Source organism: Mangifera indica, chromosome 16 (assembly GCF_011075055.1).
Source record: "Mangifera indica cultivar Alphonso chromosome 16, CATAS_Mindica_2.1, whole genome shotgun sequence".
NCBI classification, from domain to species: domain Eukaryota; kingdom Viridiplantae; phylum Streptophyta; class Magnoliopsida; order Sapindales; family Anacardiaceae; genus Mangifera; species Mangifera indica.
The window spans coordinates 11,513,755-11,657,933 of record NC_058152.1 but is presented as its reverse complement, the minus strand read 5'-3'; the positions used below and the strand labels follow the sequence as shown (position 1 = coordinate 11,657,933).

Genomic DNA, 144,179 nt, shown 5'->3' with positions numbered 1-144,179 from the left:
GGTTTACCACTTTAGATGATTACATTTGAATGGAGGTATTAAAAACTCAAATAAAAAGAAAAAAAATCTCACATCTAATAGAATTAAATAAAATAAGTAATATATAAGTGTGTGAATTAAACATTAATATAAGTCAATTGATTTTGTATAATATAAGTTTCAATTAACACTTATATCCTAATATATTTCGGACAAAATCTAAAACAGATTCGATCTCTCACTTTAAGAAGCTCAATTCTTTATACAAAAGCATGAATTAAGGGTTGAAAAGACTACTAAAATGATAGTTGTGTTGTCGCTATGGATTTTCAAGGAGGTTCAATTAACATGGTTAGCCAGAAAGAACCGGCTTCCTCACAGCCACCAATTATGTATTCGACCAAAATCAGCAGTCTGTTCCATTTCCTCATTAAAGCCAATCCATTTATAATGGAAATATGCCCTCAGGAAATACATAGGCATTCTTGATCATCAAAACTCATCTCAATCTCATGGAGCCTCAATTCCTATGTCTTAAAGAAAAAGTTTATTTCCCAACCGTCTATTATTATTATTTTTTTTTGGTGAAAAAGCCTAGGAGAGAAATCATCAACTACCACAATTGCTACATGACAACCAAGGAGGTAAAACAAGGATTACTGCCCCAAACAAGCTTGAACCTCCGCCAAATCCACTGATGTGAACTGCTCTTCCACCATCAACGCTAAGAAGCATCAAGCTTGCCCAAATCCTCATGGGGACAAAACCGCAACATTTCTTTCTAAACTTTTGAAAAGGCAAAAATGCCCTCAAGCTAAACAACTTTTTTTTTTTGGGTAATTAGCTAAACAACATTTTCCTCTTAAAATTTTATTAAATAATTTTTTGTGTCCTAATTTATATTAATTTCAATTAAAACTAATAAAAATATAAATATAGGTGTTAATGACATATAATTATTTGTTCAGTACCAAACTATAATTTTTTAAATTTTAGAGAAAAATTTTCTATGATAGTTTTAAATTTAAAAAAAAATTTGGGGTATTTTTAAAATTTTCAAAATTTTAATATGCCCTCAATAGTTTAAAAATAACAACTACACCTCAAAGAACTAAACCGAATACAACAAATTAAATATTTAGATGTCATATTAGGACTTTAATATATTTTCTAAAAATATGAAGTGAATATGATGATTTTTTAAATAACATAGGTAAAATCTTCATTTACCCATAGTAAGTTTATAAAAATATATTTACACTCCTATAATACTTTTCACATTAAAATCCGAGAGAGTGTTTTTATTAACTTTAAAGATAAAATGACACGTAATTACACTCTTGTCATAATATTTGAATAAAATAACAAAAATATTTTTTTACTATTAACTTTTATAAATAGGTGAAAAATTGATTTTTTTTTCAAACTTAAATAGTGATAATGATAATTTCATCACATGGACATAGTCATGAAAAGGATTAAAAAAAGTTATTATACTCCATTCAAAATGTAAATTATTTATAAAAAAAATAAAAATTGGAGCCCATTGCCCGTCTTCCCACACACATTTCTGGGGTTTAAAGTCAAACTAAGGATATGTGTCCAATACAAAACAAAGAAATGAGAAAGTCATATTATTTAGAGTTCTTTTATAATTTTAGGCTTGCGGGCCATCTTCAATGCCTCTGGGGACATGATAAAAAAGAAAAAGACAAGCGCACTTCCTGGAAAAGATTTAAAAACAAAAAGATGAAAGTACAATAATTTTCGAATAGTGGCCCCTATCACAAGCGTGCCATTTGTAAGATGCTTGAGGATTGTGAATGGTGAATTAATGGAAGTTCTGAAACTTCATAGAATTTTCAGGGAACTTGCAATATTTGCTGGAAGTAAAATGATCAAAGGCTTGCAAATATACCAACTCGGTCTTATCAAACGCGGTTTTATACCAAGACAACCCTAAGCTTGTTGAGAAAAAAATAATTAAACTAATAAGACTAAAATTAAAATTTCTCATTCTTGATTAAACTATGTAATAACAAACAATTGATCAAAATATAATTCTATCATATCAAATAATCAAAAGTAAATATACTAGAAAAAAACACCGCAATTGAACGTAAAAACCTCTTTGATGTGAAAAGTAAAACTATGGAGTACTGCCCAAATAAACTAATCTACTATATTCAAAATAATAGTATACTATTTTTAGTTTATGAATGAGTACACAATTTTCTAAAGTAACAAAACAAAGTAATAACACAATAATAGAAAAATAATGAATATTACAACAAACTCGAAAATTTATATCTCATGTTACAGATATAAAAAACAAATCTCTACCATCCAAAATATAGAATTAGATGTGCCTAAAATAATACAAAACTTTGAGAGCAATCCAACGGTAGACAAAGAGAAAGAAACGTTTTTATAAGAGTCATCTAAACAAAACTACATAATACAACCAGTCACATTTGACATAGATAATTGCACAGAAAATGTGATCCTTACTGTTCAGAATGAAGAATGATGAGTCTTCTATTAGCAATCCAAAAATCTGAGCGATTCAACGGTGAAATTGAGATAAAACAAAAAATATTCCATGGATGCACACTAAAAAACCAAGATAACATTTTTCTCCTCTTCTCTCTCTCTCTCTCTCTTTGACTTTTGTGTGTTATTTATATATATATATATATATATATATATATATATATATATATATATATATATATATATATATATATATATGTTGACTCTTATTTGCTCTAATTTATGAATATAGTAGGTCAAACTTTTTTAATAAATAAATTTAGTTTTCTCCACATAGGAAGAGACTCAAAAACCCAACAATTCTCCCCCCTTCCTGACTGGGTGAAAGAAGACGTCAATCCGACGATCAAATGACAAGTCTCAAATTTTCTTCTTGGTAATGACTTTGTTAACATGTTGAAACCATTATTGTCAGCGTAAATCTTCTCAAGTTCAATCAACTTGTCATTAAAGACGCTACGTATCCAATAATACCTCATATCAATGTGTTTTAACCTCATATGAAAAGTTGAATTCTTACTAAGATGAATAGTGCTTTGATTGTCACAAAGCAACATATATCTTTTCTGCGTGAAACTAAGCTCTTGCAAGAATCTCCGCATCCATAACATTTTCTTGCATGTTGCAGTTATAACAATGAACTCTGACTTAGTAGTAGACAATACAACATATTTTGCAATCTGGATTGTTAACATTCTTCTCCACCTATGAAAGTAATCAAATAACTAGAATTAGACTTTCTAAAATCAATATCCCCTGTCAGATCTGAATTTGTATACCTAACAAGTATAGGCTTCTCACTCCTAAAGCAAAGCTTCAAATCATAAGTTCTTAAAAGATATCTCATTATCTACTTTATTGCTTTCCAATGTTCCTAACCAAGATTGGAGAAGAATCAACTAACTATACCAATAGCATGAGTTATATCTGGACATTGTATAATCAAACTACCAACCGATGAAGCATAAGAAACTTTATGCATATCTTCTTTTTCATTCTCTGTCGAGGGACTCTGATTACTGCTCAACTTGAAATGAGTAACAAAAGCAATGTTTATAGGCTTTTACTTGTCTATGTTAAACCTCTAAAGTATTTTCTCAATATAATTATCTTGTGATAGCCATAACTACTTGTTTTTTCTATCACAAATTATTTGTATGCTAAGAATGTGTTTTGTTGGCCCTAAGTCTTTCATGGCAAAGGACTCACTCAACTCATGCTTCAACCTATCAATACAAGAAACTCTATGACCAATAATTAGCATGCTATCAACATATAGCAACAGTGTGATAAAATTATTATTAGAGAACTTTTGCACAAAGACACAATAATCACAAGTAGTCTTCATACAAACTTGTTTCCCCATAACAAAATCAAACTTTTTGTATCATTGTCTCAACACCTATTTTAAGCCATACAAACTCTTTTTCAACTTGCAGACATAGTTCTTTTTTCTTGGTGCTTAAAAACCTTCAGGCTGTTCCATGTAAATTTCTTCTTCCAAATCGCCATAAAGAAAAATGGTCTTCACATTCATTTGCTCAATCTCCAAATCATGACTAAAATCTAAACTCAGAATAACTTTGATGGAAGACATTTTCACAAAAAGAGAAAAGATTTCCTCAAAATCAATCCCTTCTTCTGACTAAATCTTTGACAACCAATCTGGTTTTATATCGTGAAACTAAAGTATTGTATTTTGCTTCAACCTGTATACTTACCAGCTTTTCAAAGCTTTTTTGCCTTGAGGAAACTTTACTAACTCAAACATGTCATTGTCATATAGGGATTTCATTTCATCATTCAAGACATCAACCCAATATTGCTTTTGTTTACTCTTCATAGCCTCTTCATAACACTTTGGTTCTCTCATATCAATAAGAAGCATATACCCACCAAAAGAATATCTTGTAAATGACATCTTTGGTCTAATTGACCTTTGAAGTGAATTGGTTGGAGGAACTATAGATGCATATTGCAAATCAACAACATTACCTACAAGAGCATCCAAATCATCTATGTAAGTATCATTATGCGTATCATGCTCAATGTCATCATTAACCAAACTAGGCAAAGATGTTGAGGTAGTCAGATCCATATTAACCAGTTTGTTACTACTTTGAGGAACTATACTGTCTATCTTTTCAATGTCTTTGATAGTCTAATTCTCAACAAATATCACATATCTACTTCTAACAATTTTTTTATCAACTGGATCATATAGTTGGTACCCAAACTTATCTTGGCCATAACCAAGAAATATGCATTGACGAGTTTTGGCACCTAGCTTTGACCTTTCATCTTTTGGAACATGCACAAAAGCCTTACAACCCAAAATATGCAAATAGTCATAAGAAACATCCTTGTCAAGCCAAACTCTATCAAGGCATCACCTTTCAAAGAAATGGTAGGAAATAGATTTATCACATAGGCAACTGTATTCAAAACTCTATCCTAGAAAGACTTTGGTAACTTTGCCTTTGAAAGCAAACATCTGACCCTCTTCATTACTATTTTGTTCATCCTTTCTGCCATGTCATTCAACTGAGGAGTCATAAAAGGTGTTTGATGATGTCTGATACCTTGTGATCGACAATACTCATCAAATTAACCCTTATATTCACCACCATTATCAGACCGGATGCATTTCAGTTTCTTTTGTCATTTGCCTTTTTACTGATGATGGAAACTATTTGAATATATGAAGTACTTGGTTTTTTGTCTTGAAAGCATAAACCCATACGTTTCTTGAACAATCATCAATAAAGGTGACAAAATACAATACACCACCATATGACTTTTCCTTCAATGGACCATAAATATCTGAATGTACCAGCTCAAGAAAATCAGATTTCCTAAAAGGTGGATAACTTTTAAACGAGACCCTTTTTTTGTTTCTCAGCTAAACAATGTGCACACCTATCCAACCTTGGACATTTCACTCCAGGTAGTAGATTCTTCTTTGCCAAACAGTCAAACCTTTTTTCATTCATGTGACTAAGCCTCTGATGTCATAGTTTTGACAAATTTTCTTCTTCTATCACATTCATTATGCCTTTAGTAATAAAAGCTTGTATCAAGTATAAACTAGAAGATTTCTTACCTTGACCCATAACAAAAGAACTTTTGCTAAGCTTCCACTAACCCTCATTAAAGGTTTTACAATAACCCTCATCATCAAGCTTACCAATCAAAATCAAATTCACACGAATCTCAAGTACATGTCATACATCCTTAAATGTCAACCGTCTCCCAATACTAGTTTCCAAGCAAACATCTTATATACCAACAACATATGTTTGACCATCATTGTCCATCCTTAACATGACAAAGTCACCAAAAGTATAAGATGTGAAGAATTCTTTCTAGGATGTAACATGAAAAAAAACATTATTGTCTATTGCCCAAGTAATTTCTTAGGAAGCAGCATTAACCACATTCTCATCATAAACAATAATGAGATCATTAGACTCAATAGTAACAAAGTGGTTATTCTTCTTTGTTTTCTTCTTTTCTTGTCTATCATCACCTTTGTTGTCTTTATTCTCACTTCTTCACTTGTAGCAAAATTTCTTGATATGCCTTTTTTTACCATGATGATGACACTCAAGATTCTTGTATTTTGATCTTGACTTGTTTTGGCTTTGTCTCGAGAAGTCTAATCTTTTTGTTTGTTTTTCTCCTATTTTCAGAAATTAGGACATTTGATTTTGATGATGAACCTTGAGACTTTCTTCTCACCTCCTCATTTAAAATAGCACTCTTGACTAATTCCATGGAAAGAACTTTACTTGGAGCTAAATTGGTAAGTGAGACATGAAAAATTTTCCAACTATCAAGAAAAGTCGCATGTAGCCATAACCCAAGAACTTCATCATCAAATTTAATATTCATGCTAGATAACTAATCAATAATCCCTTGAAACTCATTCAAGTAATCCACCCTAGAGGTTCCTTCACTATATTTCAATTGCATCATCTTTTTAGGAAAAAAATAACTTGTTATTATCTGATTTTGAATCATACAATAATTCAAGTTTACTCCACAAAGAATGAGCAAGCATCTCATTGCAAATATGGTTGCAAACATTATCATCAACATATTGCCTAATGAAACTACACACTTGTTCATGCTCAAATGCCCACTTTAAATCACTCTTAGACTTAGGCATTTTAGAAGCAATACTAAGAGATGCAATATTTTGACAAACAAAAGATTTTCCATCTTATTCTTCCAAATATGATAATTGGTGTCATTTAAACAAATTATCTTGTTAAAGTTCAACTCCATCATTCAATCAAGTCAATCAATCGCAATAGAAACCAAATCTCTGATACCACTTTTTGGAAAAAAAACAATTAAACTAACAAGACTAAAATCAAAATCTCCCCTTCTTGATTGAACCATGTGGCATCAAACAATCAACCAAAATATAATTATATCACACCAAATAATCAAAAGAAAATATAATTTAAAAAAATCATAATTTAACGTGAAAACCTCTTTAATATGAAAAGTAAAGCCATGAGACCTTGCCCAAATAAACCAATCCACTATATCCAAAATAATAGTACACTATTTTCAGCTTACCATTGAGTACACAACTCTTCAAAACAACAAAACAAAGTAATAGCACAAGTGTAGAAAAATAATGAATATCACAACAAACTTGAAAGTTTATATCTCACGTTACTGACATCAAAAGCAAAATTTCCACTGTCCAAAATATAGCACCAAATGTGGCTAAAATAATATCAAAATTTGAAAGCAATCAAACAGTAAATGAAAGAGAAAGAGATGTTTTTCCAATAGCTATCTAAATAAAATTGCACAATACAACTAATCACATTCTAACAAAGAAAAACCAATCGTGTTCTACACCATTCAAAATGAAGACCAATGAGTTTTCTACTAATAGTCCAAAAATCAGAGCGATTTAATGGTAAAATTAAGGTAAAATGCAAAATTTCCATGAAGGTACACTCAAAAAACCAAGACAGTGTTTTTCTCCTCCTCTTTGTTTTTTTTTTTTTACTTTTATGTGTTATTTATATGAAACAATATTATACATACCCACTATTTGATACAAAAATACATATACATATGATGTGTCATCATGCAATTAGATGTTATTTTATTCTTAATTTAAAATTACTCAATCACTTGATGATATATATCATATATGTATATATTTATATATACAAAATAAGTATATATAATTTTATTATATTTATATATATATACACTAACTCATATTTGCCTTAATTTATTAATATAATGTGTCAGATTATTTCATTCAAATAAATTTGGGCTTTTTCATGTAAGAGGGGACTAGAAACCCAACAAAGCCAAGCTATAAAAAAAAGACAATGTTCAAGTTGGCCCTACAGAAAATGTGAAGTCGTACGATCATATATATATAAAAAAAAATTTCCAGAAAGTCGCAGTAACTGGCCTCATCTTCCTTCAGATCCTGCAGAAATTTCCAGACAGTGTTCAAGTTGGCCCTACAGAAAGTCGCAGTCATGAATAGTTCTACGTTTCTCAGATCCTGATGGTTGTTTATCCTGATCACCCTCCATATATTTTTGTCTTCTCTCTTGATAATTGAGGAGAGAGAACAAAGTAAAAATAGAGCAAGAACAAAGAGAGATTTATTTTGCTTTTTATAAGCATCTAAATGCTAATTAATTAATTTGCTTAATTTTTACTGCGTAACTTGTTAAAAGTCACCATGGAATACAAAGGAATCTTCATGGAAGTTTCATTTGCGTTCTGGTTGTATTTGTCTTCCATTGAAGAAAGATGAATCGACCTAGTGCTACTTTCTTTTTCTTTCTGAAAAGGAGAGCTTGTATGTCTAAGTTATTTTTAGATATATTAACGGCTTCACATTTTGTGAATGGGCCACCTTCAACTCTTACTTTTTTTCATGTTTACTTTAGAGATTGGTTCATATAGAATTTATATTTCTTTTTTCAAAATTAAGGAATAAAAAAATCCTATATTTGATTGAAATGAGTTGATATATATATTTCAAGCCAATACATATAGATATATAAAAAAATATAAAAAAATCAATTATTTACTAAATTTATTTGTCTGTGGTATAAGCAATATGGTACTATCTTTTATTCTATTAAACAAAACAATAAAACTATGTGTGCACATTTTTTATATACAATTTAAATATACAGATAATATGTTATTATTTGATTGAATGAATTTAAATTAAAGATAAAGTAACACATAATCTATATATGCAAAATGCGTACACATAACATTGCTACAAAAAATAAAAAACTTAATGGGTGGGATTTTGTCATTTTAGCAAACCTTGGGTGGGAATTTAGCTTTTTAAAAGTTTAAGGGAGAACATGTCATTTCAGAAAACCTTGGGTGCGCAGCATTCTTTCGGCCTTTAAATTTGAAGGAAATTTTTTCGAACGTAAACTTCATTATTCTAATAAAAAACAAAGAAATGAAACGTTCTCACCCAAGTCCTATGATTCAGAGTTTTTTATCATTTCAGGCTTGAAGGGCATCTTCAGGGGACACAATAAATAGAAAAAGGCAAAGCGCAACTTCCTGGAAAAGATAGAAAAAAGGATGAAAGTAGAAATAAAGTACAATAAATAGTTATCCAACGGTGGCCTTGATCACAAGCGTAAATTAATTGGAAGTTGTGACCTCACAGAATTTTCAAAGAACTTGCAATATATGCTGGGAGAAAAAAATGATCTAGAGCTTGCAAATATACCTGATGAAACTTCATTGAAGATTACATAGTATTGCATGGTGACGTTTAACGCGTTACGTAATCAAAGTAAGCAAAATAAATGCTTATAAAAGCGAACTAAATCTGTGTTTGTTCTTGCCTTGTTCTATTTTCTTCTTTTTAATCTTCTTAATTAGTCATCAAGAGAGAAGCCAAACAGACATGGAGAATGGTCATCATACACAATCATCAGGATCTGAAAAACATGAAACCATTCATGATTGTGCTCAGTCTGGGGATATAGAGGGGTTTCAGAAGCTAATTCAAGATGACCCATCTTTTCTCAACGCAAAAAATGCAATTGTAAGATTTATTTTTTAGTATTATTTTTTATTCATGTACACATGTCCACCTGAAATAATTAGATTTTGTCAATTGGTTTTTAAGAGGGTTTTTTCTACAAATTAGTAAAGAATAAGCTGACTATGCTTATCTTGCAATTATGAAATCATTTTGGTTTAAGCGCAGAAGTTGGAGACACCCCTTCATCTTTCTGCTAGTAAAAACAGGACAGAAATAGTGAATTTTCTGCTTGAATGGAAAGGAGATGATAAAGTTGAGTTGGAAGCAAAAAATATGGTATGTGCTCTTTATTAAGGGAAAAATATGACTGCTTAGTTACAAAAGGGAAAAAGTTCTGACACCTCTTGAGTTTTGCAGTATGGAGAAACTCCGTTGCACGTAGCGGCAGAGAACGGGTGTAATGAAGCTGCAAAATTACTTCTCGCTCATGGTGCTCCTGTTGAAGCAAAAACTAAGGTGCTTTTTATATAATTGTGTCTTATCTTCTCGTTCAGTAACACTTTTCCTGAAAAATGTGAAAGTAATATATTTTTTTTCTTCCTTTTTTCCGCATTTTTATATGCAGTATGGAGTGACACCATTAATGCTTTCTGTTTGTTACGCAATTCGAACTGAAGACTGCTCAATTGTCGAGACATTGCTCGAGAATAATGCTGATTGTGATGCTACAGATGATGTATATATTTTATACTGTGAAATAATAAATTTATTTCTTGCTAAATAGTAGTAATCTAAGCAACTTTGAATGCAGGAGGACATGACTCCTATAGATCATGTTTCAAAAATCAAAGAAAGTGGGAAGTTGCTTGATTTAATGCTCTCGCATCAAGTAAAACAACGAAACAAAAAGTTACTTGAAGCCTGCAAGAAGCAAAAAGAAAGGATGGATGCCCTCGAAAAAGAGCTATCAAATATTGTGGGTCTGGATGAACTCAAGACGCAGCTTCGGAAATGGGCAAAGGGCATTCTTTTGAATGAAAGGCGTAAGGCCATTGGACTGAAAATTGGTACTGCTGGAAGACTTCCTCACATGGCATTTCTAGGAAATCCTGGAACAGGTAAAATTGCCGTTCACTTTATCACTTAAAATTGCTGCTGGAATATTTTGTTCACCCAAATATCCCTTTTTCATATATGGATAGGTAAGACAATGGTGGCTCGAATCCTTGGAAGACTACTCCATAGTGTGGGAATTTTGCAAACTGACAAAGTAAAAGAAGTTCAACGGACAGATTTAGTTGGTGAATATATTGGTCACACTGGACCAAAGACTAGGGATAAAGTACACCACCTTGCTTTAAAAAAAGTGTATAATTTGATGGACTTGTATCCTCTCTTTACCATTTATGTATCAAAATGCATAACATAGTAGAAACATACATTAGATTATATGATTTATTTTAACAAAAAAATAGTAATAATTTGATGTACAGATCGAAGAAGCGGAGGGAGGTATACTTTTTGTGGATGAAGCATATCGACTAATACCGGAAGAGAGAAGTGGTCGTGACTTTGGGTTAGAAGCCTTAGAAGAAATCATGTCTTGTATGGACAGTGGAAAAGTGTTAGTCATATTTGCTGGCTATAATGAAGCAATGCAACGTGTAATATCTTCTAATGAAGGTTTCAGCAGAAGGGTTACGAACATTTTCAATTTTAAAGATCTGAGCTGTGAAGAATTGGCTAATGTTCTCCATATCAAGATGAAAAATCTGCCGAGGGATAGCTTGTTACATGGGTTTAAATTGCACTCTTCTTGTACTGTAGATGCCATTGCAGATTTAATAAAGAGAGCGACAATAAAAACGCAGCGTATGAAAATGAATGGAGGTTTAGTGGATATAATGTTAAATAATGCTAAGGGGAATCTGGATCTTAGGCTCAGTGATGATTGTTCAGATAGAGATGAACTGCTTACCATCACATTAGAGGATTTTGAAGCAGCAATGGAGTCTGTACCCGAATGTTTGGCATGAAACAATTTATTTTACAACAAAATTAATCATCTCTTTTAGCGTTTCAGTGTATTAATAAGGCTTCTGGCTTTGTGCCTGTGTAGATGTACCGGTGTTAATTAAGAGCTTTTAATTAGTATTTGCGATAACTATCAATCTCTTTCTTTGTCATTTCTATCTTTACTACTTTCTATTGTTCTTACTTTTGTCGTGCTAATTCGTACCATGTATTATCTCAAATGGAATAATTTCATGAATTCTACTGATAAATTCTAGTACCATGATGATTGTTTTACTACTTGACTGCAATAAAGAATTTAACTTTAACTTCCTATAAAGAAAATGAAAATGAATTATAGTGATTTGATTTGTAATTATTGTAAAGAATTTAACTAAAGAGATGGCGGAACAAGAACCCAAGTGTTGTTTCTCATAAGGGCATCATATTCCTCATTCATGACCTGATGCCAATATGGAAAAGACAAAGCTTGCTTAAAAGTGGTAGGCTCATGGAATGCAGGGTTAAGTGTTTTGACGGTAAGAGCCTAAGGAATTAGATGAGAAGAGGAACCCATGATCTCATTAATACTTTGAAACTTGGGCCTAAGAGGAGGTGTCTCAAATCGATCAGATATAGATGTGTCCAAAGAGGCAGGAGCAATTGAGGGTGAATTAAGAGGACCAGTAGTCTCAGAAACTTGTTGAGCGTTGTTTTCAGGTTGCATGGACTCAGATGGCACAAAAGACAGACGAAAGAGATGTGAGCCTACCATATTAGACATCTGAAGAAAGGTAAAGAGAACCGACAACGAGTGAAACCCTAAAGAAGACTCTATGGAGGGAGGATCAAACAACATAGCCAAGGAATACAGTCTCATAAAACAGCACATGATAGGAGATACAGAGATGACCAATAGGCACATGGAGACACTGATATCCATGATGTAAAGCATCATACCCCAAGAATAAGCAAAGAACAGATTGAGGAGCTTTTTTATGTGGAGCAGTCGAAGTGAGTAGGGGATAACAAGCACAACAAAAAGTCATAGTTCGATAAGCACTAACAAAGAACTTCAAAGGGACTTATATTCTTGAGCAGTGGTGTGGGCAACCTATTAATCAAAAACATAGCAGTAGAAAATGCCTTCACCAAAAAAACAGGGAGTTAGCTTGTATTAAGAGATAACGTCTTTTTTCCGCTATGTTACAATGTTCCTTTCAACAACACCATTTTGGGGAGGGGTGTAAGGACAAGATAGCTGATGTATAATAGCATGAGACTCAAGAAAAGAACAAAACAATGTATTATCAAATTTACAACCACCGTCAAAATGGATAATTTGAATAGAACAAGAAAAAAGGTTTTTTATCATAAACTTAAATTTAACAAACAGTAACATCAAACTTTTTAAATATGGGGTATAATCATGTATATCTACTAAAATTATCAACAGTAGGCAAATAATATCTAAAAGACGATAACGATAGAACAAGAGCAGGACCCCAAACATCAAGGTGAAAAAGCTTGAGAGGTCAACGAGTTGTGTAAGTTTGTTAAGTAAATCAAAGGGGATGTCTTTTACTAAAAGGACATACGAAACAAACAGAAAGAAGATTCGACAAATGATGATCTACACTAAACATAAAGGCAAGTACAGTTTATAGATGATGGATGACCAAAACAATGATGTTAAACATCAAATAAGACACAAACAGACGAATAAGATATAATGACTAGAGGAGTCAATTGATAGAGATCATTACTGCTGCAACCAAAGAGAAAAATTTGTCCTATCTATTTGTCCTTAATCACAAAACCAGATTAGTCAAGGAGACAAACAGAATTAATATCAAAAGTGAATTTATGAATGGGTAACAAATTTTTATGTAACGATGGCACACACAGCACATCAAATAAGATAAAGAGAATGAGTATATTTAGATAGACACACATACCTCTAATGTGAAATTAATAATGATGACCGTTCCTAACAATTAGAGAAGACATACCAATGTGAGGTTGAAAAGATGACAAGATGGAAGTATTAGGTGTCATGTGATGTATAACTCTAGAATCTAAAACCCAACTTGACTCGGATGGATCACATATGGACATAATGGCCAAAGAAGTGGTCATTAAATCTGTTATATAGGCAACATTTTCTTATTGTGGACAAACACGAGCAGAATGCCCTTGTTTATCACAAATCTAACAAGCACCTTGAGAAAGAACATTGATAGAAGTTAAGAGCATAAGAAGTTGATATGTGGGTTGTCAACAAAGAATAAATGGACCACCATTACCACAACACCCACTTTTTTTTTTACCACAAAAGTCACGCTTGTAAGAAGATTTGGATAAGCTTAAAGATTGTGGAAAGTATCGAGTAACAGGCATAACAATAACTAGAGTAGACATACCATAGTGTTTATTTTAAAGGTGTTCTTCATGGAGGAGAATATCATACAGTTCATCAAAGGTCATGGATGATCAAAAGTGTAGTGAAGTGATGAAAGATTGGTACTCTAGACCTAAGCCATCGACAACATACTTCATAAAATCAATGTTAAAAATAGAAAACTCAATTGTAGCAAGTGAGTGAAATATAGACTTGGCATCAATGAGATAATCAATCATAGTCTGATCAAAAGTTTTCTAGAGAGTGTGTAACTTGTCACAAATGGATCAAAGATGAATTCCAAAAATTGGATTCAAACGTCAATCAAGCAAAGACTAGGCTTCAACAACAATGACACAAGGTAGTAACAAAGACTGAACAATCGAAGGTAAGACCGTAGATTTAATCCAAGTCAAAATTAATTGATCAGCACATAACAAATGAGAGTGAGATGGATTAAGGGAACCATCAAGAAGAAAAGGTGGTGCATCATCGACAATAAAGTTCTATAGATCATGAATGGTAAGCACATCAATAAATTGGGACTTCCAAGTATGGTAAGTGTCGCGCACCATAAGAGATGAGAAATAATTACCAATGTTTATTATTATAGGCAGTGGGGGTAGCAAAGAAAATGAACCCAAAGTAAAAGAACTAGTTGCCATGGTAGAAATGTGTAATGGCCTCAATGAAGGAGTGACCACTATTAAAGAACTATAAGTGGTAGCCATTGGTAATAGAAATCCAGGAGGTGGACTACTAGAAGCTACCATCAAGGGAGAAGTAGTGAAATCTACCATGAAAGCACTAGGAAGTCGACCAGAGATCAAGCTTTACTAGCGAAGAAAGTGTAGCAGGAGAAGATGTTCAACCATGTGAAAAGGAGGGAAAAAACTCGATGCAACTAAGAGGGATGTTGGCATCAGCATTGGAGAGTTCAAACAAATGCTCAAGCTCAAAGAAAACAATGATTCTTGGGAAAGACAGAGAATCACAGCAGCAACACCGCGAAGGAAAATGGTGTTGCATTGAGGAGGCTATCGGGAAGGAAAAGCACCAATAAGGAAGAAATGATTAATGTCAGCTCAATCTTAGGCGTGAAAAGCTACCAAAGACAAAGGAGGAAGATTTTTGGATAGTGAGCTATACTCGGGAAAGGAGAAGAGAGAAGCAACAATGCTTCAAAGGTTGAGGGTGGTGACGTAAAGCTGAAAAATATTTGGGTGTTAACAAAAATTTGCCAAAGTAAAGAGAAAACCCTAAAAAAAGGGAGATTTGGTAGTTTTGCAAAACTAAAAAAAAATAGAGTTTCTTTTGGGAAAAGGGCAATTTTTAAAGTAAGACATACAAGAGGATGTTAGTCACTCTGATACCATATAAATGTTATGAAATTGGGTTATAAACTGAATACATATTATTGACAAAATATTGCAAAATTTATAATATTACAGAGTAATTTGGAAATGAAATCTAATCCTATGAAACAAAAAATAATATATATCAAATCAATATATTGTCAAATTAAAACCAGATCGAATCAAATCAATCAGAATTAGATCCAATTAGAATCTAACTGAATAGGAAAGTAAATATTATTTCACACAAAGTACCCATAGGATTCCATTACAAAACAATATGAATCAAAATTATCAAGAAGTCAATAAGTCAATCAGAATTAGATCCAATTAGAATTTAACTGAATAGGAAAGTAAATATTATTTCACACAAAGTACTTATAGGATTCCACTACAAAACCGTATGAATCAAAATTATCAAGAAATCAATAAGTCAATAAGCAATGTCATGCACATTTAGTTTTGAGTACATAATTAGGTACTTAGATTATGTATCATCATATAATTATATTTTATTTTATCCTTAATTTAAAATTGTCTAATATGATAAAACATTATCTAAGAACTTGATTGTTTACTTAAAACTACATATACATAGTTTTATTGTTACTCAATTATCAGATGTTTTAGTTTGGTCTTCTATATTTGTTTAATGTGGAAGCAAAATATTCATAATACTACATAAGTCATGTGCAAGAGCATTTTTTTCAACACAAATTATACAACGATATTTAGACAACCAGATTAAGATATATATTTTGGATAGTGAAATTTGATACTATTTTTATCATTTATTCATTTTAAAAAATAATAAAAAGGATATAATTTAAACCATTAAAATACTATAATTTAAGGGCATAAAATTTGTATCACAGCTATGCTTTAGTTTGAAAATATAAAACTTTCTTGCGTCAAAGATAGTTATAGAGTATATAGGTAATATCGCTTTATAATTATTTAATTGAATGATTTTAAATTGAAAATAAAATAAATATTTAAATCATTTTATTGCGTGAGAGTCACTAAGAAGACTGTATTATAAACAATTAAAAACAAGACTTGAGGAGGTCACTATTGTTTTAGCTCCTGCTGCGGAATTTCTTGGTCATGAATATTAATGAAAGAAGGTAATACGATCACACCAAATGTGAACAGATTATTAATTGCTTGTTGGGATGCGATTATAACAAGTCTGGTCAAAAAAGAAAAAGGCAAGACATCTTATGGGAAAAGAGATAAAGTTGATGAAGTGCTTAGAGATTGATGCAAAGGCTCAATTATATGTGAACGCGACTGTCTTATCCGTGGAAGTTAATGGCATTTTAATTTGTCTTCTTCCACTATTGCTCGATAATAGTATCACTGTTTTCTTAGTTTCAGAGAAGGATCACAATTTTACTAGCCAACTTTATGAACCCTTGTTGCAGGAAATTGACTGAGACTTTCATTAATGAGAAAAAACTTATTAGAAGTGATCACATTTCTCCATCTCTTTTGATGCATTCCAGCCGATTGCTCTAAATTTGAAAATAAAAGATTTTATGCAAGAAATTTGACTAAAATATATTTTTATAGATTAAAAAAAATTACCATAAGGATCGAGGCAATGTAGAAGGGTATGTTTGGAATTTCACAAAAAAGGTTAAATCTTCTTGAACAGACTAGGGGAGGTCACTGTTATAATTTGAAAACTTTTGCTTGTGAGGGGAGGGTAGATTATTTTATCATTATTTATTATATACCTCAAAATTGGTTGTTACATATGTGAACTCTCATAATCTCATTTAGGAATTTCTTGTGTGTAAATTAATGAATCTGAGTAATGCAATCACACCAAATATGAATGGCTCATCAGTTGCTTATTTGTAAGACTGGATTCTATCCAGATCGAGTCTAAACAAGGTCAAATTTAAAATCAAATTAGTTCCAAAAGAGTCAGTTTCAAATCAAGGAGATAAGATTCGAACTCAATTTGAGAAACAATTTAACTTTATATTTTATTTGAATTAGCTCTTACTCGAATGTTCAAATTAATTCAAGCTCAAATCCTTCAATCCAAACTTGAATTCAAGCTCCTATAACTCAAATTGTATTAAAGAATTAAGGAAATTGGCGAGGCATCTTCTTCCGTAAAGAAGATAAAGTTAAAATGCTGAGAATCTGATTCAGAAGATTCATCCTAATCTACAAGATATTATTCTTTTTTCACTGTATGTGCCATTCATTCATTCATTGGCATTTTCTTAATTCTGGGCAGGGCAGGCACACGCATCGATCTTACAAGAAAACAGATGAAAACGATAAAGAAAAAGGCAATGCATCTTCTGAGAAAAAAACAAGACTGAAAGTAGACATAAAGCGGGGTTAACGCCACTTGACCGTTTGAAAATTTTAATACTCCAAACCAGTAGCCCCGACCAACTTCTGAAAGTAGGAATAAATTTAAAGCAAGATTTATGGCTATTTTAGAAGTTGGTGGAGGCTAATTAGTTGTGAATCTTTTGGGGATGTAAGTGATAGTTATCCTATAAAGCATAACGATTGTCAATTGCGCCGAAAGAGAGAACAAAAAGTGAAAGCAGTAAAATTTTTCTAAGTAATTTTATTATTTTATGTTATCGTGTAATCAAGAAACATTTAATGAAAAATGAAAAAGCAAAGTGTTATTAAGGAAAAATAAACTTCAATTTGAGCATGGAAAAGCTAACAGCCTAATGGATGCCACACTTGTTCCCCCATGATAAAAGAAAATTTTTCAAGTTCTTAAATATCTTTGCATTTTTAAAGGGAATTCCAAGATTGATTAATTTTCTACTACATTAATCCAAAAATCCACCACTTTTTTCAAAATTTCATTATAGGAATCAACACTCAAAAAGCGATACAAATTATAAGGATAGCAACCAGATACATGTCAAACTAGAATATAGATAGAAGTTGCTTCACTCAAAAACAACTAGAGTAACACCACTTAACTATTGAATTATTCAATATCTGTGACATTATCTTCATATCCCATTTCGTGTGTAGGAAAATTAATCATTTGATAATAAATTGGGATCATATCACCAATATAATTTCCTTGTTTTTTGTATAATAATATTAAAAATAAATCTCTAGAATCATGTTTACAGTAGGATTTCCACTTAGCAAAGCCTGACCATCTAACCACAAAACCGCAAAGAGACTAGCCTGGCAACTTAACATGAAGTTAAATGGAAGTTGTATTCTTACACTTTATATCCATCCATATTCCATAGAATTATTCAATATTAAAATAACAAAATTATGACAAAATAAATTTTCAAAGAATGAGCACAGTCATGAATGGCACTGCTTTTCTCAGATCCTGATGGTTGTTTATCCTAGTGGATCCATATATATTTGTCTTCTCTCTTGATAATTGAGGAGACAGAACAACATAAAATAAAAGAAATAAAGAGAGATTTAATTTGCTTTTTATAAGCATCAGAATGCTATTTGTTTTGCCCAATTTTTACTGCATAACATGTTAAACGTCACCATGGAATATAAAGGAATCTTCAAGGAAGTTTCATTAGCTTTCAGGTTGTGTTTGTGTTCCATTGAAGAAAGATGAATCGACCTAATGCTACTTTCTTTTTCTTTCTGAAAATTACGGAGCACTTGTATGTCTAAGTTCTTTTCATATATATAATAACGGCTTCACATTCTTGAACCATTTTGCTTAGGACAAAAGACTTATTCCCACCCAAGGTTTAGTCCATTAACAAAGTTCAGTTTTGAGTACCTAATTAGGGACTTAAATATTATATCATCATATAATTATATTTTATTTTATTCTTAATTTAAAATTATCTGACAAGATGACACATTATCTAAGAATCTGACTTTTTACTTAAAACTAGATATACATAGTTTTATTGTTGATTATCATATATTTTAGTTCGGTCTTCTATATTTGTTTAACATGGGAGCAAAATATTTATAATACTACATAGGTCATATGCAAGAGCTTTTTTTTTTTCAAAACACAAATTATACAATGATATTTAGACTACTGGATTAAGATATATATTTTGGATAGTGAAATTTGATACTATTTTTATCATTTATTCATTTTAAAAAATAATAAAAATGATATAATTTAAACCGTTAAAATACCGTAATTTAAGGGCTTAAAATTTGTATCACAACTATGCTTTCGTTTAAAAATGTAAAACTTTCTTGTATCAAAGACAGTTATAGAGTAAATAGGTAACATTCCACAGCATGAGAAAATAAATAATTAAATCATTCCACTGCATGAGAGTCACGAAGAAGACTATATAATAAACAATTAAATGTTTCTTGAACAAGTCTCGTGGAGGTCACTATTGTTGTAACTCCTGCTGTGGAATTTCTTGGTCATGACTATTAATGAATGAAGGCAACACGATCACACCAAATGTGAACGGATTATTAATTGCTTGTTGGGATGCGATTATAATAAGTCTGGTCAAAAAAGAAAAACGTAAGGCATCTTATGGAAAAAGAGATAAAGTTAATGAAATGCTTAGAGATTGATGCAAAGGCTCAATTATATGTGGAAGTGACTGTCTTATCCGTGGAAGTTAATGGCATTTTAATTTGTCTTCTTCCACTATTGCTCGATAATAGTATCATTTTTTTCTTAGTTTCAGAGAAGGATCACAATTTTACTAGCCATCTTTATGAACCCTTGTTGCAGAAAATTGACTGAGACTTTCATTAATGAGAAAAAAAATTATTAGAAGCGATCATATTTCTCCATCTCTTTTGATGCATTCCAGCCCATTGTTCTATATTAGAAAATAAAAGATTTTATGCAAGAAATTTGACTAAAATATATTTTTATAGATAAAAAAAACTGCCATAAGGATCAAGGCAATGTAGAAGGGTATGTTTGGAATTTCACAAAAATGGTTAAATCTTCTTGAACAGACTCGGGGAGGTCACTGTTATAATTTGAAAACTTTTGCTTGTAAGGGGAGGGTCGCCACTTGCTCGGTCGCTGCCGGTTGCCGATTTCGTAAGATTTCAGGAATAATGCACCAGGTTGGGAGACGCTGGAGTGGAGCTGGTGAATGGAAACTGGAAGGGAAGGCTGATTTGACATTGTTTGGAGAAGTGGAATTTAAATTGAAAAAAATTATACCTTTTCAGATATTAATTAAAATGATTAAAAATATATAAAAAAACGTTTCGATTAAATATTAAGTCAACATTCGAGGCATTTATATTTATAAGTAAAATATATATGATTTATTCATTTTACTTTTCTATTCAAAATCTAATAAAACTAAAATATTTCCCTTTCTAAGCAACTATTTAGTCTCATAGTCAGAATGCATAATAAAGTAACGACAATTCCATTTCTTGCATTTTGAACATCGACAAACACAATAGCACTTGACAATATCGTCCGAGGTAAGTTTGATTTTTTACCTCGGTTTAGGGTTTCGATTTTAGTGTTGCATTGGTTTGGGGTTTGTAGGCTGTAATGATTTATTTTGCAAATAGTTGTATGTATATTTTGGGTGGATTTTTTATTGTGTTGTTGTTAACGGAGAAGAAAGTCGGATTCTAGCTGCACTCACACTAGTATTTGCACTGTTCACAAAATAGTTTTTTTTTTTCGTTTAGATGGATTGACATTACAAATGTTTGTTTTTTCAGGAAATTCCAATTAATTATCAACTTGAGGAAAGGCAGTATAATGATTCTCATAGTTTTATGGCTACTTTAAAAGTTCAAAGTTATGTAAAAATGTTCAAGTATATAAAGACTAATCTTAATCTTCATTAGAAAGAAATATTCAGAGAAAACTATTTTGGAAAATTTTCGGATCTTGAAATTCATAAACATAAATCGACTTTGATGCATTGTATACTCTTTCGACAAGTTAATAAGAGAATATTGGGAGAGGTATTTTGGTTTAAAGTGAATGAGATGGGCTATAGATTTGGCCTTGTTGAGTTTGTTATAATAATGGGGTTGAAATTTAGTAAATACATAGATATGAGTGATTATATTATGATGGGAGAAGCATAGTTGAGAGAAAGGTACCTTTCAAGCACCAAACATGTGTCGTACGGTGATCTGTGCAAAGCTTTTAAAAAGAACGCGTTGAGAAAAAATGACGAAGATACGGTAAAAAAAGATGCCCTATATTTGCTCCATTATAGACTAATGAGATCAAATAATAAGAAAGTCATGTCGGTGGGAAGAGCACCGATAAGGAAAAATTTTAATTTTTATGTGTTGCATTGAGGACGTTGTCGAGAAGGAAGAGCACCAATAAGGAAGAAATGATCGACGTTAGCTCAGTCTCAAGCATGAAAAGCAATCAGAGACAAAGGAGGAAGATTTTCAAATGGTGAACTATACTCAGGAGAAGAGAAGAGAGAGAAGCAGCAATGTTCCAAAGGTTAGGGGTGGCGAGAGAGGCTAAAAAAAATGTAAGGGTTAACAAAATTTTGCCAAAGCAAAGAGAATAGGGGGGATTTGGTGGTTTTGCAAAACTAAAAAAAAATTCCGATTTCTTTTGGAAAAGGGAAAATTTTAAAGTTAAAAGTACAAGAGGATATTAGTCGCTCTGATATTATGTAAAAGTTGAGAAATTGGGTTATAAATTGAATAACTATTATTGATAAAATATTATAAAATTTATAATATTACAGAGTAATCTAGAAGGGAAGTTTAATCTTATGAAACAAGAAAAATAATATCCAATTAAAATAAAATAAAATCAAATAAATTAAAATTAGATCTAATCAAAATCTAACCGAATAGGAAAGTAAATATTATTTCTCACAAAGTACTCAAACGATTCCACTACAAAACAATATGAATCAAAATTATCAAGAAGTCAATAATTCAATGAGCAATATCATGTGTATTTAGTTTTAAGTACCTAATTAAGTACTTAAATAATGTATCATCATATAATTAAGTTTTATTTTATTTTTAATTTAAAATTATCTAATAACATAATGACAAATTATCTAAAAACCTGACTAGGTACTTAAAACAAGATATACATACTTTTATTATTACTCAATTATTAGATGTCTTAGTTTGGTCTTCTATATTTGCTTAACATGGGAGAAAAATATTTATAATACTACGCAGATCATGTGCAAGAGCATTTTTTTTAAACACAAATTATACAATGATATTTAGACTACTGGATTAAGATATATATTTTGGATAGTGAAATTTGATACTATTGTTATCATTTATTCATTTTAAAAATTAATTAAAATTATATAATTTAAAGGCTTAAAATTTGTATCACAGCTATGCTTTAGTTTGAAAATGTATAAATAGGTAAAATAACTGTATCATCATTTAATTGAGTGATTTTAAATTAAAGATAAAATAAATAATTAAATTATTTGATTGCATGAGAGTCACGAAGAAGACTATATTATAAACAATTTTAAACAATCAAAAGTTTCTTGAGCAAGACTTGAGGAGGTCACTATTGTTTTAACTCCTGCTGTGGAATTTCTTGGTCATGAATATTAATGAATGAAGGCAACACGATCACACCAAATGTGAACGGATTATTAATTGCTTGTTGGGATGCGATTATAAAAAGTCTGGTCAAAAAAGAAAAAGGAAGGCATCTTATGGGAAAAGAGATAAAGTTGATGAAATGCTTAGAGATTGATGCAAAGGCTCAATTATATGTGGAAGTGACTGTCTTATCCGTGGAAGTTGATGGCATTTTAATTTGTCCTCTTCCACCATTGCTCGACAATGGTATCATTGTTTTCTTAGTTTCAGAGAAGGATCACAATTTTACTGGCCATCTTTATGAACCCTTGTTGCAGAAAATTGACTGAGACTTTCATTAATGAGAAAAAAACTTATTAGAAGCGATCATATTTCTCCATCTCTTTTGATGCATTCCAGCCCATTGTTCTATATTAGAAAATAAAAGATTTTATGCAAGAAATTTGACTAAAATATATTTTTATAGATTAAAAAAAAAACTGCAATAAGGATCGAGGCAATGTAGAAGGGTATGTTTGGAATTTCACAAAAATGGTTAAATCTTCTTGAACAGACTTGGGGAGGTCACTGTTATAATTTGAAAACTTTTGCTTGTAAGGGGAGGGTAGATTATTTTATCATTATTTATTATATACCTCAAAATTGGTTGTTACATATGTGAACTCTCATAGTCTCATTTAGGAATTTCTTGTGTGTAAATTAATGAATCTGAGAAATGCAATCACACCAAATGTGAATGGTTCACCAGTTGCTTATTTGTAAGGCTTGATTCTATTCAAATCGAGTCTAAACAATGCCAAATTTGAAATCAAATTGATTTTAAAAGAGTCAGTTCAAGATCGACAAAATAAGATTTGAGCTCTACCGGACAAAAAATTTAACTTTAGATTCTATTTGAATTAGCTCAAACTCGAATGTTCAAAGTAATTTAAACTTGAATTATTCAATCCAAACTTGAATTCAAGTTCCTATAACTCAAATTGTATTAAAGAATTAAAGAAATTGGCGAGGCAACTTCTTTTGTAAAGATAAAGTTAAAATGCTGAGAATCTGATTCAAAAGATTCATCCTAATCAACAAAATATATTTTTTTCACTGTATGTACCATTCATTCATTCACATTTTTTTAATTCTGGGCAGGGCAGGCACATGCATCGATCTTTCAAGAAAACAGATGAAAACGATAAAGATTAAGGCAGCATCTTCTGAGAAAAAACATGACTGAATGTAGACAAAAAGCAGGGTTAATGCCACTTGACTATTTGAAAATTTCAATAGTCCTAACCAATAGCCCCGACTTCTGAAAGTAGGAAAAAATTTAAAGCAAGGTTTATGTCTATTTGAGAAGTTGGTGGAGGCTAATTAGTTTTGAATCTTTTGGCGATCTAAGTGATACTAATCATAACGATTGTCAATGGCGCCGAAAGAAATAACAAAAAGTGAAAGCACTAAAATTTTTCTAAGTAATTTTATTATTTTATGTTATCCTGTAACTAAAAACAATAAATGAAAAAGGAAAAAGCAAACAAAGCGTTATTAAGAAAAAATTAACTTCAATTTCAAAGTGGAAACGCTAACAGCCTAATGGATGCCACACTTGTTCCCCATTGATCAAAGATAATTTTTTGAGTTCTAAAATGTCTTTGCATTTTTAAAGCGAATTCCAAGATCAATTAATTTTCTACATTAATCCAAAATTTCACTACTAATTTCAAATTTTCATCATAGAAATCAACATTCAAAAAGCAACTATCTGTTGACAAGCTACAAGGATAACAATCAAACTCATGTCAAACCAGAATATTTCATAACTCAAAAACAACTAGTAAATTCTATTTAGAAGTTGAACTACTGAGTAACTATAAGATTATCTTCCTGTTTCATCCCGTTTATAGGAAAAATCAATTGTCTCATATTAAATTGGGATCATGCAATCAATATAATTAACTTGTTTTTTGTATTGTAATAAAAGAAATAAATCTTTAATCATGTTTATATAGGATTTCCACTTGGTGAAGTATGACCATCAAATTGGGAAACCTCAAAGCGACTAGCCCAACAATCCACCATCAAGTTAAATGAAAGTTTTATTCATACACTAAATATTGATTGGTAGAATTATTAAATGTTAAAATAAAAGAATTATGACAAAATAAATTTTTAAAGAGTGACCATTTGTACGGGTGGTGAGTTTGGATTTGTGTCAATAGTTGAAATAAGTTACTCTCACTTTAGCCCACAAGATTTTGTGGAAGGCATGTGTCTTCCGGGAAAAAAGATGAAAAAATAAAATAGAAAGTCAGGTAACTTTGGAGAAAGAAGTATGAAAGTAGAAATGCACAGAAACCAATCAAAGACTCTGTGAGAATCGAATATAAGTATAAACTCTTTTACTCTCTTATATGTGCAGTGCCTCTGATCACTGGAACTTAATGGCTTCCTGTTCTTCTTCTTTCTCCCCTTCTTCTTCATTTTCCCGTTCTTCTTCTTTTTCCCGTTGTTCTTCTTTTTCTTCTTCGTCTTCTTCTTCTACTACTCCAAAACTAAAGTACAAAGTTTTTCTTAGTTTCCGAGGTGAGGAGACTCGGAAAAACTTTACAAGTCATCTGTATGATGCCTTCAACCGGGAAAACATTAATACTTTCATTGATTCTAAACTTAACAGAGGAGAAGAAATTTCTCCAGCTCTTTTGACTGCAATCGAACAGTCAAAGATCTCAGTTATCATTTTCTCTGAAGGGTACGGTTCTTCGAGATGGTGTCTCCAAGAACTTGAAAAGATCCTTGAATGCAAGAACAAGTATGGTCAGATTGTAATTCCAGTCTTTTATCGCGTAGATCCATCAGATGTAAGGCATCAAGATAGAGATTTTGGAAAGGCATTTTCCCAGCTTGAAGATCGTTTTAAGGTTGAAGATCCAGGGTTGTTGCAGAGATGGAAGACTGCTTTGACGGACATAAGCAACCTAGGTGGCTTTGTTTCAAATAACACTAGGTAATGGTAAATTTATTATCAGTTCTGGCTATTTTATTTGAGAAATATTCAACATATATACAAATTTTACTAACTTTTCCATATAACTTTAATCACATATTATCACACATTAATTTTATTCAATTTAATTTATTTATTTTATAAGATCATAATGTTTCAGATAACACTGTGGTCTTTTATTATGCTTCAAACTGTTCTCCTTTGTTGATTGATAAATTCTTCCACGTCTCAAATAGCTTTTTTTTTTTCATTGCTTTTTCCTTTACTTTATATTAGAACAGTATTATGTTTAAGTTTTTTTTTTAATCATAATATTAATATTTTTTTATCAATACAATTATAATCTTTTATCAATACATGATAAAAGGAATAAAAGAAATCATACCGACATGGGAAAGCCTATAAAAATAGAATATTATTTATTAGGTAATAAAGAATTTATCCTTTGTTAAAACCTTAATTTATTAAGTTTGTATCAAATGTGGTTTTTTATCTAGGCCAAATGACTGTTTACCACCCAAGATTTGATGAGATGGTATATTCCAACCTATTAAATTTGCAAAAGTCAATTTTCTACCCATCTGTTAAATTTTTTAAGAAATTTTATTAATTTTTTTCATAAAATTATTTTAAAGACAAAAAAAAAAACCCTCAAGCTAAATAGCACTTTACTCCCCAATTTTTATTAAATAATTTTATACCCTAATTTATATTAATTTCAATTAAAAATGATAAAAAAAATTATCGATACAAATATATATATGGGAGTCTTAATAAAGTATAATCATATGTTTTGAACTAAATTATAATTTTTAAAATATTAGAGGTGCTAATAAAATTTTTAAGGGAGTTTTGAAATTTGATAAAAGTATAGGTTGTTTTTTTAATTTTTAAAATTTTAATATGTCCCTCAATAATTTTAAATTTGATAGTTACACCCCTAAAATACACAATAAATAAGGGATGTACATGTCATATTATAAATTATTGAACTAGATTTTATTTTCAATATATATGAGGTAAATATGATAATTTCTTAAATAAGAAAGGGAAGAAATTCATTTATCCTTAGTAAATTTTTAAAAATTAACATTGACACCCCACAACACACTTCAATTTTAATATTTGAAAAAAAAAATAGAATAGATTGTCTTTAATTGTTAAAATTAATAGTTGATTTTGACAAATAGGTGGAAAATTGACTTTTTCAACCTTAATGGGCGAGAATAACATCATTTCATCTAACCTTACGTGGGAAATAGTCATTTGGCATTTTAATTTATAATATAAAATTTCATGTAGCTTGTTTTAGGCCTTAGTACTGAATCAAGTCGAATATGAATTTAGCATATTGTTGTACAGATGTATATAATTTAATTCAAACTATAAAACAAAATCAAACTGCTTAAGAATTATAATTTGGTTTGATTTGTAAAATAGTGCGGTTTGAATTGAAAATTTTTCAAACCATTTTTTCAAATTGGGTTACAGTTTAGGTGATTTTCAAACCATAAACCGTAATTTACCATGCCATGTATAATGTATCGTTTCTTATGATGCACATTTTAAAAATAAAATATTAATAAAATAATAAAAAATTTTAATTGATATGTCACCATTTTAGAAAATATTACAAACATCTTTAACATTTGTAAAGTTTTTATAAACACACAAATTACACATTATTTTCCCTAAAAAAATGTATTAATCTATATTAGAAATATATATCATATCATAGAATATATTTATTGTATCTTATTAATTTGACATATTTTATGATACATATGATTTTTCATTTAGATAATATCACATCATAAAATACATATCACATATTATAAGTTATTGATAACTATAATTTAAATCGTAATTCAAATCAAATCAAACTGTATTTTTTAGTTTAGTTTGGTTTAGTTTGAAACCTAAAATGATTTGGTTTGATTTAGTTTGAAACTTAAAATGATTTGATTTGGTTTAAAAAAATTTTAAACCGTTTTTTTAAGTTTAGTTTGAAAAAACTCTCAAACCACATCAACTCAGACTATATACACCACTATATTGTTGTATATAATTTTTTGAGTGGGGTAATTAAATTGTATGAAATATTGGGGGATAGCTTAGGTCCACCTTAGGCTATAAATGGCTTCATCATGGTCAATAACAATAGGAAAACTAATTCTAATTTAAAAAAGAAAGTTTCCTACTAGCAATTGCATTCCTTTGCCGAAAGAAAAATATTATAACCTCTAACATATAATTAAAAAAATAAAATACATTAAACAAGAGTAATATTATTAATAGAAATGATATCCATCAAATCCATCCTTGTATAATCTGCTACCAATACATTGCGTTTTGTTATTGAAATTGTAATAATAAAACTCATCATATTGACTATTCGACCTTAAAAGAAACTATCAAAGGGAAAATTGCAAAAAAAAAAAAAAAAAAGGAAAAAAAAGAGACCAAGGTCTAAATTAAATATGATTCATTTGGTAGCTAATTACTGATTTTTTTTCCATAAACTGCATTTTCGTTTCTTTTGTATTAGTTGACCATTGATCTTCGTCAGTTGGCAGATCTCATTGATATTCGTACGTTTTGCAAGTGATTATCATTTATGTTTAAATCCAGAGTTTGGTGCAATTGAACATTAATTTTTTTAATAAGAAAATATTTATTAGTTCATATCATGACAGTTCTTTATTATATGCCAACCTTATATTATATAATTTAGGGCAATAGAGGAGCTTAATACTCTATCCATACATTTTTCATAAATCTTTGATCACTTATTTAGTACAATCTTTTTTATTTATCTGATTTTTAGTATTGTTTTATTTTTTTTTTCAGAGATGAATCAACACTTGTAAAGGATATTGTTGAGGATATTTTGAAGAAATTGAATGATGAGTACTTGGAAATTGACAACAAGAACCTAGTAGGGTTGGACTCAAAGATTGAGAAAATTGAAAATTTATTATCATCCGATGATGTTCGCAAGTTAGGAATTTTGGGCATTGGAGGTATAGGGAAGACAACTCTTGCTGGTGCTATATTTAGAAAGATCTCTAGACAATTTGAAACTTCATACTTCATTCGGAACATTAGAGAAGAATCAGAAAAAAGTGGGGGCTTAAGTGACTTGCGCCAAAGACTTAGTTCTAAAATTTTTGGGGACAAAAATCCCAATATCGGATTCACCTTACAAAAAAGAAGGCTTGGCCATGCTCTTATCGTTTTCGATGATGTGACAAAGTTAGAACAAATGGAATGTTTAATGGAAGATTTTGATTACCAGGACTCTGAAAGTCGAATAATCATAACAACAAGGGATGAACAAGTTCTAATAAAATGTGGTGTGGATCCCATACACATAATCAAGATGGAAGAATTGTCTAGGGATGAAGCTTTTCAGCTTTTTAACAAATATGCATTTGGAGAAAGCAGCCCAGCAGAAGATTATTCTGAGCTATCATCAAAGGCAGTAGCATATGCTAAAGGTATTCCAATAGCTCTTAAAATTTTAGGGTCCTCTCTATTCAAGAGGACAAAGCAAGATTGGGAAGGTGTTTTACAAAACTTGAAGAAAAGTCCTCATAAGGATATCCAAAGGGTCTTCAAAGTGAGTTATGATGGGTTAGATTACAACGAACAAGAAGTATTTTTGGATATTGCATGTTTCTTTAAAGGTTGTGGAAGATATCTTTTGGAAGAGGTCTTGGATTCTTGTGGCTTTGTCTCACATAGTTGTATAAATGTTCTCATTGAAAAGTCTCTCATCACTACCCCATCCAACATCATAACAATGCATGATTTACTTCAAGAAATGGGTAAAGAAATTGTTCGACAAGAATCCGTTGATGATCCTGGCAAACGTAGTCGGTTATGGGATGAGAAGGACATCTTTTCGGTGTTGACCAAAAATACGGTGAGAGTTGAAACACTAATTTTTTATTTGTATTTTCAACAAAGTTATGTGCACTAGCAGTAAGTAAGATGTCTTATAATGTTTAAACTAATATACTGTCAATGTGTTCTTGAATTTTAGGGGAAAAAAGCTATTCGAAGCATAACTTTGGATTTGTCTAAAGCAAGAGAGATGCAATTACAACCAAAAGCTTTCAAGAAGATGTATAACCTGAGGTTCCTGGAAGCCTACGGCTTTACCCGCGGTAACAAGGTATATGGTTTTGAAGACCTGAAATCTGATTTCTCTGAGCTAAGGTACCTTTGTTGGTATAATTATTCTGCGGAATCATTGCCACGAAATTTTAATCCAGAAAACCTTGTTGCCCTCTACATGACTTGTGGTAGGGTTAAACGACTTTGGACTGGTGTCAAGGTATATATTTGTTAATTTCTATATTACTATTTTGTGCTTTAAATTGTAATATTTAAAGGCCAAATAACTATTTTCCACCCAAAGTTTGATGAAATAGTAGAATCTCACTCTTTAAGTTTGAAAAAAAACAAACTTATCACCTCTTTGTTTAAGTCAATAATTAGTTTTACCAATAAAAGGGTATTATGTCATTTTAATCAAATATCATGGTAAAGAGTATAAGTGGGGGTGTAAGTGTCATTTTTCAAATAGTCATTTTCCCTGTCTTGTTTCAAAATTGTCACAGTCACCTCATAATTTTAAAATTATTTTTATAATCCTAATGATTTTAATATGATATTCACACCTCTAATTTGTTGTATCCAATTCATTTATTTGAAGGTGTTATTAAATTTTTTAAAACAACTAAAGGGCATATTAAATTTAAAAATTTCAAAAATACCCTCAAACTTTTTTAGAATTTTAAAACTCCCTAAAATTTTACAATAATCTTCCTAAATTTTTAAAAATTACAATGGACCCCAAACAAATAATTAAATGTCACACTTCTATCTATACATATATTATCTAGCTAGAAGACATTTTTTTTCTCTTTAATATTTTAATAAAAAATTTAACAAATTTAATTTTGAGTGGGAAATTGGCTTTTAGGGATCTGTCCGTTCATCAATCCTTGGGTGGGACATTGTCATTTGGCCATTCTGATTTGCTGTTTCAATTTCTTTAATTTGTTCAATTTGTTGTTTTGTTGCAGGATCTTTATAAGTTGAAACATATCGACCTTAGCAACTGCGAGCATCTAGTTGAAATGCCAAATCTCTCAAGAAGCCCAAATCTTGTGAGCTTGATTCTACAAGGTTGTACAAATTTGCAGGAGGGTTTCTCCTCTATCTGTGGTCTCAGTAAGCTTGTCCTCTTGAATCTACAACAATGTAAAAGCTTTGAAAGTCTTACGATCAACCCTTGTTGCAAATGTCTTCGACAACTTGTCCTCTCCGAGTGTTCAAATCTGAAAAAAGTTCCATACATCCCGGAGACGGTAGAAGAGTTGTATTTAGATGGAACTGCAATAACAGAATTGCCCTCATTGAAGCATCTTTCCAGTTTAAAAATATTGAGTCTCGAGAATTGTTTGAAACTGGAAAGTCTTCCAGAGAGCATTGGTGGATCAGAAAATCTTCGAGTAGTTATTCTCTCCAATTGTCCAAAGATCGAAACGGTTCCATACATCCCTGGTAGTGTAGAAGAGATATATTTAGATGGAACTACAATTGAAGAACTGCCGCCATTAGAGCATCTATCCACTCTCCTGAAATTGAGTCTCAAAAATTGTTTAAGACTAAAGAGTCTCCCAGAGAGCATTGGTGAGTTTAAATCTCTTCAATGTCTTTATCTTTCGGGCTCTTCGAAAATCGACAGATTGCCTGATGGCCTCAAGAATTTGAAGGCCCTGGAGGAAATTGAAGTTGAGGGAATTGGTATAACAGATATACCTTCATTGACTCTAACTTGTTTGAACAACCTGAAGAAATTATCTTTCCTGCGATGTGGGCTTCAAAAGCCACCGGTTTCGCTACTGTCCCAGTTGCCAGCCTGCCACAAACTGGAGCATCTAAATCTGGAAGACTGTTATATCGAAGTGTTACCCGAAAATCTTGGTGAATTACACTCGCTGACATTTTTATATCTTGGTGGAAACAATTTTAGGACTCTTCCAGAGAGCATCAAAGAGCTCTCTAAGCTCTATGAGCTTGGTTTAAGCGATTGCCGGAAGCTGAAGTCCTTACCGCAGCTTCCAGATAAGTCACTACGTATAGAAGCAAAGGGCTGCACATCACTAGAAACGGTATCAGGCTTACCAACTCAATGCCTAAGCATGGGAACTCACAATGAGGAAATCAGCTTTATCAATTGTTTCAATCTGAAACTGAATCTGACTGACACTCTGACAAATATTGAGAGAAATGCAGATCTATGGTTTAGCTCTGGAGTAAGTTTATATCTCTCTTTTCCGTATAAATAAAATAATAAAATTGTACGTGACAACTTTGAATATACAAATATATGTTATTAAATAATTAAGTGATTTTGAATTAATTAAGATAAAATAACACTAAATTATATAATAACACACATTAAATATAGACTCATTTGTATATTCAAAGTGAATACACATTGTATTACTCTAAATAATATGTTTAATAAGGCTAGAAGTTGATGATTTTCTTGGCACAGGAAAACACAACATCGCTGTCAAGGGTTAAGCTGCCAAAGGTATATAACCTGCCAAAGGGATACAGCCTGCCAAAGGCTTCAATATGTTACCCTGGAAACGAAATTCCGGACTGGTTTCCTTTTACCAGTCAGACAGGTTATATAGAGCTTCCAACAGATTGGCTTAATGATGATTTAATTGGTTTTGCTTTTTGCGCTGTTGCATCATTCCGGGACTACGAAGAGGCTGAAGCTTTCCAAGTTCGTTGTTTTCTGGTAGTCAATGAGGAGATCGTTTCAGCTGGCTGCTTGTTTAATGAAGAAGGGCATGAAGTTATTGAATCAGAAGAGGCTATTGAATCAGGAGATCATTTATTCTTAGGATATGACTATGAAATCATGGCCCTGGAATTGCTTACAGCCAGTTTGGATAGCAAGGGCTACATGGAGTTCTTTGTTGAGCATGGAAGTAATAACTGCAGGAAAAAATGCAAAGTGAAGAACTGTGGAGTCAGATTGCTGTACGCCAAAGATAAAACAGCTGCAACACTGGAGAGAGACTTGAGATTTCCAAATGCTATAAATGCCTGCTTGAGGTGCTATCTCTTTTGCTGCGTGCAACATGAAGAAATGGACGAAAGCAAAACATTCGAAATGTTGGATACTTGGTCCTCTTATTCAGAAATATACAAGCCTCCAATACGAAGGGATTAGTAAGTTGGATTCAACTTATCTACCCATATTATACAAATTTATTTACGTAACCTGATATGGTAGCATCTAATTAGATAATTTTGAAATAAGATAAAAAATAAATAATCACAATCACCTTACTGTTTACAAATAAGTTTGTTCAATTTATATATAAATATAGTTGTATTCTTATTCATAAGTCTTAGTGCTTGGAAACTGATCTTGCATTCTTGTATTGATGTAAATATTCATTGTTTTTTACAGTTCAGTGTACATCGGGTGCAAAATTTTAGCACACCATCAGCATCGGAGGCGCATGGACTGGGCCAGACCCTGAATGAAACTTGGAGCTTGAAATCCCCTTGCGAGCTTATTATATCAGGTGATGGATTTTAGTATACATGGGCTTTAATACGTTAGGCATTTACATGTATTGGGTTTTAATTCTTAAAAAGAATTTAAATCAATCTTATTTGAATATCCATTATGGATGTTTTAATAACATACATACAATATATGTGTATATGTGTGCGTGTGCACGCGCATGCACATATGTATGCCTTAATAATGAATATTCATTTAGATATCAATTTGTGTTTTTATTCATATTTTAGTGCATGTTTTGTACTCTTTTTTTTTGTACAAGTATTAGAACTTTCTCTATGGTATTAAAGTAAAATTATGTACATCTAATTTTGAATATTTAATTGAATATCTAAATAATGTGTTATTATATGATTGGATGTTACTTTATCACATAATCACATTATGACACATCATCTGAATACACAATTGAATACTCAAAACTGAATATGTATCACATTACTCATGGTATTATGTATAATTGTAGTGGTGTCTTGCATAATAATTCAATGGTTTCAGGATTTGTTGCCTTCAGAATCTCTATTTGTGCCCTATGCTTGCTGCTCTCTATTCTATTTAAGAATTTTTGAAGTAGCTTTCTTTCTCTGATGTGCTGAAATGTGAAAGCCACTTTCACTTGGCTTGCATGTAAACTTTGACAAGAATTTACAAGCATGCATTGTAATTAATTGGCCCACAATCTTTGTAACAAAGAATTTAGGCAAGGTAATTTATTGGTTTATAAAAAAATTAAAAAACTGTATTTGGATGGTGGAAACAAGTAATTTAGGGGTTGCAAGCTACAGCAGACCTAGGGAGTCAAGTGGGACAAAAAACCCTCCTTAATTATGAACTTAATTTAGAAAAGTTCTTAGTTTAATATATACAAAATATTAATATAATTTTTACCGGTAGATTTCATTATTTTTTATAGACATTCTATATTTTATTGCTATTCAACCTTAACCCTTGAAGTTTTATTTCTGAATCTCTGGCAAAAGACTACAAAATTATGTTAAGACATTTAATGGTTGTAATTTTTGTCCTTAACAATGTGAATGTATAAATTTACTATCGATTTGGAGGTCATGGTTGCCTATAAATATCGGTTTGAATTCTTTGAATCCATCACAACATCAATCTTTCATTTCTGTTGTATTCTCCCTAAGTACCTTTTCTCACTTGTTAGGGAAAGTATCTATTATGCTTTCCTAATCTTAGGGAGAGGTTATTATTGTAATTTTCTTTTAGTCTTAATAAAATCCTTCTAGTCTTTTTTTTTTTTTAATGGTAAGTGAAATCCTTCTTGTCTTCAACCATGGATATTTCCTACTATCGTTTCTTATTCCAATTTTAAGCTGCGAGTTGGTTTCATCAGGTTCCTAACAATATGTTATTCATCGTGTTTTCAGACTGGGTTGATCTCGAGCTCACGTGTTAATGATTTAGCCGACAACTGGGCATGTGGACAAGTATTTTCCAGTGACCGTCATCCAATGTTTTCTATATTTTCTTACCTGGCATAGGATTATTTTGCTGGTGTTTGGTTTTTCTGGACTCTGGAATGATGTTAATTGTACTGTAATATTGTATGCTCCCATTATTTGAATGCTCTGTGTTGTTTGAAACACTACTTTTTTGTTAGCTTTTCCTGATGTTTTTGCCTACTATCTCTACCTTGGTCTTATATTTTGCTTAATCAGATTCCTTTTGAATTAGTTAGACTTCTGATCAAAATTGCATCAATATTATCACGAACAAACATTTTCTGAAAGATAATTGATTTATGGATAATGTATCTGAAGTTTAAATAACACTTTGGTCTATCTGGACTTTGAACAATATTACAGGGGTGTAAAGATACTTTTTAAAACTAACTAAAGGCAAATAATATTTTCCTTATCTTGTTTTAAAAAATACCGTATCCACTTTATATATTTTGAAAACAAAAATATAGTTTCAATAATTTGTAACATGATATTTAAAATCCTAATTTGTTCTGTTAATTTATTTGGAGGTGTGACTGTCATTTTTTAAACTACTAAAAAACGTTTGGAAAGTTCAAAACCTCAAACTTTTTTTGAATTTTCAAAAACCCCTTAAAAGTTCTTTAAAATGCCTAATATTTTCAAAACTTATAATTTATCTCAAATATACGATTATATGTTATTAACATCACATATCTATATTTGTACTAATAAAATTTTTATTATCTTTTATTGAAATTAATATAAATTAGTGGCATAAAAAATTATTTAATAATTCTTTTTTTTTTGGGGAGGGGGGGAAGTATTATATAGCTTAATGGCTATTTTGTAATTTTAACAATTTTGTAAAATTTAATAAATTACTTTAACAAATTTAATCTGACGGAATGGTGGGAATTTTTCATTTCATCAAATCTTAGTAATAAATGGGCTAAATAATGAGGGAAACAATCTATTTGAACTTAACACTACAAAATAAATGCGCTATAATTAGAGAAAAATTAGTTTTTAAAAGCTTTTTTTTTGCCATTATAATTTCCAGCGTTAAAAAAAAATTTATTGACAAAAAAATTCTCAACACCATTATAATTTTCACCATTAAAAATATTAATGACAGAAAGAAATTTTATCGTTAATATAAATAATAAAAGATGTAAATTTTATTGTTAAAAATAGTAATATCAATAATAAATATTTTTATTATTATTTCAATATTTATCTGTTACTATACATAATATCAGCTATAAATATCCCTCTTGTTATAATAATATTTATCGATCACTAAATATAAAATCAACGATAAATTTTCTTGTACTTATAACAATATATACATGTCACTATATATAATATCAATAATAAATATTTTTATTATTATAATTGATAATAAAGTTTGGATTCTCAAAATATGATTATTAACATTGATTATATTCTAATCACAATTATCTTAAAGTTTTCTTATAATCCATAATTATAAAATTAAGAAAAAAAACTATAAATTTCTTATTATGAGAATCTCTCTCTATAATCAAAACAAAAAATTGTTATTAAATAAGAATCTATGTATCACATAGAATCAATTGTTTCATCATTCACTTGTATCTTCAAGTACCTATAAATTATGAAGAAAGGATTGGATTAAAATGTGCATAACATACACACACACACATTCAAACATATATTTTTTTCTCACAAACTAATTATCAAACAAAATAAAAGAAACCAAAATAGATTCAATCACCCATAATGTCAATCCTATCAAATTAATAATCAAAAAAAAAAAAAAATCCAACCAGGCAACCAAATATTTTCATGAAATTTCACAAGTCCTTAAGCTTAATAGTATTTGACAAAATCCTTCTGAATTCAATCTACATAAGCCACTTTACAGTTTATTAGAATAAAAATGGAGACACAAAATGCATGTAGAGTGGTACAACGAAGGGTTTAGTTGATGCAAGACTAGAGAAAGCCTTATTGACAAAGTCTATTAACCTAAGGGGTCGTTTAATTCTAGAGATTTAAAAATTATTTTAGTAATCTATCTTTTATTACTTATATTATCTTGTTTGGTTTGTCAGTTATAAAATATTGCGATAATTTTCTATTATCAATGTTGATGTGATAGGTAATGTAAATAATAATCTGATTACCACTTTCATCTTAGGTATTAAAAAATTAACAAGGTAATCTTGATTATATTATAATTATATTATTATTTATCAATTTTTTAAAACAAAAATAAATTTATTTTTAATTAATATAACAAATAATATAAAAAATATTTAAAAATAATTATATCCAAGGGCATTTAAGTAAAATAATTTATTAATATTTTTTTATTACTTTTAACCAAACATAATAATTATTTATACTTATCTATTTTTACCAAATTTTAAGTAATCACTTTTATCAAATTTTTATCAAATATAATAATCATTTATACCCAGCAATCTTTTAATCAATTTATCTTCAAAGTACTCTCTCTATTTTGGTAATAAAACATTATCAAAATCAAACGTCCTCTAAGGGTTTAACCAAGTTGTTCTATACTGCAGAACTTGAAACTTTAGCTAAAGACATCAGCATAGTTTAGTTGAACAAGAATGAAGAATTCACAATATTGATTTTAGAACTACCACAACACTTGTCCACAAAACACTCCATTATAAGCACGAAAGTAATCACTAAATAAAACTCACTTTGGTGGCAACTAAACATTGTAATGATTTTACATTGTATCATCCACAAACAGACGAAAGAAATGACCAAAATCCTCTAAACCAAAACAATACTTTTGATTGTTGTTCTTGTGATATCATATCCACATAACTACAACTGCAAAAATGTTATCATGCTAACCTTAAAATAAAATCCATTTTGATTAATTCAGATACTACATCGAATAGGACGAAATTGTAATTCATAAATTACCCATCTTATAACAGTAGAAAACCATATAGTTAGAACAAATACTTCACTCAAAAATTACACAATAGCCCACAACACACTCAACTTGTCAGCAGCAAACCAATTTGAACTAGAAAAGTAGAAAAGAGAAAAGAGAAAAAAAGAAATAAATACTTCAAGAAATCGCATTGATGTTTCTGTGTTCATAGACATTTAGTAAAAAAGTAAGGGTCCATTTATAACTTGTAACTGCTATTATTTAGTCTGCAACAAGTCTTCGCATAACAGTCAAGATACAACAAATACTTACATAACACAGTATATTAATACTATTGATTAATACCAGTAACTGCATATAAAACACACAATTGAAGAAAGTCCAGAGAGCGATCTTGTAGAAAAGAGGGAAATTTCATTAAAAAGTCTTAATTGCTTAAAAAAATTATCATTCTAGACCAATCATTACAACAAATTGTACCATGCACTGCATCAAAGATAAAAGATTTAGCTCCTAAGACTGGACATAATAGACAATTTGGCTAATAGTTTATGTATGAATAGAAAGACCATTGAAAGAAATTCTTTTCAGTAATAAGTTTCATTATTCATGTTTTCTCTCTAGGATAATCCATTGAACTCCACAGACTATAGAGTAATTAATGATGCAATTCCTCCTCTTTTGAGGATGACAACTAGAAGATGATTCTAGAAGGCAGCATTGCAAATGCTAAAGTCAAAACGTCAACTTAAATACAAAGAAATAGTCCATGAAAGGAAATTTAGTTAATCTTTCTGTATCTAAAAAGTCATTATCCATCCCAGCATTGCTGTTTGCCACTTTAATATTAGGTTGGTAAAATTCTATTGCCCATTCTTCCCGATAATATAATTTTTGCGTTGGGTTCAATTTGCCAATGTGAATAACATGGACAGCCAGCATATTAAAAGTTGCCAATGTAAATTCTATTGAATACTCATACTGTATCTTCTATGACAAGCTCTAACATTTTGTTTAACTTTACTTCAATCAAAACATAGAAATAGTCCTATCCCATCTCTCGTGTTCAGTTACACTAAACCCAAAACCTTATGTTTAAGCTAATAATTCTCCTAACATGTTGAACCAAGTATGTAGGCAACCTTGAGGCTGTTCTATATTGCCAACAAATCTAAACTACATCTACAACAGAATAAAATAATGTTGAAATTCAGCTGAACATAAGCCTTAAGAAACACTGCTTCATAATTGTTAGAACTAACGTATATGTTACGCGTAGGAAAAGACATGGCCAGCTGGGCAAAAAACAATTGGCACAGGTGGCAGTCAACCTTGACCAGGAAGCTTCAAAAGAGAGGATGATATGTGGCAGAGAGTTGGTGAGAATGGAAGGAGGAGATGAAAAGGAGGAGAGTAGGGAGGAGGCAGGACAGAGGGAGAATTCAAAAGAGAAGTGAGGGAGAGTACAAGCCTCTCGAAAGTCATGTGGAATGTTTTGTTGCTGTTTTGTGGAACTTGTACTCACTTATTATGTAATCAGAATTTAGATTCTGGAATGAAAAAGAATTTATTTTGTAATCAAACTGAATGTATACAAAACTGAGATTAATGAATACACAGTTCCATTAATTGTGGTTTGATATATGCACTGTTTCATTGCTTAGTCATTTACAATATTGAACCATTGTTGATGCTGAAAATGTTGAAGGCCGAATGAATGTGTGAGGGTGTTGTCTGGTACTGAAGAGGGGAGCTGCAGATTTGTGGAGGAATGATTTTCTGGAAATTCAACCTATGAAAACAGAAGGTGGATTCAGGTACGCATCAATAATTCACTCAGTAACAAACTGAGCTAAAGAAGAATAAAACACAATAAGCACCTTAAGGATTCACAAAGCTAGGAAGTTATAGACAAACCAGATGCTGAATTGGAACAGTAGTCAGTGTTCCAAATCGGCCATTGATCTGTCCAACAATTTCATGAACCTGTTTTGTAAGTTTTTGATCTGTGAAAATATACAAGCCAAATCAATAGCATCATGTTAAAAATCAACGAATTGAGTATGAAAAGGAACAATACTAACAAATGAAGTTAATGAAAGCACAAAAAGAGACTGCATAGTTTGTAACTCATAACTCATAAGTTAATGAAACATGATCATAACTCATAAGTTCCCAAACAAGTAAAACATTACACTAAAGACCCTAGCTTTGTTCAAAGGAAGCAGAAATTGGAGTGTCATGAATAAATGACAACAAACTGAAAAACAAAAAAAAAGTGACGCAGCAGGCTGAGTTTGTAAAAATTTGAAAAGACAATACGGTGAATCACTCACAAGCAACTGTAAGCAACATTACAGATTTATCTATGGGTAGCATCCAAATATACAACATAATCCGCCAAGATGAAGTGCAAAAAAACCTATAAAATCAGTCAGTATATCCAGACACAATTTATGATATTTGATTGGACTTGATCAACTAAAAATAGACACTCTAGCAAAGATCAATCCATAAGCTCAGAATAGGTAAAGCAATCCTTTAATAATATGCAATTTTTGACACAACAGTGCCATAAGCAACACAATATATGAAACAGGCACCAACAAACTATAGAAGGGACATGCATTCAGGAACATCTGTTCTTGTTGGCACTGCAGTTTGCAGCAAAACAACTTTCTCCTGCCATTCAGGGTTTTCCTCAAGGAACTTTTCCCCTAGCCCATCCCTTAGGAAAACAAACAAATAAATTAGGACAAAATAAAAACAATCATTAACCAAAAATACCCTATTATGTTAACTCAAACAAAATAACAGACGAACTCAAGAAAATATTAGCAGACAAAGCAACAATATTAAATTCAATATTTGAGTCGAACTTTCCATGCAGAATAAATAACAAAGCGGCCACATTTTTTGAGGGCACAACTATGAGAAAGATGCTTACTACTTATTAGTATGTGTTGACGACATAAAAACTACAAAAAACAGGGCTTGAGAAAAATATATACGTAACATTTTTTTTAATTTTTTTGCTATTTTATTTAATTCAACTTAAAATTCGTTTGTCAATCATCGCTTGTATATTTCTGAATGAGAAAACCAATGTAGACTGCACTTCAAACAGCCATTACCAGAGCAATTTATAGAAGTCAATCTTATGTCTCTGTCCACTCATAATGCACTAAAATTTTATTAAGATGAAAATTTTTAATATTACTCAATAGGAATTTTGTCAAACACGTTGTCAGCATCATAATACACATGCACTTTTTCTAACAACATACAAAGACAAATGAATGGTAAACAAATGATGACACTCATCCAGTTTCTCGTGAACCAAATGAATGGAAAAATTTGCGTCTATATCATATCAAGAATTCAAAGGCTTCCTTTACATTATAATTTTAAAAATTAGGAGCAAACCTTGGCCATAGTCCAAATTAGCTATCAGGGTTTTACAAAAAGCTAAGAGAACGATAAAACCAGCAATCCAAAAAATAGGATTGACTTCGATGGAACAAAGCAGCTTAAACCTAAAAAATAGATAAAACCCCCGCATCAAAACCAATCACAGTTGAAACCTTAAAAAACACATCAAAATTAGGATTTTGCCAATTTCTGTTCGACTCTCGGTCTGATATCGTCTCTCGTCGTCGTCAGTTGGTCGGTCGTCCACTCAGTTCGTCGCTTGGTCTCCGTTGGTGATTTTCATAACTTCATGGCTACTTTAAAAGTTTGAAGTTACGTAAAAACGGTGAAGTATATAAGGACTAATCTTAATCTTCACTAGAAAGAAATATTCAAGGAAAGTTATTTTGGACAATTTTTGAATCTTGAAATTCATAAATATAAATCGACTTTGATGCATTGTGTACTCTTTTGACAAGTTAATAGGGGAGTGTTGAGAGAGGTATTTTGGTTTAAAGTAAATGGGGTGGACTATAAATTTGGCCTTATTGAGTTTGCTATGGTAATAGGGTTGAAATTTAGTAAAAAGATAGATACGAGTGATTATATTATGACAGGAGAAACACAGTTGAGAGAGAGGTACTTTTCAAGTACCAAACATGTGTCGTACGGTGATCTGTGCAAAGTTTTTAAAAATAATACATTAGGGAACAATGACGAAGATGCGGTAAAAATAGATGTCCTATATTTTCTCCATTATGGACTAATGAGATCAGATAATAAGAAAGTCATGTCGAAAAGCATCCTCGGTCTAATTAATGATTGGGATGTATTTAATAGACATTCATAAGGAATAATCGTTAGGAGGATGACAACAGAGTGTGTAAGTTGGACAATAGAGAATAAATGTAATGAAGTTTCGAAAGTATATCCATCATATAAAGAAGATATCTCAGTGTTATCTTATAGGATGATGGGATATGCAATGGGATTTCAGATAACCTAAATATTAAGATAATGGTTATCTTGCTCTTACATTTATGTAAAACTAATAACATATTTTCAATATTGTAGTTGTGGATATTTGAAACTCTGAGCAACATGGGCGGTTTTGTGGTTTACAAATCTAGAGATAATGTCCCCTGAATATTGAAATGGAAGAGTTTAGAAGGCCCAAAGAAGGAGGATGTTAACTGCATCTTTGAGGCTTCTTAGGTACATTATTACTATATATAACATTATACGTGAAAACAACCTTTTTTTTTTAGCTTAAAATTTGTCACATTTGATAGGATGTCATGACTCCTATTTTGATTTCGTCCATGGTTGAGATGGAATCATCATGGTATAGAGATGTCGTGGATTACGTTGGTGATGGAGAATAACATAATAATGATCATACCCTTGTAAGATCTCCCACAGAAATCTAATCTCCTTATTAACAATACCAGAGTACACATGTACACAGGCATCGGAAGAGTGCATCTATATGCAATCCTATCACGTAATGTCCACCTATACACAGTCATGTCATGTCATCTCCTTGGCTAATTACATATGTTTTGTGGCTCTCCAAAATAATCCTTTGAAATATTTTGTTTGTTTGTACCAACTACACATATTCCCTTTTATATGATGGTTACATTAACTGTGGTACGTATTCAAGAACACTTCTTTCATGCAATAAGTTATAACATGGTGTTTATCTGAGATAATTGCTAAATCTAAGAGGTCTCCAATACACCTATGTAACATTTGAAGGAACAGGGTCTAAGTTATCATTACCTCTTTTTCCCTAACACTAAATCCAAGTACTAATGGATAAATTTGATTGTTTCTATCCCTGCCCATATCAATAAAGGTGTACCCCAACATTGACTTTTCAAGAATTCTCTATCAATACAAATGATGGGATGACAACAATTACAAAATACTCTAATGGAACATTCTAAAGTCATAAAGACAAAATAAAATCAATTATCCACGTTAGTGTCTATATGTGTAACAATGTCAAGGTTTCATTATTCAAAGTTGTAACAATATGCTGGTAATAGTCTAAATGACTCCTCCGGTGAATCTTTTATCTCATTCAAAGCCCAATTCTTGACACGTCAAGCTTATGCATAAGAGATATCAATTTGATACCTATCTGTGATATCCATTATGATGTCTTTCAGTCTATACATACGGTCACCCATAGTAAACAATGTCTATAATATTTTTTCAAATGTCTTTTTTCCAACTTGTCTATGATGAGGTCTTATGACATCTCAAAGACAAGTATGTGTTCCTAACTTTTGCAACACAAAAATGTCACTATTACTTAACTTTATCCCTCTGTTTTCGATTTGCATTGTTGATGCACACATTTTATATCCTATCTTTTTTTGTTTGAATTTGAAACCTTGAATTGATAACCATTTTCTAATGCATCCCTGTATAACATATCTATTAAAACCTATTTACAAGCAAATTGATTTTTCACTTTGAATCTCTCATCTTGTGGTGCAGCTGCGTGAATTTCAATTCATTCATTTTCTACATCCCTATAAGGCTTTAGACTACTAAAAAATAGATTTAGAACCTACACATTAATGAGATTGGAACTATGATGCATTGAAGCAATGTGAACTGAATTTTGCTGCACTATCCGTGATTGAGCAACCCTCGCATCATCACCAACATCATCAACCCCTTTAGCATTATCATTGTCATCACCACCACCATTATTATCACCACCACTATCATTATAACCACCATACTCGTCTTCTTCATTTGAGTAAAAATCATCTATAGAAAAATCACTCATCTGATAACATCTTTCATGTGTACCTCATAGGAATTATGGGCCTCTTTCACCATGTGCCCAATCTTTGAGACGAAGGAATCTAACCAACCCCAACCTCAACACCGTCATGATTAAAGTTCATATTTACCTTGCTATTTTTTGGCACACTTTTCAGTTACATATATATGTTATCCAAAGAGTAAACTACAATGGATAGGGATCGATAAACCCCTTGATGAAACCTTTGTTATGGTTCCAGTTGTTATTGTTCATAGTTGATTCTAACTTCAATTGGGCATGTCACTACTTCAAGAAATAACCAAAACCTTTTGCGCAACCTTAATAGTTTTATCATAATTCAAACATCATAGTCATCATTTAACAAATATGACAAATCACTAAACTCCATTAGATTTAGCATATAAATTTTTACCTTATTACAACTTCGATCGATACCCAAATGAGAATACACTGCTTCTACAAATTCATCATAATTGATTTTCCTATGCATTGAAATTAATGTCTAAACTCCACCAATGTATTTTAAAATATTATAACATCCATCAACCCATTCCCCACCAAATCTAAGCATGTATATCACCCATACCATTTTTCTGATCAGTCAATTAACTTTTTGAAACAAACCACAAGTGCATTGATTTAGGGTTAGAAAAAATTTATGTCACGTCGCGTCTCCATGCACGTGCACTTTGTTCGCATCTATTTATGCTTTTCATTCTGATTTAGACATATCAACAATCAAACCAGAAATCTACCTATTTCAAAGCAAGTTTAGAAATGTTTCAATTCATAAGTTACCAAACTTACAATCAGTGTGATGATGTTAGAGCATGCTATAGAAGAAAAAACACTACTGAAGAAAGGTAATTATCAGAGAGAGGTATTATTAGAATAAATATTGAGTTTGTTTAAAAAAATAAATTCATTAAAAGTTTGCCTTAAAAGGTTTAGGCTCAAATTCTTTTTATCTATTTTAATTAATATCTCTTACGTTTCACACTTTTATTTAAGTAATTTTATATCTTTTAATCTAAAACAACGTCCTTATAACAAAGACATTTTAAAGCCAGCTCGTTTCCACTTTCCATAATGCTTTGGCTCAAGTTCAAACTGGAACTCAAAAAATACAGATATTGTTTGGGCTCGTTCAAACTAAACCTCTTAATAAGCTTGAATTGGTTTAGCTCGAGTAGGTTTATATTCGAATCAAGCTACTTTGGCCTAAAAAATATTCGAATATGTTTAGTTCAAATTTAAATCAAATTCAAGTCAAACGATTTAGTTTGTTTTTTAAATCAAGTTGAACTCAAACTAGATCGAGTCAAACTCTTTCTAGTTTGAGTTCGACCCTATTTCAAGAACTAGCAAACCCTCCTGTTTTGAAATCATCTTAAATTTAAATTGATTTGAAATTGTACTACACAGTGTTTTGTATTAGTTACGTGGAGAAAGAAGTTTGGTTAAGATGAAGTTGTATTGAGGTGTGGATAAGCTAATCCATCCATCTCAAAAACTTAATTCGTAATCAATTCATTTATTCATACAGTGATGTTACTTATACAATTGATTGACATTATTCAACTCTCCGTTAATATTATTTATTCTGCTGACAGCTTTTCAGTGACATTGACTACCAGTGAAGACTATGGTTTCCATCAAGCTCAAACTAGACCAGGCTCGGCTAGGATCAATCCACCTGTCTCGGCTTTCAGTTTCTCATCCTGCAGAAGCATAAAGAAAGGTGCAGGAGAGAGACTAAGCTGGTAGGTTGCAAATGGAAAAAGTTTTGACTTGAAAAGCAAAACAAAGTAGCATAAACAGTTTTATTTGCATATCTTATATCTTTCCATTTTATTTATCCAAAGTAAATACAGTATTATCATGTTACATAAAGAAAAATGAAAACAGTTTCAGAAATTGGAGTTCGTTGAATTTAACCACCTCTTAAAGTTACTCCTTTTCAGAGCCTATTATCATTTGTTTCAAGACGATAAGTAGGAACAGCCAAGAGATGCTTAGCTCTAGGAATCACTATACCAAACTCCTCAGTCATGTCCAATTCACTCGGCAACATCCCATCCGGAAGCTCCCAATCAAAGCAATGCACAAGCTGTGCTACCACTTGCTTCACCACAGTGAGTCCCAATTGCATTCCAGGGCACCCTCTGCGGCCGGAACTGAACGGGATAAGCTGAAAGTCTCGACCACGAAGATCAATGTTACTCCCGACAAACCTTTCTGGCCAAAACTTCTCAGGATCGCTCCATGTTTCTGGATCTCTTCCGATTGCCCATGCATTTATAAATACTCGTGATTTTTTGGGTATGAGGTAGCCATTTATTGTGCAATCTTCAACAGATTCATGGGGGAGTAATAAAGGGCCTACAGGATGGAGCCTGAAGGTTTCTTTCACAACCATGTCCAAGTATTCCAGGTTGTCCAAATCTGATTCTTCAACCATCCTGTCTAGTCTCACGGCAGTTTCCAGTTCTTTCTGTACTTTCTTCATTTTTTCGGGATGTTTCATGAGTGCTGAAAGTGCCCAATCTACGGCAGCAGCTGAACTATCCATTGCAGCTACAAGCATATCCTGATCATATCCAGCCAAAAAGACTACAATCATTAGATTTAAACGATGTAGAACGGAAAAGGAAACGTGAAAATTCAAAAAAGTATATTCTAAAAAATGGAGAAGAGAAATGTGAAAAAACATGTAAATATGAAAATATAAGAATTTTTTATAAATACCAAATTTTAAAAAAAACTAAAACCGAATACATAGTATATATCAAATTTGTCAAAACGGATTTTTCAAGCAATAGCCAATAGCCAGAGAAACCGAAAATAAGCTTTAGATGTTGAAAAGAAAAGAAGACAAAAATCAAAATTATGGTTTGAAATTGTAAAATAGAACAAAACATGAAAACAATTTTTTAATCTATTAAACAATAAGGAAAAGAAAAACGTGTGTCGAATTTTCTTCGTATTTTTTAAACACCCCCAAAATACTTCATACCAGTTTCAAACCGTTTTAGAATTGGAAAGGTTTCAAGAACATAGAAGGAACGTAAATGATTCAAGAACAAAAAGAAACAAAACTTTACCAATAATATGGCCTTGATGTGCTCTCCATTAATTTTGTACTCAGTTTCTTCTGATCCCAAGAAGCTCAACATGACATCAACAAAATCTATGGTTCTCTTTTCATCCTTGGATCGAACATGCTCATCAATAATCTTTTCAAAGAAGGCATCGAACACCTTGGAAACCGCCTTCATCCGCTTTCTCAGCCCCTGGAGATCAAGTGAAGCAATTTGAGGGATGTAATCACCCAAATTCGGAATGGCTGCCAATGTCATAAACTCTTGGATCACAGCCTTGAACCCTTTCTCATGAAACTCCTCCTCCATATATTTCTTCCCAAAAACCATTCGACAAGTCATGTCAGCGGTCAGAGACGACACCTTTGCAGTAAGATCAACAGCGACACCACCTTCGGCAGCCTGTTTTACAAATTCAATCAAGAGATCAAGCTCTTCTTTTCTCATGCCCTGGAAAGCATTGATCTTAGCCGCACTAAGAAGTTCCAAGGTGCACATCTTGCGGACGGTGCGCCAATAAGACCCAAAAGGAGACGAGGCTAAACTCTTATGCCCATAAGTAATATACTTTGAAGCTTCAGAAGCAGGCCTGCTGGCAAAAATAAGATCGTGCGTTTTCAGGAACTGTTCAGCAGCTTGAGGTGATGAAACTACGACTGTTGGCATCAAGCCTAAGCGCATAAACATGATGGGGCCATATTTTTTTGCAAGTTCTTGAAAATCTTTGTGAGGAAACTTGCCTAACAAATGAAGGCAACCGAAAATGGGAAACCCTCTTGGACCTGGAGGCAGTCGGTTAGATCTTGTTTTTTTTTTCCACAGAAATGCTTGGAGGAAGAAGAAGAGAGCCACAAGAGCAAGTGAGGTCCATGTCCATGACATGATTATGCTGGGAATCTTTTGATTTCAAAGGGCTAAAACTTTGCTGCTTCTCTATGATGGAGAGGACAAATTAATAGACCGTAATAAATAGACAGAACCGGTGCCAGTGAAGTACTCAAATCTTGAGATATGAAGACAGACGAAAAGGACAAAACGGAGATAAGCTCAACAATTATGACCACTCACATAGTCACATCATCACAATGCTTTTCTGTGTCGAGGTAGCCTTGATGATTTCTTTCAAATGATGGCTGGGTTAATTTTGTCAAATCGCCAAAAATTTGTGTGAAGACAGACTAAAACTCAATCAATAAATCAGTTAACCGTGTGATTTTTTGCCCAGAAAAGTCACAAAACTCCTTACAACTATGTGTTTTTTTACTTCAATTATTGAATCCCAAATTACACTATTACACTCTTTTATAGCCTTTTGCTAATCTGACGTTGTCTCTCACCACGTGGGATTACCTGATCTAATAATAACGCAATACAAATCTTCTAAACAAACAATGTGAGAGAAAAGGTTTTTTACTTTTTTTTTTTTTGAACAAACAATGTGGAGCAAGATTCAAGGCATAACTCAACATCTACAAAATATTGGAAAGTTGGTGAGTCATGCATGCTGATCATTTTGGGTTGATTTTATGTTAGCCTAAAGGCAACTTGATTCAGTTGTGTATTGATTTGAAAACAATTCAAATTTGATTTTGTATTAAAAAATTCAACCATAACTTAATTCTTTTCAGGTCAAGCTTGATTAATGAGTCAAATTAAAAATTATTGATTAATGGCTCATGGGGTGGATGGAGCCGCACTTGCTCCAATTCAAATTCAACTCAATTTCAAAAATGAACTAATTCTCCAAGTTCAAACTCAAGTTTCACCTAAATTAATTTAAGATAAATCAAGCCAAGCTGACTTTTGAGCCTTCAATTTTTAATTGTTTTTCTTATAAATTTGCTAGTCCATGATTTCAGCCTTTTTATCCTTCCCAAAGTAAAAAAGTTGAAACATTATTGTCATGCCTAGGGCTGGATTTGAGCCGAACTGAGCTCGAGCTCATTTGAGCTCGAGCTAAGTTCAATTCACATATAGTTGGTTCGAGTTTGAGCTCGACCGAGCTCGATTAAGGTCGGTTCGACTCATTTTTCGTTATCGAAACGACGTTGTTTTAATATATATTGGTCAAAACGATGTCATTTTATATTAAAAATTTTAATTAGAAAATCTAACTAGTAGCTTGAGTTCGACTAAGGCCAGCTCGTTTCGGGCTCGATCGAACCGAGTTCGAACTGGCTTGGTTCGAATCCAGCCCTAGTCATGCCTCATTGAAAAATGAAAAAGTTGAAACATTATTGTCATGTCTTGTCAATTAAAACTTAAATTTCTTATAGAACTTTTTTTTTCTCTAATATTAGGATATTTTATCAAATGCGTTATTCACTTTTTTTCTCCTATATTGACCCATTCAAACTTTTTTCTACGTAAGAATTTTTTCTATTTTATCAAAAGTTGATGACAATGACAAACTTGGCAACGATTGCCTATTCTTTTTCTATATAAGAACTTGATGAAAATTAGAGGAAACTACAATTTTTCATTTTTTTAATTTGAAATTTTCATTTTTTTCACTCATTATATAGAGATGGTAACAACAAATAGGAGTCGAATACCTTAATCTTTGTCCCCATCTTATCTCCAATACAGAGATGATGGTTAATCCTTATTACTTCTCATAGAGAAAATTTATTTTCGCTTGCCCTCCTCATCCTCCCTAGAAAAATAATAAAATATTTATTAGGTGTCAAAACATATTTGTAATAATTCAAAACATTTAAAGATGATTTAATATGTAAAGGTTTATGAAATATGTATGGGAGAGGACAACTAGGAGAAATGACAGGTCGATGATATATTTATTCTCATCCTTGATTATGAGAATTTTAGTCATCTTTATCTTTATTCTTGTCCCCGTCTTTATCAAGAAATCCCCTTCTCGTTTAAAGAGGGACGAGCCAAAAATTTAATTTCGTAAATTGAATTGTCATCTTTATCAGTATCCACTTTCTAAATGAAAATCATTATTTCAAAAAAAGAAAGTGATTAAAAAATGAATTTAGCCAAGGGATTAGAAGTTGAATTTAAACTCTAGTCTTATATCATTCGTTTCATAACTATAAAAACCTTATGGGTCATGTATGATATTTTTCAATTTAAAATCAAAATAGATATTAATTGATGGAAGATTATAATTAAAAAGTAACCATAACAGCATTAGACCAAATCATATAATTCTTAAACTGAAATATCTAATCAAAGGAAAAAAGTAAAATTATGTGTACAAACAATGTTTTGTGTACACATTTTTGGTGTACAACAAGATCACAATTATATTTTGTTATATATTGTTTTAATATGAATTGGCAAGTTTGATAGTAGATGGTTTTGCAATTGTTATGAGTCGAATTAGAGTTTATGTTTTTCTTCACAACTCATTAACCCGATACAAAAAAGTTGGGTTACAAGTAAGTTTTTTAACACAAAATATAGTTCAAGTCATTTTCAATAAGGGTGAATCTAATTGTAATTAAATCAGACTTAATGTCAGTTCGAACTCAAATCAAAGTCTTAATATTCAATGCAAGCTTGAGCTCATTAAAGTCGATTCACAATATTGTTGGCTATGTGAATAATTAATAATATCATCAATATAATAAACAGTATCACTGGATAAATAAATAAATTGATTGTTGCGCTAAGACGGTTTGACCCAAAGAAATAAACTATTAAGTCTAACTTGAATTTTGTTCATTCGGTGAAGAATATTTACAACATTTCACTAAGTCACAATTATATCTAGTTGAATATTTTTTACCATTTATTTAATCTTTCGACAATCTAACTTATCAAACTAGTCATTTGCTTTGGCCAATGCTCAATCCAAGTATGAAAACATTGATCCAATCCTATCTTTTCTCAATTCATTCATACAACATGAGTTTTTGTCGTTTGTACTTACATTTTTTAGTTTAGCGGTAGTCACAGATACTTTTGCCATTTCCCTTACATCTTGTATCATGGGTACTTTCGTCATTTGCATCCATTAAAATATTTTAATTATTTCTTTATTCACCAGTATTTCGTCATTTGTATTTGAGTATACAAAATAACTAGTCAAATATATAATTAAATATTACTTTATTTATGTTCAAAATTACCCAATCACTTGTTAAGACATCATTTATATAATTATTTTATATATTTATAATATATATACATAATTTCATTATTATTGAATTTTATACTTTATTCTCTAGTTAGTAAATACACGTATTATTCGTGTTTCCATATTATTTGTGTATTAAAAATGTTTAAAAAAATTTTTGAACTCAAAACGTATTAAACGTATATTTTACGCCCTTCCTATACTAAATACGAATTATACGTCATATTTTACATTTACCATATTTTTGTCGTATATTTGAATTTTGGCTAAACTTAAAGTATAAAATTATCTATTCTATTTTTAATTATTTACGAAAATACCACTATCATTTAAAAAAAACTCAGCAACATTTTTTTCTTAATTCTCAACCCTAATTTTGCATTTTTCTCCCCTATGGCCTACACAAAAATTCACTCTAATCTAAAGTTTGAAATCCAAGTTGATTAATTTGTTTGTTTTTCTCAACTAACTAGTACGTTACTTATTATATAAAGAATTTTGATTACGTATTATATCATATTAGATTTAATAGTTAATTAAATATTTTACATTTGAATTGTTATATTGATTTTCAATAGGAAATTCATGAAAAGTAGTAAAATTATTCTCCGGTTGAGGTTACTTCTATCATTTCACTTAGACATGACAATGGGTCGGGCATGGGCCTTTGCACAGGATTGACCCATATATTTTTAAAGGCCCAAAGCTCGGGTCTGGCTTTAAATGGGCCTACCCATGGGATGGCCCATGGGCCAGCCCATTTAAACAATTTTTTAATTAAAATTTTTAAATACAAATTATTTTTCAATTGTTAAAACCGAAGACAATATCTCAAACATTTTATTTATAATCTCTCATTTAGGATAAAGGAATATTATGGTTATATGATGAAAAATAATATCAGTTTACAATATAGTATAAATTAATTAATTTACACACTATATAAATTACAAATATAAATATAATATATAAATTATACCATTTGTCTACTCATTTTTAATATCCAAAATTTTGAATTTATTTAACATTGAATTCATTTATAATATTTTGTAATGATAAAATTGAAATAAAAATGAAATTATAAAGACAAAAAATTATTATTTACGAATTCAAATAGTTTTCAAAAGAAAATTGATGAGAAAAAATAAGATTCAAAATATAATGAAAGAACTGAGATTGAGAGAAATTAAAATTGAAGAAAAGTTGAATTAGTTTACATAGAGAAAAATTAATTAATTAATTAATTAAAAATAAAGAAACTTAAAAGGCTTCTACCTTTGTGGCAAAAGCCAAATTCTGCCACAAAGGCGAAGCCAATGGCTTTTGCTTTGGCAGAAGGGTTCTGCGCTTCTGCTTTTTGATATTTTTTTTAATTTTTATTTTCTTAAATGGTAATGGGATGGGCTAGTCCTTGCCACGGTTTATGGTTCGAAAAAATAAGGACCCTGAAATTGTAATAGGATGGTTTGTAACCGGTTCAGAATCGACAGCTCCGATTCATGACCCCGGTTCGGAATCGACGGTTCCGGTTCATGACCCTGGTTCAGAATCGATGGTTCCAGTTTATGACCCCGGTTCGAAACTGACATTGAATCATCAATTCTAATACATGATCTTCATTTAATTTTTAAATTATTAATTACAATAATTAAAAATTAAAAGAAATGCTTGGACTTAATTTTTCAATTAAGCTTCCTACATATCTTTTTGGGGTTTAGAAGAATCAAAGTCTACGTAATTCTCTTATCTTTGCATATCCAATAGCCGATAGTACCCCCTTACCTTATCATTCACCTCCGCTGTCTTGACTATTATTTCTCGTCATCGAACTATCCATAGTTAAATCAAGCGATTTTTAATTGAAGTCCACTTTTATATTTTGTTAGCGTAGTTCGGCTTTTGAACTATCCACTTTTATATAATAAATAAATTTAATTATATAAATAAATTATATGATTAATTATGAAAGATAATAAAAAAATAATAAATAAAATTAAATATATGAATAAATTCTATAATTAATTATGAATTGTATAATAAAAATAGAAATAGAAATTAATAAAAAATAAAGAAAGAATTTAATTAAATTTGAAAGAATTTGATTGAAAAATTGAGAGAGTATTAAGAATTGAAAGGATGAGAATGAGAGTAAATGAGAGAGCTTGAAGGATTTAGTGTGCGAGAGTTGAGAGACTGAATGGATATATATAGAAAAAATTTTAAAAAAGAATTTTAAAAAGGGAGGGGGGTGAAACAAAATTTAGAAAATATGCAGGGGACTTCCCCTACAAAAGATTTTGAAATATACAGGGCCCGGTCCCTTGTATATTTGTAGGGAACCGTTGGTTTCTTTTTGTTAAAATTTAAAAAAATAAAATAAAATTATCCGTTTAGAAAATGTAAACCGCCGGTTCATAAACCGAATTGAACCGACAGTTTTACGGTTTAAAATTATATAAACTGGAACCGAACCGTCAAAATCTGGTTTCGGTTCCAGTTCAATCCGGTTCTGGTTTTATCCAGGCCGGTTTCGGTCCGGTTCACGGGCCAAACCAGCCCGTGGCCAGGTCTAAGTCTTACCCTTCGTATCATTGAGTTTCATTAATACATTTGGCGACCTGCAGATGAGAGCTATCTTACAAATGGGTATTTAGAAACAAAAATAGAATGGATTCCAGGAATGAAAAACATCCGTCTCAGGGACCTGCCGAGCTTCATCCGAACCACAGATCCAAACGATTTCATGACACAATTTGCCATTCAAGAAACACAAAGAGCTACAAAAGCTTCAGCCATCATTCTCAACACTTTCGATGAGTTAGAGCATGATGCAGTAAGCGCTCTCTCCTCAATGTTCCCTCCAATCTTCACAATTGGACATCTGCAATTACTCCTCCAACATCCCTCAGAAGGGCTCGGAAAACATTTTCACCAATCTTTGGAAAGAAGAAACCCAATGCATAGAATGGCTCAACTCCAAGCCGCCAAATTCTGTAGTCTACGTGAATTTTGGCAGCATCACGGTGATGACACCGCAACAGATGGTTGAATTTGCGTGGGGACTCGCCAACAGTGAGAAAACATTTCTGTGGATTATAAGGCCGGACCTGTCTGTGTTGCCGGCTGAGTTTGTTGAAGCCACAAAAGAAAGAGGCCTATTGGCGAGTTGGTGCCAACAAGAAGAAGTTTTGAAACATCCAGCCATTGGAGGATTTTTGACTCACAATGGATGGAACTCAACGATTGAAAGCGTTTGCAGTGGAGTACCGATGGTTTGTTGGCCATTTTTTGCTGAACAACAAACTAATTGTAGGTATGTATGGAGTGAATGGGGAATTGGGATGGAAATTGATAGCAATGCTAAAAGAGAAGATGTGGAGATTATTGTGAGAACATTAATGGAGGAGGAAAAGGGTAAGATAATGAAGGAAAACGCAATGGAGTGGAAGAAAAAAGCTGAAGAGGCTGCTCAGCCCTATGGTACATCATATCTGAATTTTGAAAAGCTTGTCAAGGAGGTCCTGTTTCCATGAAAAAGTTCCGAGATAATAAAACTGCCATTACAACTCGAATTTTCTTGATTTATCATTAAACAAGGAGACCTTTATTCGTAATTTGGTCAGACTATATGTTCTCCTCTCTTTATGTTCAACCTTGTTTTTTTTTTTTTTTTTCATATGGACGTGAAGCTAAATTTGAATCTAGTTTAATTTAAATTCAATTTGAATTAATGATTGTTAGCTCAAATTTTAGTCAGTCAAAAATGTATTATCAATAGATGAATAATATCTTTGAAGGGAATCAAATCAATCAATTTGAACCCTAATTGGTTGATCTTCTTTTTCTACTTTGAGAGATTTTTAGTTTTCTTTCATTGCTAATATGTACTTTTTTCCTGACCATTAGCCTACTTGAAGTGCCTAAAAATATTGAAAAAGAAAAAAACGAACTTATGTTCCTATACTATCAGTCAATAACTGTATAGTGGACCTGGATTTTTCTATACTAAACCATTATGTGTCCTCTTTTTTCTCTTTGGATTTATTCACATTACATCGTAGTTTAGTGCCATGGGGTTTGAAGTGTTCACGCCAGAATTTACTGAAAAAAATTGGGTCTTTGTCAAAAATGATGCTACGATGTGGTTTGCAGGTTTGCGAGGCAAAAAACTCAACGGTTTTGAGGGTGGTGAAATGTGTGGCAACATAAGAATATCTATGAACAACCGATCATAAAAATAACAATGTTTTCCTAACATAGTGTAAAGTCTGTCTACAATAAAATCGAGGGATATATCTTTCCAACTCCGAGTAGCTAGGCAAAGGCAAAGGCAAAGGCAAAGGCAAAGGCTGAAAGAGTCCTGAGGGTTGCCAACTTATATTTCATTTGTTGGTATTTCGAATGTGTCATAATGAATTTTCTGATGATACAACACACTTATCACACAAAACTCACTTCAACGTTAAGACAAGACATTTCACACACTAAAAATTTGATATTAAAATATTATTAAAAATATTTAAATTTATATTTTTTTATATATAAAATTTTCTCACATTTTTTCTTCATTAGGCCACCCTAGGATTCTGTCCATTGTCCATAGAAAATGTTTTATTTATGGTCATACTCATACCATCAATAGGAAAAGGTAAATCACTCTTAATTTATTTTGGTGTAAAATCTAAGCTGCAGTCGGGCTGATTCCTATTCCCAATGCGTCATCGTTTCACGGGGGCCATAAAGCGTAAAGTTCATCATCCATTTTGTGGTGCAAGGACGATAGTGTCAATTGGCTAGGACGCAGAAAGATATTTTTGGAGTCTTAGATAACCTGCCATCATCCATCTAAAAATCTCAGCGTCACGTGACCCTGTACCCCGCTTCATTGTCAGTCTCTAACAACCCTTTTAACCAGAGTTAGCAATGCCTGCAGCACTTCTTTCCGCACAAGCAGTTGTTCTTATCCATGCTTATCCCAAACTTAATAAAATAATGACGTGTATATTTATAGATAATATATAATTATATAATTAAATAAATTTAAATTAATATTAAATTAACACTTAATTACATGTTAATCTAACCCAAGCGCAATGCGCAATGCGCAATACGCACTGTTTAATTAACCCTAGTTACACCTCAAATCCTCTATAAAAAACCCCAAAATCGGCGATGCCTTATTCATATCTTATAAGGCTAATTCCTTACTTTTTCTCGTTAATTCCGTTTATATCCCAAAATCTAGGGTTTCAGCATGGATTCCGCCGATGTCGAGTACCGTTGCTTCGTCGGTGGCCTGGCTTGGGTTACCACTGATCGTACCTTGGAGGAGGCCTTCAGCGCCTACGGCGATGTCCTTGAATCGAAGGTCCGTTAGCCGCAGATATCGGACCCAGATCTGACCCGATTCGGCTCGTTTTGATCTGTGATCTGTGATCTGTGACTGTTTGTGTTACTACTACTACTACTCTATGTTCTGTTACTACTGCCATGTTACTGTTCTCTTTTTTGTTACTATCCCCTTAATCGGTACGTTCATCTTCATCTTTTTCACTAAAGACGAAGGGCCCGATCGATTTAATATTTCTATTTTTCCATGAATTTTTTTTAGATCTGGAAGTTTTAGTCTAATATGTTTTAATGCCTATTTTTTCAGATCATCAACGATCGTGAGACTGGTAGATCCAGAGGTTTCGGATTCGTTACCTTCCGTGATGAGAAGTCGATGAGGGACGCTATTGAGGGAATGAACGGTCAGAATCTCGACGGCCGCAGCATCACCGTGAACGAAGCTCAATCCCGCGGAAGTGGTGGCGGTGGCTACAACCGTGGTGGAGGTGGATATGGCGGTGGTGGACGCCGTGAAGGTGGAGGCGGTGGATATAACCGTGGATACGGTGGTGGTCGCCGGGAAGGTAATGGATACGGTGACGGTGGTTCTAGGTACTCTAGAGGCGGAGGAGCCTCCCAAGGTAGCTGGAGGAACTAGATCTAGTGTTAGGGTTTGAGCTTGCCTGATGGTTATTAAATTTGGTCTGGATGATGTAGTTTTCAATTTTCTTCGTGCTGTTCTGCTCCGTTATTTTGTGAAGTATACTTCTTTTCAGCAGTATTTTGCATTTTTTTCAGTAGTATTTTGCATTTTTTTCAGTAGTATTTTGCATCATCTCGATTTAACTTATTTATTACCCAATATTTATAATTATTTTCGAGCCATCATCTTAAAAATTTAAAATCAACATTATTTTTTTATTAAAGGAAATTATAATAAATGGCCAAATTAAGGGGGTTTAAGTGAAAGTATCTAAAATAATTAGGGTCAAGAAAAAATGTCTAATTTTTGTGAAATGGTGAAACTGTCCTATTTATAATCAAGAAACTGCCTTATATATAAACAAATGCGTTATATATAAACAAGGAATTCACGCGGTAATTTTTCATAATTTTACTGTATAAATTTAAAGAAAACTATCTTTTTCACGGTTATCTAACAGTTATCTCATAGTGGAAGAAATTTTTGTCGATTTTTGTGTTTTTTAGCAATTGAAAATAATAAATAAGGATAGTATATTATTTCATATTTTGATTGAATTAATTTACTGTTAGAATTATTGAGATTTGAGAGAGATTTTGAGGTTTGAATGTTTAGGGTTCTGATTTTGAGTAATGTATAAAATATTTTGATTTTTGATTGTTTTGTTTGAATTTTTTGAGATGTTTTATGTTATTGGATGTCTAGATTTGATTTGTGTTGAAATTATAAATTGAAATGATGATTTTTGGTCGAAAAATAGATTAGATCTGTCGATGTTGTTGTGGGATAAGGGGAAAATTTAACGTTTTCAAAATTTTAGGGGAGTGGAACAGGGGGAGATCTACGGGAGTTCAAGTGAAATTTTATACTGAACCGTGGGGCAATCCGTGAAAATCATAGGTTGGGTGGAAATTAATTTTTTTAAAACTATAGAGTTTATATGAGATAAACTTTGAACGACCATAACTTTTGATCTGGGAGGAGTTACAGGGCCTGTAATATATCAATGCGAAGCTCGTTTTGAGCTCTATAACGACAATCAACTTTGTCGGTTGCACTGAATTCGGAGGCCAAAATAAAATTGTTTCAATGTGTATTATGTAATTTTTTTATTTTATCAAATTTAGGATTTTCGGTTTTTATAATTTTGAGTTTGTTTGTGACCGGGTTAGACTTTTTTTTATATGTAATTTTCAAATTTGATATTTGTAATTACGATGTGCTTTTTTAGACACGTTTTACGATATAATTACAAAATTTTTGATCAATTTTTAGGTTTTCTCGTTTATAAGCTATTTGAACTTGTAGTTTTTTAAATTCAGATCTGTTTTTTTAGATTTTTGAGTAATTTTTGTATTATTAATATTTTAGGGTATTTCAATATATTTATTTATTCATAATATGTTATTTTCAATATAGTTTTTACAAATTAATTTTTTTCGATTTGAATTCAAAAATACGAATTTCTTCTTTCTGAACGAACTTATAGTAATTGATATTAAATAAAAATGAGAGTGAAATTAAATATTTAAGTGATATAAGAAATGTATGTAATAAGAGTGAGAGTAAGGGAGTTTATATAAATATGATGAAGGGTAATTTTGGTATTTAAAAAAAAAGATATTTTTGTTTAGAAATAAGGAATTTAGGCATTTTTGCTTAGAAATAATAAAATTGGGTATTTTTGATTAATGAAAGGGTAATTTAGTCATTTATTATCATTTCCTTTTTATTAATGTTATAATGTTGTACTAAATAATAATATTCTTCTAATAAAAATGGATTCAATGAAAAGCCTAGCTAGGCCTGCCGGGGCGTCTACAACTCCTTAGGATGCCCTTTTATATTTGGGCCAAGCCCATTTACTCATCCTTAAAAGTAGTGTTATCTCATTTTTTTCCTTTAAAAAAAAAAAAAAGTCCAGTGATTTGACTACATCAAACAACATTGCTTACAAATATTCATTTTTGCAAACACAAGGTATTATTATAACTTAAGCTTGTATACATATTTTATGTTAGTTGACATTTCAGACTACTCCTTACAATGATTTTGAATTTGTTGATTATTAATTCTTCTAATTATGACCCAAAAATAATGCATTTACAAAGTAAAAGTGTGTTTAATAAGAAGCATCAATTTGTATATCTGAACCTCTCATTTTCTGTTCAAATTCTTGAAGGAATTATCAATCATAGGTAGACACGTTAATTGGGTCGGGTTGAATGGAGGTTTAGCATGAAGCACAAAAAAAAAGTACGGCAAAAGAAAACTCGGTCTGATACTGTAGCGTGTCGGGCTAGGTTCATAGGCCTATTAGCCGGGCTTCGTGCTTTAATATTAAGCCCATAGGCTGACCCGGCCTGCCCCGTTACTATTTAATAATAACTTTTTTCTTTTAATTTTTGTTGACAGAAACAAAGCTTTTGCCTTGTGTTTTCTTCTGCGTCGGTAGAAGCCTTATTAGGCAGAGAGGGAAGCAGCAGAAGCCTTGGCCTTCAATTTTTTTTTAAAATTTTAAATTAATTAATTTTTTTTATATAAATCTATTTAATTTTTCTTCATTTTCACCTTCATTTACAAATCTTTCAATCTCAATTATTTTATTATATTTTCAATCTCATTTTTTCTTATCAATTACTTTTAAAAAATATCTAAATTCATAAATAATAATTCTTTATGTTTATAATTTTATTTTTATTTTTATTTTATCATTACAAAATATTACAAATGAATCAAGTATCAAATGAATTCAATCCATTTGAATATTATCATAGTATATATTTATTTATGTTTTATAATTTGAAAAATAATTTGTATTTAAAAATTTTAAATAATTTTTTAAAATATTTAAAGCTTGGCCCGGTCCGGCCCATTTTTATATGGGCCGAGCCTTTATATATTAATGGGTCAGTCCGATCTGAAAGCTCATTACTGTTTGAGCTTTGGGCTCGACCCGACCCATTAGCCTGATGGACCAAGCCTGAGCCAGCCCGGCCCGGCCCATCGACACCTCTAATCATAGGGAAAAAAACAAGGAACTTTCTTTTTTGGGTGCTTTCTTATTATAATTCCACTTCTAAGTTGCTCTCTTGAATTAAATAAGAGTTTGCCAATACTCTCCCGTGTCTAAAGAAAGTACTTTTAATAAAGTAATAAATTTGAATTATAATGGGTAGTTTAATTGGTAAAAGAGGATGTTGCATATATAAGAAAGTATGAGTTTAAGTTTTTTTTAATGACATTTTAAATTCAAATTCTTAACTTATTTAGTTTAGTAGTTATGTACTAAATCACTAGATCAGGGTTGTGTTATTTAATGTGATTGGTTTTAGTCTAATATAACGGTTTGGTTTGGGTGATATTTTTCATTATGTATTTGAATAAAAAATGAAAATACTGTAATATCTGTCAAGTTTTAAATGTTTAATTATTGGGTTTTAAATATTTATATAATATATTATCATATAATAAAATATAATTTTATTTTTTATTTAAAATTATTAAATTATATAATAATATATTATTTAAATATTTAATTACTTGTTTAAAAATAAATATAAATAATTTTATTTGAAAAAACACAACATATCAATTAGATTATTTTATTCCAAAACCTGTTCAAGAGTCATATCAAAACAAATAAGCTATAGTAATAATAAATAAATAAATAAAAACCCTGAAAAACGAAAAATATAAAAAGTGCACATAGAATTAGACTTGGCTACAGTTCATGAACCGACGGTTTTGGTTTGGAACCATCGGTTCACAATTCAAAAAAATAAGAACCCTGAACTGGAATCATTACAGGACGATTCGTAATCGGTTTGGAATCAATAGTTCCGGTTCATAATCCCGATTCGAAATCAACATTAAACTGTCAGTTTTGATTCATAACCCTGATTTATTTTTTTAATTAATAATTATAATAATTAAGAATAAAAATTAAAAAAAAAAGCTTAGACTTAATTTTTTAATTAAATTTTTTACATATCCTCTTGAGATTTAGAAGAATCAAAATCTATGTAGTTCTATTTATTATTTTTTATAATTAATTTTATTTATCATCTATTATTATTATTATTATTTTCATTATCTTTCATAATTAATCATATAATTTATTTTATTCATTATCAAAAAATAGTAAATAGAACTACGTAATCTTTGGTTTTTTCAAATCTCAAGAGGAATAATTAATTATGAAATTGTATAATAAAAAAAAAATAATAATTAAATTATAGAAATTAAAATTAAAATTGATAAAAATAAAGAGATAATTTAATTAAATTTGATATAATTTGATTAAAAGATTGAGAGAATATTAAGAATGGGGAGAATAAAAAATAAGAGAGTTGAAATATTGAATAATATTTATCAGTAAAATTTTATATTAAAGAATTAAAAAAAAAACAGCCAAACAGCAGCCATTTTTAAACATTTGCAGGGAAAACAGCCAAACAGTAGCCATTTTTAAACATTTGCAGGGGACCCGGTCCCCGCAAATGTTTTTAAAGCAAATCTTGCGGGTTCTTGTAAATTTTTTTTAATTTAAAAATTAAAAAAACCGGTTTATAAATTTTTTGAACCATCGGTTCATGAACCGACTATGAACCGATGGTTTTATGGTTCATAAATATTAAAATCAGAATCGAATCATCAAAATTTGGTTTTGATTTTGATTCCGATTTTAACGGTTTTGATTTCGATTTTGATCGAATTGATTTCGATCTGATTTACTGTTCAAACCGGCCTGTGGCCAGGACTAGGTTAGGCTAAACTAGCTCATGTTTTTAAGGGAGACGGACTATTTCCCACCCAACTTTTGATGCATTTTCAAATTGGCACCCACGACAGATGAAAATCCAGTTTTCCCACCCGTGACCAAACTGCCGTCCAATTTTTCAATTAGGGACAGGGGCAAAATCGTCATTTGCTATTTAAAACCTTAAAACTTTTAAATTTTACCGTTTCCCCCCTCCAGGTTTTAAAAACTAATAACTAACCCATCCTCAGAGTTTGAAAAGTTTAGATTTCACCCCTGGGGTTTGCTTCTTCTCCGGCCACCATCGACGGCTGACGCATTCGACCGATCTCCCATCTCCGACTACAAAGGACGACGAAGGACGACCCTTCGTCGCCCAGATCTGGACGACGAAGCGTCGTCCAGATCTGGAAGAACAGACGAAGGACGACGCTTCGTCGTCCTTCGTCGTCGCGTCTTCCAGATGCGACGAGCCACGAAGAGAGAAGAGAAGAGACCTTCGTCGAGCGATCTCCTAGATCTGGACGACGAGCGACGAAGGGAGGTCTCTTCGTCGCATCGTGCGACGAAGAGATCTCCGTCTCTTCGTCGCACCACCGCCGTCTCACCAGGAGAAGGAGGAGGCCGGTGACGACGCCGAAGAAGACGTCGGGAGATGAGGTTGAAGAATGGGGGTGAAATGCTAGTTTTGAAAGTTATGGGGGGCGGTTGTATTTTGAAAAATATGGAAACTCTAGGTTTGGGGGTGAAAATGTTAGTTTTTAAAGTTTAAAAACTTTAGGTAAGGTGAAAATGTTAGTTTCTAAAACCTAAGGGGGGTGAATGGTAAAACCCTCACATCAATTTTGAGAAATTAAATTAAGGGGTATTTTGGTCATTTCATCTAACAAGGATAAAATGGACATTTTACCCTTATACAAACAGATTTCATCCATTTTAACAGCTCATAGGTGAGAAAACTGGATTTTTATCTGCCGTGGGTACTAATTTGAAAATGCATCAAAAGATGGGTGGGAAATAGTCCTTCTCCCTGTTTTTAATATAAAAGTCTATAGCTCAGCTGAAAAGGTCATGGGTTAAGATCGACATGCTATAATGTCAGAGCGAACTTTATCAGATTGCACTTCAAATTCCTACTTTGGGTTCAGTCTCCATTTAATGTGGCTCAATTGACATGTCTAATTTTACTGTGCCTATCATTGTACTTGACCAGTTGACTCCAGAGGTCAGAGGTCAGCGGTATTTCGTCATTTATATTATATAAACCCTTACAACTATTAGTATTTTCAAAATACCCCACAATCTCCGCCATTCTTAATTTGTCATCTTAACAAAAACCCCAATCATCCTCTCCAACTTCACCCAAAGCCATGCCCTCACCAAACTTATCATCAGCATCATCGTGTCCCTCTCTGCAACTCTCCTCTTTAACTTCTTCCTCCTCATTCACCCAAAAATCCTCTCAAAATTTTACCTTTTCCCCTCCATGGCTTCTTCCCAGGAAGCTCCCTATGGCCCGAATCTCCTGTGTTTCGACGCGACCCAGGAGACTGTCAGATCGGACGAGCGAGGAAACGGAGACCCATGAGCTGGTTAGAGAGATAATGAGGAGCTTCAGAGACAAAACACTGTTGGTGAAGACGCTAAACAAGTATGTAACGATGGTGAGAACTGAACATTGTTTTCTTCTCTTTGAAGAGCTGGGAAAGGCTAACAAATGGCTTCAGTGCCTTGAAGTTTGTTTTTTCCTCTAAAATGAGTTCTTTTGTAGTATCAGCTTCTAGATTGGAAGCGCATGGACACACACACACACACACACACACATTTAGGTTTCAATTCAGGTTTTTATTCATATTTTAGTACATGCTTTACACATGTTTTTCGTTTGATTGTTAGAACATTCTTTATTGTATTAAAGTAAAACTATATACACCTAATTTTAAGTATTCAATTAGATATTCAAATAATATGTCATTATGTATTTAAATTTACTTTATCACTCAATCATATCATGATATATCATATGAATACTTAATTAGGTATTCAAAATTGGATATACATAACATTATTCGTGGTATTATGTGTAGTTGTAGTGGTGTCTTGCATAATAATTCAATGGTTTCAGGATATGTCGCCTTCAGAATCTCTCAGAATCTAGATTTGTGCCCTATGCTCTGCTGTTCTCTATTCTATTTAAAAATTTTCAAAGTGGCTTTCTTTCGCTGATGTGTTGAAATGAAATGTGAAAGCCACTTTCACATGGCTTGCATGTGAACTTTGACAAAAGATTTTACAGGCATGTATTGTAATTCATTGGCCATACAATTTTGAACAATGAATTTAGGCAAGGTAATATATTGGTTTACCAAAAACTATATTTAAATGGTGGAAACAAGTAGTACGGTAATTAATTGAGTACAAAACATTGGAGTGATAATAATTTAGGAGTAGGAGTCAAAGGGTCAACTGACTCCCCTTACCTTTGAAAAGTTTTTAATTTAGTATAGGTAACCTATTAATATTATTTATAAAACTTTTATTGGCTCTCGTAGATTTTATTATTTTTCATTAACCTCTTATATTTTATTGTTATTTAGCATTGACCTTCTAAGTTTATTTAGGGGTCTATGACAAAATAATAAAGTTATGTGTATATATTTTAAGTATACAAAATAAACACATAGATAATGTGTTATCATATAATTGAGTAATTTTAATTAATGATAAAGTAATATCTAATCAGATAATAACATATCATCTGTGTATTTATTTTATCATCTTCATTGTTCTTTGCAGGTCATAGTTTTTCCTACTTGTTTAAAAGACAATATACTCACCTCACGTATTTTTAAAATATAATTATAGTTGCAATAGTTTATAATATAATATTTATATTTTAAATTTGTTTTGTTATGTTCCTTAAGAGTATAATTATCATTTTTTAAACTATTAAAATTATATTAAATAGGCAGAAAGACTATTTTCTAAGGTTTGATAAAATGATGATTCTTAATTTTTAAATTTAAAAAAACTATTTTCTTACCTAACTATTAAATTTAATAAAACAATTTGTCAAATTTAGTTTTGACAATAGGTGTCTCAATTAGGCTTATTAAAACAATATGTTAAATTTTAAAATATGACATTTTCACTCTTATAATACTATTCACAATTTATTCTGGCAATAGGTCATTTAATTGAGTGGGACAAGTCCTAAACCTGATTGTTTGGTCTGAAAATTTTAATTTTGGAGTAAATAAAATTTAGGCTTGTTATCAAACCTTGAGTGGGAATTAGCCATATGGCCAAAAAGTATAATAAAGTTCAAAACCGGCTAGAAATTCACCTTTGTAGGGTCAAGAACCCCCACAAGCTTTCCAGATCAAGTTCTTGGACCACAAATTGGCATATGGCTCCACCAGCTAGGCTTTCAAGAACATGATGGCCCATAATTTGAAGAGATGGCCTGATCTTAGTCAGAATTTCGAAAGGATCGTCGATCACCATCATCTGATTCTCATATGCCACCATGATTTCTATCAGTTATGAAGAGAAAGTTTTATGAAGGTGGAGTTATCTGGAGGAGTGGATAAGCTAGTCCATTCAGCTTGAAAACTCAAGATTGACTATTTTATTCATTACTAACATTATTTATTTTGCTGATAATATTACTTACTCCTGTGTCCCCACTAGTAGCTTTCCGATGGTATTGATTACCAGTTGGACATTATGGTTTCTATCCAAGCTCAAACTATTATAGGTTTGACTTGGATCAAATCCACTTCTATCACAGCTTTCATGAGTTTCTCATCCTGCAGAAGCATAAACAAAGTGCAGGAGAGAGACTTATCCGGCAGGTTGAAAATGGAAAAAAGTCGCGACTTGAGAAGGAAAACAAAGTAGCATAAACAAGTTTCTTTGAATATCTTATATGTTTCTATTAGATTAATGCAAAGTAAACGCAGGATTATCGCATTACATAAGAAAAATGAAAACAGTTTCAGAAATTGAAGTTAAGCTGAATTTAAGAACCTTATAATGGTACTCCTTTTCAGAGCCTATTATCATTTATTTTCAGACGATAAGTAGGAACAGCCAAGAGATGCTTAGCTCGAGGAATCACAAGACCAAACTCCTCACTCATGTCCAATTCACTCGGCAGCATCCCATCCGGAAGCTCCCAATCAAAGCAATGCACAAGCTGTGCTACCACTTGCTTCACCACAGTGAGTCCCAACTGCATTCCAGGGCACCCTCTGCGGCCGGAACCAAATGGGATAAGCTGAAAGTCTCGACCGCGAAGATCAATGTTACTACTGACAAACCTTTCCGGCCAAAACTTCTCAGGATCGGTCCAGGCTTCTGGATCTCTTCCGATTGCCCATGCATTTATAACAACTCGTGATTTCTTGGGTATGTGGTAGCCATTTATTGTGCAATCTTCCACAGATTCATGGGGGAGTAATAAAGGGCCTACAGGATGGAGCCTGAGGGTTTCTTTCACAACCATGTCCAAGTATTCCAGGTTGTCCAAATCTGATTCTTCAAACATCCTGTCCAGTCCCACGGCAGTTTCCAGTTCTTTCTGTACTTTCTTCATTTCTTCAGGATGTTTCATGAGTTCTGAAAGTGCCCACTCTACGGCTGTAGCTGAAGTGTCCATTGCAGCTGTAAGCATATCCTGATCATATCCAGCCAAAAAGAATACAATCATTAGCTTTAAACATGCAGAACTGAGAAGGAAACGTGGAAATTCGGAGAAGTATATTCTCAAAAATGGAGAAGAGAATCGTGAAGAAACATACAAATATAAAAAATATTGGAGTTTTTTTATAAATATCAAATTTTATTTAAAAAAATACAGCAAGCATATTTCTTTTAAAAAAAAAACTTTAGTAATAATATGGTGTGTATTTAATCAACTTTATCAACCTATAACTAAATAATTAATGTAAATCAAATTTGACGAAATTAACTTTTTGAGCGATGGCCAACAATTAGAGAAGTCAAATATGGAGAGATGAATTTTAACACACTATAAATGAAAAAAGTTTTAGATGTTGGAAAAAAAAGTGGACAAAAATCATATTTATAATTTGAAATTATGAAATAGAATAAAATATAAAATCAATTTTTAATTTAATAAAAAATAAGAAAAAGATAATCATATGTCAAATTTTCTTTATACTTTTAAAACACCGCTCAAACATTTTGTACCAATTTTGAAGCATTTTAAAAACTGAAATGTTTCAAGAACATAAAAGAAACAAAACTATACCAAGATTATGGCTTTGATATGCTCTCGATTAATTTTGTACTCAGTTTCTTCTGATCCCAAGAAGCTCAACATGACATCAACAAAATCTTTGGTTCTCTTTTCATCCTTGGATAGAACATGCTCATCAATAATCTTTTCAAAGAAAGCATCAAACACCTTGGAAACCGCCTTCATCCGCTTTCTCAGCCCCTGGAGATCAAGTGAAGCAATTTGAGGGATGTAATCACCCAAATTTGGAATGGCTACCAATGTCAAAGCCTCTTGGATCACAGCCTTGAACCCTTTCTCATGAAACTCCTCCTCCATATATTTCTTCCCAAAAACCATTCGACAAGTCATGTCAGCGCTCAGAGACGACACCTTTGCAGTAAGATCAACGGCAACACCATCTTCGGCAGCCTCTTTTACATATTCAATCAAGAGATCAAGCTCTTCTTTTCTCATGGCCTGGAAAGCATTGATCTTAGCCATACTAAGAAGTTCCAAGGTGCACATCTTGCGGACGGTGCGCCAATAAGACCCATAAGGAGAAAAGGCTAAACTCTTATGCCCGTAACTAATATACTTTGAAGCTTCAATAGCAGGCCTGCTGGCAAAAAAAAGATCGTGCGTTTTCAGGAACTGTTCAGCAGCTTGAGGTGATGAAACTACGACTGTTGGCATCAAGCCTAAGCGCATAAACATGATGGGGCCATATTTTTTTGCAAGTTTTTGAAAATCTCTGTGAGGAAACTTGCCTAACAAATGAAGGCATCCGAAAATGGGAAACCCTCTTGGACCTGGAGGCAATCGGTTAGATTTTGTATCTTTTTTCCACAGCAAAGCTTGGAGGAAGAAGAAGAGGGCCACAAGAGCAAGTGAGGTCCAAGTCCAAGACATGATTATGCTGGAAATCTTTTGATTTCTAAAGGCTAAAACTTTGCTGCTTCTCTCCGATGGAGATGACAAATTAAGAGACCATAATAAATAGATGGAACCGGTGCCAGTGAAGTATTTTAGACAGACGAAAAGGATAAAACGGAGATAAGTTCAATGATCATGACCACTCACATAATTGCATTATCACAATGCTTTTCTCTTTTGAGGTACCCTCGATGATTTCTATTAAATGATGGCTGGACCCGAGGACTAAATTTGTACGGGTCAGAACTCAGGCTGGAGTAGTCCCAACTACATATTGTTAGCTTGAACAATTTTTTGGATTTAAACATACCCTTATTCGGACTCGGTTGGCATTGAACTTGGATTAAATAATTACTTAATATATCTTAACCACAAATTAATGCAACCAACTACATATTGTGACTTCCCTAGCAACCTGCTAATCTTTTTTTGTTTTTTTCCTAATTCTCTTTATCTAAAATTAAAGTTGACAAAGAAAGAAAGAGACATTTTCTAGAAGGTCCCATCTATTATTGATCAAAAAAATCACGTATACAATATAATTTTTTAAACATTTCGTATTACATATTGAATTGACACCTTTTTCTAATGGAAGTTCGGAAGTTCTTAGTAAATGATGAAGATTGTGTCAAAAGATTCAAAATCTGCAGGCGCAATAGTAAGAGTCATGTAAGGTCAGACTTTAAACTTTGTGAACAAATTAAGATATACATAAATATTTCGTCTAATCCAAACTTGCTTACAAATTAATGATGTGATTTTTTGGCCGAGAAAAGTCACAGAACTCCTTACAACTGTGTGTTTTTTTAATAGGGGGAAAACACGAAACTTGTTTCAATTATTGAATCCCAAAATACTCTATTACACTCTTTTATAGCCTTTCCCTGTTCTATAATTGTCTCTCACTATTTAGGATTACCCGATCTAATAATAGCACAATACAAATCTTCTAAACAAAAGATGTGAGACAAAAGGTCGTTTACAATTTTTTTTTTTTAAACAAGCAATATGGAAAAAGATTCAAAAGGCATAACATCCACAAAATATCGGAAAGTTGGTGAATCAAGCATGTTGATCATTTTGGGTTGATTTTATGTTAACCTAAATGCAACTTGATTCAGTTGTGGATTAATTTGAAAACAATTCGAATTAGGTTTTATATTAAATAATTCAACCCTAACTTAATTTTTTTTTTGTTCTAGTTAGATTAATAACTCATATTGAAAATTATTAATTAATGGGTCATGAGGTGGATCAAGCCACACTCACTCCAATTCGAATTTAACTTAGTTTCAAAAATGAACTAACCCTTTTGGTTCAAACCTAGCTTGAGGTTTACCTAAACGAATTTGAGTTAAATCAAGTCAGGTTAATTTTTGAGCCTTCAATTTTTAATGATTTTTCCTATAAATTTGCTAGTCTATGATTTCAGCCTTTTTATAATTTCCAAAATAAAAAAATTGAAACATTATTGTCATGCCTTGTTGAAAAATAAAAAAGTTGAAATATTATTGTCATGTGTTGTCAATTAAAAATTAAATTTCTTATAGAACCATTTTTTATCTAATATTAGAATATTTTATCAAATGCATTATTCACTTTTTTTTCTCCTATATTGACCCATTCAAGACAATGACCAACTTGGCAAGGACTGCTTATTCATTTTCTATATAAGAACTTGATGAAAACTAGAGGAAACTACAATTTTTCATTTTTAAAACTTAAAAAATTCATTTTTTTCCCTCATTATATAAAGATGGTAACGACAAATAGGAGTCAAATACCTTAATTTTTGTCCTCATCTTTTCTCTAATATGGGGATGATGGTTAATCCTTATTTTCTCCTTGTGAAGAAAATTTACTTTCCCTTCATCTCCTCATCCTCGCTAAAAAAATAATAGAATAATTATTAGGTGTCAAAACATATTTGTAATAATTCAAAATTTTTAAAAATAATTTAATATGTAAAGATTTATGAAATATATATGGGAGAGAACGAACAAGAGAGGGGACAGGCTAAAGAAATGACGGATCAAGAATATATTTATTCTCATCCCTGATTATGGGAATTTTAATCATCTCCATCCTTGTTCTTGTCCCTGTCTTTATCAAAAAATCTTCTTCTCGTTCGGAGAGGGATAAGCCAAAGATCCAATTTTGCAAATTAAATTGTCATCTCTATCAGTATCCATTTTCATAAATGAAAATTGTTATTTCAAAAAAAAAAAGTGATTAAAAAATGAATTTAGCCAAGGGAGTAGAAGTAGAATTTAAACTCTAGCCTTATATCAGTTAGTAAAGGATCTATTTAAAAGTCATCATTCATTTCATAACTATAAAAACCTTATGGATCATGTATGATATTTTTCAATTTAAAATCAAAATAGATATTAATTGATGAAAGATTATAATTAAAAAGTAACCATAATAGCATTATACCAAATCATATAATTCCTAAACTGAAATATCTAATCAAATGAAAAGAGTAAAATTATGTGCAAGAGCAACATTTTGTATACACATTTTTTATATACAAATATGTTCATACATAGATATTTCATCATAAGATTAGATTTTATTTTATCATTAATTAAACATCACTCAATCACATCATGATATAATTTTGTATTAAAAATGCATACACATAATATTATTCTATGTATACATGCACTTTTAACTATACATATAGTGTGTCATGTGATTGAGTAATGTTTTCAAAGAATAAATAAGTAAAAATAATTAGACAAAGATAGAAATTTGCAAAGGTGAGTTGGACCTCCTTCATTTCTAGTTCACATTAAATAGTAGGGTTGAGAGAAGTCTATCTTCCAAACCCTATTTCATGACATGAGGAATCCTTGTGGGAAAAAAAAAATCGAAAATATGCTCCTTTGTTATTTAAGATTGAGAAGTGCATTGTCATCTAAATCAATTTGAACCAAGTAAATTACATTGAGTTATGATTTACCTGTTTTATTAATATGATCAAACCATCATAGTGAAGTCAGCATATGGTTTTGTAAAATTTTGCCTTTACTAAAATTCAAATAATTGCAAAGATTATGTGTCATATCACTAAGGTATAATTTTGTTTAATTATATATTATTTTAATTTTTATTTAATTTATCTAGAAGTTGGATAAGTATATTGCATGTTTTATTTTTTATTTAATTTGCCAAGTTAGAAAGTGAAAACTTTGCAACTGTAGAACTCATACCAAATCTCACCAATTGCAAAAGATATTCACCGCACAACAAGATCACAATTATGTTTGGTTATATATTGTTTTAATATGAGTTGGCAAGTTTAATAGTAGAAAGTTTTGCAATTGTTAAGACTCGAATTAGTGTTGATGTTTTTTTTAACAACTTATTAACCTGATATGAAAAAATTAGGTTTGGATTAAGTTTTTTAACACAAAATATAGTTTGGGTCATGTTCAATAAGGGTGGATCCAACTGTAGTCTAGTCAAGCTTAGTGTCACTTCAAACTCAAATCAAAGTCTTAATATCCAATGCAAACTTAAGTTCATTAAAGTTAATTCACAGCATCGCTAACTATATGAATAATTAATAATATTAATAGTCAGATAAATAGTGCTACCGAATGAATAAATAAATCAATTATTGAGCTAAGACGACTCGACTCAAAGACATAAACTATTAAGTCTAACTCGAATTAAGTTCATCTAGTATGAAATATTTACAATATACTACTAAGTCACAATTATGTCTTGTTGAATATTTTTAACATTTATTTAATCTCTCACCAATCTAACTTATCAAACCGGTCATTTGATTTGGTCAATGCTCAATCCAAGTATATGAAAACATTGATCCAATCCCGTCTCTTCTCAATTCATTTCTGGTAATGATACTAGGATTTATGGTGTTGTAACATATCCAAAGTATGATAATCTCATTAATACTAAATCATGGGAAGAAAGGTTACGGCATTGGGAATCATATCGCTGTACTGGTACTGGGATTGTCGCTTTTGATAGTCTTTAGTGTCATGTTTGTAACAGACATTCTCGTATGCAACATTGATTTTGTACTATAACCGGTTCAGCAACTTTTCCACAGTAATATCGGTCATCCCCTGATGTTGATTTATAATTTTGAGTTATTGTATTAATCTGTTTGGAAAAAATGAGTTACTTAAGTGAAAGCAAAGATATTTAGATTATGAATCTGACATTTCCATAGGTAAATTTATGTAATGAACCATTTGTCATTTATAAATATCGAACTTTCAGGTGTTCAGGTGGATGCAAAAACAACGCTGGTACATTGCTGATAATGGCATTTATTCTAAGTTGATAACAGTTATGGGAAAGAAAGGCCAAACTAGGATGGCTATGTGGCTCTTTTCTGAGATGCGTAATAGTGGGTGCCGACCTGACACTTCTCTTTATAATGCTCTAATTACTGCCCACCTCCACACTCGGGATAAAGGAAAGGCATTAGCCAAAGCGCTTGGTTATTTTGAGAAGATGAAGGGAATGGAACGTTGTCAACCCAGCATTGTGACATATAATATTCTTTTGAGAGCTTTTGCTCAAGCCCGAAATGTTGCTCAAGTTAATGCTTTGTTCAAAGAACTTGATGAAAGTTTTCTTTCTCCCGATATTTATACTTACAATGGTGTGATGGATGCATATGGGAAAAATGGGATGATCAGAGAAATGGAAGATATACTTTCCCGCATGAAACGTGCTCAGTGTAAGCCAGATATTATTACATTTAATTTGCTGATTGATTCATATGGGAAGAAGCAAGCTTTTGACAAGATAGAACAAGTGTTTAAGAGCTTGTGGCACTCCAGGGAGAATCCAACACTGCCAACATTTAATTCAATGATCATTAACTATGGGAAAGCAAGACTTCGAGGGAAAGCTGAGGACATTTTCCTAAAGATGGCTGATATGAAGTACAAGCCAAGCTTCATAACATATGAGAGTCTTATTACAATGTATGGATATTGTGACTGTGTTTCTAGGGCCAGAGAAATATTGGATGAGCTCATCAAGTCAGGGAAGGGGATAAAAGTTTCAACACTGAAAGCCATGCTTGATGTTTACTGCATGAACAGTTTGCCTGTGCAAGCAGATGCACTTTTTGACAACCTGCACGATTTGAAGGTGACTCCAGATTTGTCAACATATAGACTTCTTTACAAAGCCTACACCAAAGTCAATATGAAAGATCTAGTACAAAAATTGCTAAAGCGGTGGAGAGAGATGGTATAGTCCCAAATAAAAGATTTTTCTTGGAGGCTTTGGAAACTTTCGGGTCTAAAATGGCTAGTCCAGAATCAGCTAGTGCTAAAATGATGTGAGCAAATTAGGGACTCTTGAAAAGACATAGGTCGATGTGAGATTTTTTCTTATTCAAGTATTCTGATCTTTTACTGATTCTAAGATTCAAGGCAAATATAGCGTTGGAATGATGGGCAAGTTAGCACCTGATCACTTAGCTGTTGAGCGCATTGTTTGTTTCCATATGATCTGGTATGTATATCTTTGTAATGATGAAAATCAAATTGCTTCGGTTCAAGATTTGGATTTAATTTTAAACACAGCCATCTACTAGCTAGAAATAAAACCAAGTTCTTATGCTTTACTTTCATTTTCATGTTTGATAAACCAACTGATAAATGTTTAGTTCATTTACTTCTCTACTAAATACACAGGCGCAGGATATTTAAGATCGGGATTCAGGATAGAGAAGCCAGTTTTTCACATTTCTGTTCTCGTATGAATGATATAACACGAATATCTTGTGTCGACCGACAATTGTGTTTCTGCTTGTTGATTACTGTGTTGTAACATCATATTCCCAGAAATCCTTTGCCTTCAACACAGAATATGACAGAAATTTTTTATCAGAAATGCTTATGCATTATTGCTTGTTTAGGAGTTGCTCCGTTTTTGACATGTTCATGTTGTTTGTACTCAAACTAAAGTATACATTTTTGAATACACACATGAGGTGTCATTATATAATTATATATTACTTTATTTTTTAATTCAAAATATTTGATCACTTGATGACAAATATTAAATGCGTATTTGTTTATGTATTAAAAAAAGATATATATAATTTTATTATTATAAAATTTAGCAATAATTTCTTGAGACAAACCAGAGTTCTTACTTTTACTTTAGAGTTCAAGCTTGAGTTGACAACACCGGAACTCATTGTTTGAGGTGAAACATCAAGTTGAACTCAATTCAGCATGTTTGAACCCCCAATCTAGAAGATTAATTTCATGCCTATAGTGTAATTGTATTCGTGCGGCGAAAGAACTACAATTCTTTTGTATTTACTAAACTGATTGTTAATATGATACACACTAGTTTTAGGTCAAAATCAGTGTCAAGATAATAGGCTCTTCAGAATAAAAATACAATTTCAATTACAATAATACAACTACATTCAGACCCACTTTGAGTGGGCAGCCATTGCTTGTCATAAACTAAGATCAAGAAGAGAACAGCTCGAAGCCAGTCAATCCTCATCTGACTCTGCAATCAAGAATTCACAGCATCAGAACTGAACAAACTGCAGAACAAGTTTCAGGGGTACATTAAACTGTCTCAGTTTTACTATTGTCTCGCACAAATTATCTACGAAACAAAAAGGCCTCTGTCATTTTGTTTAGTGGGGGAAGCCAATGCTACTTTGGTTATTCAGAAAGAGAAATTCCGGTATGCAAATGCCTACCCCGTATTGCTTCCATGTTCTCCTCCTTGTAAACACCGAGAGGTGAACCATGAACAGAAAGAAGCATCTCGCCAGGCTTAGGCAATCTTAAAGTTTTCGGGGTCATTCCAATAGATAGCCTTTGGCTGGTAGCCTGCAACCATAGCAAAAACCATTATAGTCGCTTCACAAATGAACTGTCCTCTGGATACCAGATATAATTCCTCAAAAGCTATTAGGATCATCCATAGCAAAGCTTATGATATCAAGGCTTTCAGCAGTGAACTAAAGACAGTTGCAATCACTCATAAATTGTCTGAAACATGCAAGCTTTATTTATGGATTATGTTTCCCCGCCAATAAGAGCTAATCATCACGAAATCATTTTATTTTAGGTAGGGGTAGAAATCATTTTTTGAGTTCTAAAATATCTTTGCATTTTTAAAGTGAATTCCAAGATTGATTAATTCTCTACATTAATCCAAAATTTCACAACTAATTTCAAATTTTCATCATAGAAATCAATACTCAAAAAGCAATTATCTATTGACAATCTACAAGGAAAACAATCAGACTCACGTCAAATCAAAATTTTTCATAATTCAAAAACAATTAGTAAATTCTACTTAAAAGTTGAACTATTGAATATCTATAAGATTATCTTCATGTTTGATCTCATTTGTAAGAAAAATCAATCGTCTCATATTAAATTGGGATCATGCAATCAATATAATTAACTTGTTTTTTCTACTGTAATAATAGAAAAAAAATCTTTAATCATGTTTATATAAGATTTCCACTCGGTGAAGTCCGACCATCAAATTGGGAAACTTCAAAGTGACTAGCCTAACAGTCCACCATCAAGTTGAATGAAATTTTTATTCGTACACTTAATATCAATAGATAGAATTATTCAATTGTAAAATTAAAAAATTATAACCAAATAAATGTTTAAAGAATGACCATTTGTATGGGTGGTGAGTTTGGATTTGTGTCAATAGATGAAATAAGTTACTTTCACTTTAGCCCTCAAAATTTTGTGGAGGGCGTGTGTCTTCCGGGAAAAGAGATGAAAAAATAAAATGGAAAGTAGAAATGCACAGAAACCAATCAAAGACTTTGTGAGAATGGAATATAAGTATAAACTCATTTACTCTCTTATATGTGCAGTGCCTCTGATCACTGGAACTTAATGGCTTCCAGTTCTTCTTCTTTTTCCCGTTCTTCTTTTTCTTCTTCTTCTTCTGCCCCTAAAATACACAATAAATAAGGGATGTACATGTCATATTATAAATTATTGAAGCTATATTTTATTTTCAAAATATATGAGGTAAATATGATAATTGTTTGAATAAGAAAGGGAAGATATTCATTTATCCTTAGTAAATTTTTAAAAATTAACATTGACACCCCCACAACACACTTCAATTTTAATATTTGAAAAAAAAAATAGAATAAATACTTTTTAATTGTAAAGATTAATAGTTGATTTTGATAGATATGTGGGAAATTGACTTTTTCAACCTTAAGGGGTGAGAATAATGTCATTTCATCTAACCTTAGGTGGGAAATAGTCATTTGGCATTTTATTTTATATTCTAAAATTTCATGTAGCTTCTTTTAGGCCATAGTATTGAATCAAGTCAAATATGAATTTAGCATATTGTTGTACGAGTGTACATAATTTGATTCAAACTATAAAACTTTATAGTTCAATTTGGCTTAGTTTGTAAAATTGTTTAGTTTAAATTGAAAATTTTTCAAACTGTTTTTTCAAATTGGATTGTGGTTTAGGTGATTTTCAAACCACAAACTATAATTTTTTATACCATATATTATGTATCGTTTCGTATGATGCACATTTTAAAAAATAAAATATTAATAAAATAATAAAAAATTATTATTAGCACATCATCATTTTGAAAAATATCACAAACATCCTTAACATTTGCAAATTTTCTATGAACACACAAATCGCACATCATTTTCTTTAAAAAAGTGTATCAATTCATATCGGAAATATATATTATATCATAAGATATATTTGTTATATCATATTAATGTGATATATCTTATGATACATATGGTTTTCCACTTGTATTATATTATATCGTAAAATACACATCATGTATCGTACGTTATTGATAACTATGGTTTAAACAGTAATTCAAATCAGACCAAACTGTATTTTTTAATTTGGTTTGGTTTAGTTTAAAACCTAAAATGATTTAGTTTGGTTTAGAAATTCTTTAAATTGTTTTTTCAGTGTAATTTGAAAAAACTCTCAAACTGCATCAACTCGGAGCATATATACCACTATATTGTTGTATATAACTTTTTAAGTGGGGTAATTAAATTGTACGAAATATTGAGGGATAGCTTAGGTCCACCTTAGCCTATAAATGGCTTCATCAGGGTCAATAACAATAGGAAAACTAATTCTAATTTAAAAAGGAAAGTTTCCTACTAACAATTGCATTCCTTTGCCGAAAGAAAAATATTATAATCTTTAACATATAATTAAAAAAATAAAATACATTAAATAAGAGTAATATTATATATACAAATGATATCCATATCCTTGTATAATCCGCTACCAATACGTTGCGTTTTGTTATTAAAATTGTAATGATAAAACGCATCATATTGACTATTTGACCTTACAAGAAACTGCATTTTCATTTCTTTTGTATTAGTTGACCATTGATCTTCATCAGTTGGCAGATCTCATTTATATTCGTGTGTTTTGCAAGTGATTATCATTTATGTTTAAATCCAAAGTTTGTACAATTTATTTGTAAATGTAGTTGTATTTTCATTCATAAGTCCTAATGCTTGGAAACTGATCTTGCATTCTCGTATTGATGTAAATATTCATTGTATTTTACAGTTCAGTGTATATCGGGCGCAAAATTTTAGCACACCATCAGCATCGCAAGCGCATGGACTGGCCAGGGCCTGAGTGAAACTTGGAGCTAGAAATCTCCTTGCGAGCTTATTATATAAGGTGATGGATTTTAATATGCATGGGCTTTAATATGTTTATACGTATATAGATATGGATATAGATATGGGCATCTCTTGCCCAACCAGCTGAACCGAAAATTTGATCATAACATCAAAATTATATTATATATATGTGTGTATGTGTACACACGTGCACCTTAATAATGAGTATCCATTTAGGTTTAAATTCAGGTTTTTATTCATATTTTAGTGCATGCTTTATACATGTTGTTCCTAAAGTTATTAGAACTTTCTTTATTGTATTAAAGTCAAACTATGTACACTTAATTTTAAATATTCAATTAAATATTTAGATAATGTGTCATGATGTTATTAAATGTTAGTTTATCACTCAATCATATGATAATATATCATCTATATTAGTTTATCACTCAATCATATGATGATATATCATCTGAACACCTAATTAAGTACTCAAAACTAGATGTACATAACATTGTTCATAGTATTATGTATAGTTGTAGTGGCGTCTTGCATAATAATTCAATGGTTACGTACCAAAAAAATAATAATAATTCAATGGCTTCAGGATATGTCACCTTCAGAATCTAGATTTATGCCCTATGCTCTGCTGTTCTCTATTCTATTTAAGAATTTTTAAAGTAGCTTTCTTTCGCTGATGTGTTGAAATGAAATGTGAAAGCCAGTTTCACATGGCTTGCATGTAAACTTTGACAAAAGATTTTACAAGCATGTATTGTAATTAATTGGCCTACAATTTTGAACAATGAATTTAGGCAAGGTAATATATTGGTTTACCAAAAACTATATTTAGATGGTGGAAACAAGTAGTACGGTAATTAATTGAGTAGAAAACATTGGAGAGATAATAATTTAGGAGTAGGTGTCAAGGGATCAGCTGACTCTCCTTAGCTTTGAAAAGTTTTTAATTTAGTGTAGGTAAACTATTAATATTATTTATAAAATTTTATTATTTTTTATTAACTTCTTATAATTTATTGTTATTTAACATTGACCTTCAAAGTTTATTTATGGGTCCGTGACAAAGAAACTATGACAAAATAATAAAGTTATGTGTATATATTTTAGGTATATAAAATAAACATATAAATAATATATTATTATATAATTATATAATTGAGTAATTTTAAATTAATGATAAAGTAATATCTAATCATATAATAGCATATCATCTGTATACTTATTTTATGTGCTCAAAAGATGTATATATAATATTGTTCTTTGCAGGTCATGGTTGCCTATAAATATCATCTTCATTTCTTCAAATCCATCACAGCATCATTCTTTCCTTTTTGTTGTATTCTCCCAAAATATCTTTCGACACTTTGTGAGAGAAGGTGTTTACTGTGCTCTCCAAATCTTAGAGGGAAGTTATTGTTCTTTTTTTTTTTTAAAAATAAAATCCTTCTAGATTTTGCCCGTCAAGTTCCTAAAAATATGTTATTCATCGTGTTTTCAGACGGGGTTGATCCTGAACACACACGTAATGATTTAGCTAGCAACTTGGTCCGTGGACACGAATTTTCCGGTGACCGTCATCCAATGTTTTCTGTATTTTCTTCCCTGGCATAGATTATTTTGCTGGACTTCTATAATGTTGCTGGTGTTTGGTTTTTCTGGACTTTGGAATGATGTTGATCGCACTATAATAATGTCGTATGCTGCCATTATTTGAATTCTCTGTATTGTTTGAACCACTAGTTTATTGTGGTCTTATATTTTACATACACTATACAGGGGTGTTAATATCTTTTTTAAAACCTATTATAGGCAAATTGATGTTTTTCCTACTTGTTTAAAAAAGAGTATTTTTAAAATATAATTATAGTTGTAATAGTTTATAATATAATATTTATGCTTTAAATTTGTTTTTTTATGTGCCTTCACATATTTTTAAAATATAATTATAGTTGTAATAGTTTATAATATAATATTTATGCTTTAAATTTGTTTTGTTATGTGCCTTCACATATTTTTAAAATATAATTATAGTTGTAATAGTTTATAATATAATATTTATGTTTTAAATTTGTTTTGTTATGTTCGTTAAGGGTGTAATTATCATTTTTTAAACTATCAAAATTATATTAAATAGGCAGAAAGACTATTTTCTAAGGTTTGATAAAATGATGATTCTTAACTTTTAAATTTAAAAAAACTATTTTCTCACCTAACTATTAAATTTAATAAAACAATTTGTCAATTAGGCTTGTTAAAACAATATGTTAAATTTTAAAATATGACATTTTCACTCTTATAACACTATTCACAATTTATTCTGACAATAGGTCATTTAATTGAGTGGGACAAGTCCTAAACCTAATTGTTTGGTCTGAAAATTTTAATTTTGGAGTAAATAAAATTTAGACTTGTCATCAAACCTTGAGTGGGAACCCCCAGAAGCTAGAAATTCACCTTTGTCGGGTCACGAACCCCCACAAGCTTTCCAGATCTAGTTCTTGGACCACAAATTGGCATATGGCTCCACCAGCTAGGCTTTCAAGAACATGATGGCCCATAATTTGAAGAGATATCCTGATCTTAGTCAGAATTTCGAAAGGATCATCGATCACCATCATCTGATTCTCATATGCCACCATGATTTCTATCAGTTATGTAGAGAAAGTTTTATGAAGGTGGAGTTATCTGGAGGAGTGGATAAGCTAGTCCATTCAGCTTGAAAACTCAAGATTGACTATTTTATTCATTGCCAACATTATTTATTTTGCTGATAATATTACTTACTCCTGTGTCCCCACTAGTAGCTTTCCGATGGTATTGACTACCAGTTGGACATTATGGTTTCTATCCAAGCTCAAACTATTATAGGTTTGACTTGGATCAAATCCACTTCTATCACAGCTTTCATGAGTTTCTCATCCTGCAGAAGCATAAACAAAGTGCAGGAGAAAGACTTATCCTGTAGGTTGAAAATGGAAAAAAGTCGCGACTTGAGAAGGAAAACAAAGTAGCATAAACAGTTTTCCTTGAATAGCTTATATCTTTCTATTAGATTAATGCAAAGTAAACACAGTATTATCGCATTACATAAGAAAAATGAAAAACAGTTTCAGAAACTGAAGTTAAGCTGAATTTAAGAACCTCATAATGTTACTCCTTTTCAGAGCCTATTATCATTTATTTTCAGACGATAAGTAGGAACAGCCAAGAGATGCTTAGCTCTAGGAATCACAAGACCAAACTCCTCACTCATGTCCAATTCACTCGGCAGCATCCCATCCGGAAGCTCCCAATCGAAGCAATGCACAAGCTGTGCTACCACTTGCTTCACCACAGTGAGTCCCAACTGCATTCCAGGGCACCCTCTGCGGCCGGAACCAAATGGGATAAGCTGAAAGTCTCAACCGCGAAGATCAATGTTACTACTGACAAACCTTTCCGGCCAAAACTTCTCAGGATCAGTCCAGGCTTGTGGATCTCTTCCGATTGCCCATGCATTTATAACGACTCGTGATTTCTTGGGTATGTGGTAGCCATTTATTGTGCAATCTTCAACAGATTCATGGGGGAGTAATAAAGGGCCTACAGGATGGAGCCTGAGGGTTTCTTTCACAACCATGTCCAAGTATTCCAGGTTGTCCAAATCTGATTCTTCAACCATCCTGTCCAGTCCCACGGCAGTTTCCAGTTCTTTCTGTACTTTCTTCATTTCTTCAGGATGTTTCATGAGTTCTGAAAGTGCCCACTCTACGGCAGTAGCTGAAGTGTCCATTGCAGCTGTAAGCATATCCTGATCATATCCAGCCAAAAAGAATACAATCATTAGGTTTAAACATGCAGAACTGAGAAGGAAACGCGGAAATTCGGAGAAGTATATTCTCAAAAATAGAGAAGAGAAGCGTGAGGAAACATACAAATATAAAAAATATAAGAGTTTTTTATAAATATCAAATTTTATTAAAAAAATACAACAAACATATTTCTTTAAAAAAAATAAACCTTTAGTAATAATATGGTATGTATTTAATCAACTCTATCAACTCTATCAACCTATAACCAAATAATTAATGTAAATCAAATTTGACGAAATTAATTTTTTGAGCAATGGCGAACAATTAGAGAAGTTAAATATGGAGAGATGAATTTTAACACACTAGAAATGAAAAAAGTTTTAGATGTTGAAAAGAATAATGGACAAAAATCATATCTATAATTTTAAATTGTGAAATAGAATAAAACATAAAATCAATTTTTAATTTAATAAAACACTGCTCAAACGTTTTATATCAGTTTTGAAGCATTTTAAAAACTAAGATGTTTCAAGAACATAAAAGAAACAAAACTATACCAAGATTATGGCTTTGATATGCTCTCGATTAATTTTGTACTCAGTTTCTTCTGATCCCAAGAAGCTCAACATGACATCAACAAAATCTTTGGTTCTCTTTTCATCCTTGGATCGAACATGCTCATCAATAATCTTTTCAAAGAAGGCATCGAACACCTTGGAAACCGCCTTCATCCGCTTTCTCAGCCCCTGGAGATCAAGGGAAGCAATTTGAGGGATGTAATCACCCAAATTTGGAATGGCTGCCAATGTAAAAGTCTCTTGGATCACAGCCTTGAACCCTTTCTCATGAAACTCCTCCTCCATATATTTCTTCCCAAAAACCATTCGACAAGTCATGTCAGCGCTCAGAGACGACACCTTTGCAGTAAGATCAACAGCAACACCATCTTCGGCAGCCTCTTTTACATATTCAATCAAGAGATCAAGCTCTTCTTTTCTCATGCCCTGGAAAGCATTGATCTTAGCTGCACTAAGAAGTTCCAAGGTGCACATCTTGCGGACGGTGCGCCAATAAGACCCATAAGGAGAAAAGGCGATACTTTTATGCCCATAACTAACATACTTTGAAACTTCAATAGCAGGCCTGCTGGCAAAAATAAGATCGTGCGTTTTCAGGAACCGTTCAGCAGCTTGAGGTGATGAAACTACGACTGTTGGCATCAAGCCTAAGCGCATAAACATGATGGGGCCATATTTTTTTGCAAGTTTTTGAAAATCTCTGTGAGGAAACTTGCCTAACAAATGAAGGCTTCCGAAAATGGGAAACCCTCTTGGACCTGGAGGTAATCGGTTAGATTTTGTATCCTTTTTCCACAGCAAAGCTTGGAGGAAGAAGAAGAGGGCCACAAGAGCAAGTGAGGTCCAAGTCCAAGACATGATTATGCTGCAAATCTTTTGATTTCAAAAGGCTAAAACTTTGCTGCTTCTCTCCGATGGAGATGACAAATTAAGAGACCATAATAAATAGATGGAACCGGTGCCAGTGAAGTATTTAAGACAGACGAAAAGGATAAAACGGAGATAAGTTCAATGATCATGGCCACTCACATAATTGCATTATCACAATGCTTTTCTCTTTTGAGGTACCCTCGATGATTTCTATTAAATGATGGCTGGACCCGAGGACTAAATTTGAACGGGTCAGAACTCAGGCTGGAGTAGTCCCAACTACATATTGTTAGCTTGAACAATTTTTTGGATTTAAACATACCCTTATTCGGACTCGGTTGGCATTGAACTTGGATTAAATAATTACTTAATATATCTTAACCAGAAATTAATGCAACCAACTACATATTGTAACTTCCCTAGGAACCTACTAATCTTTTTTTGTTTTTTTCCTAATTCTCTTCATCTAAAATTAAAGTTGACAAAGAAAGAAAGTGACATTTTCTACAAGGTCCCATCTATAATTGATCAAGAAAATCACGTATACAATATAATTTTTTAAACATTTCGTATTACATATTGAATTGACACCTTTTTCTAATGGATGTTCGGAAGTTCTTAGTAAATGATGAAGATTATGTCAAAAGATTCAAAATCTGCAGGCGCAATAGTAAGAGTCATGTAAGGTCAGACTTTAAACTTTGTGAACAAATTAAGATAAACATAAATATTTCGTCTAATCCAAACTTGCTTACAAATTAATGATGTGATTTTTTGGCCGAGAAAAGTCACAGAACTCCTTACAACTGTGTGTTTTTTTAATAGGGGGAAAACACGAAACTTGTTTCAATTATTGAATCCCAAAATACTCTATTACACTCTTTTATAGCCTTTCCCTGTTCTATAACTGCCTCTCACTATTTAGGATTACCCGATCTAATAATAGCACAATACAAATCTTCTAAACAAAAGATGTGAGACAAAAGGTCGTTTACAATTTCTTTTTTTTAAACAAGCAATATGGAAAAAGATTCAAAAGGCATAACATCTACAAAATATCGGAAAGTTGGTGAATCAAGCATGTTGATCATTTTGGGTTGATTTTATGTTAACCTAAATGCAACTTGATTCAGTTGTGGATTAATTTGAAAACAATTCGAATTAGGTTTTATATTAAATAATTCAACCCTAACTTAATTTTTTTTTGTTCTTGTTAGATTAATAACTCATATTGAAAATTATTAATTAATGGGTCATGAGGTGGATCAAGCCACACTCACTCCAATTTGAATTTAACTTAGTTTCAAAAATGAACTAACCCTTTTGGTTCAAACTTAGCTTGAGGTTTACCTAAACGAATTTGAGTTAAATCAAGTCAAGTTGATTTTTGAGCCTTCAATTTTTAATGATTTTTCTTATAAATTTGCTAGTCTATGATTTTAGCCTTTTTATCATTTCCAAAATAAAAAAATTGAAACATTATTGTCATGCCTTGTTGAAAAATAAAAAAGTTGAAATATTATTGTCATTATTGTCATGCCTTGTTGAAAAATAAAAAAGGTTGAAACATTATTGTCATGCCTTGTTGAAAAATAAAAAAGTTGAAATATTATTGTCATGTGTTGTCAATTAAAAATTAAATTTCTTATAGAACTATTTTTTATCTAATATTAGAATATTTTATCAAATGCATTATTCACTTTTTTTTCTCCTATATTGACCCATTTAAGACAATGACCAACTTGGCAAGGACTGCTTATTCATTTTCTATATAAGAACTTGATGAAAACTAGAGGAAACTACAATTTTTCATTTTTAAAACTTAAAAAATTCATTTTTTTCCCTCATTATAAAAAGATGGTAACGACAAATAGGAGTCAAATACCTTAATTTTTGTCCTCATCTTTTCTCTAATATGGGGATGATGGTTAATCCTTATTTTCTCCTCGTGAAGAAAATTTACTTTCCCTTCATCTCCTCATCCTCGCTAAAAAAATAATAGAATAATTATTAGGTGTCAAAACATATTTGTAATAATTCAAAATTTTTAAAAATAATTTAATATGTAAAGATTTATGAAATATATATGGGAGAGAACCAACAAGAGAGGGGACAGGCTAAAGAAATGACGGATCGAGGATATATTTATTCTCATCCCTGATTATGGGAATTTTAATCATCTCCATCATTGTTCTTGTCCCTATCTTTATCAAAAAATCTTCTTCTCGTTCGGAGAGGGATAAGCCAAAGATCCAATTTTGCAAATTAAATTGTCATCTCTATCAGTATCCATTTTCATAAATGAAAATTGTTATTTCAAAACAAAAAAGTGATTAAAAAATGAATTTAGCCAAGGGATTAGAAGTAGAATTTAAACCCTAGCCTTATATCAGATAGTAAAGGATCTATTTAAAAGTCATCATTCGTTTCATAACTATAAAAACCTTATGGGTCATGTATGATATTTTTCAATTTAAAATCAAAATAGATATTAATAGATGAAAGATTATAATTAAAAAGTAACCATAATAGCATTAGACCAAATCATATAATTCCTAAACTGAAATATCTAATCGAATGAAAAGAGTAAAATTATGTGCAAGAGCAACATTTTGTATACACATTTTTTATATACAAATATGTACATACATAGATATTTCATCATAAAATTAGATTTTATTTTATCATTAATTAAACATCACTCAATCACATCATGATATAATTTTGTATTAAAAATGCATACACATAATATTATTCTATGTATACATGCACTTTTAACTATACATATAGTGTGTCATGTGATTGAGTAATGTTTTCAAAGAATAAATAAGTAAAAATAATTAGACAAAGATAGAAATTTGCAAAGGTGAGTTGGACCTCCTTCATTTCTAGTTCACATTAAATAGTAGGGTTGAGAGAAGTCTATCTTCCAAACCCTATTTCATGACATGAGGAATCCTTGTGGGAAAAAAAAATCGAAAATATGCTCCTTTGTTATTTAAGATTGAGAAGTGCATTGTCATCTAAATCAATTTGAACCAAGTAAATCACATTGAGTTATGATTTACCTGTTTTATTAATATGATCAAACCATCATAGTGAAGTCAGCATATGGTTTTGTAAAATTTTGCCTTTACTAAAATTCAAATAATTGCAAAGATTATGTGTCATATCACTAAGGTATAATTTTGTTTAATTATATATTATTTTAATTTTTATTTAATTTATCTAGAAGTTGGATAAGTATATTGCATGTTTTATTTTTTATTTAATTTGTCAAGTTAGAAAGTGAAAACTTTGCAACTGTAGAACTCATACCAAATCTCACCAATTGCAAAAGATATTCACCCCACAACAAGATCACAATTATGTTTGGTTATATATTGTTTTAATATGAGTTGGCAAGTTTAATAGTAGAAAGTTTTGCAATTGTTAAGACTCAAATTAGTGTTGATGTTTTTTTTCACAACTTATTAACCTGATATGAAAAAATTAGGTTTGGATTAAGTTTTTTAGCACAAAATATAGTTTGGGTCATGTTCAATAGGGGTGGATCCAACTGTAGTCTAGTCAAGCTTAGTGTCACTTCAAACTCAAATCAAAGTTTTAATATCCAATGCAAACTTAAGTTCATTAAAGTTAATTCACAGCATCGCTAACTGTATGAATAATTAATAATATTAATAGCAGAATAAATAGTGCTACCGAATGAATAAATAAATCAATTATTGAGCTAAGACGACTCGACTCAAAGACATAAACTATTAAGTCTAACTCGAATTAAGTTCATCTAGTATGAAATATTTACAATATACTACTAAGTCACAATTATGTCTTGTTGAATATTTTTAAAATTTATTTAATCTCTCACCAATCTAACTTATCAAACCGGTCATTTGATTTGGCCAATGCTCAATCCAAGTATATGAAAACATTGATCCAATCCCGTCTCTTCTCAATTCATTTCTGGTAATGATACTAGGATTTATGGTGTTGTAACATATCCAAAGTATGATAATCTCATTAATACTAAATCATGGGAAGAAAGGTTACGGCATTGGGAATCATATCGCTGTACTGGTACTGGGATTGTCGCTTTTGATAGTCTTTAGTGTCGTGTTTGTAACAGACATTCTCGTATGCAACATTGATTTTGTACTATAACCGGTTCAGCAACTTTTCCACAGTAATATCGGTCATCCCCTGATGTTGATTTATAATTTTGAGTTATTGTATTAATCTGTTTGGAAAAAATGAGTTACTTAAGTGAAAGCAAAGATATTTAGATTATGAATCTGACATTTCCATAGGTAAATTTATGTAATGAACCATTTGTCATTTATAAATATCGAACTTTCAGGTGTTCAGATGGATGCAAAAACAACGCTGGTACATTGCTGATAATGGCATTTATTCTAAGTTGATAACAGTTATGGGAAAGAAAGGCCAAACTAGGATGGCTATGTGGCTCTTTTCTGAGATGCGTAATAGTGGGTGCCGACCTGACACTTCTGTTTATAATGCTCTAATTACTGCCCGCCTCCACACTCGGGATAAAGGAAAGGCATTAGCCAAAGCGCTTGGTTATTTTGAGAAGATGAAGGGAATGGAACGTTGTCAACCCAGCATTGTGACATATAATATTCTTTTGAGAGCTTTTGCTCAAGCCCGAAATGTTGCTCAAGTTAATGCTTTGTTCAAAGAACTTGATGAAAGTTTTCTTTCTCCCGATATTTATACTTACAATGGTGTGATGGATGCATATGGGAAAAATGGGATGATCAGAGAAATGGAAGATATACTTTCCCGCATGAAACGTGCTCGGTGTAAGCCAGATATTATTACATTTAATTTGCTGATTGATTCATATGGGAAGAAGCAAGCTGTTGACAAGATAGAACAAGTGTTTAAGAGCTTGTCGCACTCCAGGGAGAATCCAACACTGCCAACATTTAATTCAATGATCATTAACTATGGGAAAGCAAGACTTCGAGGGAAAGCTGAAGACATTTTCCTAAAGATGGCTGATATGAAGTACAAACCAAGCTTCATAACATATGAGTCTTATCACAATGTATGGATATTGTGACTGTGTTTCTAGGGCCAGAGAAATATTCGATGAGCTCATCAAGTCAGGGAAGGGGATAAAAGTTTCAACACTGAAAGCCATGCTTGATGTTTACTGCATGAACAGTTTGCCTGTGCAAGCAGATGCACTTTTTGACAACCTGCACGATTTGAAGGTGACTCCAGATTTGTCAACATATAGACTTCTTTACAAAGCCTACACCAAAGTCAATATGAAAGATCTAGTAGAAATTGCTAAAGCGGATGGAGAGAGATGGTATAGTCCCAAATAAAAGATTTTTCTTGGAGGCTTTGGAAACTTTCGGGTCTAAAATGGCTAGTCCAGAATCAGCTAGTGCTAAAATGATGTGAGCAAATTAGGGACTCTTGAAAAGACATAGGTCGATGTGAGATTTTTTCTTATTCAAGTATTCTGATCTTTTACTGATTCTAAGATTCAAGGCAAATATAGCGTTGGAATGATGGGCAAGTTAGCACCTGATCACTTGGCTGTTGAGTGCATTGTTTGCTTCCATATGATCTGGTATGTATATCTTTGTAATGATGAAAATCAAATTGCTTCAGTTCAAGATTTGGGTTTAATTTTAAACACAGCCATCTACTAGCTAGAAATAAAACCAAGTTCTTATGCTTTACTTTCATTTTCATGTTTGATAAACCAACTGATAAATGTTTAGTTCATTTACTTCTCTACTAAATACACAGGCGCAGGGGATTCAGGATAGAGAAGCCAGTTTTTCACATTTCTGTTCTCGTATGAATGATATAACACGAATATCTTGTGTCGACCGACAATTGTGTTTCTGCTTGTTGATTACTGTGTTGTAACATCATATTCCCAGAAATCCTTTGCCTTCAACACAGAATATGACAGAAATTTTTTATCCGAAATGCTTATGCATTATTGCTTGTTTAGGAGTTGCTCCCTTTTTTACATGTTCATGTTGTTTGTACTCAAACTAAAGTATACATTTTTAAATACACAAATAAAGTGTCATTATATAATTATATATTATTTTATTTTTTAATTCAAAATATTTGATCACTTGATGACAAATATTAAATACGTATTTGTTTGTGTATTCAAAAAAGATATATATAATTTTATTATTATAAAATTTAGCAATGATTTCTTGAGACAAACCAGAGTTCTTACTTTTACTTTAGAGTTCGAGCTTGAGTTGACAACACCGGAACTCATTGTTTGAGGTGAAACATCAAGTTGAACTCAATTCAGCATGTTTGAACCCCCAATCTAGAAGGTTAATTTCATGCCTATAGTGTAATTGTATTCGTGCGGCGAAAGAACTACAATTCTTTTGTATTTACTAAACTGATTGTTAATATGATACACACTAGTTTTAGGTGAAAATCAGTGTCAAGATAATAGGCTCTTCAGAATAAAAATACAATTTCAATTACAATAATACAACTACATTCAGACCCACTTTGAGTGGGCAGCCATTGCTTGTCATAAACTAAGATCAAGAAGAGAACAGCTCGAAGCCAGTTAATCCTCATCTGACTCTGCAATCAAGAATTCACAGCATCAGAACTGAACAAACTGCAGAACAAGTTTCAGGGGTACATTAAACTGTCTCAGTTTTACTATTGTCTCGCACAAATTATCTACGAAACAAAAAGGCCTGTGTCATTTTGTTTAGTGGGGGAAGCCAATGCTACTTTGGTTATTCAGAAAGAGAAATTCCGGTATGTAAATGCCTACGCCGTATTGCTTCCATGTTCTCCTCCTTGTAAACACCGAGAGGTGAACCATGAACAGAAAGAAGCATCTCGCCAGGCTTAGGCAACCTTAAAGTTTTCGGGGTCATTCCAATAGATAGCCTTTGGCTGGTAGCCTGCAACCATAGCAACAACCATTATAGTCACTTCACAAATGAACTGTCCTCTGGATACCAGATATGATTCCTCAAAAGCTATTAGGATCATCCATAGCAAAGCTTATGATATCAAGGCTTTCAGCAGTGAACTAAAGACAGTTGCAACCACTCATAAATTGTCTGAAACATGCAAGCTTTATTTATGGATTATGTTTCCCCGCCAATAAGAGCTAATCATCACGAAGTCGTTTTATTTTAGGTAGGGGTAGAAATCATTTTTTGAGTTCTAAAATATCTTTGCATTTTTAAAGTGAATTCCAAGATTGATTAATTCTCTACATTAATCCAAAATTTCACTACTAATTTCAAATTTTCATCATAGAAATCAATACTCAAAAACGATTATCTGTTGACAATCTATAAAGAAAACAATCAGACTTACATCAAATCAAAATTTTTCATAACTAAAAAACAATTAGTAAATTCTACTTAGAAGTTGAACTATTGAGTATCTATAAGATTATCTTTATGTTTGATCTCATTTGTAAGAAAAATCAGTCGTCTCATATTAAATTGGGATCATGCAATCAATATAATTAACTTGTTTTTTCTACTGTAATAATAGAAAAAAATCTTTATCATGTTTATATAAGATTTCCACCCGGTGAAGTCCGAACATCAAATTGGGAAACTTCAAAGTGACTAGCCTAACAGTCCACGATCAAGTTGAATGAAATTTTTATTCGTACACTTAATATCAATCGATAGAATTATTCAATTGTAAAATTAAAAAATTATAACCAAATAAATGTTTAAAGAATGACCATTTGTATGGGTGGTGAGTTTGGATTTGTGTCAATAGATGAAATAAGTTACTTTCACTTTAGCCCTCAAAATTTTGTGGAGGGCATGTGTCTTCCGGGAAAAGAGATGAAAAAATAAAATAGAAAGTAGAAATGCACAGAAACCAATCAAAGACTTTGTGAGAATGGAATATAAGTGTAATATTTGTTTGTAAACTATAAGGGCAGTAGCGTAATTAGAGCTTAAGGATGCATGGGTCATTTCATTTATAAGTGAGGGCAGTTTGGTAAACTTGCTGGGCATGCATCTTTGTTGACCTAAGTATATAAGCACATATTTGGCCGACTAAAGCAGAGAGAAATGAGAGAATAGAGAGAAAAGAGAGGCGTGAGCTGCTGGTTTTTCTTCTTCTCTGTTCTTGTGCGTCTTGGGCTGCTGTGTGGCTGTGTTTGCTCTCTGAGTTCGATGTGCGGTGTCTCTACGGTGAAGTCAGGTGCTCTTTGACTTTGTATTGCCGTGTATTTGCTTGTATATTGTTTTGATGTACAGTGAGAGATACGTGTGTTTGTATATTGTAAATCGAACTTGATATTAGTGGATTTGACTAGAGGAACACCTCTGCCTTGGATGTAGGATTTCGTTTACGAGATCCGAACCAAGTAAATCGTGTTATTCTATTTTTTCCTGTTTTTCGCGTTCATATTGTTCGGATCGGATTATCTTTGGGTTCGAAAATATAAATCTATAACAAGTGGTATCAGAGCCACAAAAGATCTTTCCGATCTGTGATCTTGTGACCTATTTTTGTTTCTTTTCCGTTTATATTCGGCTGCTTGTGTATATCTTGAGGCGTGTTTGGTTTTCATGCTTTGCAATATATTTTGGTGAAATATATGTGTTGTGTTTCTTGATATATGTGAATATTTTTCGGAAAGATTGTGTTCTTGTTGTGAGTACTTTGCTTTCTTGGTAGTGCTGTATTTTCTTTTGGTACTTGTAGGATTAAAGAAACTAAAAGAAAAAGAAAAAGAACATAATGGGGTCAACAAGGTTGGAAATAGAACAGTTTAATGGAAAAAATGATTTTAATATTTGGAGGAAAAAGATGAGGGCTGTTTTGGTGCATCAAAGGTGTGCAAAGGCCTTGGAAGGTATAGATTCTTTACCTTCTGATATGACAGAATCTCAGAAGGCTGAGGTACTTGAAACTGCTTATAGCTTGCTTATTTTACATCTATCTGATAATGTTTTAAGACAAGTTGATGATGTTAGTACTGCTGCAAAATTATGGTTGAAGCTTGAATCTCTTTATATGACTAAATCTTTGACTAATAAAATATATTTGAAAGAGCAACTGTTTGGTTTTAAAATGGATCCAGGAAAGTCTTTAGAAGAAAATTTAGATGAGTTCAATAAAATTACTATTAATCTGGCTAATATAGAAGAAAAAATTTCTGATGAAAATCAAGCCATTATTATTTTGAACTCACTGTCTGAAACTTTTAAAGATGTAAAAGCTGCTATCAAATATGGTAGAGAGTCTCTTTCTTTAGAAGATGTCTTAGGGGCTCTTAAGTCAAAAGATTTAGAAATGAAGATAGAAAGGAAAACCATAGGTGAAGGCTTGCAAGTAAGAGGCAGAACTGAAAAGAAATTTCAACAAAAAGATAAAAGATTTAATAGATCTAAATCTAGGCCAAAAAGAGTTTGTTGGAATTGTCATAAAGAAGGCCACATGAAAAGAAACTGCCCTGAAAGAAAGAAACTGAATTTTTCTTCAAATAATGAGAAACATGAGTTTGTAAATCTACTTGATGGCTATGACAGTGCTGAAGTTTTAGTTTTAACTGAGGGGTTGTCTAGGGAAGAATGGGTTTTAGATTCAGGATGCACCTATCACATGACACCTAGAAAAGACTGGTTTATAGATCTAAAACAGATAAATGGGGGAAAAGTCTTAATGGGTAATGATGATGCATGTGAGGTAACAGGTATAGGTGCTATTAAACTAAAACTTGCTGATGGTTCTATTAAAATTCTCAATGATGTTAGATTAGTTCCTAAATTGAGAAGAAACCTAATATCTTTAGGTTTGTTAGATTCCAATGGTTATTCTTATAAATCTGAAAAGGGTGTGCTTAAAATAATGAGAGGTGCTTTAGTAGTAATGAGAGCTAAATTGATAAATGGGTTATACATTTTAGAGGGAACAGCTGTTAGTGACTCAATGTCTTCTAAACCTGATAAGGTGGATGAAACTATTTTGTGGCATAAAAGGCTAGGACACATTAGTTTCTTGGGTTTGCAAGAACTTGGTAAACAAAACTTGATTAATTCTAACAGAATTTCAGCATTAGAGTTTTTTGAGAATTGTGTTTTAGGGAAGTCACAAAGATTGAGGTTTGCAGCTGCTACTCATAGATCAAAGAACATTCTTGATTATGTGCATTCAGATCTATGGGGTTCTCCTCAGGTACCTAGTTCTCTGTCTAATGCTCATTATTTTTTAACCTTTGTGGATGATTTTTCAAGAAGAGTTTGGGTTTATTTTTTAAAAACTAAAGATCAAGCTTTTGAGTTTTTTAAAGAATGGAAAACTCTTGTGGAAAATCAAACAAATAAGAAACTAAAAGTTTTAAGAACAGATAATGGTCTTGAATTTTGTAACAAACAGTTTACTGATTTTTGTAAACAATTTGGAATCTTGAGACATAGAACCTGTGCTGACACTCCTCAGCAGAATGGTCTTGCTGAAAGAATGAATAAGACTATTCTGAACAAAGTAAGATGCATGTTAGCTGACTCAGGATTGAGTAAGAAATTCTAGGCTGAAGCAGTTGCTACTGCTTGTTATTTGATTAATAGATCACCTTCTTCTGCTATTAATTTTAAGACTCCTATTGAATTGTGGTCTGGTAAACCACCAAATTTAAATCACTTGAGACCTTTTGGATGCCTTGCCTATATCCATGTGAAACAGGGTAAACTGAACCCTAGAGCCTTAAAGGCTGCCTTCTTAGGATACCCTACAGGGACTAAGGGTTATAAAGTTTGGTTAATTGATGAATTAAAATGTGTGGTTAGCAGGGATGTTGTGTTTAATGAATTTGCTTTTTATAAAGATCTGTTTATCTCTAACCAATTTCAGTCTAAACAGGTTCATATTGAGGTGGAGAATTCTGACTTGAGAAATTCAGCTAGTGTTGAGTCAAGTGATGGACCTGGTTTAGGCTCAGATCCAATTCATACTTCAAAGTATGAAGATAGGGGTTTGAACCAGCAACCATCACAGAGTCAGAGTCAAAGTAGTTTAGACAGTGATTTTTCTGATTATCAATTGGCTAGAGATAGGACTAGAAGAGCTATTAAACTGCCATCTAAATATGCTCATGCAGATCTTATATCATATGCATTTAATATAGGTGATTGCATTGAATTGAATGATCCTTTAAATTTCAAACAAGCCTATATGAGTAAACACAAAAAGGAATGGTTAAATGCCATGCAAGCTGAAATTGATTCTCTGCATAAAAATAACACATGGATTCTTGTTAAAAGACCTGAAAATAAAAGGATTATAGGTTGTAAATGGGTTTTTAAAAGAAAACTTGCTGCTCCAGGCTTTGAAAATGGAAGGTTTAAGGCCAGAGTTGTTGCAAAGGGTTTTTCCCAAGTAGAAGGCATTGACTATCATGAGATTTTTTCACCTGTTGTTAAACATATATCAATAAGGCTTATTTTATCTGCTGTGGTGTTATTTGATTTAGAACTTGAACAACTAGATGTTACTACTGCCTTCCTTCATGGTAATCTAGAAGAGCAGATTTATATGGAGCAACCAGAGGGTTTTGAGAAACCTGGATCTGAAGATATGGTTTGCTTACTAAAAAGGTCATTATATGGCCTGAAACAGTCACCAAGACAATGGTATAAAAGGTTTGATGACTATATGCTCTCCATTGGCTTTTCTAGAAGTGAATTTGATAATTGTGTTTACTTTTGTAAAACTGAAACAGGTAGCTATGTTTACTTGTTGATATATGTGGATGATATGCTTATTGTTTCAAAGAAAATAAGTGATTTAACTAGGTTGAAAAAATTGTTAAAAGATGAATTTGAAATGAAAGATTTAGGACATGCAAAAAAGAATCTTAGGAATGGATATTAATAGAGATAGAATTAAAGGTATTTTAACTTTATCTCAATCTGAATATGTTAAAAAGGTTCTTGAATTGTATGGTATACATGATGCTAAATCTGTGAATACTCCTATAGGTGCTCATTTCAAATTGATGTCTGTTTTGCATGATTTACCTACTGATGAATCTGAATATATGAAAAAGATTCCATATGCAAATGTGGTAGGTAGCTTAATGTATGCTATGATAGGATCCAGGCCTGATATTGCTTATGCAATTAGTTTGGTGAGTAGGTTTATGGGAAAACCTTGTAAAGCACACTGGAATGCTGTGAAATGGGTATTAAGATACTTGAAAGGGTCATGTGATTTTGGTCTTGTATATACTGTATCTGATACTAACAGTTTACATGTTAAAGGATACTGTGATTCAGATTATGCTGCAGATTTAGACAAGAGGAGGTCTCTAAATGGCTATATTTTCACATTTGGTGATAATGTGATAAGCTGGAAGAGTTGTCTTCAACATATTGTTGCTTTGTCTACAACAGAAGCTGAATATGTTGCATTGACAGAGGCTACAAAAGAAGCTTTGTGGCTGAAAGGTATAACAGAAGAGTTGGGACTGCATTGTGGTATTCCTGTGATCTATTGTGACTCACAAAGTGCAATACATCTGTCTAAAAATAGTGCTTTTCATGAGAGAACAAAGCATATAGATGTTAGGTTGCATTTTATAAGAGAAATTTTGTCTAGAGGTCAGGTAATTCTGGAGAAAATTGCTTTAGAGGTGAATCCTGCTGATATTTTGACAAAGGTGGTTCCAATAAATAAGTTTAAGAGTGCCTTAGACTTATTGCAAATTGGAAAGTTGTGAGTCTGTCTTGCAGAGGTGTTTTTTGGCTAGTTAAATTCATGTTTGAGTCTTGTAGTTTTCAAACAAGGTGGAGTTTGTAATATTTGTTTGTAAACTATAAGGGCAGTAGCGTAATTAGAGCTTAAGGATGCATGGGTCATTTCATTTATAAGTGAGGGCAGTTTGGTAAACTTGCTGGGCATGCATCTTTGTTGACCTAAGTATATAAGCACATATTTGGCCGACTAAAGCAAAGAGAAATGAGAGAATAGAGAGAAAAGAGAGGCGTGAGCTGCTGGTTTTTCTTCTTCTCTGTTCTTGTGCGTCTTGGGCTGCTGTGTGGCTGTGTTTGCTCTCTGAGTTCGATGTGCGGTGTCTCTACGGTGAAGTCAGGTGCTCTTTGACTTTGTATTGTCGTGTATTTGCTTGTATATTGTTTTGATGTACAGTGAGAGATACGTGTGTTTATATATTGTAAATCGAACTTGATATTAGTGGATTTGACTAGAGGAACACCTCTGCCTTGGATGTAGGATTTCGTTTACGAGATCCGAACCAAGTAAATCGTGTTATTCTATTTTTTCTTGTTTTCCGCGTTCATATTGTTCGGATCGGATTATCTTTGGGTTCGGAAATATAAATCTATAACAATAAGTATAAACTCATTTACTCTCTTACATGTGCAGTGCCTCTGATCACTGGAACTTAATGGCTTCCAGTTCTTCTTTTTCTTGTTCTTCTTCTTTTTCCCGTTGTTCTTCTTCTTTTTCTTCTTCTTCTTCTTCTTCTTCTTCTTCTTCATCTGCTCCAACACTAAAGTACAAAGTTTTTCTTAGTTTCCGGAGTGAGGAGACTCGGAAAAACTTTACAAGTCAACTGTATGATGCCTTCAACCGGGAAAACATTAATACTTTCAGGAGGCGTTTGGTTTGGATAATATTTAATTACTAAAATAGAAAGATTACCTTGAAGATAGATTACTTAGAAGATTACTGGATATAAATGATTATTATGTTTGATAAAATTTGATAGGTATAAATACTTATTGTATTTGGTTAAAGATAATAAAAGATTACTAGTAAAATATTTTACTTAAATACCCTTAAATATAATTATTTTTAAATATTTTTTATATTATTTGTCATATTAATTAAAAATAAATTTATTTTTATCTCAAAAAATTAATAAATAATAATTTTTCTATAATAAACTCAAGATTATCCCAGTAATTTTTAAATACCTAAGGTGAAGGTGGTAATCAGATTACCACCTATATTACCTACCACTTCAGCATTGATAATAGAAGATTACTGTAATATTTTATTACTGACAAACCAAACAAGGGAATAAAAGATAGATTACTAAAGTAATCTTAAAAACCTTTAACCAAATGCACCCTCACTGATTATAAACTTAACAGAGGAGAAGATGATTCTCCAGCTCTTCTGACTGCAATCGAACAGTCAAAGATCTCAGTTATCATTTTCTCTGAAGGGTACGGTTCTTCAAGCTGGTGTCTCAGAGAACTTGAAAAGATCCTTGAATGCAAGAACAAGTACGGTCAGATTGTAATTCCGATCTTTTATCGCGTAGATCCATCAGATGTAAGGCATCAAGAGGGAGAATTTGGAAAGGCATTTTCCCAGCTTGAAGATCGTTTTAAGGTTAAAGATCCAGGGTTGTTGCAAAGATGGAAGACTGCTTTGACGGAAACAAGCAGCCTGGGTGGCTTTGTTCAAATAACACTAGGTAATGGTTAATTTATTATCACTTCTGGCTATTTTATTTGAGAAATATTGAACATATAAACAAATTTTATAGACTTTTCCATATAAATTTAATCTCAATTTGTATGGATACGTTAATAAAATCGGTTTATCCATATTAGTTTTATTCAATTTATTTTATAAGATCATAATGTTTCAGATAACACTGTGGTCTTTATTATAGTTCAAACTGTTCTCCTTTGCTGATCGATAAATTCTTCCAAGTCTCAAATAGCTTTTTTTTTTTCCATTGCTTTAACCTTTACTTTATTGATAAATAGTTTTTTTTTTTTAATAATCATAATATTAATATTTTTTTTATCAATACAATTATAATCTTCTGAATACGTGATAAAAGAAATCACACCGACACGGGAAAGCCTATAAAAATAGAATATTATTTATTAGGTAATAAAGAATTTATCCTTTATTAAAACCTTAATTTATTAAGTTTGTATCAAATGTGTTTTTTTATCTAGGCCAAATGACTGTGTCCCACTCAAGATTTGATGAGGTGATATATTCCCACCCTTTAAATATATGAGGTAAATATGATAATTTTTTGAATCAGAAAGGAAAGATATTCATTTTTCCTTAGTGAATTTTTAAAAATTAACATTGACACCCCCACAACACACTTCAATTTTAATATTTGAAAAAAAAAAATAGAATAAATACTTTTTAATAGTAAAAATTAATAATTGATTTTGATAGATATGTGGGAAATTGACTCTTTCAACCTAAAGGGGTGAGAATCATGTCATTTCATCTGACCTTAGGTGGGAAGTAGTCATTTGGCATTTTGTTTTCTAATCTAAAATTTCATGTAGCTTCTTTTAGGCCATAGTACTGAATCAAGTCAAATATGAATTTAGCATATTGTTGTACGAGTGTGCATAATTTGATTCAAACTATAAAACCTTGTAGTTCAATTTGGTTTGGTTTGTAAAATGGTTTGGTTTGAGTTAAAAATTTTTCAAATCATTTTTTCAAATTAGGTTATGGTTTAGGCGATTTTCAAACCATAAATTATAATTTTTTATACCATATATTATGTATCGTTTTGTATGAAGCACATTTTAAAAAATAAAATATTAATAAAATAATAAAAAAATTATTATTAACACATCATCATTTTGAAAAATATCACAAACACTCTTAACATTTGTAAATTTTTTATGAACACACAAATCACATATTTTTTTCTTTAAAATAGTGTATCAATTCATATCAGAAATACAAATTATATCGTAAAATATATCTGTTATATCATATTAATATGATATATCTTATGATACATATGATTTTTCACTTGTATCATATCATATCATATCGTAAAATACGTATCATGTATCGTACGTTATTGATAACTACGGTTTAAACCATAATTCAAATCAAATCAAACTGTATTTTTCAATTTGGTTTAATTTTGTTTGAAATCTAAAATGATTTAGCTTGGTTTAGAAATTTTTTAAATTATTTTTTCAGTTTAATTTGAAAAAATTCTCAAACTGCATCAACTCGGAGCATATATACCACTATATTGTTGTAAATAATTTTTTGAGTGGGGTAATTAAATTGTATGAAATATTGAGGGATAGCTTAGGTCCACCTTAGCCTATAAATGGCTTCATCAGGGTCAATAACGATAGGAAAACTAATTCTAATTTAAAAAAGAAAGTTTCCTACTAACAATTGCATTCCTTTGCCGCAAGAAAAATATTATATTCTTTAACATATAATTAAAAAAATAAAATACATTAAATAAGAGTAATATTATATATATAAATGATATCCATATCCTTGTATAATCTGCTACCAATACGTTGCGTTTTGTTATTAAAATTGCAATAATAAAACGCATCATATTGACTATGTGACCTTACAAGAAACTGCATTTTCATTTCTTTTGTATTAGTTGACCACTGATCTTCATCAGTTGGCAGATCTCATTTATATTCGTACGTTTTGCTAGTGATTATCATTTATGTTTAAATCCAAAGTTTGGAGCAATTGAACATTAATTTTTTTAATAAGAAAATATATTAGTTCATTTCATGACAGTTCTTTGTTATATGCCAACCTTATATTATATAATTTAGGGCAATAGAGGAGTTTAATACTCTATCCATACATTTTTCATAAATCTTTGATCACTTATTTAACACAATCTTTTTTATTTATCTGATTTTTAGTATTGTTTCATTTTTTTTGTTTAGAGATGAATCAACACTTGTAAACGATATTGTTGAGGATATTTTGAAGAAACTGAATGATGAGTACTTGGTAATTGACAACTACAACCTTGTAAGGTTGGACTCAAAGATTGAGAAAATTGAAAATTTATTATCGTCCAATGTTCGCAAGTTAGGAATTTGGGGCATTAGAGGTGTAGGCAAGACAACTCTTGTTGGTGCTATATTCAGAAAGATATCTAAAAAGTTTGACGCTTCTTACTTCATTCGGAATATTAGAGAAGAATGAGAGAAAAGTGAGGGCTTAAATGACTTGCGCCAAAGACTTAGTTCTAAAGTTTTCGGGGACAAAAATCCCAATATCGGATTCACCTCACAAAAAAGAAGGCTTGGTTGTGCTCTTATTGTTTTCGATGATGTGACAAAGTTAGAACAAATGGAATGTTTAATCGAGGATTTTGATTACCTGGACTCTGAAAGTCGAATAATCATAACAACAAGGGATGAGCAAGTTCTAATAAAATGTGGTGTGGATCCCATACACATAATCAAGATGGAAGAAATGTCTAGGGATGAAGCTTTTCAGCTTTTTAACAAATATGCATTTGGAGAAAGCGACCCAACAGAAGATTATTCTAAGCTATCATCAAGGGCAGTAGCATATGCTAAAGGTGTTCTAGTAGCTCTTAAAAATTTAGGGTCCTCTCTATTCAAGAGGACAAAGCAAGATTGGGAAGGCGTTTTACAAAACTTGAAGAAAAGTCCTCATAAGGATATCCAAAGGGTCTTCAAAGTGAGTGATGATGGGTTAGATTACAAACAACAAGAAGTATTTTTAGATATTTCATGTTTCTTTAGAGGTTGTGAAGGATATCTTTTGGAGGAGGTCTTGGATTCTTGTGGCTTTGTCTCACATAGTTGTATAAATGTTCTCATTCAAAAGTCTCCCATCACTACCCCATCCAACATTATAACAATGCATGATTTACTTCAAGATATGGGCAGAGAAATTGTTTGACAAAAATCTGTTGATGATCCCAGCAAACATACTCGGTTGTGGGGTGAGAATAATATCTTTTCGGTTTTAACCAAAAATATGATGAGAGTCGAAACACTAATTTTTTATTTATATTTTTAATAAAGTTCTGTGCATTAACAACGAGTAAAATGTCTTATAATGTTCAAACTAATATATTGTCAACGTGTTTTTTATTTTTAGGGGTAAAATGTTATTCAAAGCATAAGTTTGGATATGTCAAGAGAGATACATTTACAACCAAAAGCTTTCCAGAAGACGTATAACCTGAGGTTCCTGGAAGCCTACGGCTTCACCAGCGGTAACAAGGCATATGGTTTTGAAGACCTGGAATCTGATTTCTCTGAGCTAAGGTACCTTTGCTGGTTTAATTATTCGGCTGAATCTTGTGAGCTTGATTCTACAAGGTTGTACAAATTTGCAGGAGGGTTTCTCGTCTATCTGTGGTCTCAGTAAGCTTGTTCTCTTGAATCGACAACAATGTAAAAGCTTTGAAAGTCTTCAGATCAACGCCAGTTGGAAATGTCTTCGAAAACTTGTCCTCTCCGACTGTTCAAATCTCAAAATAGTTCCATATATCCCTGAGACGGTAGAAAAGTTATATTGAGATGGAACTGCAATAAAAGAATTGCCCTTATTGAAGCATCTTTCCAGTTTAAAAATATTGAGTCTTGAGAATTGTTTGAAGCTGGAAAGTCTCCCCGAGAGTATTGGTGGGTCAGAAAATCCTCGAGTAGTTATTCTCTCCAATTGTCCAAAGATTGAAGCGGTTCCGTACATCCCTGGTAGTGTAGAAGAGTTATATTTAGATGGAACTGCAATTGAAGAACTGCCGCCATTAGTGCATCTATCCACTCTCCTGAAATTGAGTCTCAAAAATTGTTTAAGACTAAAGAGTCTCCCAGAGAGCATTGGTAAGTTTAAATCTCTTCAATGTCTTTATCTTTCCGGCTCTTCGAAAATCGACAGATTGCCTGATGGCCTCAAGAATTTGAAGGCCCTGGAGGAAATTGAAGTCGAGGGAATTGGTATAACAGATATACCTTCATTGACTCTAACTTGTTTGAACAACCTGAAGAAATTATCGTTCCTGCGATGTGGGCATCAAAAGTCACCGGTTTCGCTACTGTCCCAGTTGCCAGCCTGCCACAAACTGGAGCATCTAAATCTGGTGGACTGTTTCGCTGCTATGTGGACTCATTTGTATACTCAAAGTAAATACCCATCGCATTGCTCTAAATGATATGTTTAATAAGGCTAGAAGTTGATGATTTTCTTGGCACAGGAAAACACAACATCGCTGTCAAGGATTAACCTGCCAAAGGGATATAGCCTACCAAAGGGGTCAATGTGTTACCCTGGAAGCGAAATTCCGGATTGGTTTCCTTTTACAAGTCAGACAGGTTATATAGAGCTTCCAACGGATTGGCTTAATGATGATTTAATTGGTTTTGCTTTTTGCGCTGCTGCATCATTCCGGGACTACGAAGAGGCTGAAGCTTTGCAAGTTCGTTGTTTTCTGGTAGTCAATGAGGAGATCGTTTCAGCTGGCTGCTTGTTTAATGAAGAAGGGCATGAAGTTATTGAATCAGAAGAGGCTATTGAATCAGGAGATCATTTATTCTTAGGATATGACTATGAAATCATGGCCCTGGACTTGCTTACAGCCAGTTTGGATAGCAAGGCTACATGGAGTTCTTTGTTGAGCATGGAAGTAATAACTGCAGGAAAAAAAGCAAACTGAAGAACTGTGGCGTGAGATTTCTGTACGCCAAAGATAAAACAGCTACAACAGTGGAGAGAGACTTGAGATTTCCAGATGTTATAAATGCCTGCTTGAGGTGCTTTTTCTTTTTCTGCGTGAAACATGAAGAAATGGACGAAAGCAAATCATTCGAAATGTTGGATACTTGGTCCTCTCATGCAGAAATATACAAGCCTCCAATACAAAGAGACTAGTAAGTTGGATTCAACTTATCTGCATATATTGTGCAAATTTATTTAGACAATCTAATGTGATAATATCTGATTAGATAATTTTAAAGTGAGATAAAAAGTAATCAATTACAAACTATCACCTTATTGTTTACAGAAAAGTTTGTACAATTTATTTGTAAATATAGTTGTATTTTCATTCATAAGTCTTAATGCTTGGAAACTGATCTTGCATTCTCGTATTGATGTAAATATTCATTGTATTTTACAGTTCAGGGTATATCGGGCGCAAAATTTTAGCACACCGTCAGCATCGCAATCGCATGGACTGGCCAGGGCCTGAGTGAAACTTGGAGCTTGAAATCTCCTTGCGAGCTTATTATATAAGGTGATGGATTTTAATATGCAGGGGCTTTAATATGTTTATACGTATATAGATATGGATATAGATATGGGCATCTCTTGCCCAACCAGCTGAACCGAAAATTTGACCATAACATCAAAATTATATTATATATATGTGTGTATGTGTACACACGTGCACCTTAATAGTGAGTATCCATTTAGGTTTAAATTCAGGTTTTTATTCATATTTTAGTGCATGCTTTATTCATGTTGTTCCTAAAGTTATTAGAACTTTCTTTATTGTATTAAAGTCAAACTATGTACACTTAATTTTAAATATTCAATTAGATATCTGGATAATATGTCATGATGTTATTAAATGTTAGTTTATCACTAAATCATATGATGATATATAATCTAAACATCTAATTAAATACTCAAAATTAGATGTACATAACATTGTTCATGGTATTATGTATAGTTGTAGTGGTGTCTTGCATAATAATTCAATGGTTACTTACCAAAAAAATAATAATAATTCAATGGTTTCAGGATATGTCACCTTCAGAATCTAGATTTATGCCCTATGCTCTGCTGTTCTCTATTCTATTTAAGAATTTTTAAAGTAGCTTTCTTTCGCTGATGTGTTGAAATGAAATGTGAAAGCCAGTTTCACATGGCTTGCATGTAAACTTTTACAAAAGATTTTACAAGCATGAATTGTAATTAATTGGCCTACAATTTTGAACAATGAATTTAGGCAAGGTAATATATTGGTTTACCAAAAACTATATTTAGATGGTGGAAACAAGTAGTACGGTAATTAATTGAGTAGAAAACATTGGAGAGATAATAATTTAGGAGTAGCTGTCAAGGGATCAGCTGACTCTCCTTAGCTTTGAAAAGTTTTTAATTTTAGTATAGGTAAATTATTAATATAATCCCTAAAATTATGTGCTCAAAATATGTACATATAGTATTGCTCTTTGGAGGTCATGGTTGCCTTAAAAATATCATCTTCATTTCTTCAAATCCATCACAACATCAGTCTTTGCTTTTTGTTGTATTCTCCCAAAATATCTTTAGACACTTTGTGAGAGAAGGTGTTTACTGTGCTCTCCGAATCTTAGAGAGAAGTTATTGTTCTTTTTTTTTTTTCAAAGTAAAATCCTTCTAGATTTTAACAATTTCAAAATAAAATAATTGTTAAAATTATTGTTTCTTATTCCAAAATTAAGCTGCAAGTTGATTTCATCAAGTTCCGAACAATATGTTATTCATCGTGTTTTCAGACAGGGTTGATCTTGAACACACACGTAATGATTTAGCTAGCAACTTGGTCGGTGGACACGAATTTTCCGGTGACCGTCATCCAATGTTTTCTGTACTTTCTTCCCTGGCATAGATTTATTTGCTGGACTTCTATATGTTGCTGGTGTTTGGTTTTTCTGGACCGTGGAATGATGTTGATCGCACTATAATAATGTTATATGCTGCCATATTTGAATTCTCTGTATTGTTTGAAACACTAGTTTATTGTGGTCTTATATTTTACATACACTATACAGGGTTGTTAATATCTTTTTTAAAACCTATTATAGGCAAATTGATATTTTATACTCACCTCACGTATTTTTAAAATATAATTATAGTTGCAATAGTTTATAATATAATATTTATATTTTAAATTTGTTTTGTTATGTTCCTTAAGAGTATAATTATCATTTTTTAAACTATTAAAATTATATTAAATAGGCAGAAAGACTATTTTCTAAGGTTTGATAAAATGATGATTCTTAATTTTTAAATTTAAAAAAACTATTTTCTTACCTAACTATTAAATTTAATAAAACAATTTGTCAAATTTAGTTTTGACAATAGGTGTCTCAATTAGGCTTATTAAAACAATATGTTAAATTTTAAAATATGACATTTTCACTCTTATAATACTATTCACAATTTATTCTGGCAATAGGTCATTTAATTGAGTGGGACAAGTCCTAAACCTGATTGTTTGGTCTGAAAATTTTAATTTTGGAGTAAATAAAATTTAGGCTTGTTATCAAACCTTGAGTGGGAATTAGCCATATGGCCAAAAAGTATAATAAAGTTCAAAACCGGCTAGAAATTCACCTTTGTAGGGTCAAGAACCCCCACAAGCTTTCCAGATCAAGTTCTTGGACCACAAATTGGCATATGGCTCCACCAGCTAGGCTTTCAAGAACATGATGGCCCATAATTTGAAGAGATGGCCTGATCTTAGTCAGAATTTCGAAAGGATCGTCGATCACCATCATCTGATTCTCATATGCCACCATGATTTCTATCAGTTATGAAGAGAAAGTTTTATGAAGGTGGAGTTATCTGGAGGAGTGGATAAGCTAGTCCATTCAGCTTGAAAACTCAAGATTGACTATTTTATTCATTACTAACATTATTTATTTTGCTGATAATATTACTTACTCCTGTGTCCCCACTAGTAGCTTTCCGATGGTATTGATTACCAGTTGGACATTATGGTTTCTATCCAAGCTCAAACTATTATAGGTTTGACTTGGATCAAATCCACTTCTATCACAGCTTTCATGAGTTTCTCATCCTGCAGAAGCATAAACAAAGTGCAGGAGAGAGACTTATCCGGCAGGTTGAAAATGGAAAAAAGTCGCGACTTGAGAAGGAAAACAAAGTAGCATAAACAAGTTTCTTTGAATATCTTATATGTTTCTATTAGATTAATGCAAAGTAAACGCAGGATTATCGCATTACATAAGAAAAATGAAAACAGTTTCAGAAATTGAAGTTAAGCTGAATTTAAGAACCTTATAATGTTACTCCTTTTCAGAGCCTATTATCATTTATTTTCAGACGATAAGTAGGAACAGCCAAGAGATGCTTAGCTCGAGGAATCACAAGACCAAACTCCTCACTCATGTCCAATTCACTCGGCAGCATCCCATCCGGAAGCTCCCAATCAAAGCAATGCACAAGCTGTGCTACCACTTGCTTCACCACAGTGAGTCCCAACTGCATTCCAGGGAACCAAATGGGATAAGCTGAAAGTCTCGACCGCGAAGATCAATGTTACTACTGACAAACCTTTCCGGCCAAAACTTCTCAGGATCGGTCCAGGCTTCTGGATCTCTTCCGATTGCCCATGCATTTATAACAACTCGTGATTTCTTGGGTATGTGGTAGCCATTTATTGTGCAATCTTCCACAGATTCATGGGGGAGTAATAAAGGGCCTACAGGATGGAGCCTGAGGGTTTCTTTCACAACCATGTCCAAGTATTCCAGGTTGTCCAAATCTGATTCTTCAAACATCCTGTCCAGTCCCACGGCAGTTTCCAGTTCTTTCTGTACTTTCTTCATTTCTTCAGGATGTTTCATGAGTTCTGAAAGTGCCCACTCTACGGCAGTAGCTGAAGTGTCCATTGCAGCTGTAAGCATATCCTGATCATATCCAGCCAAAAAGAATACAATCATTAGCTTTAAACATGCAGAACTGAGAAGGAAACGTGGAAATTCGGAGAAGTATATTCTCAAAAATGGAGAAGAGAATCGTGAAGAAACATACAAATATAAAAAATATTGGAGTTTTTTTATAAATATCAAATTTTATTTAAAAAAATACAGCAAGCATATTTCTTTTAAAAAAAAAAAACTTTAGTAATAATATGGTGTGTATTTAATCAACTTTATCAACCTATAACTAAATAATTAATGTAAATCAAATTTGACAAAATTAACTTTTTGAGCGATGGCCAACAATTAGAGAAGTCAAATATGGAGAGATGAATTTTAACACACTATAAATGAAAAAAGTTTTAGATGTTGGAAAAAAAAGTGGACAAAAATCATATTTATAATTTGAAATTATGAAATAGAATAAAATATAAAATCAATTTTTAATTTAATAAAAAATAAGAACAAGATAATCATATGTCAAATTTTCTTTATACTTTTAAAACACCGCTCAAACATTTTGTACCAATTTTGAAGCATTTTAAAAACTAAAATGTTTCAAGAACATAAAAGAAACAAAACTATACCAAGATTATGGCTTTGATATGCTCTCGATTAATTTTGTACTCAGTTTCTTCTGATCCCAAGAAGCTCAACATGACATCAACAAAATCTTTGGTTCTCTTTTCATCCTTGGATAGAACATGCTCATCAATAATCTTTTCAAAGAAAGCATCAAACACCTTGGAAACCGCCTTCATCCGCTTTCTCAGCCCCTGGAGATCAAGTGAAGCAATTTGAGGGATGTAATCACCCAAATTTGGAATGGCTACCAATGTCAAAGCCTCTTGGATCACAGCCTTGAACCCTTTCTCATGAAACTCCTCCTCCATATATTTCTTCCCAAAAACCATTCGACAAGTCATGTCAGCGCTCAGAGACGACACCTTTGCAGTAAGATCAACGGCAACACCATCTTCGGCAGCCTCTTTTACATATTCAATCAAGAGATCAAGCTCTTCTTTTCTCATGGCCTGGAAAGCATTGATCTTAGCCATACTAAGAAGTTCCAAGGTGCACATCTTGCGGACGGTGCGCCAATAAGACCCATAAGGAGAAAAGGCTAAACTCTTATGCCCGTAACTAATATACTTTGAAGCTTCAATAGCAGGCCTGCTGGCAAAAATAAGATCGTGCGTTTTCAGGAACTGTTCAGCAGCTTGAGGTGATGAAACTACGACTGTTGGCATCAAGCCTAAGCGCATAAACATGATGGGGCCATATTTTTTTGCAAGTTTTTGAAAATCTCTGTGAGGAAACTTGCCTAACAAATGAAGGCTTCCGAAAATGGGAAACCCTCTTGGACCTGGAGGCAATCGGTTAGATTTTGTATCTTTTTTCCACAGCAAAGCTTGGAGGAAGAAGAAGAGGGCCACAAGAGCAAGTGAGGTCCAAGTCCAAGACATGATTATGCTGCAAATCTTTTGATTTCTAAAGGCTAAAACTTTGCTGCTTCTCTCCGATGGAGATGACAAATTAAGAGACCATAATAAATAGATGGAACCGGTGCCAGTGAAGTATTTTAGACAGACGAAAAGGATAAAACGGAGATAAGTTCAATGATCATGACCACTCACATAATTGCATTATCACAATGCTTTTCTCTTTTGAGGTACCCTCGATGATTTCTATTAAATGATGGCTGGACCCGAGGACTAAATTTGTACGGGTCAGAACTCAGGCTGGAGTAGTCCCAACTACATATTGTTAGCTTGAACAATTTTTTGGATTTAAACATACCCTTATTCGGACTCGGTTGGCATTGAACTTGGATTAAATAATTACTTAATATATCTTAACCACAATTAATGCAACCAACTACATATTGTGACTTCCCTAGCAACCTGCTAATCTTTTTTTGTTTTTTTCCTAATTCTCTTTATCTAAAATTAAAGTTGACAAAGAAAGAAAGAGACATTTTCTAGAAGGTCCCATCTATTATTGATCAAAAAAATCACGTATACAATATAATTTTTTAAACATTTCGTATTACATATTGAATTGACACCTTTTTCTAATGGAAGTTCGGAAGTTCTTAGTAAATGATGAAGATTGTGTCAAAAGATTCAAAATCTGCAGGCGCAATAGTAAGAGTCATGTAAGGTCAGACTTTAAACTTTGTGAACAAATTAAGATATACATAAATATTTCGTCTAATCCAAACTTGCTTACAAATTAATGATGTGATTTTTTGGCCGAGAAAAGTCACAGAACTCCTTACAACTGTGTGTTTTTTTAATAGGGGGAAAACACGAAACTTGTTTCAATTATTGAATCCCAAAATACTCTATTACACTCTTTTATAGCCTTTCCCTGTTCTATAATTGTCTCTCACTATTTAGGATTACCCGATCTAATAATAGCACAATACAAATCTTCTAAACAAAAGATGTGAGACAAAAGGTCGTTTACAATTTTTTTTTTTTAAACAAGCAATATGGAAAAAGATTCAAAAGGCATAACATCAACAAAATATCGGAAAGTTGGTGAATCAAGCATGTTGATCATTTTGGGTTGATTTTATGTTAACCTAAATGCAACTTGATTCAGTTGTGGATTAATTTGAAAACAATTCGAATTAGGTTTTATATTAAATAATTCAACCCTAACTTAATTTTTTTTTGTTCTAGTTAGATTAATAAGTCATATTGAAAATTATTAATTAATGGGTCATGAGGTGGATCAAGCCACACTCACTCCAATTCAAAAAGTCATATTGAAAATTATTAATTAATGGGTCATGAGCTGGATCAAGCCACACTCACTCCAATTCGAATTTAACTTAGTTTCAAAAATGAACTAACCCTTTTGGTTCAAACCTAGCTTGAGGTTTACCTGAACGAATTTGAGTTAAATCAAGTCAGGTTAATTTTTGAGCCTTCAATTTTTAATGATTTTTCCTATAAATTTGCTAGTCTATGATTTCAGCCTTTTTATCATTTCCAAAATAAAAAAGGTTGAAACATTATTGTCATGCCTTGTTGAAAAATAAAAAAGTTGAAATATTATTGTCATGTGTTGTCAATTAAAAATTAAATTTCTTATAGAACTATTTTTTATCTAATATTAGAATATTTTATCAAATGCATTATTCACTTTTTTTTCTCCTATATTGACCCATTTAAGACAATGACCAACTTGGCAAGGACTGCTTATTCATTTTCTATATAAGAACTTGATGAAAACTAGAGGAAACTACAATTTTTCATTTTTAAAACTTAAAAAATTCATTTTTTTCCCTCATTATAAAAAGATGGTAACGACAAATAGGAGTCAAATACCTTAATTTTTGTCCTCATCTTTTCTCTAATATGGGGATGATGGTTAATCCTTATTTTCTCCTCGTGAAGAAAATTTACTTTCCCTTCATCTCCTCATCCTCGCTAAAAAAATAATAGAATAATTATTAGGTGTCAAAACATATTTGTAATAATTCAAAATTTTTAAAAATAATTTAATATGTAAAGATTTATGAAATATATATGGGAGAGAACCAACAAGAGAGGGGACAGGCTAAAGAAATGACGGATCGAGGATATATTTATTCTCATCCCTGATTATGGGAATTTTAATCATCTCCATCATTGTTCTTGTCCCTATCTTTATCAAAAAATCTTCTTCTCGTTCGGAGAGGGATAAGCCAAAGATCCAATTTTGCAAATTAAATTGTCATCTCTATCAGTATCCATTTTCATAAATGAAAATTGTTATTTCAAAACAAAAAAGTGATTAAAAAATGAATTTAGCCAAGGGATTAGAAGTAGAATTTAAACCCTAGCCTTATATCAGATAGTAAAGGATCTATTTAAAAGTCATCATTCGTTTCATAACTATAAAAACCTTATGGGTCATGTATGATATTTTTCAATTTAAAATCAAAATAGATATTAATAGATGAAAGATTATAATTAAAAAGTAACCATAATAGCATTAGACCAAATCATATAATTCCTAAACTGAAATATCTAATCAAATGAAAAGAGTAAAATTATGTGCAAGAGCAACATTTTGTATATACATTTTTTATATACAAATATGTACATACATAGATATTTCATCATAAGATTAGATTTTATTTTATCATTAATTAAACATCACTCAATCACATCATGATATAATTTTGTATTAAAAATGCATACACATAATATTATTCTATGTATACATGCACTTTTAACTATACATGTAGTGTGTCATGTGATTGAGTAATGTTTTCAAAGAATAAATAAGTAAAAATAATTAGACAAAGATAGAAATTTGCAAAGGTGAGTTGGACCTCCTTCATTTCTAGTTCACATTAAATAGTAGGGTTGAGAGAAGTCTATCTTCCAAACCCTATTTCATGACATGAGGAATCCTTGTGGGAAAAAAAAAATTGAAAATATGCTCCTTTGTTATTTAAGATTGAGAAGTGCATTGTCATCTAAATCAATTTGAACCAAGTAAATCACATTGAGTTATGATTTACCTGTTTTATTAATATGATCAAACCATCATAGTGAAGTCAGCATATGGTTTTGTAAAATTTTGCCATTACTAAAATTCAAATAATTGCAAAGATTATGTGTCATATCACTAAGGTATAATTTTGTTTAATTATATATTATTTTAATTTTTATTTAATTTATCTAGAAGTTGGATAAGTATATTGTATGTTTTATTTTTTATTTAATTTGTCAAGTTAGAAAGTGAAAACTTTGCAACTGTAGAACTCATACCAAATCTCACCAATCGCAAAAGATATTCACCGTACAACAAGATCACAATTATGTTTGGTTATATATTGTTTTAATATGAGTTGGCAAGTTTAATAGTAGAAAGTTTTGCAATTATTAAGACTCGAATTAGTGTTGATGTTTTTTTTCACAACTTATTAACCTGATATGAAAAAATTAGGTTTGGATTAAGTTTTTTAGCACAAAATATAGTTTGGGTCATGTTCAATAGGGGTGGATCCAACTGTAGTCTAGTCAAGCTTAGTGTCACTTCAAACTCAAATCAAAGTTTTAATATCCAATGCAAACTTAAGTTCATTAAAGTTAATTCACAGCATCGCTAACTGTATGAATAATTAATAATATTAATAGCAGAATAAATAGTGCTACCGAATGAATAAATAAATCAATTATTGAGCTAAGACGACTCGACTCAAAGACAAACTATTAAGTCTAACTCGAATTAAGTTCATCTAGTATGAAATATTTACAATATACTACTAAGTCACAATTATGTCTTGTTGAATATTTTTAAAATTTATTTAATCTCTCACCAATCTAACTTATCAAACCGGTCATTTGATTTGGCCAATGCTCAATCCAAGTATATGAAAACATTGATCCAATCCCGTCTCTTCTCAATTCATTTCTGGTAATGATACTAGGATTTATGGTGTTGTAACATATCCAAAGTATGATAATCTCATTAATACTAAATCATGGGAAGAAAGGTTACGGCATTGGGAATCATATCGCTGTACTGGTACTGGGATTGTCGCTTTTGATAGTCTTTAGTGTCGTGTTTGTAACAGACATTCTCGTATGCAACATTGATTTTGTACTATAACCGGTTCAGCAACTTTTCCACAGTAATATCGGTCATCCCCTGATGTTGATTTATAATTTTGAGTTATTGTATTAATCTATTTGGAAAAAATGAGTTACTTAAGTGAAAGCAAAGATATTTAGATTATGAATCTGGCATTTCCATAGGTAAATTTATGTAATGAACCATTTGTCATTTATAAATATCGAACTTTCAGGTGTTCAGATGGATGCAAAAACAACGCTGGTACATTGCTGATAATGGCATTTATTCTAAGTTGATAACAGTTATGGGAAAGAAAGGCCAAACTAGGATGGCTATGTGGCTCTTTTCTGAGATGCGTAATAGTGGGTGCCGACCTGACACTTCTGTTTATAATGCTCTAATTACTGCCCGCCTCCACACTCGGGATAAAGGAAAGGCATTAGCCAAAGCGCTTGGTTATTTTGAGAAGATGAAGGGAATGGAACGTTGTCAACCCAGCATTGTGACATATAATATTCTTTTGAGAGCTTTTGCTCAAGCCCGAAATGTTGCTCAAGTTAATGCTTTGTTCAAAGAACTTGATGAAAGTTTTCTTTCTCCCGATATTTATACTTACAATGGTGTGATGGATGCATATGGGAAAAATGGGATGATCAGAGAAATGGAAGATATACTTTCCCGCATGAAACGTGCTCGGTGTAAGCCAGATATTATTACATTTAATTTGCTGATTGATTCATATGGGAAGAAGCAAGCTGTTGACAAGATAGAACAAGTGTTTAAGAGCTTGTCGCACTCCAGGGAGAATCCAACACTGCCAACATTTAATTCAATGATCATTAACTATGGGAAAGCAAGACTTCGAGGGAAAGCTGAAGACATTTTCCTAAAGATGGCTGATATGAAGTACAAACCAAGCTTCATAACATATGAGTCTTATCACAATGTATGGATATTGTGACTGTGTTTCTAGGGCCAGAGAAATATTCGATGAGCTCATCAAGTCAGGGAAGGGGATAAAAGTTTCAACACTGAAAGCCATGCTTGATGTTTACTGCATGAACAGTTTGCCTGTGCAAGCAGATGCACTTTTTGACAACCTGCACGATTTGAAGGTGACTCCAGATTTGTCAACATATAGACTTCTTTACAAAGCCTACACCAAAGTCAATATGAAAGATCTAGTACAGAAATTGCTAAAGCGGATGGAGAGAGATGGTATAGTCCCAAATAAAAGATTTTTCTTGGAGGCTTTGGAAACTTTCGGGTCTAAAATGGCTAGTCCAGAATCAGCTAGTGCTAAAATGATGTGAGCAAATTAGGGACTCTTGAAAAGACATAGGTCGATGTGAGATTTTTTCTTATTCAAGTATTCTGATCTTTTACTGATTCTAAGATTCAAGGCAAATATAGCGTTGGAATGATGGGCAAGTTAGCACCTGATCACTTGGCTGTTGAGTGCATTGTTTGCTTCCATATGATCTGGTATGTATATCTTTGTAATGATGAAAATCAAATTGCTTCAGTTCAAGATTTGGGTTTAATTTTAAACACAGCCATCTACTAGCTAGAAATAAAACCAAGTTCTTATGCTTTACTTTCATTTTCATGTTTGATAAACCAACTGATAAATGTTTAGTTCATTTACTTCTCTACTAAATACACAGGCGCAGGGGATTCAGGATAGAGAAGCCAGTTTTTCACATTTCTGTTCTCGTATGAATGATATAACACGAATATCTTGTGTCGACCGACAATTGTGTTTCTGCTTGTTGATTACTGTGTTGTAACATCATATTCCCAGAAATCCTTTGCCTTCAACACAGAATATGACAGAAATTTTTTATCCGAAATGCTTATGCATTATTGCTTGTTTAGGAGTTGCTCCCTTTTTTACATGTTCATGTTGTTTGTACTCAAACTAAAGTATACATTTTTAAATACACAAATAAAGTGTCATTATATAATTATATATTATTTTATTTTTTAATTCAAAATATTTGATCACTTGATGACAAATATTAAATACGTATTTGTTTGTGTATTCAAAAAAGATATATATAATTTTATTATTATAAAATTTAGCAATGATTTCTTGAGACAAACCAGAGTTCTTACTTTTACTTTAGAGTTCGAGCTTGAGTTGACAACACCGGAACTCATTGTTTGAGGTGAAACATCAAGTTGAACTCAATTCAGCATGTTTGAACCCCCAATCTAGAAGGTTAATTTCATGCCTATAGTGTAATTGTATTCGTGCGGCGAAAGAACTACAATTCTTTTGTATTTACTAAACTGATTGTTAATATGATACACACTAGTTTTAGGTGAAAATCAGTGTCAAGATAATAGGCTCTTCAGAATAAAAATACAATTTCAATTACAATAATACAACTACATTCAGACCCACTTTGAGTGGGCAGCCATTGCTTGTCATAAACTAAGATCAAGAAGAGAACAGCTCGAAGCCAGTTAATCCTCATCTGACTCTGCAATCAAGAATTCACAGCATCAGAACTGAACAAACTGCAGAACAAGTTTCAGGGGTACATTAAACTGTCTCAGTTTTACTATTGTCTCGCACAAATTATCTACGAAACAAAAAGGCCTGTGTCATTTTGTTTAGTGGGGGAAGCCAATGCTGCTTTGGTTATTCAGAAAGAGAAATTCCGGTATGTAAATGCCTACGCCGTATTGCTTCCATGATCTCCTCCTTGTAAACACCGAGAGGTGAACCATGAACAGAAAGAAGCATCTCGCCAGGCTTAGGCAACCTTAAAGTTTTCGGGGTCATTCCAATAGATAGCCTTTGGCTGGTAGCCTGCAACCATAGCAACAACCATTATAGTCACTTCACAAATGAACTGTCCTCTGGATACCAGATATGATTCCTCAAAAGCTATTAGGATCATCCATAGCAAAGCTTATGATATCAAGGCTTTCAGCAGTGAACTAAAGACAGTTGCAACCACTCATAAATTGTCTGAAACATGCAAGCTTTATTTATGGATTATGTTTCCCCGCCAATAAGAGCTAATCATCACGAAGTCGTTTTATTTTAGGTAGGGGTAGAAATCATTTTTTGAGTTCTAAAATATCTTTGCATTTTTAAAGTGAATTCCAAGATTGATTAATTCTCTACATTAATCCAAAATTTCACTACTAATTTCAAATTTTCATCATAGAAATCAATACTCAAAAACGATTATCTGTTGACAATCTATAAAGAAAACAATCAGACTTACATCAAATCAAAATTTTTCATAACTAAAAAACAATTAGTAAATTCTACTTAGAAGTTGAACTATTGAGTATCTATAAGATTATCTTTATGTTTGATCTCATTTGTAAGAAAAATCAGTCGTCTCATATTAAATTGGGATCATGCAATCAATATAATTAACTTGTTTTTTCTACTGTAATAATAGAAAAAAATCTTTATCATGTTTATATAAGATTTCCACCCGGTGAAGTCCGAACATCAAATTGGGAAACTTCAAAGTGACTAGCCTAACAGTCCACGATCAAGTTGAATGAAATTTTTATTCGTACACTTAATATCAATCGATAGAATTATTCAATTGTAAAATTAAAAAATTATAACCAAATAAATGTTTAAAGAATGACCATTTGTATGGGTGGTGAGTTTGGATTTGTGTCAATAGATGAAATAAGTTACTTTCACTTTAGCCCTCAAAATTTTGTGGAGGGCATGTGTCTTCCGGGAAAAGAGATGAAAAAATAAAATAGAAAGTAGAAATGCACAGAAACCAATCAAAGACTTTGTGAGAATGGAATATAAGTGTAATATTTGTTTGTAAACTATAAGGGCAGTAGCGTAATTAGAGCTTAAGGATGCATGGGTCATTTCATTTATAAGTGAGGGCAGTTTGGTAAACTTGCTGGGCATGCATCTTTGTTGACCTAAGTATATAAGCACATATTTGGCCGACTAAAGCAGAGAGAAATGAGAGAATAGAGAGAAAAGAGAGGCGTGAGCTGCTGGTTTTTCTTCTTCTCTGTTCTTGTGCGTCTTGGGCTGCTGTGTGGCTGTGTTTGCTCTCTGAGTTCGATGTGCGGTGTCTCTACGGTGAAGTCAGGTGCTCTTTGACTTTGTATTGCCGTGTATTTGCTTGTATATTGTTTTGATGTACAGTGAGAGATACGTGTGTTTGTATATTGTAAATCGAACTTGATATTAGTGGATTTGACTAGAGGAACACCTCTGCCTTGGATGTAGGATTTCGTTTACGAGATCCGAACCAAGTAAATCGTGTTATTCTATTTTTTCCTGTTTTTCGCGTTCATATTGTTCGGATCGGATTATCTTTGGGTTCGAAAATATAAATCTATAACAAGTGGTATCAGAGCCACAAAAGATCTTTCCGATCTGTGATCTTGTGACCTATTTTTGTTTCTTTTCCGTTTATATTCGGCTGCTTGTGTATATCTTGAGGCGTGTTTGGTTTTCATGCTTTGCAATATATTTTGGTGAAATATATGTGTTGTGTTTCTTGATATATGTGAATATTTTTCGGAAAGATTGTGTTCTTGTTGTGAGTACTTTGCTTTCTTGGTAGTGCTGTATTTTCTTTTGGTACTTGTAGGATTAAAGAAACTAAAAGAAAAAGAAAAAGAACATAATGGGGTCAACAAGGTTGGAAATAGAACAGTTTAATGGAAAAAATGATTTTAATATTTGGAGGAAAAAGATGAGGGCTGTTTTGGTGCATCAAAAGTGTGCAAAGGCCTTGGAAGGTATAGATTCTTTACCTTCTGATATGACAGAATCTCAGAAGGCTGAGGTACTTGAAACTGCTTATAGCTTGCTTATTTTACATCTATCTGATAATGTTTTAAGACAAGTTGATGATGTTAGTACTGCTGCAAAATTATGGTTGAAGCTTGAATCTCTTTATATGACTAAATCTTTGACTAATAAAATATATTTGAAAGAGCAACTGTTTGGTTTTAAAATGGATCCAGGAAAGTCTTTAGAAGAAAATTTAGATGAGTTCAATAAAATTACTATTAATCTGGCTAATATAGAAGAAAAAATTTCTGATGAAAATCAAGCCATTATTATTTTGAACTCACTGTCTGAAACTTTTAAAGATGTAAAAGCTGCTATCAAATATGGTAGAGAGTCTCTTTCTTTAGAAGATGTCTTAGGGGCTCTTAAGTCAAAAGATTTAGAAATGAAGATAGAAAGGAAAACCATAGGTGAAGGCTTGCAAGTAAGAGGCAGAACTGAAAAGAAATTTCAACAAAAAGATAAAAGATTTAATAGATCTAAATCTAGGCCAAAAAGAGTTTGTTGGAATTGTCATAAAGAAGGCCACATGAAAAGAAACTGCCCTGAAAGAAAGAAACTGAATTTTTCTTCAAATAATGAGAAACATGAGTTTGTAAATCTACTTGATGGCTATGACAGTGCTGAAGTTTTAGTTTTAACTGAGGGGTTGTCTAGGGAAGAATGGGTTTTAGATTCAGGATGCACCTATCACATGACACCTAGAAAAGACTGGTTTATAGATCTAAAACAGATAAATGGGGGAAAAGTCTTAATGGGTAATGATGATGCATGTGAGGTAACAGGTATAGGTGCTATTAAACTAAAACTTGCTGATGGTTCTATTAAAATTCTCAATGATGTTAGATTAGTTCCTAAATTGAGAAGAAACCTAATATCTTTAGGTTTGTTAGATTCCAATGGTTATTCTTATAAATCTGAAAAGGGTGTGCTTAAAATAATGAGAGGTGCTTTAGTAGTAATGAGAGCTAAATTGATAAATGGGTTATACATTTTAGAGGGAACAGCTGTTAGTGACTCAATGTCTTCTAAACCTGATAAGGTGGATGAAACTATTTTGTGGCATAAAAGGCTAGGACACATTAGTTTCTTGGGTTTGCAAGAACTTGGTAAACAAAACTTGATTAATTCTAACAGAATTTCAGCATTAGAGTTTTTTGAGAATTGTGTTTTAGGGAAGTCACAAAGATTGAGGTTTGCAGCTGCTACTCATAGATCAAAGAACATTCTTGATTATGTGCATTCAGATCTATGGGGTTCTCCTCAGGTACCTAGTTCTCTGTCTAATGCTCATTATTTTTTAACCTTTGTGGATGATTTTTCAAGAAGAGTTTGGGTTTATTTTTTAAAAACTAAAGATCAAGCTTTTGAGTTTTTTAAAGAATGGAAAACTCTTGTGGAAAATCAAACAAATAAGAAACTAAAAGTTTTAAGAACAGATAATGGTCTTGAATTTTGTAACAAACAGTTTACTGATTTTTGTAAACAATTTGGAATCTTGAGACATAGAACCTGTGCTGACACTCCTCAGCAGAATGGTCTTGCTGAAAGAATGAATAAGACTATTCTGAACAAAGTAAGATGCATGTTAGCTGACTCAGGATTGAGTAAGAAATTCTAGGCTGAAGCAGTTGCTACTGCTTGTTATTTGATTAATAGATCACCTTCTTCTGCTATTAATTTTAAGACTCCTATTGAATTGTGGTCTGGTAAACCACCAAATTTAAATCACTTGAGACCTTTTGGATGCCTTGCCTATATCCATGTGAAACAGGGTAAACTGAACCCTAGAGCCTTAAAGGCTGCCTTCTTAGGATACCCTACAGGGACTAAGGGTTATAAAGTTTGGTTAATTGATGAATTAAAATGTGTGGTTAGCAGGGATGTTGTGTTTAATGAATTTGCTTTTTATAAAGATCTGTTTATCTCTAACCAATTTCAGTCTAAACAGGTTCATATTGAGGTGGAGAATTCTGACTTGAGAAATTCAGCTAGTGTTGAGTCAAGTGATGGACCTGGTTTAGGCTCAGATCCAATTCATACTTCAAAGTATGAAGATAGGGGTTTGAACCAGCAACCATCACAGAGTCAGAGTCAAAGTAGTTTAGACAGTGATTTTTCTGATTATCAATTGGCTAGAGATAGGACTAGAAGAGCTATTAAACTGCCATCTAAATATGCTCATGCAGATCTTATATCATATGCATTTAATATAGGTGATTGCATTGAATTGAATGATCCTTTAAATTTCAAACAAGCCTATATGAGTAAACACAAAAAGGAATGGTTAAATGCCATGCAAGCTGAAATTGATTCTCTGCATAAAAATAACACATGGATTCTTGTTAAAAGACCTGAAAATAAAAGGATTATAGGTTGTAAATGGGTTTTTAAAAGAAAACTTGCTGCTCCAGGCTTTGAAAATGGAAGGTTTAAGGCCAGAGTTGTTGCAAAGGGTTTTTCCCAAGTAGAAGGCATTGACTATCATGAGATTTTTTCACCTGTTGTTAAACATATATCAATAAGGCTTATTTTATCTGCTGTGGTGTTATTTGATTTAGAACTTGAACAACTAGATGTTACTACTGCCTTCCTTCATGGTAATCTAGAAGAGCAGATTTATATGGAGCAACCAGAGGGTTTTGAGAAACCTGGATCTGAAGATATGGTTTGCTTACTAAAAAGGTCATTATATGGCCTGAAACAGTCACCAAGACAATGGTATAAAAGGTTTGATGACTATATGCTCTCCATTGGCTTTTCTAGAAGTGAATTTGATAATTGTGTTTACTTTTGTAAAACTGAAACAGGTAGCTATGTTTACTTGTTGATATATGTGGATGATATGCTTATTGTTTCAAAGAAAATAAGTGATTTAACTAGGTTGAAAAAATTGTTAAAAGATGAATTTGAAATGAAAGATTTAGGACATGCAAAAAAGAATCTTAGGAATGGATATTAATAGAGATAGAATTAAAGGTATTTTAACTTTATCTCAATCTGAATATGTTAAAAAGGTTCTTGAATTGTATGGTATACATGATGCTAAATCTGTGAATACTCCTATAGGTGCTCATTTCAAATTGATGTCTGTTTTGCATGATTTACCTACTGATGAATCTGAATATATGAAAAAGATTCCATATGCAAATGTGGTAGGTAGCTTAATGTATGCTATGATAGGATCCAGGCCTGATATTGCTTATGCAATTAGTTTGGTGAGTAGGTTTATGGGAAAACCTTGTAAAGCACACTGGAATGCTGTGAAATGGGTATTAAGATACTTGAAAGGGTCATGTGATTTTGGTCTTGTATATACTGTATCTGATACTAACAGTTTACATGTTAAAGGATACTGTGATTCAGATTATGCTGCAGATTTAGACAAGAGGAGGTCTCTAAATGGCTATATTTTCACATTTGGTGATAATGTGATAAGCTGGAAGAGTTGTCTTCAACATATTGTTGCTTTGTCTACAACAGAAGCTGAATATGTTGCATTGACAGAGGCTACAAAAGAAGCTTTGTGGCTGAAAGGTATAACAGAAGAGTTGGGACTGCATTGTGGTATTCCTGTGATCTATTGTGACTCACAAAGTGCAATACATCTGTCTAAAAATAGTGCTTTTCATGAGAGAACAAAGCATATAGATGTTAGGTTGCATTTTATAAGAGAAATTTTGTCTAGAGGTCAGGTAATTCTGGAGAAAATTGCTTTAGAGGTGAATCCTGCTGATATTTTGACAAAGGTGGTTCCAATAAATAAGTTTAAGAGTGCCTTAGACTTATTGCAAATTGGAAAGTTGTGAGTCTGTCTTGCAGAGGTGTTTTTTGGCTAGTTAAATTCATGTTTGAGTCTTGTAGTTTTCAAACAAGGTGGAGTTTGTAATATTTGTTTGTAAACTATAAGGGCAGTAGCGTAATTAGAGCTTAAGGATGCATGGGTCATTTCATTTATAAGTGAGGGCAGTTTGGTAAACTTGCTGGGCATGCATCTTTGTTGACCTAAGTATATAAGCACATATTTGGCCGACTAAAGCAAAGAGAAATGAGAGAATAGAGAGAAAAGAGAGGCGTGAGCTGCTGGTTTTTCTTCTTCTCTGTTCTTGTGCGTCTTGGGCTGCTGTGTGGCTGTGTTTGCTCTCTGAGTTCGATGTGCGGTGTCTCTACGGTGAAGTCAGGTGCTCTTTGACTTTGTATTGTCATGTATTTGCTTGTATATTGTTTTGATGTACAGTGAGAGATACGTGTGTTTATATATTGTAAATCGAACTTGATATTAGTGGATTTGACTAGAGGAACACCTCTGCCTTGGATGTAGGATTTCGTTTACGAGATCCGAACCAAGTAAATCGTGTTATTCTATTTTTTCTTGTTTTCCGCGTTCATATTGTTCGGATCGGATTATCTTTGGGTTCGGAAATATAAATCTATAACAATAAGTATAAACTCATTTACTCTCTTACATGTGCAGTGCCTCTGATCACTGGAACTTAATGGCTTCCAGTTCTTCTTTTTCTTGTTCTTCTTCTTTTTCCCGTTGTTCTTCTTCTTTTTCTTCTTCTTCTTCTTCTTCTTCTTCTTCTTCTTCTTCTTCATCTGCTCCAACACTAAAGTACAAAGTTTTTCTTAGTTTCCGGAGTGAGGAGACTCGGAAAAACTTTACAAGTCAACTGTATGATGCCTTCAACCGGGAAAACATTAATACTTTCAGGAGGCGTTTGGTTTGGATAATATTTAATTACTAAAATAGAAAGATTACCTTGAAGATAGATTACTTAGAAGATTACTGGATATAAATGATTATTATGTTTGATAAAATTTGATAGGTATAAATACTTATTGTATTTGGTTAAAGATAATAAAAGATTACTAGTAAAATATTTTACTTAAATACCCTTAAATATAATTATTTTTAAATATTTTTTATATTATTTGTCATATTAATTAAAAATAAATTTATTTTTATCTCAAAAAATTAATAAATAATAATTTTTCTATAATAAACTCAAGATTATCCCAGTAATTTTTAAATACCTAAGGTGAAGGTGGTAATCAGATTACCACCTATATTACCTACCACTTCAGCATTGATAATAGAAGATTACTGTAATATTTTATTACTGACAAACCAAACAAGGGAATAAAAGATAGATTACTAAAGTAATCTTAAAAACCTTTAACCAAATGCACCCTCACTGATTATAAACTTAACAGAGGAGAAGATGATTCTCCAGCTCTTCTGACTGCAATCGAACAGTCAAAGATCTCAGTTATCATTTTCTCTGAAGGGTACGGTTCTTCAAGCTGGTGTCTCAGAGAACTTGAAAAGATCCTTGAATGCAAGAACAAGTACGGTCAGATTGTAATTCCGATCTTTTATCGCGTAGATCCATCAGATGTAAGGCATCAAGAGGGAGAATTTGGAAAGGCATTTTCCCAGCTTGAAGATCGTTTTAAGGTTAAAGATCCAGGGTTGTTGCAAAGATGGAAGACTGCTTTGACGGAAACAAGCAGCCTGGGTGGCTTTGTTCAAATAACACTAGGTAATGGTTAATTTATTATCACTTCTGGCTATTTTATTTGAGAAATATTGAACATATAAACAAATTTTATAGACTTTTCCATATAAATTTAATCTCAATTTGTATGGATACGTTAATAAAATCGGTTTATCCATATTAGTTTTATTCAATTTATTTTATAAGATCATAATGTTTCAGATAACACTGTGGTCTTTATTATAGTTCAAACTGTTCTCCTTTGCTGATCGATAAATTCTTCCAAGTCTCAAATAGCTTTTTTTTTTTCCATTGCTTTAACCTTTACTTTATTGATAAATAGTTTTTTTTTTTTAATAATCATAATATTAATATTTTTTTTATCAATACAATTATAATCTTCTGAATACGTGATAAAAGAAATCACACCGACACGGGAAAGCCTATAAAAATAGAATATTATTTATTAGGTAATAAAGAATTTATCCTTTATTAAAACCTTAATTTATTAAGTTTGTATCAAATGTGTTTTTTTATCTAGGCCAAATGACTGTGTCCCACTCAAGATTTGATGAGGTGATATATTCCCACCCTTTAAATATATGAGGTAAATATGATAATTTTTTGAATCAGAAAGGAAAGATATTCATTTTTCCTTAGTGAATTTTTAAAAATTAACATTGACACCCCCACAACACACTTCAATTTTAATATTTGAAAAAAAAAAATAGAATAAATACTTTTTAATAGTAAAAATTAATAATTGATTTTGATAGATATGTGGGAAATTGACTCTTTCAACCTAAAGGGGTGAGAATCATGTCATTTCATCTGACCTTAGGTGGGAAGTAGTCATTTGGCATTTTGTTTTCTAATCTAAAATTTCATGTAGCTTCTTTTAGGCCATAGTACTGAATCAAGTCAAATATGAATTTAGCATATTGTTGTACGAGTGTGCATAATTTGATTCAAACTATAAAACCTTGTAGTTCAATTTGGTTTGGTTTGTAAAATGGTTTGGTTTGAGTTAAAAATTTTTCAAATCATTTTTTCAAATTAGGTTATGGTTTAGGCGATTTTCAAACCATAAATTATAATTTTTTATACCATATATTATGTATCGTTTTGTATGAAGCACATTTTAAAAAATAAAATATTAATAAAATAATAAAAAAATTATTATTAACACATCATCATTTTGAAAAATATCACAAACACTCTTAACATTTGTAAATTTTTTATGAACACACAAATCACATATTTTTTTCTTTAAAATAGTGTATCAATTCATATCAGAAATACAAATTATATCGTAAAATATATCTGTTATATCATATTAATATGATATATCTTATGATACATATGATTTTTCACTTGTATCATATCATATCATATCGTAAAATACGTATCATGTATCGTACGTTATTGATAACTACGGTTTAAACCATAATTCAAATCAAATCAAACTGTATTTTTCAATTTGGTTTAATTTTGTTTGAAATCTAAAATGATTTAGCTTGGTTTAGAAATTTTTTAAATTATTTTTTCAGTTTAATTTGAAAAAATTCTCAAACTGCATCAACTCGGAGCATATATACCACTATATTGTTGTAAATAATTTTTTGAGTGGGGTAATTAAATTGTATGAAATATTGAGGGATAGCTTAGGTCCACCTTAGCCTATAAATGGCTTCATCAGGGTCAATAACGATAGGAAAACTAATTCTAATTTAAAAAAGAAAGTTTCCTACTAACAATTGCATTCCTTTGCCGCAAGAAAAATATTATATTCTTTAACATATAATTAAAAAAATAAAATACATTAAATAAGAGTAATATTATATATATAAATGATATCCATATCCTTGTATAATCTGCTACCAATACGTTGCGTTTTGTTATTAAAATTGCAATAATAAAACGCATCATATTGACTATGTGACCTTACAAGAAACTGCATTTTCATTTCTTTTGTATTAGTTGACCACTGATCTTCATCAGTTGGCAGATCTCATTTATATTCGTACGTTTTGCTAGTGATTATCATTTATGTTTAAATCCAAAGTTTGGAGCAATTGAACATTAATTTTTTTAATAAGAAAATATATTAGTTCATTTCATGACAGTTCTTTGTTATATGCCAACCTTATATTATATAATTTAGGGCAATAGAGGAGTTTAATACTCTATCCATACATTTTTCATAAATCTTTGATCACTTATTTAACACAATCTTTTTTATTTATCTGATTTTTAGTATTGTTTCATTTTTTTTGTTTAGAGATGAATCAACACTTGTAAACGATATTGTTGAGGATATTTTGAAGAAACTGAATGATGAGTACTTGGTAATTGACAACTACAACCTTGTAAGGTTGGACTCAAAGATTGAGAAAATTGAAAATTTATTATCGTCCAATGTTCGCAAGTTAGGAATTTGGGGCATTAGAGGTGTAGGCAAGACAACTCTTGTTGGTGCTATATTCAGAAAGATATCTAAAAAGTTTGACGCTTCTTACTTCATTCGGAATATTAGAGAAGAATGAGAGAAAAGTGAGGGCTTAAATGACTTGCGCCAAAGACTTAGTTCTAAAGTTTTCGGGGACAAAAATCCCAATATCGGATTCACCTCACAAAAAAGAAGGCTTGGTTGTGCTCTTATTGTTTTCGATGATGTGACAAAGTTAGAACAAATGGAATGTTTAATCGAGGATTTTGATTACCTGGACTCTGAAAGTCGAATAATCATAACAACAAGGGATGAGCAAGTTCTAATAAAATGTGGTGTGGATCCCATACACATAATCAAGATGGAAGAAATGTCTAGGGATGAAGCTTTTCAGCTTTTTAACAAATATGCATTTGGAGAAAGCGACCCAACAGAAGATTATTCTAAGCTATCATCAAGGGCAGTAGCATATGCTAAAGGTGTTCTAGTAGCTCTTAAAAATTTAGGGTCCTCTCTATTCAAGAGGACAAAGCAAGATTGGGAAGGCGTTTTACAAAACTTGAAGAAAAGTCCTCATAAGGATATCCAAAGGGTCTTCAAAGTGAGTGATGATGGGTTAGATTACAAACAACAAGAAGTATTTTTAGATATTTCATGTTTCTTTAGAGGTTGTGAAGGATATCTTTTGGAGGAGGTCTTGGATTCTTGTGGCTTTGTCTCACATAGTTGTATAAATGTTCTCATTCAAAAGTCTCCCATCACTACCCCATCCAACATTATAACAATGCATGATTTACTTCAAGATATGGGCAGAGAAATTGTTTGACAAAAATCTGTTGATGATCCCAGCAAACATACTCGGTTGTGGGGTGAGAATAATATCTTTTCGGTTTTAACCAAAAATATGATGAGAGTCGAAACACTAATTTTTTATTTATATTTTTAATAAAGTTCTGTGCATTAACAACGAGTAAAATGTCTTATAATGTTCAAACTAATATATTGTCAACGTGTTTTTTATTTTTAGGGGTAAAATGTTATTCAAAGCATAAGTTTGGATATGTCAAGAGAGATACATTTACAACCAAAAGCTTTCCAGAAGACGTATAACCTGAGGTTCCTGGAAGCCTACGGCTTCACCAGCGGTAACAAGGCATATGGTTTTGAAGACCTGGAATCTGATTTCTCTGAGCTAAGGTACCTTTGCTGGTTTAATTATTCGGCTGAATCTTGTGAGCTTGATTCTACAAGGTTGTACAAATTTGCAGGAGGGTTTCTCGTCTATCTGTGGTCTCAGTAAGCTTGTTCTCTTGAATCGACAACAATGTAAAAGCTTTGAAAGTCTTCAGATCAACGCCAGTTGGAAATGTCTTCGAAAACTTGTCCTCTCCGACTGTTCAAATCTCAAAATAGTTCCATATATCCCTGAGACGGTAGAAAAGTTATATTGAGATGGAACTGCAATAAAAGAATTGCCCTTATTGAAGCATCTTTCCAGTTTAAAAATATTGAGTCTTGAGAATTGTTTGAAGCTGGAAAGTCTCCCCGAGAGTATTGGTGGGTCAGAAAATCCTCGAGTAGTTATTCTCTCCAATTGTCCAAAGATTGAAGCGGTTCCGTACATCCCTGGTAGTGTAGAAGAGTTATATTTAGATGGAACTGCAATTGAAGAACTGCCGCCATTAGTGCATCTATCCACTCTCCTGAAATTGAGTCTCAAAAATTGTTTAAGACTAAAGAGTCTCCCAGAGAGCATTGGTAAGTTTAAATCTCTTCAATGTCTTTATCTTTCCGGCTCTTCGAAAATCGACAGATTGCCTGATGGCCTCAAGAATTTGAAGGCCCTGGAGGAAATTGAAGTCGAGGGAATTGGTATAACAGATATACCTTCATTGACTCTAACTTGTTTGAACAACCTGAAGAAATTATCGTTCCTGCGATGTGGGCATCAAAAGTCACCGGTTTCGCTACTGTCCCAGTTGCCAGCCTGCCACAAACTGGAGCATCTAAATCTGGTGGACTGTTTCGCTGCTATGTGGACTCATTTGTATACTCAAAGTAAATACCCATCGCATTGCTCTAAATGATATGTTTAATAAGGCTAGAAGTTGATGATTTTCTTGGCACAGGAAAACACAACATCGCTGTCAAGGATTAACCTGCCAAAGGGATATAGCCTACCAAAGGGGTCAATGTGTTACCCTGGAAGCGAAATTCCGGATTGGTTTCCTTTTACAAGTCAGACAGGTTATATAGAGCTTCCAACGGATTGGCTTAATGATGATTTAATTGGTTTTGCTTTTTGCGCTGCTGCATCATTCCGGGACTACGAAGAGGCTGAAGCTTTGCAAGTTCGTTGTTTTCTGGTAGTCAATGAGGAGATCGTTTCAGCTGGCTGCTTGTTTAATGAAGAAGGGCATGAAGTTATTGAATCAGAAGAGGCTATTGAATCAGGAGATCATTTATTCTTAGGATATGACTATGAAATCATGGCCCTGGACTTGCTTACAGCCAGTTTGGATAGCAAGGCTACATGGAGTTCTTTGTTGAGCATGGAAGTAATAACTGCAGGAAAAAAAGCAAACTGAAGAACTGTGGCGTGAGATTTCTGTACGCCAAAGATAAAACAGCTACAACAGTGGAGAGAGACTTGAGATTTCCAGATGTTATAAATGCCTGCTTGAGGTGCTTTTTCTTTTTCTGCGTGAAACATGAAGAAATGGACGAAAGCAAATCATTCGAAATGTTGGATACTTGGTCCTCTCATGCAGAAATATACAAGCCTCCAATACAAAGAGACTAGTAAGTTGGATTCAACTTATCTGCATATATTGTGCAAATTTATTTAGACAATCTAATGTGATAATATCTGATTAGATAATTTTAAAGTGAGATAAAAAGTAATCAATTACAAACTATCACCTTATTGTTTACAGAAAAGTTTGTACAATTTATTTGTAAATACAGTTGTATTTTCATTCATAAGTCTTAATGCTTGGAAACTGATCTTGCATTCTCGTATTGATGTAAATATTCATTGTATTTTACAGTTCAGGGTATATCGGGCGCAAAATTTTAGCACACCGTCAGCATCGCAATCGCATGGACTGGCCAGGGCCTGAGTGAAACTTGGAGCTTGAAATCTCCTTGCGAGCTTATTATATAAGGTGATGGATTTTAATATGCAGGGGCTTTAATATGTTTATACGTATATAGATATGGATATAGATATGGGCATCTCTTGCCCAACCAGCTGAACCGAAAATTTGACCATAACATCAAAATTATATTATATATATGTGTGTATGTGTACACACGTGCACCTTAATAGTGAGTATCCATTTAGGTTTAAATTCAGGTTTTTATTCATATTTTAGTGCATGCTTTATTCATGTTGTTCCTAAAGTTATTAGAACTTTCTTTATTGTATTAAAGTCAAACTATGTACACTTAATTTTAAATATTCAATTAGATATCTGGATAATATGTCATGATGTTATTAAATGTTAGTTTATCACTAAATCATATGATGATATATAATCTAAACATCTAATTAAATACTCAAAATTAGATGTACATAACATTGTTCATGGTATTATGTATAGTTGTAGTGGTGTCTTGCATAATAATTCAATGGTTACTTACCAAAAAAATAATAATAATTCAATGGTTTCAGGATATGTCACCTTCAGAATCTAGATTTATGCCCTATGCTCTGCTGTTCTCTATTCTATTTAAGAATTTTTAAAGTAGCTTTCTTTCGCTGATGTGTTGAAATGAAATGTGAAAGCCAGTTTCACATGGCTTGCATGTAAACTTTTACAAAAGATTTTACAAGCATGAATTGTAATTAATTGGCCTACAATTTTGAACAATGAATTTAGGCAAGGTAATATATTGGTTTACCAAAAACTATATTTAGATGGTGGAAACAAGTAGTACGGTAATTAATTGAGTAGAAAACATTGGAGAGATAATAATTTAGGAGTAGCTGTCAAGGGATCAGCTGACTCTCCTTAGCTTTGAAAAGTTTTTAATTTTAGTATAGGTAAATTATTAATATAATCCCTAAAATTATGTGCTCAAAATATGTACATATAGTATTGCTCTTTGGAGGTCATGGTTGCCTTAAAAATATCATCTTCATTTCTTCAAATCCATCACAACATCAGTCTTTGCTTTTTGTTGTATTCTCCCAAAATATCTTTAGACACTTTGTGAGAGAAGGTGTTTACTGTGCTCTCCGAATCTTAGAGAGAAGTTATTGTTCTTTTTTTTTTTTCAAAGTAAAATCCTTCTAGATTTTAACAATTTCAAAATAAAATAATTGTTAAAATTATTGTTTCTTATTCCAAAATTAAGCTGCAAGTTGATTTCATCAAGTTCCGAACAATATGTTATTCATCGTGTTTTCAGACAGGGTTGATCTTGAACACACACGTAATGATTTAGCTAGCAACTTGGTCGGTGGACACGAATTTTCCGGTGACCGTCATCCAATGTTTTCTGTACTTTCTTCCCTGGCATAGATTTATTTGCTGGACTTCTATATGTTGCTGGTGTTTGGTTTTTCTGGACCGTGGAATGATGTTGATCGCACTATAATAATGTTATATGCTGCCATATTTGAATTCTCTGTATTGTTTGAAACACTAGTTTATTGTGGTCTTATATTTTACATACACTATACAGGGTTGTTAATATCTTTTTTAAAACCTATTATAGGCAAATTGATATTTTATACTCACCTCACGTATTTTTAAAATATAATTATAGTTGCAATAGTTTATAATATAATATTTATATTTTAAATTTGTTTTGTTATGTTCCTTAAGAGTATAATTATCATTTTTTAAACTATTAAAATTATATTAAATAGGCAGAAAGACTATTTTCTAAGGTTTGATAAAATGATGATTCTTAATTTTTAAATTTAAAAAAACTATTTTCTTACCTAACTATTAAATTTAATAAAACAATTTGTCAAATTTAGTTTTGACAATAGGTGTCTCAATTAGGCTTATTAAAACAATATGTTAAATTTTAAAATATGACATTTTCACTCTTATAATACTATTCACAATTTATTCTGGCAATAGGTCATTTAATTGAGTGGGACAAGTCCTAAACCTGATTGTTTGGTCTGAAAATTTTAATTTTGGAGTAAATAAAATTTAGGCTTGTTATCAAACCTTGAGTGGGAATTAGCCATATGGCCAAAAAGTATAATAAAGTTCAAAACCGGCTAGAAATTCACCTTTGTAGGGTCAAGAACCCCCACAAGCTTTCCAGATCAAGTTCTTGGACCACAAATTGGCATATGGCTCCACCAGCTAGGCTTTCAAGAACATGATGGCCCATAATTTGAAGAGATGGCCTGATCTTAGTCAGAATTTCGAAAGGATCGTCGATCACCATCATCTGATTCTCATATGCCACCATGATTTCTATCAGTTATGAAGAGAAAGTTTTATGAAGGTGGAGTTATCTGGAGGAGTGGATAAGCTAGTCCATTCAGCTTGAAAACTCAAGATTGACTATTTTATTCATTACTAACATTATTTATTTTGCTGATAATATTACTTACTCCTGTGTCCCCACTAGTAGCTTTCCGATGGTATTGATTACCAGTTGGACATTATGGTTTCTATCCAAGCTCAAACTATTATAGGTTTGACTTGGATCAAATCCACTTCTATCACAGCTTTCATGAGTTTCTCATCCTGCAGAAGCATAAACAAAGTGCAGGAGAGAGACTTATCCGGCAGGTTGAAAATGGAAAAAAGTCGCGACTTGAGAAGGAAAACAAAGTAGCATAAACAAGTTTCTTTGAATATCTTATATGTTTCTATTAGATTAATGCAAAGTAAACGCAGGATTATCGCATTACATAAGAAAAATGAAAACAGTTTCAGAAATTGAAGTTAAGCTGAATTTAAGAACCTTATAATGTTACTCCTTTTCAGAGCCTATTATCATTTATTTTCAGACGATAAGTAGGAACAGCCAAGAGATGCTTAGCTCGAGGAATCACAAGACCAAACTCCTCACTCATGTCCAATTCACTCGGCAGCATCCCATCCGGAAGCTCCCAATCAAAGCAATGCACAAGCTGTGCTACCACTTGCTTCACCACAGTGAGTCCCAACTGCATTCCAGGGAACCAAATGGGATAAGCTGAAAGTCTCGACCGCGAAGATCAATGTTACTACTGACAAACCTTTCCGGCCAAAACTTCTCAGGATCGGTCCAGGCTTCTGGATCTCTTCCGATTGCCCATGCATTTATAACAACTCGTGATTTCTTGGGTATGTGGTAGCCATTTATTGTGCAATCTTCCACAGATTCATGGGGGAGTAATAAAGGGCCTACAGGATGGAGCCTGAGGGTTTCTTTCACAACCATGTCCAAGTATTCCAGGTTGTCCAAATCTGATTCTTCAAACATCCTGTCCAGTCCCACGGCAGTTTCCAGTTCTTTCTGTACTTTCTTCATTTCTTCAGGATGTTTCATGAGTTCTGAAAGTGCCCACTCTACGGCAGTAGCTGAAGTGTCCATTGCAGCTGTAAGCATATCCTGATCATATCCAGCCAAAAAGAATACAATCATTAGCTTTAAACATGCAGAACTGAGAAGGAAACGTGGAAATTCGGAGAAGTATATTCTCAAAAATGGAGAAGAGAATCGTGAAGAAACATACAAATATAAAAAATATTGGAGTTTTTTTATAAATATCAAATTTTATTTAAAAAAATACAGCAAGCATATTTCTTTTAAAAAAAAAAAACTTTAGTAATAATATGGTGTGTATTTAATCAACTTTATCAACCTATAACTAAATAATTAATGTAAATCAAATTTGACAAAATTAACTTTTTGAGCGATGGCCAACAATTAGAGAAGTCAAATATGGAGAGATGAATTTTAACACACTATAAATGAAAAAAGTTTTAGATGTTGGAAAAAAAAGTGGACAAAAATCATATTTATAATTTGAAATTATGAAATAGAATAAAATATAAAATCAATTTTTAATTTAATAAAAAATAAGAACAAGATAATCATATGTCAAATTTTCTTTATACTTTTAAAACACCGCTCAAACATTTTGTACCAATTTTGAAGCATTTTAAAAACTAAAATGTTTCAAGAACATAAAAGAAACAAAACTATACCAAGATTATGGCTTTGATATGCTCTCGATTAATTTTGTACTCAGTTTCTTCTGATCCCAAGAAGCTCAACATGACATCAACAAAATCTTTGGTTCTCTTTTCATCCTTGGATAGAACATGCTCATCAATAATCTTTTCAAAGAAAGCATCAAACACCTTGGAAACCGCCTTCATCCGCTTTCTCAGCCCCTGGAGATCAAGTGAAGCAATTTGAGGGATGTAATCACCCAAATTTGGAATGGCTACCAATGTCAAAGCCTCTTGGATCACAGCCTTGAACCCTTTCTCATGAAACTCCTCCTCCATATATTTCTTCCCAAAAACCATTCGACAAGTCATGTCAGCGCTCAGAGACGACACCTTTGCAGTAAGATCAACGGCAACACCATCTTCGGCAGCCTCTTTTACATATTCAATCAAGAGATCAAGCTCTTCTTTTCTCATGGCCTGGAAAGCATTGATCTTAGCCATACTAAGAAGTTCCAAGGTGCACATCTTGCGGACGGTGCGCCAATAAGACCCATAAGGAGAAAAGGCTAAACTCTTATGCCCGTAACTAATATACTTTGAAGCTTCAATAGCAGGCCTGCTGGCAAAAATAAGATCGTGCGTTTTCAGGAACTGTTCAGCAGCTTGAGGTGATGAAACTACGACTGTTGGCATCAAGCCTAAGCGCATAAACATGATGGGGCCATATTTTTTTGCAAGTTTTTGAAAATCTCTGTGAGGAAACTTGCCTAACAAATGAAGGCTTCCGAAAATGGGAAACCCTCTTGGACCTGGAGGCAATCGGTTAGATTTTGTATCTTTTTTCCACAGCAAAGCTTGGAGGAAGAAGAAGAGGGCCACAAGAGCAAGTGAGGTCCAAGTCCAAGACATGATTATGCTGCAAATCTTTTGATTTCTAAAGGCTAAAACTTTGCTGCTTCTCTCCGATGGAGATGACAAATTAAGAGACCATAATAAATAGATGGAACCGGTGCCAGTGAAGTATTTTAGACAGACGAAAAGGATAAAACGGAGATAAGTTCAATGATCATGACCACTCACATAATTGCATTATCACAATGCTTTTCTCTTTTGAGGTACCCTCGATGATTTCTATTAAATGATGGCTGGACCCGAGGACTAAATTTGTACGGGTCAGAACTCAGGCTGGAGTAGTCCCAACTACATATTGTTAGCTTGAACAATTTTTTGGATTTAAACATACCCTTATTCGGACTCGGTTGGCATTGAACTTGGATTAAATAATTACTTAATATATCTTAACCACAATTAATGCAACCAACTACATATTGTGACTTCCCTAGCAACCTGCTAATCTTTTTTTGTTTTTTTCCTAATTCTCTTTATCTAAAATTAAAGTTGACAAAGAAAGAAAGAGACATTTTCTAGAAGGTCCCATCTATTATTGATCAAAAAAATCACGTATACAATATAATTTTTTAAACATTTCGTATTACATATTGAATTGACACCTTTTTCTAATGGAAGTTCGGAAGTTCTTAGTAAATGATGAAGATTGTGTCAAAAGATTCAAAATCTGCAGGCGCAATAGTAAGAGTCATGTAAGGTCAGACTTTAAACTTTGTGAACAAATTAAGATATACATAAATATTTCGTCTAATCCAAACTTGCTTACAAATTAATGATGTGATTTTTTGGCCGAGAAAAGTCACAGAACTCCTTACAACTGTGTGTTTTTTTAATAGGGGGAAAACACGAAACTTGTTTCAATTATTGAATCCCAAAATACTCTATTACACTCTTTTATAGCCTTTCCCTGTTCTATAATTGTCTCTCACTATTTAGGATTACCCGATCTAATAATAGCACAATACAAATCTTCTAAACAAAAGATGTGAGACAAAAGGTCGTTTACAATTTTTTTTTTTTAAACAAGCAATATGGAAAAAGATTCAAAAGGCATAACATCAACAAAATATCGGAAAGTTGGTGAATCAAGCATGTTGATCATTTTGGGTTGATTTTATGTTAACCTAAATGCAACTTGATTCAGTTGTGGATTAATTTGAAAACAATTCGAATTAGGTTTTATATTAAATAATTCAACCCTAACTTAATTTTTTTTTGTTCTAGTTAGATTAATAAGTCATATTGAAAATTATTAATTAATGGGTCATGAGGTGGATCAAGCCACACTCACTCCAATTCGAAAAGTCATATTGAAAATTATTAATTAATGGGTCATGAGCTGGATCAAGCCACACTCACTCCAATTCGAATTTAACTTAGTTTCAAAAATGAACTAACCCTTTTGGTTCAAACCTAGCTTGAGGTTTACCTGAACGAATTTGAGTTAAATCAAGTCAGGTTAATTTTTGAGCCTTCAATTTTTAATGATTTTTCCTATAAATTTGCTAGTCTATGATTTCAGCCTTTTTATCATTTCCAAAATAAAAAAATTGAAACATTATTGTCATGCCTTGTTGAAAAATAAAAAAGTTGAAATATTATTGTCATGTGTTGTCAATTAAAAATTAAATTTCTTATAGAACCATTTTTTATCTAATATTAGAATATTTTATCAAATGCATTATTCACTTTTTTTTCTCCTATATTGACCCATTCAAGACAATGACCAACTTGGCAAGGACTGCTTATTCATTTTCTATATAAGAACTTGATGAAAACTAGAGGAAACTACAATTTTTCATTTTTAAAACTTAAAAAATTCATTTTTTTCCCTCATTATATAAAGATGGTAACGACAAATAGGAGTCAAATAACTTAATTTTTGTCCTCATCTTTTCTCTAATATGGGGATGATGGTTAATCCTTATTTTCTCCTTGTGAAGAAAATTTACTTTCCCTTCATCTCCTCATCCTCGCTAAAAAAATAATAGAATAATTATTAGGTGTCAAAACATATTTGTAATAATTTAAAATTTTTAAAAATAATTTAATATGTAAAGATTTATGAAATATATATGGGAGAGAACGAACAAGAGAGGGGACAGGCTAAAGAAATGACGGATCAAGAATATATTTATTCTCATCCCTGATTATGGGAATTTTAATCATCTCCATCATTGTTCTTGTCCCTGTCTTTATCAAAAAATCTTCTTCTCGTTCGGAGAGGGATAAGCCAAAGATCCAATTTTGCAAATTAAATTGTCATCTCTATCAGTATCCATTTTCATAAATGAAAATTGTTATTTCAAAAAAAAAAAGTTATTAAAAAATGAATTTAGCCAAGGGAGTAGAAGTAGAATTTAAACTCTAGCCTTATATCAGTTAGTAAAGGATCTATTTAAAAGTCATCATTCATTTCATAACTATAAAAACCTTATGGATCATGTATGATATTTTTCAATTTAAAATCAAAATAGATATTAATTGATGAAAGATTATAATTAAAAAGTAACCATAATAGCATTATACCAAATCATATAATTCCTAAATTGAAATATCTAATCGAATGAAAAGAGTAAAATTATGTGCAAGAGCAACATTTTGTATACACATTTTTTATATACAAATATGTACATACATAGATATTTCATCATAAAATTAGATTTTATTTTATCATTAATTAAACATCACTCAATCACATCATGATATAATTTTGTATTAAAAATGCATACACATAATATTATTCTATGTATACATGCACTTTTAACTATACATATAGTGTGTCATGTGATTGAGTAATGTTTTCAAAGAATAAATAAGTAAAAATAATTAGACAAAGATAGAAATTTGCAAAGGTGAGTTGGACCTCCTTCATTTCTAGTTCACATTAAATAGTAGGGTTGAGAGAAGTCTATCTTCCAAACCCTATTTCATGACATGAGGAATCCTTGTGGGAAAAAAAAATCGAAAATATGCTCCTTTGTTATTTAAGATTGAGAAGTGCATTGTCATCTAAATCAATTTGAACCAAGTAAATCACATTGAGTTATGATTTACCTGTTTTATTAATATGATCAAACCATCATAGTGAAGTCAGCATATGGTTTTGTAAAATTTTGCCTTTACTAAAATTCAAATAATTGCAAAGATTATGTGTCATATCACTAAGGTATAATTTTGTTTAATTATATATTATTTTTATTTTTATTTAATTTATCTAGAAGTTGGATAAGTATATTGCATGTTTTATTTTTTATTTAATTTGTCAAGTTAGAAAGTGAAAACTTTGCAACTGTAGAACTCATACCAAATCTCACCAATTGCAAAAGATATTCACCCCACAACAAGATCACAATTATGTTTGGTTATATATTGTTTTAATATGAGTTGGCAAGTTTAATAGTAGAAAGTTTTGCAATTGTTAAGACTCAAATTAGTGTTGATGTTTTTTTTCACAACTTATTAACCTGATATGAAAAAATTAGGTTTGGATTAAGTTTTTTAGCACAAAATATAGTTTGGGTCATGTTCAATAGGGGTGGATCCAACTGTAGTCTAGTCAAGCTTAGTGTCACTTCAAACTCAAATCAAAGTTTTAATATCCAATGCAAACTTAAGTTCATTAAAGTTAATTCACAGCATCGCTAACTGTATGAATAATTAATAATATTAATAGCAGAATAAATAGTGCTACCGAATGAATAAATAAATCAATTATTGAGCTAAGACGACTCGACTCAAAGACATAAACTATTAAGTCTAACTCGAATTAAGTTCATCTAGTATGAAATATTTACAATATACTACTAAGTCACAATTATGTCTTGTTGAATATTTTTAAAATTTATTTAATCTCTCACCAATCTAACTTATCAAACCGGTCATTTGATTTGGCCAATGCTCAATCCAAGTATATGAAAACATTGATCCAATCCCGTCTCTTCTCAATTCATTTCTGGTAATGATACTAGGATTTATGGTGTTGTAACATATCCAAAGTATGATAATCTCATTAATACTAAATCATGGGAAGAAAGGTTACGGCATTGGGAATCATATCGCTGTACTGGTACTGGGATTGTCGCTTTTGATAGTCTTTAGTGTCGTGTTTGTAACAGACATTCTCGTATGCAACATTGATTTTGTACTATAACCGGTTCAGCAACTTTTCCACAGTAATATCGGTCATCCCCTGATGTTGATTTATAATTTTGAGTTATTGTATTAATCTGTTTGGAAAAAATGAGTTACTTAAGTGAAAGCAAAGATATTTAGATTATGAATCTGACATTTCCATAGGTAAATTTATGTAATGAACCATTTGTCATTTATAAATATCGAACTTTCAGGTGTTCAGATGGATGCAAAAACAACGCTGGTACATTGCTGATAATGGCATTTATTCTAAGTTGATAACAGTTATGGGAAAGAAAGGCCAAACTAGGATGGCTATGTGGCTCTTTTCTGAGATGCGTAATAGTGGGTGCCGACCTGACACTTCTCTTTATAATGCTCTTGTTATAGATTTATATTTCCGAACCCAAAGATAATCCGATCCGAACAATATAAATGCGGAAAACATGAAAAAATAGAATAACACGATTTACTTGGTTCGGATCTCGTAAACGAAATCCTACATCCAAGGCAGAGGTGTTCCTCTAGTCAAATCCACTAATATCAAGTTCGATTTACAATATACAAACACACGGATCTCTCACTGTACATCAAAACAATATACAAGCAAATACACGGCAATACAAAGTCAAAGAGCACCTGACTTCACCGTAGAGACACCGTTGATCGAACTCAGAGAGCAAACACAGCCACACAGCAGCCCAAGACGCACAAGACGCACAAGAACAGAGAAGAAGAATAACACAGCAGCTCACACCTCTCTTTTCTCTCTATTCTCTCTTTTCTCTCTTTTTTCACTGCTTTAGTCGGCCAATATTATGTTTATATACTTAGGTCAACAAAGTGAACATCCAGCAAGTTTACCAAACTGCCCTCACTTATAAATGAAATGACCCATGCATCCTTAAGCTCTAATTACGCTACTGCCCTTATAGTTTTTAAACAAATATTACAAACTCTACCTTGTTTGAAAACTACAAGACTCAAACATGAATTTAACTAGCCAAAACACCTTTGCAAGACAGACTCACAACTTTCCAATTTGCAATAAGTCTAAGGCACTCTTAAACTTATTTATTGGAACCACCTTCGTCAAAATATCAACAAGATTCACCTCTGAAGCAATTTTCTCCAGAATTACCTGACCTCTAGACAAAATTTCTCTTATAAAATGCAACCTAACATCTATATGCTTTGTTCTCTCATGAAAAGCACTATTTTTAGACAGATGTATTGCACTTTGTGAGTCACAATAGATCACAGGAATACCACAATGCAGTCCCAACTCTTCTGTTATACCTTTCAGCCACAAAGCTTCTTTTGTAGCCTCTGTCAATGCAACATATTCAGCTTCTGTTGTAGACAAAGCAACAATATGTTGAAGACAACTCTTCCAGCTTATCACATTATCACCAAATGTGAAAATATAGCCATTTAGAGACCTCCTCTTGTCTAAATCTGCAGCATAATCTGAATCACAGTATCCTTTAACATGTAAACTGTTAGTATTAGATGCAGTATATACAAGACCAAAATCACATGACCCTTTCAAGTATCTTAATACCCATTTCATAGCATTCCAATGTGTTTTACAAGGTTTTCCCATAAACCTACTCACCAAACTAATTGCATAAGCAATATCAAGCCTAGATCCTATCATAGCATACATTAAGCTACCTATCACATTTGCATAAGGAATCTTTTTCATATATTCAGATTCATCAGTAGGTAAATCATGCAAAACAGACATCAATTTGAAATGAGCACCTATAGGAGTATTCACAGATTTAGCATCATGCATACCATACAATTCAAGAACATTTTTAACATATTCAGATTGAGACAGAGTTAAAATACCTTTAATTCTATCTCTATTAATATCCATTCCTAAGATTCTTTTTGCATGTCCTAAATCTTTCATTTCAAATTCATCTTTTAACAATTTTTTCAGCCTAGTTAAATCACTTATTTTCTTTGAAACAATAAGCATATCATCCACATATATCAACAAGTAAACATAGCTGCCTGTTTCAGTTTTACAAAAGTAAACACAATTATCAAATTCACTTCTAGAAAAGCCAATGGAGAGCATATAGTCATCAAACCTTTTATACCATTGTCTTGGTGACTGTTTTAGGCCATATAATGACCTTTTTAGTAAGCAAACCATATCTTCAGATCCAGGTTTCTCAAAACCCTCTGGTTGCTCCATATAAATCTGCTCTTCTAGATTACCATGAAGGAAGGCAATAGTAACATCTAGCTGTTCAAGTTCTAAATCAAATAACACCACAACAGATAAAATAAGCCTTATTGATATATGTTTAACAACAGGTGAAAAAATCTTATGATAGTCAATGCCTTCTACTTGGGAAAAACCTTTTGCAACAACTCTAGCCTTAAACCTTCCATTTTCAAAGCCTGGAGCAGCAGGTTTTCTTTTAAAAACCCATTTACAACCTATAATCCTTTTATTTTTAGGTCTTTTAACAAGAATCCATGTGTTATTTTTATGCAGAGAATCAATTTCAGCTTGCATGGAATTTAACCATTCCTTTTTGTGTTTACTCATATAGGCTTGTTTGAAATTTAAAGGATCATTCAATTCAATGCAATCACCTATATTAAATGCATATGATATAAGATCTGCATGAGCATATTTAGATGGCAGTTTAATAGCTCTTCTAGTCCTATCTCTAGCCAATTGATAATCAGAAAAATCACTGTCTAAACTACTTTGACTCTGACTCTGTGATGGTTGCTGGTTCAAACCCCTATCTTCATACTTTGAAGCATGAATTGGATCTGAGCCTAAACCAGGTCCATCACTTGACTCAACACTAGCTGAATTTCTCAAGTCAGAATTCTCCACCTCAATATGAACCTGTTTAGACTGAAATTGGTTAGAGATAAACAGATCTTTATAAAAAGCAAATTCATTAAACACAACATCCCTGCTAACCACACATTTTAATTCATCAATTAACCAAACTTTATAACCCTTAGTCCCTGTAGGGTATCCTAAGAAGGCAGCCTTTAAGGCTCTAGGGTTCAGTTTACCCTGTTTCACATGGATATAGGCAAGGCATCCAAAAGGTCTCAAGTGATTTAAATTTGGTGGTTTACCAGACCACAATTCAATAGGAGTCTTAAAATTAATAGCAGAAGAAGGTGATCTATTAATCAAATAACAAGCAGTAGCAACTGCTTCAGCCCAGAATTTCTTACTCAATCCTGAGTCAGCTAACATGCATCTTACTTTGTTCAGAATAGTCTTATTCATTCTTTCAGCAAGACCATTCTGCTGAGGAGTGTCAACACAAGTTCTATGTCTCAAGATTCCAAATTGTTTACAAAAATCAGTAAACTGTTTGTTACAAAATTCAAGACCATTGTCTGTTCTTAAAACTTTTAGTTTCTTATTTGTTTGATTTTCAACAAGAGTTTTCCATTCTTTAAAAAACTCAAAAGCTTGATCTTTAGTTTTTAAGAAATAAACCCAAACTCTTCTTGAAAAATCATCCACAAAGGTTAAAAAATAATGAGCATTAGACAGGGAACTAGGTACTTAAGGAGAACCCCACAGATCTGAATGCACATAATCAAGAATGTTCTTTGATCTATGAGTAGCAGCTGCAAACCTCAATCTTTGTGACTTCCCTAAAACACAATTCTCACAAAACTCTAATGTTGAAATTCTGTTAGAATTAATCAAGTTTTGTTTACCAAGTTCTTGCAAACCCAAGAAACTAATGTGTCCTAGCCTTTTATGCCACAAGATAGTTTCATCCACCTTATCAGGTTTAGAAGACATTGAGTCACTAACAGTTGTTCCCTCTAAAATGTATAACCCATTTATCAATTTAGCTCTCATTACTACTAAAGCACCTCTCATTATTTTAAGCGCACCCTTTTCAGATTTATAAGAATAACCATTGGAATCTAACAAACCTAAAGATATTAGGTTTCTTCTCAATTTAGGAACTAATCTAACGTCATTGAGAATCTTAATAGAACCATCAGCAAGTTTTAGTTTAATAGCACCTATACCTGTTACCTCACATGCATCATCATTACCCATTAAGACTTTTCCCCTATTTATCTGTTTTAGATCTATAAACCAGTCTTTTCTAGGTGTCATGTGATTGATGCATCCTGAATCTAAAACCCATTCTTCCCTAGACAACCCCTCAGTTAAAACTAAAACTTCAGCACTGTCATAGCCATCAAGTAGATTTACAGACTCATATTTTTTATTATTTGAAGGAAAATTCATTTTCTTTCTTTCAGGGCAATTTCTTTTCATATGACCTTCTTTATGACAATTCCAACAAACTCTTTTTGGCCTAGATTTAGATCTATTAAATCTTTTATCTTTTTGTTGAAATTTCTTTTCAGTTCTGCCTCTTACTTGCAAGCCTTCACCTATGGTTTTCTTTTCTATCTTCATTTCTAAATCTTTTGACTTAAGAGCCCCTAAAACATCTTTTAAAGAAAGAGACTCTCTACCATATTTGATAGCAGCTTTTACATCTTTAAAAGTTTCAGGCAGTGAGTTCAAAATAATAATGGCTTGATTTTCATCAGAAATTTTCTCTTCTATATTAGCCAAATTAATAGTAATTTTATTGAACTCATCTAAGTTTTCTTCTAAAGACTTTCCTGGATCCATTTTAAAACCAAACAGTTGCTCTTTCAAATATATTTTATTAGTCAAAGATTTAGTCATATAAAGAGATTCAAGCTTCAACCATAATTTTGCAGCAGTACTAACATCATCAACTTGTCTTAAAACATTATCAGATAGATGTAAAATAAGCAAGCTATAAGCAGTTTCAAGTACCTCAGCCTTCTGAGATTCTGTCATATCAGAAGGTAAAGAATCTATACCTTCCAAGGCCTTTGCACACCTTTGATGCACCAAAACAGCCCTCATCTTTTTCCTCCAAATATTAAAATCATTTTTTCCATTAAACTGTTCTATTTCCAGTCTTGTTGACCCCATTATGTTCTTTTTCTTTTTCTTTTAGTTTCTTTAATCCTACAAGTACCAAAAGAAAATACAGCAGTACCAAGAAAGCAAAGTACTCATAACAAGAACACAATCTTTCCAAAAATATTCACATATATCAAGAAACACAGCACATATATTTCACCAAAATATATTGCAAAGCATGAAAACCAAACACGCCTCAAGATATACACAAGCAGCCGAATATAAACAGAAAAGAAATGAAAATAGGTCATAAGATCATAGATCGGAAAAATCTTTTGTGGCTCTGATACCCCTTGTTATAGATTTATATTTCCGAACCCAAAGATAATCCGATCCGAACAATATAAATGCGGAAAACAGGAAAAAATAGAATAACACGATTTACTTGGTTCGGATCTCGTAAACGAAATCCTACATCCAAGGCAGAGGTGTTCCTCTAGTCAAATCCACTAATATCAAGTTCGATTTACAATATACAAACACACGGATCTCTCACTGTACATCAAAACAATATACAAGCAAATACACGGCAATACAAAGTCAAAGAGCACCTGACTTCACCGTAGAGACACCGTTGATCGAACTCAGAGAGCAAACACAGCCACACAGCAGCCCAAGACGCACAACACGCACAAGAACAGAGAAGAAGAACAACACAGCAGCTCACGCCTCTCTTTTCTCTCTATTCTCTCTTTTCTCTCTTTTTTCACTGCTTTAGTCGGCCAATATTATGTTTATATACTTAGGTCAACAAAGTGAACATCCAGCAAGTTTACCAAACTGCCCTCACTTATAAATGAAATGACCCATGCATCCTTAAGCTCTAATTACGCTACTGCCCTTATAGTTTTTAAACAAATATTACAGCTCTAATTATTGCCCACCTCCACACTCGGGATAAAGGAAAGGCATTAGCCAAAGCGCTTGGTTATTTTGAGAAGATGAAGGGAATGGAACGTTGTCAACCCAGCATTGTGACATATAATATTCTTTTGAGAGCTTTTGCTCAAGCCCGAAATGTTGCTCAAGTTAATGCTTTGTTCAAAGAACTTGATGAAAGTTTTCTTTCTCCCGATATTTATACTTACAATGGTGTGATGGATGCATATGGGAAAAATGGGATGATCAGAGAAATGGAAGATATACTTTCCCGCATGAAACGTGCTCGGTGTAAGCCAGATATTATTACATTTAATTTGCTGATTGATTCATATGGGAAGAAGCAAGCTGTTGACAAGATAGAACAAGTGTTTAAGAGCTTGTCGCACTCCAGGGAGAATCCAACACTGCCAACATTTAATTCAATGATCATTAACTATGGGAAAGCAAGACTTCGAGGGAAACCTGAAGACATTTTCCTAAAGATGGCTGATATGAAGTACAAACCAAGCTTCATAACATATGAGAGTCTTATCACAATGTATGGATATTGTGACTGTGTTTCTAGGGCCAGAGAAATATTCGATGAGCTCATCAAGTCAGGGAAGGGGATAAAAGTTTCAACACTGAAAGCCATGCTTGATGTTTACTGCATGAACAGTTTGCCTGTGCAAGCAGATGCACTTTTTGACAACCTGCACGATTTGAAGGTGACTCCAGATTTGTCAACATATAGACTTCTTTACAAAGCCTACACCAAAGTCAATATGAAAGATCTAGTACAGAAATTGCTAAAGCGGATGGAGAGAGATGGTATAGTCCCAAATAAAAGATTTTTCTTGGAGGCTTTGGAAACTTTCGGGTCTAAAATGGCTAGTCCAGAATCAGCTAGTGCTAAAATGATGTGAGCAAATTAGGGACTCTTGAAAAGACATAGGTCGATGTGAGATTTTTTCTTATTCAAGTATTCTGATCTTTTACTGATTCTAAGATTCAAGGCAAATATAGCGTTGGAATGATGGGCAAGTTAGCACCTGATCACTTGGCTGTTGAGTGCATTGTTTGCTTCCATATGATCTGGTATGTATATCTTTGTAATGATGAAAATCAAATTGCTTCAGTTCAAGATTTGGGTT

General features: G+C 32.1%; 10 protein-coding genes, 1 long non-coding RNA gene and 4 pseudogenes across 13 annotated transcripts; 9 read left to right on the top strand and 6 right to left on the bottom strand.

Annotated features, from left to right (window-relative positions):
- The first annotated feature begins 9,211 nt into the window (after positions 1-9,211).
- LOC123198820 (ribulose bisphosphate carboxylase/oxygenase activase, chloroplastic-like) lies at positions 9,212-11,739 on the top strand. 2 transcript variants are annotated; one of them, XM_044613608.1, is made up of 8 exons: positions 9,212-9,358; positions 9,448-9,613; positions 9,779-9,889; positions 9,971-10,069; positions 10,179-10,289; positions 10,365-10,671; positions 10,756-10,895; positions 11,047-11,739. In XM_044613608.1, the coding sequence occupies exons 2-8, from the start codon at positions 9,473-9,475 to the stop codon at positions 11,587-11,589; spliced, it is 1,452 nt and encodes a 483-aa protein (XP_044469543.1). In that variant the 5' UTR covers positions 9,212-9,358; positions 9,448-9,472; the 3' UTR covers positions 11,590-11,739. The 2 variants fall into 2 exon arrangements, with proteins under 2 accessions (XP_044469543.1, XP_044469542.1); XM_044613607.1 differs by having other exon boundaries at positions 9,212-9,613.
- A 13,469-nt stretch (positions 11,740-25,208) lies between these two features.
- Positions 25,209-35,125, top strand: LOC123198560 (disease resistance protein RPV1-like). The gene is made up of 7 exons (XM_044613256.1): positions 25,209-25,838; positions 28,689-29,766; positions 29,887-30,180; positions 30,935-32,170; positions 32,416-33,107; positions 33,352-33,469; positions 34,863-35,125. Exons 1-6 carry the CDS (start codon positions 25,246-25,248, stop codon positions 33,422-33,424), a joined length of 3,966 nt encoding a protein of 1,321 aa, XP_044469191.1. The 5' UTR covers positions 25,209-25,245; the 3' UTR covers positions 33,425-33,469; positions 34,863-35,125.
- Positions 35,126-39,390: 4,265 nt separating this feature from the next.
- LOC123199713 (alpha,alpha-trehalose-phosphate synthase [UDP-forming] 1-like) lies at positions 39,391-41,695 on the bottom strand. Of its 2 annotated transcripts, XM_044614763.1 has the most exons (4): positions 41,427-41,695; positions 40,470-40,570; positions 39,760-39,848; positions 39,391-39,634 (listed from the first exon to the last, which is right to left on the bottom strand). In XM_044614763.1, the coding sequence occupies exons 1-4, from the start codon at positions 41,438-41,440 to the stop codon at positions 39,503-39,505; spliced, it is 336 nt and encodes a 111-aa protein (XP_044470698.1). In that variant the 5' UTR covers positions 41,441-41,695; the 3' UTR covers positions 39,391-39,502. The 2 variants fall into 2 exon arrangements, 1 of the variants encoding a protein (XP_044470698.1); XR_006498407.1 differs by lacking the exons at positions 39,391-39,634; positions 39,760-39,848 and having other exon boundaries at positions 40,471-40,570; positions 41,269-41,695.
- A 4,161-nt stretch (positions 41,696-45,856) lies between these two features.
- LOC123199039 (cytochrome P450 71AU50-like) lies at positions 45,857-48,145 on the bottom strand. Its single transcript, XM_044613834.1, has 2 exons — positions 47,167-48,145; positions 45,857-46,652 (listed from the first exon to the last, which is right to left on the bottom strand). Exons 1-2 carry the CDS (start codon positions 48,043-48,045, stop codon positions 46,023-46,025), a joined length of 1,509 nt encoding a protein of 502 aa, XP_044469769.1. The 5' UTR covers positions 48,046-48,145; the 3' UTR covers positions 45,857-46,022.
- Positions 48,146-52,694: 4,549 nt separating this feature from the next.
- On the top strand, positions 52,695-54,843 carry LOC123198962 (annotated as a pseudogene).
- Positions 54,844-56,443: 1,600 nt separating this feature from the next.
- Positions 56,444-57,383, top strand: LOC123198523 (glycine-rich RNA-binding protein 7-like). The gene is made up of 2 exons (XM_044613206.1): positions 56,444-56,639; positions 56,928-57,383. Exons 1-2 carry the CDS (start codon positions 56,526-56,528, stop codon positions 57,258-57,260), a joined length of 447 nt encoding a protein of 148 aa, XP_044469141.1. The 5' UTR covers positions 56,444-56,525; the 3' UTR covers positions 57,261-57,383.
- An 8,602-nt stretch (positions 57,384-65,985) lies between these two features.
- LOC123198808 (cytochrome P450 71AU50-like) lies at positions 65,986-68,344 on the bottom strand. Its single transcript, XM_044613594.1, has 2 exons — positions 67,346-68,344; positions 65,986-66,748 (listed from the first exon to the last, which is right to left on the bottom strand). The coding sequence occupies exons 1-2, from the start codon at positions 68,222-68,224 to the stop codon at positions 66,119-66,121; spliced, it is 1,509 nt and encodes a 502-aa protein (XP_044469529.1). The 5' UTR covers positions 68,225-68,344; the 3' UTR covers positions 65,986-66,118.
- A 4,236-nt stretch (positions 68,345-72,580) lies between these two features.
- On the top strand, positions 72,581-73,501 carry LOC123198961 (pentatricopeptide repeat-containing protein PPR5 homolog, chloroplastic-like). The gene has a single exon (XM_044613765.1). It carries the CDS (start codon positions 72,581-72,583, stop codon positions 73,499-73,501), a length of 921 nt encoding a protein of 306 aa, XP_044469700.1.
- A 148-nt stretch (positions 73,502-73,649) lies between these two features.
- On the top strand, positions 73,650-74,167 carry LOC123198809. Its single transcript, XR_006498155.1, has 2 exons — positions 73,650-73,762; positions 73,945-74,167. It is a non-coding gene; the product is annotated as an uncharacterized LOC123198809 (long non-coding RNA).
- Positions 74,168-81,199: 7,032 nt separating this feature from the next.
- On the bottom strand, positions 81,200-83,266 carry LOC123199804 (cytochrome P450 71AU50-like). Its single transcript, XM_044614865.1, has 2 exons — positions 82,276-83,266; positions 81,200-81,717 (listed from the first exon to the last, which is right to left on the bottom strand). Exons 1-2 carry the CDS (start codon positions 83,152-83,154, stop codon positions 81,328-81,330), a joined length of 1,269 nt encoding a protein of 422 aa, XP_044470800.1. The 5' UTR covers positions 83,155-83,266; the 3' UTR covers positions 81,200-81,327.
- Positions 83,267-87,511: 4,245 nt separating this feature from the next.
- LOC123198960 lies at positions 87,512-88,887 on the top strand (annotated as a pseudogene).
- A 16,988-nt stretch (positions 88,888-105,875) lies between these two features.
- Positions 105,876-108,139, bottom strand: LOC123199803 (annotated as a pseudogene).
- Positions 108,140-112,434: 4,295 nt separating this feature from the next.
- Positions 112,435-113,545, top strand: LOC123198959 (pentatricopeptide repeat-containing protein At4g39620, chloroplastic-like; the record flags this gene model as incomplete). The annotated part of the gene is given in 2 exon segments (XM_044613763.1): positions 112,435-113,150; positions 113,152-113,545. Coding segments are annotated over 2 exon segments (1,095 nt in total), but the record flags the coding sequence as incomplete, so codon positions are not given.
- A 17,264-nt stretch (positions 113,546-130,809) lies between these two features.
- LOC123198671 lies at positions 130,810-133,073 on the bottom strand (annotated as a pseudogene).
- A 9,821-nt stretch (positions 133,074-142,894) lies between these two features.
- On the top strand, positions 142,895-143,966 carry LOC123198958 (pentatricopeptide repeat-containing protein At4g39620, chloroplastic-like). The gene is made up of 2 exons (XM_044613762.1): positions 142,895-142,934; positions 143,032-143,966. The coding sequence occupies exons 1-2, from the start codon at positions 142,895-142,897 to the stop codon at positions 143,949-143,951; spliced, it is 960 nt and encodes a 319-aa protein (XP_044469697.1). The 3' UTR covers positions 143,952-143,966.
- The last annotated feature ends 213 nt before the right edge of the window (positions 143,967-144,179 follow it).

Coding starts and splice junctions, on each gene's coding strand:
- LOC123198820 (XM_044613608.1), top strand. CDS start 9,473: ATGGAGAATGGTCATCATACACAATCATCAGGATCTGAAAAACATGAA. Junction 9,614..9,778: donor TCAACGCAAAAAATGCAATT/GTAAGATTTATT, acceptor GTTTAAGCGCAG/AAGTTGGAGACACCCCTTCA. Junction 10,070..10,178: donor CTGTTGAAGCAAAAACTAAG/GTGCTTTTTATA, acceptor TTTTATATGCAG/TATGGAGTGACACCATTAAT.
- LOC123198560 (XM_044613256.1), top strand. CDS start 25,246: ATGTGCAGTGCCTCTGATCACTGGAACTTAATGGCTTCCTGTTCTTCT. Junction 30,181..30,934: donor GACTTTGGACTGGTGTCAAG/GTATATATTTGT, acceptor GTTTTGTTGCAG/GATCTTTATAAGTTGAAACA. Junction 32,171..32,415: donor ATCTATGGTTTAGCTCTGGA/GTAAGTTTATAT, acceptor TTCTTGGCACAG/GAAAACACAACATCGCTGTC.
- LOC123199713 (XM_044614763.1), bottom strand. Junction 39,849..40,469: donor AAGAACAGATGTTCCTGAAT/GCATGTCCCTTC, acceptor ATATTTTCACAG/ATCAAAAACTTACAAAACAG. Junction 39,635..39,759: donor CTGTTCCAATTCAGCATCTG/GTTTGTCTATAA, acceptor CTGTTTTCATAG/GTTGAATTTCCAGAAAATCA.
- LOC123199039 (XM_044613834.1), bottom strand. CDS start 48,045: ATGTCATGGACATGGACCTCACTTGCTCTTGTGGCTCTCTTCTTCTTC. Junction 46,653..47,166: donor ACATCAAGGCCATATTATTG/GTAAAGTTTTGT, acceptor GGATATGATCAG/GATATGCTTGTAGCTGCAAT.
- LOC123198523 (XM_044613206.1), top strand. CDS start 56,526: ATGGATTCCGCCGATGTCGAGTACCGTTGCTTCGTCGGTGGCCTGGCT. Junction 56,640..56,927: donor GCGATGTCCTTGAATCGAAG/GTCCGTTAGCCG, acceptor CTATTTTTTCAG/ATCATCAACGATCGTGAGAC.
- LOC123198808 (XM_044613594.1), bottom strand. CDS start 68,224: ATGTCTTGGACTTGGACCTCACTTGCTCTTGTGGCCCTCTTCTTCTTC. Junction 66,749..67,345: donor ATATCAAAGCCATAATCTTG/GTATAGTTTTGT, acceptor GGATATGATCAG/GATATGCTTACAGCTGCAAT.
- LOC123198961 (XM_044613765.1), top strand. CDS start 72,581: ATGGGAAAGAAAGGCCAAACTAGGATGGCTATGTGGCTCTTTTCTGAG.
- LOC123199804 (XM_044614865.1), bottom strand. CDS start 83,154: ATGTCTTGGACTTGGACCTCACTTGCTCTTGTGGCCCTCTTCTTCTTC. Junction 81,718..82,275: donor ATATCAAAGCCATAATCTTG/GTATAGTTTTGT, acceptor GGATATGATCAG/GATATGCTTACAGCTGCAAT.
- LOC123198958 (XM_044613762.1), top strand. CDS start 142,895: ATGTTTATATACTTAGGTCAACAAAGTGAACATCCAGCAA. Junction 142,935..143,031: donor ACAAAGTGAACATCCAGCAA/GTTTACCAAACT, acceptor CAAATATTACAG/CTCTAATTATTGCCCACCTC.